We start from the raw sequence: 144,179 nt of genomic DNA, 5'->3' as shown, positions 1-144,179 counted from the left end.
AAAACATCCTATCTTTTGGCTATGTTGTTTCTTTTTTCTTTTTAATTTGTTTTTGTCTTATAATTTTCTGTCCTATACACAGTATAGGCATGAATGAATTGTACATGCACATTTTCCATTGCTTTACTTTCATTTACATTCATGTGTTTTTCATGATTTAGTATTCTTTCTTACATTCATAACCATATACTTTCTTTCTTTGTGTTTTTTTTTCTGGTTTGCAATCCCTTCTTTCCCTTATTCATATCAATACATTTGTCATTCTTTTTTTCTTTCTTTCTTTTTTTTCTTTCTTTCTTTCACAGCCATATATTTTTCTTTCTGTCCGTCTTTCTTTCTTTTTTTCCTAAAGGTAGGTAGGGAATGCCAAAGAGTGTAAAGCAGGGCGCAGGGAATGGATAGAGCAGAGGAGCAGATGCTGAAATATAGAAATAGCAGAGTAGGTACGTACCTGAATAAATCTCTCTGCTCTTCAGCCTCATCAGCCAGCGTTTCAGTCCTGCAACAGCACCAACAAGCAGGTTAGAAACACCCTGTCACATGTGATTGCACTCAGTCAACTGCACTCTCTCCAGGGCGCTGGGTTACACTGATCTGAGAACCTTCTTTATAATATTATATAATTATTTATATAACAGGTTTAATGCAGCAAATAGTTACACTTCACTAATCTAACTGTTCAAGAGGCACTTCCTCATTCAAAGCGGTTAATTACTTAGTGACAACATCAGCAGACATGACAAACCATAAGCTTTTTACAAATATTACCTCCGATTTGATATATAAAAAGGAAACAGAAGAAGAGACTCCAGTGTCATTAAAAGCACCTTTAACGGGAAAGTACACGTCAATATGACGTAGCTAGCTAGCTAGCCGACAGTCTATAAATTGAGCGCAGCTTCTCTTGTTTCTATTTTTATTAGCTGAGCAACAATAAACAAAACATTTAGCCACATTGCATCAAAAATAATCCCTCAATATTATTTTTTATACTATAATCCAGTACTGTACCAAAGTCTTAGGCACCTTATTGTCTTTGGTACAAATTTTTTGTTATATACACTACCAGTCAAATAAGTTTGGACACACCTTCTAAGTTCATGGTCTTTTCTGATTTTTATTTCTTTCTACAATGTTAAATAATGCTGAAGGTGTCGAAAATATGCAATACTCTCCTTTAACCAGCTAATGTGGAGATGTGTTTCTGCTTACAATTCTGCAAATCCTTCATAACCGCTCCAATCTGAGATGCTGTTTGTTACTTGGCGATTTCTGAGGATGGTAACTCTAAATGAACTTCTCTGCAGGTTTTGCTTTTCTAGGATGGTGTTCATGAGAGCAGTTTTTATCATGGTGCTTAATGGGTTTTGCAATTGCACTTGACAAAGCTACCAGAACCCATATTCTCCAGCATGCACAGTAAAACCTAACAGCTACAGTATTTTACGTTACTCCTTATCTAACACTACTGATTATTTATAAGAAAAGAATTTTCACAACAATACAGTTCAAAATTAAGTTATGTTCAAAATTATGTTTATTTTATTACTTTTTAGTGCTCTTTCTAGAAGTATCTTTTATATATTAATGTTTTCATAGGCATCTTTGCTTATGGCATAAAAATGTTCTGTATATTCCCATGACTTTTGTACTGTAAGTGAAACAGCTGCTAGGTTTAACTGAGCGTGCTGGAGAATATGAAGTCCTCTGTTAACTTTGTCAACACTTGCTCCTTTCTATTGGCATACACCCAAGAGCCTACATTAGTTTTTTTTTTTTTCATCTGAAAACTAGTCAGTCATGTAATATGTTGCTTTCTTTACAGACATGCAAATATTTTTTTTTGTGATATTATTCATTTATTAGATTTTAAGTTAGGTCCATAAATAGTAAATAATTTTGTACAAAATAATGCAGACATAATACATTACATATATCTGTACAAGAAAACTGGTATTTAAGCTAATATGGTCTCTAAGATTTTGCACATTACTGTATGTTGTAGAAAAAGCAATAGCACACTCACAATTTTTGTAGTTATTCTGAATATTAACAGTGTTTGGATAAATTTTTTGTGCATATAAAAAAAAAAAAGCTTTTTGTGACTTTAAAGGTACAAAATAAATATGATGCAGACAATTTTAAAAAAATGTTTGTTTTGAAATGTACATGACTGCCAACAATGTCTGAAACTGGAAAGATTGATTTTTTAAATATTAGTTTATGCAAATTATTACAAAGTGAATAAAAATAAAAACTTCCAGGCCTTTAATATATTCATCACATTTATTTTGGAGTGATCAGTCATGTTACCAACAAATTGTTTTAACCAAATACATATTTTTATAATATCTCTTTTTTAAACATTTAGTCTGTATATGAATATGCATATGATTATACAGTTGTTATGATTCTTGAAGTTAAATATAAGCTTAAGGCATCTTTAACTTGTCCTCAGGTTGATCTAAAAGACCCAAGGATGCTTAAAGTCATCAGGACTGGTGACAGAATCAGAGTAAATGTCAGCTTAAAATCATATAAAAATGATTAAACAGTTATATGACATAAGCCTAGATTAAGGAAGCGAGTGCAAGAGATATTCATCTCAATGTCCACATAAACACTTCTGCTTCCTCTTTAACAGTGTCTTTAAGTACTGTCATTTCTCTGAGTGATATCTGGAGTCTCTGTCCCCTGGCCAGCATCATTTTTATGTCAACGCTATGGGATTGTCACCTCCGCACGATCACAACGTCAGAGTGTGAATGGCATTTTGGGAGCGGTGCTTGATCAAACAGGTGTCTGTGTGTGAGTATGTGTGTGTGTGTGTGTGTGTGTGTGTGTGTGTGTGTGTGTGTGTGTGTGAGAGACATGTGTAAGAGTGACAGGCATCTGTGTTTACCTGATTTTCTATCTGGCAAGATACAGCAATGCTTCTGCAGTATGCTCGGTAGCACCTGGTGAAGAGGAAAAGATGAACAGACAGACAGAAAGGAAAGAGAAAGTGAAGTGGTAAAGTACAGAAGTCTGAATGCACTGTAAATGACTACCAATTACAGAGCAAGATTTTTTACCACAATAAATCTCTGCCAGGTATTTTTTCCAAACCGTGTGTGTGTTATGAGTTGCAACCTCCGTGTGCGAAATGCTACGTGGGCGAAGAGCTTGATAGTGAAACTGCCTTTATATGGAGGGAGACAAGCCAAAAACACAGTACAACCAGATCTGGACTTTACAACAGAGCCTCGAGCAACATTTTACCAACCATTAATCTATTACTGTCATTGTACACATGGGTCTTTCACAAAGGGGCTCCCAGAAAGTAGGCGTGGTCTCTGTACCTGTCTCTTTTAGTAAAGGTGGCATGGCCTGTACCCGTCATTATAAGAAAGAACATGCAGCTTGCCTATCCTGCCAAAAGAACCAAGGGATTTATCGCTTTTTCTCCCTGTGAAAGAGATAGAACCTATAGGTAACTAATAGAGTTGGTGTGGTTTATGAGCTGCGCCTCTTAGTCCACAAAAAAAAAAGAGGCATCTGCTTGACCCAGGATTCATTCAACAGGAGTTCTGGTTGTTTCTATTATTTCTGTTCTGGTTAGAATCTATTATTTATTTATTTATTCAGTGGGTTTCTGAGACCTATAGCAGTTTCTAAATTATACAGCAGCACAATGTAATACAGTGATAACTATGTATGTGCGCGCGTGTGCATATGTGTTTAGTGTGTATTGCATTGTTTAAACTCAGAAATAATCCCATAAGCAATCATTAGTGTTTACAAAGTGGACTTAAGAGCCGTTTCGAAACGGTGCGTCTGAGAAACAATAAGAGCGATAAGACAGAAGAGCATGAAGAAATGAAAGGCTAAGGGATAAAGTCCTTAAGTGTGTGTAGTAAGGCAGTAAGGGCTCCGGTGGAGATGCATTTATATCGCTCTGGTAAGCATGGATTCGCTTGTTCCCCAAAGAGAAAGAAAGATGTAATGTACAAAACATCTGCTGCACCATCTAAATGAGCTACAGCTGAAAATTAGAGGCAGATAAGACAGATGAGGCAGCGGGCAACATTCTTCAGATTAACAAGCTACAGCAACGGATCAAGCAAGGGCAGGTCTACTTTTGGCATCGGTGTCAACTTTTTGTAAAGAGGGAAGATTATAAAACTGAAATAAAACTGGCCTCTTATTATCTGTTTCACTACGCGGTTATAAACCCCTATGTGCACCTACTTTCACCTGCCGTCACCTCTGTAACTAGCCTCCATTCAGCCTCCTGGTGATTTGGAGAACTTCTATAAAACAAAACAGATATGAATGATGTGTCATCTTACAGATTAAAAATCAGAAATGTATGGATGCTAACAAATATTCAAGTTACTATAAACAATTCAACACCAGATTCAATATAAAATATACTTATGAAAGGTTTCGTGAAAAATTTTGAAAGCAGTTTTAAAATGTAACTTTATAATGCCATCATTCGAGCACAAAGCTGTGAAGCTGGCGACTCTGCTCACTCACTTGAAGCAAGGATTTAGAAAAGCTCTGTGACAAAGTGGTGAATGTCAATTTAGGAAAAAGCAATTACCAAGGAATTTAACTCATTAATTGCTCATTAAGCTCATGCAGAATATAAAGGTATTATAAAGTATGTGAGGAACTTATTTCCAAAATGAAAATACAATGCCATTACAATCCCATTTTCAGAAATACAATACAGATAGTCCCCTATTTACGAACGAGCCCCAATCCAGGAGCATGTTTGTAAGTTGGATTTGTTCGTAAGTCCGGGACAAAGTGATTCTTATGCACCTTTGACACAAATATACAATATAAATCATACCAAGCCACGAGACTCAATCTTTCCTCTTTCCCAACATTGCCATCAAATTGCCAAAAAATGCAACCGCGGCTAAGACAATTAATCTTACATTGAAATGTTGTCCCTGCACCTTAAGGAGGCAAATCCCAGACACTCGAGTGAATTTCCCCGTAAGAAATAATGGAAACTCCAATAATTCGTCCACAACCCAAAAATATTCATAGAAAAATTATTAATAGAACATTTAGTAAAAAGTAAGTAAAAATTAAAACTAATTACACAGAACTTTACCTTTGAAAAAAATCAGGCTGTGTGTATGAAGCAGAGACAGGAGAGGAGGGGGCAGGGTTATTGGGTAGGACGACTTTCACACACACACACACACGTGCGCACGGATGTTAACTTTACTTGGACTGCAAGCCTGAACCTGCAATTTACCTTTGAAAATAATCACTGGAGACAGAAATGACAAAAATGAGAACGATTAACACACACATACATTTTCACACATACACATACATGCATGGATGTTAATTACTTAGACTGCAAACTAAGTTTGCGAAGGAACTCCCGGATGTCATTCTTTTAAAGTTTTCTACTTTTTTGGCCTGTGAACTCTGTTTCATTGAGGATTTTTTACATTAAATTAAATTAGCTATACAGGACAGCCATTTTCTATCAATGTACTGCTGGACTGTTTCAGTGAAACCTGTGAGGCCCACTCATTTCTCCCGCACCCCCACAGACTTACACATACAATATATTGATCGTTAGACATTTTATAAATTCACTTACACACTAAAAATATTGTATATAATTGTAAATACTGCAGTGTCTCATTTTGTACAATAAACGTAAGCTACTTCTGTAATTTGTTTGCATCTATGAACATTAGATGCAAACCGCGGTCTGTTTGTATTTGTGAAAATTTGTAATTCGAATGTTCGTAAGTCGGGGACTACCTGTATATATATGTATACATACACTCATCAAATTCTCATAAGATAACCCAGAGGATCATGTGTAGCCTCTCATTTTACATTTTGGACTACAACACTCTACATGAACAACTTATTTTTCTTCAAATATGGCAAATGTGCTGTACTGAGATTTTTCACACCAGCCTGCACACTACAATTAATTCCCCCAGAAAAATTAAGCTGATCCTAACTTTCTGCAATTTTCTTACAAGCTGGTTTGTCATTAGACGATGTTGCATAAAATGAAGCATGAAAACCTTGGATTTGAGTTTCAGATGTTTAATTTCTGCAGTCATGTAAAAAATAGAATAGGTGCCAGAGGCGTGACGTGCTCCCTCTGTATGTGACCAGCAAGCCAAAATGATTGTGGGATTTGTTAGGCATGAGTTATAATTTTAACATGACATGCTTTGTGACTTCATTCAGTGCCAAAAGCTTTAGCTATAAAAAATGTATTGGTGTTGTCTATAACACTGGGACTGACAGGTCCACAGGCAACACCTCCTTTACCAGGATCTGAGAGGTACAGTACATGCTTCAGTAGCCTCTGACCGGTACAGAGGACACATCATCTTTACCAGGTTCTGACAGAAACAGAAGACACACCTCCTTCAAGAGAATCTGACAGCTACAGAGGCCATACCTCCTTTACCAGGATCTGACAGGTACAGAGGACACGCTTCCTTCAGTGGGATCTGACAGGTACAGAGGACACACTTCCTTCAGTGGGATCTGACAGGTACAGAGGACACACTTCCTTCAGTGGGATCTGACAGGTACAGAGGACACACCTCCTTTACTAGGATCTGACAGGTAAAGACAAGCCACAACTTGTTTACTAGGTTCTTACTAATACAGAGGACACATCTCCTTTGCCAGGTTTTACCATAAACAGAAGACACACCTTCCTTAGCAGGATCTGACAGACAAAGAGGCCACACCTCCTTCAGGAGGATCTGACCGGTACAAAGGACACATCCCCTTTACCAGGATCTGACAGGTACAGAGGACATGCCAACTTCGGTCAAATCTGACAGGTACTGAGGACAAACCTCCTTCAAGGGGGATCTGAAAATCCCTTAAACCTTTTTTTGTTTAAACACAGGTAACACATAGTTGAGCTGAATAAATGTCATGTTGGAAGACTCGATCTCTGAGCTGCATTAGTGAGCCCTGGGCCTCCTAAGAAACAAGAAAACTCTTAAACTGCCTCCTCCACCAAAACTTAAGGACAGCCTTCGAATGCTAATCTGACTGCGGAAGCCTAAAAAAACCCGCAGTCCGAGCCCCAGTGGACAGGGAGCAAGAAAAAAAGAGAATGAGTTAGTGAGGAATAGAGACAGACCATAGAGTAATTTCACGCAAGATCGCTTTCAAACTCCACCTGTCCAAATGGCACTGTGGAAAAACACAAACAATTTGTGCAAAGGCAAGAGATGCATCTAGAACCCAAAGCCTTCATCTCCGTGGGTCATGGCGAATCAGTAACCCACTCCAAACACCTGAAATATTTACACAAGGTAACAATATAAGCAATTGACCCCCACTTAAAGTGTATCCACAGGGACATTGCTTGTTTTTAAGGAGACATGAAAAACAAAATTCAAATCAAACAAAGATGAAGAGTAAGGATTGAATGTTTTGTATCAAGTCAATACAAACTTCTCAGCATTACAAGTCTGATATCAAGTCATGTGCTTTTAAACACACCTTACATATACAGTAATAAAAGGTCAATCATATGCGCAAAAAGGATTTTTTTATGCTGATATATTTTAGAATTTATATTAAGCAGAACCACAATATCACCATTTAAATTGTGAAATATGCCAGTGCCTTTATGCATAAAAAGCCTCCATAGATATGATAACCTGGCCATTTGGAACATTCAGGTGGTCAGCTGAAAACAAACCTAGACCATAGTACCGCCTCCAGAGGCTTGTAGAGAGGCCACTATGCATGATGGGTACATTGTTTATGCCCTTCCTCTCTTACCCTGATGCACTCTGAAATAGGGTCAGTATGGACTCATCAAACTCATAAATTTTCCAATTGCTTATTTCTGATTAGTCTCACTAACAAGTGTTTTTTTTTTTTTTTTGTGGCCACACGGCTGTTTAGTCCTAATCATTTGTGTTTTCGCCACACAGTGTATGTGGAAATGCCCTTACTTTCTCTATAAAAATAGCGCTGATTTCTACTTGTTTTTTTTACCCTGCATCTTTACAAAGCGTTCAAGTGATCTCCATTCATGATTTCTCTTCTGGTCACGTTTCTCCCACAAAGTTGAAGGTTCAGCACACTCCTTAAAGGTTTCAATAATACCTCATTTAAATAAAACTATTAATATTGCAACACTTCAGTAACTCTCAAATAAAATTCCTTGCTCATTGGGCGGGACATGAAATAATGCAAACATTCCCAAACTAGAGCTTACGATCCTACCTGAGGGGTCACAAGAAAATGGTTTATGGTTTTATGCATTTATTTAGCAAAAAAAATTTTTTTTAAGTAGGCCTAAGTAAGAGTTGCAGTAAATAAAGCTATGTTTAAATTAGACATGTACATGCTATTTACTTTACTATTCTGTGTAATTTGATGTGATTTTTTTTTTTTTATCGTTCCCAATGTAGATAATGCTTCTAAAGAAGCCACTGTTGAGTACCTTCTGACTTAAGAAACCATTGTCAGGACTGTGAACAATTCCACTAGACTGGTAAATCAATGCATGAATCAGTCCATTGGTTTAAAGTCACTTGTTTTCACTTATGCAACATTCACATTTTAGTCCTTTTTACCAGCTTAAAATCTCTTTCTAGTGTTTTTTGTACAAAAAAGCATGAGAATAAAAAACATTCCCTTCTTTTTGTCCTGTTTTCCATTTTTTGCTGGCCATGGATTGAACAGATCAGTTAGGTTTTCCCTCTAATGTGACCTCATATATAAACAGCCCTTCCTGCAGCTACTGTAGTTACTCAGCACTGCTGTTCTCTGACAGGGTGTGGCTTACATAGAGACTGAAATGGAACATTTAGAAGAAGAGGGACATGAAGGGAAATTTAGGTGTGAACTAAATGCATTATCTGAAGGTCATTTCAGCTGGGGCATTAATACCCACATTTTGGTGGGGTCTGGGATGTGATGGGTCGGCACACAATCTTTCTCACTCTCTTTAGTGACAGGCTGCATTGACATCCTGCAGTCTGCTCTTATCCCTGGCAGTTGAGGCAGCGGACCAGATGGTGATGGAGTAGGTAAGGATGGACTCAATGATGGCAGTGTAGTAAAGGAACCATAATTCACTGTGGCGGATTTAACTTCTTAAGTTGTCACAGGAAGCTCATTCTCGGCTGTGCCATCATTGTTAGCAAGCTCATATTAATTTGCACTTATGGTTTTGTGTGATGATGGTGCCCAGGAAGCAAAAGGATTTCACAATGCTTATCTTATTTTGAAGAAAATATTAGATAGCTTAACAAAGGGGTTAGCTATCTAATATTTTCTTCAAAACTAAAACATATTAATCTTTTTAAGTGCCTTAAAATCTATTTAAATGGACAGACATGTACTGACAGTAAATCACTACAGTATATGAGCACAACTCAGACAGCAAAGCTTGTTTAGTGATTACAGCAAAGTAAAACCCCTCTTGACCCCTCAGATGTTTTGTGCAACATTGATAATAAAGCTTAAGAAAAGATTGCTTGCCTAAAATCTTTTTCTTTTATTGTAGGGTTTAGAGAGACAAAAAATAATAATAATAAAATTGAGAAACTCTAAAAATTTGTTAATCTCCTGAAATTTAATAAGAAAAGCTTACTTATATATATATTAATTAAATTAATAAAAAAGAATCATCTTGTCACACAGGCCTGGGTATAAACATTCCAAAAATGATCCATCTGTAAAGGATGCATTATATTTACAAATATTTGTAGCTTATACTTTCCTTTTAGTAATAAAATGAGAAACAGGCAACACTGAAATCAATACTTTCTCTAAAATATGTATATTAGATATATACATATACATATGTTTGAGTTTCCTGCTCAAACATTTACAGTACTGTACGTCCTACTATTTGCAGCTATTTTACAAAAACAAATAGAAGAAAAATATAATGTCTGTTGTTTTATCTTATAAGGAATTAGACATAGAGAGATGCAGTGCAAATCCTATTTAATGGAGAAACACACACAAAAACAATAATGACAAATGCAAGATAAACACCCACTTAGAGGGCAAGTAGAGATTGTTTATATATCTAGTGAATATACATAGGGAATATTGTTAGCTTGCTTGGCTAATCTATTAACAAAGTGCATACAAAGCCAAGCACGGTGGCTATGGAGCCACCTGCCTTATAGCCACACTTTGAGCTGTTTCTATAGAAACACTACCCTGTTAGAATGAGCATATTAATAAAGTATAAACCCTTTTGCACGCCAGGAAATTATTTAAAGCTTTTAATCAGTTAATCAGAATCCATAATTAAACAGAACTTTGTTATTAAGTACTTTAGGGTAGCTACCTGCAAAGTAACAAAGTATTAAGCACATAAATAAAGTCAATTTAGTACTGTGGAAGAACACTGAACCCATGATTATTTACAAGATAATGGTGATGAATGCTTGCTGCCTAGAGCCCCAAAAGACTGTAGAATCAGCTCTGATCAAATGGGGAGGGTTGGTGCAAAGGATTTGGGCATTAAATCTACTGATTTTGCAATAAATTACAATATGCTGATAGGCCAAGAAATGTTCTACGGCGAAAACTAGGTTTTGCTGCTTAGAATTGTCTCACCTAGGTAAAAAAAAAAAGGGCATTTTTAAATAGAATCATATAACACTACTTTTCCTAATACTTGCTTTCCTAATAATGGTTCTTATCTCCTAAGCCATGTTTTTTTTGTTGTTGTTGTTGTTGTTGTTGTAAAAATGCATCCACATTTATATTTTTATCAGATAGAAAAACACTGCGAAACCTGCGAAATACAGTTTCATGCCCTTTCATGTAAAGTCTGTAACTTTTTTTATTGAGATTTCACATGAAAATAAAGCTAAAAAAGTGTATTATTCTAAAATGCAAAATTGTTAAGATATTGCATCATAGATTTGACATGGTAATGGATGCTACAGATTTTTTGGTGGAAAAATCCTTAATTTTGCACAGAATGCCTTAATTTGAGCAGAAAATTTTACAGGTCATATGCTTCTAGAAGCTTACACCAATTTTACTATTAATATTCATAAAGTTATAGGAACAATTTGCATTTTAAATTATTATTCATCTCTCCAAAACAGCTTAACTTGAAATTTTTAGGGCAGCAAAATTGGTCTTTCCATGTTTAAACATTAAAGGTAGCTTCTTTGGCACACACATTTGTATTATATGTCTATATTTTACATCCACCATATTTAAACTACTATTAGTGCTATTTTGTTTTTAGATTAACACCTTTCAAATTGATCCTGAAGTACAGTAGTTTTTCCCCTTCGTTATAGAAGCGATCAGTTTCAGATAGGAGGAAAGCTTGCTTAGGTGAAACATAAAGTTTCACATAAGCAAGGTCGTTTAAGCTTTGTTTCACTTTTAGCCTCAAAAATTTCCAATGGTCATTTGGCTTAGCACAGAACATAAGGGTTAATGAAGCTGAAGAGCTCCTCTTCTCTCATGCCACACACCCTCGCTCCGAGAGGCCACTAAATTAATGTGCTACTGCTAGCGAGAGACTTTCCGAACAGATTAAATGAGCCGGAACAATGCTGGGGAACAAAATCTTCCAGGAATCAGACTGAGTGAATACCATTGCTCCTGTTATGGCTATAAAGGAGCAGCTCACCCAAAATAAAATGTACACAATTTACCCTCAATATTTAACAATATTATGTACATTTATACATTTATATTCTGCTTGTTCAGAAAGTATAGATTAATTTTTATTTACATAAAATCATATTTATATTAATGCAATCATGTAAAAACAAACTGATATTAGCAATTAAATATATAGTAACCGATAATGCTTGTTTTGCATCACACCTCTCTGTAGCTTAAATATCTATTAACTTACACACCACAAGAGGGCACACTGGCAGTTGCAGTTATCATAGGTTTGAACATTGTATTTTTAGTGGCCTTGTTTTGGCATGAGGATAGAGACAAAAGCGGGGTTTTCAACATCTTTATTGTTTTTTATTCTATTTATTTACACATTTTTGCTATAATAATATAATTATATGATAATTAGAGAAGTTGTTGTTTCTCAGTATGCTTGTCCGTATTATTCCTTTAAAGAAATAATCTACACAAATTATTGAGCTAGCTTGAAAGCTGTCGATTGTCAGGATATCTGGTTTTGCTCTGAAACATTTTATCTGAAAGTCACAGTTCCTGTGACATTTTTTACACATGATATTTATTGTTAAATATTTATTTGAGGGCATTTTTACAGAAAACTAAATATTTTGTCGCTATGTTGAATTAAGCCTGTGGCATTTAGTGCATCTGCACCCAGTTTGGTTTACACACATGCAGATGTAAAAACAAAATATCAAATTAGTAGTTAAAATATGTGGGGTCTTTATTGCATTACATAAAATCTTGTATGTGCATGTAAATATGTTCGATATCTACATCTTATGTGCCATTTGTGACTCCCAATCACTATATCATCCAGCCAAGGTAAAGGTCATCATGGGCTTCCTTCAAGACAATCTTCTCCCCATTCAACCTTAAAGGGCAGTGGAACACACTAGGAGGAAAGCACAATCTGCCCATGATTGGCTCATGCTGCTGTGATGATACAAGCAGGTGGGCAAATCTGCTACCTTGGACTGGATTAGCATAACTATGTTACATTTCCAGATAAAAGTAAATGCTTCACTGTTGCTCATGTTGTTGAATGAATGGATGGCTGAACAATGGATGAACGGCTAAACAAAGTTAAGTGCGTAGTTGATTTATTGGTTTCACAGATGGATGGCCAGATGGATGTAATCGTGAAATGTACAGATGCCTGGATAGACAGATGGATGGGTAGTTGGACGAGCAAATGGATAGATGAATTGACAGGTGGATGGAAAGAAGATGAACTGGTGGATGTATAGATACTGTATATGGATGGATGAACTGATGGATGGATGGATGGATGGATGAATGAGTAACTAAATGGATGGATGGATGGATGGATGGATGAGTAACTTAAGTACATGGGCAAAAGCGGCAGCGGCATCCAGAGGAGTAAATGTGTGTAACGTATGTGTAACAGATGGACAGAGAGGCAGCTTTTGTTACATTGTGCAGTACCAGCAGCTATAATGGGGCAGTGCAGCAAATACATTCCATGTCCCAGAACAGCTGGCCTGAGATCACTAACCACAGGAACATGCAGACCTGCTGCACAGAGATGTTTCCTTTCTGATGCACCATTTATATTCAGGTAAGTCTAGCAAAAAAACACACACACAAAGCAACAGCCTAAAGGAAATTACCTTGTTACACCAATCATGAAAACAGAGAGTAAAATAAATAAGGAAGAATCAATCCAGTCAGGAAAATTCAATTATACATCGTCCTGAACAAGTTGTTTGGGTCTCGAATGTCTGTTTTTGACTTTTAGGCTAATTTTCTTCTGCCCATCTCTCCCTTCTCTCTAATTACACAGTACGTTTTTCATTTGCTCACTGTATCTCTCCTACTTACCAGTTTACACTCACAGTCCCTTTATCTCTCCCTCACACAAACACACATACACATTTTCCACAGTTTTTCCTGCCTTAACAGAGTACTCAATTTAACACACTGTCACAGCCTTGATTAGTCTTGAATGGCACGTCAAAAAAAAAGGCTTTAGTTGCATTATAGTGTGTGTTATGTATGTTATGTATTGTGTGTCTGTGTGGTGTTAGTCCAATTTTTGTATGAGACACAGGTAGTTTGTTAAAGTGAGAAACTTTCTTAGAGCTCTTTGCTAAGTGCATCCTCATTTAGCGCATACTCATTAATACGCGCGTCCCAAATCATTATCCCATTTAGCCATTTAGAGGAGTAACGTGACTTGCCTTCGATTAAAAAGCAGAGGATTTTCTGAAGAATTCAGGCGGAGTGGGGGCAGACGTGTGGGTTTTGAAATCAATTTTTCAATTTATTTAATTTAAGAAAAAGAAAAAAAAAACAAGAAACAAACAAACCTTGCAACACTTTTAACAACATCAAGTTGTTTATCTTCCAGAATAATCTATTAGCGTTCAGTGACGTGCACTCACAATAACGTAAAAAGCAGAGGTCAGATTTTTTTCTTTAGTGCAGAACGAAAAAGAAAGTCCCTGCTTGATATAATTTTAAAGAGAACAAAGCACTAACACTTGTTATTAAGCCCAATGTCATTTGTGTTGTTCTGTTTCTGCTTTTTTCAGTGACTGTTTAATTACAGATACATTTTACCTTTTATTCATTTTGTTTTTCTCAAAAATCATTCGTGTTTTTTTCCACACATAGTCACATGTCAGTTATTAGTCACACATAGAGGAATTACAAGTTAAAATTTTGAGAGGCTCAAATGAACGGAACAAAAAAAAAACTAAATAAAACTAAAACCCCATAAATAAACAAACTAGATGTGCTGAAGAGGACTGTACTGTACCAGGATTCATTTCCCTTTCAGGTCAGTTCAAATTTGTCTGAATGCTGCTTTGTGTAAAAACTATTGCTTAAGTTTTTTTATTTACTGTTTTTTTATGTAACACATCTACAACCAGTGTTCGAGTCAAACCAGGGCTTTGTTGGGAAAGAATAATAGAAAACCGTTATACTGTAAGAGTAAAACCCTTTATTTTATTTTTATAATCCCCTGCTACACTAATGCCCTTATGCCAGAGTTTCACTAGTGCTTGCACTAGTGTACCATCAAGGTAAAAAGTTTTTGTTCGGACTTCCTGCTTCGTGTCTGAAACGCTGGCCTCCCAGGAACGCCTCACACATGTGGAAATGGCTTAGAGTGAGGTCAGGACTGTACAGGGGATGAGCAATAACTCTTAGCCGAGTTCTTGTAATGTGCAAGTGCTGCTGGCGAATGATTGTGTACAGATGTGTCTCTTTTGCCAATTGGTCCACCTCCACCAGACATTTACTTAGCATCTTAGCAGAGTTATCATAATATTACAATCGCAATGCAGGAGTTTTTGTAGTTAATAAGCTGTTCTTGATGCAAGACCTTTTTTTAGCCAACAGTTTAGGAAACAGAAGGGCCGAAACTTTCTTAGAGCTCTTTGCTAAGTGCATCCTTATTTAGCGGGTACTGATTATTGTATTACCCGCGTTTAATTTTTATTAAAGCCAAGGATCACCTGAATGATAACAACCTATCCTTTTTTTTCTTTGTTTTATACAATTTGTGTGTTATTTGGGGGGCGTTTTTTGGTCCTTTTTTTCTAGAGTCCTGTGAGGTGAATTTTGCATTCTTTGGTAGTTAAGTAGATAATGTTTTAGGTGTCCTTGGAATAATTTTTTTTTGTCCATACATGAGCAAAATAAAAAGTATGTGATGTAAATAAATCAACACTTCCTTAAATTTTACTATGCCAACATAGACTACAAATTGTAAATTTCTTTTTTTTTAATTCTATATACAGGATAAAGTGGTATAGAAGATAAGTAAGTGGGTGATGATTATTTGCATCTACAAACACAGGACACCATGCTGCCTGCAAATTAGTGAACTATTTAGAACACCTGTAATATTATAGAGAAACTGCAACGTTTTACATGGACAAATAAAAAAATAATTTAAATAAATTAATATGAGACACTGTGGTGATGCATAAATCGCCATGTAATATGTAACTTAATAAATATTTCCCCCACCTCTACAAACAATCTCTGTGAATGCAATTTCTAACTATAGTCGATACTATAATTTTAGTTCTAGCTTTTTAAAATGGTCAGTGGTCTTAGGTCTGACTTTAAGCACATATTCTTGGTTTGGTCTTTTATTAAATAAGGTTTTTAATAATAAAGGACAATTAAAAAGTAGAATATACACAACAAACAATCTTCAGAAAGAGGTCATGTTAATAACAATGATTAAAGTCTTCACTGTAATTTTCATCATTACAGTTTAAAACATGTTACCACAGTATGTAGATGGATCTCTCTCTCTCTCTTTCTCTTTCTCTTTCACACACAAAACTTTCTCAAACATTCTTAACTTCCTTGCCATTCTACTTGAATTGGCTTTGGTTAGATGCCTGAACACCCCCCCCACACACACACACATTTTTATACCTTCATTCATCCATTCTCTGGACTTGAAGAGCACCTCAGTAGAGCACCTTCACACACCTGCATTATAAATAAGGAGGACATTTTACTGCGCCTCTCTCTCTCTTTATCTATTTCAATTTCTTGCTCACTCACTTGCTCTCTTTTATATACACGCATTCGATGAGAATCTATTATTGACCCAGTAATTACTGTATCCAATAAACACTATGCTGATGTGTGTAACCTTGTCCTTATCTTCAAAATGATAAACATCTTGTCTCATTTAGTATTAGGGCATTTTACACTGTCCTCTCATGCTATCATGATGAGGACATTTTGGTGGTTTCTGGTCTAACAAATTGTTATATGTGCACAAACACTATCATCGTACACCTTGCGTTTGTTTATTCAGTGGACTTCTGAGCGTGCGTTTACACACCTGCATTTTAAATAAGATGAACGCTCTACCCCCTCCCTTACCTCTCTCCTGCATCAGAGTAACATTCCAGAACAGGACCAGCACACTTCTTTCATGCAGAGCGTTTTACCTCAACCAGGATATGTGAAGAGTATGTGATTTGCATTTTTGCACTGATATGTGTGTATAAATATGCGTAACGTGTGTACTTAACATCCCGTATTATAAATAATACAACGTATGTTCAAGTCAAACCAGGACAAGTATTGAAATTTCTGGTGAATGAAAGCGTAAAAGCAAATGACATTTGCAGAAGACTTTAAGCACGGTACGGTGATGAGCATCTTACCCCCAATAAAATATCTGAAAAGTGCAAATGTTTTAAAGAAGGTCGTAAGTCCGAGAATGTCGATCCTGGCTGAGGAGACAACTGCAGTCGTTTCCGTGGGGATTTAGCGAGTGCAACACCTCGTCCTTGAAAGTCGACAGTTAACTTCTCACCAACTTGCGGAAGAAACACTTCTGTCTGTGAGAACTGTACACACAATCAATACTGAGAAAACTTTCTACCTTGATGGTATCCAAGCCCTAGTGAAACACTGGGATAAGTGCAGTAGTGTAACTGAGGATTATATAGAGAAATAAAAGGATTTTTTACTTTCATAACTGTGTTTTGGTTATTCTGCATAATCAAAAGTTCCGGTTTGACACCTTTTGTCTTTCCATGTACTGCATTGCACTTTTGCACATTTGTCACGCTTAAATGATTAGGATCATTAAACAAATTTCAGTAATACACAAAAATAACCCGCATAAATACAAAATGCAGTTTTTAAATGATGATTTTAATTATTAAGGAGAAAAAGCTGTTCAAACCTACCTGGCCTTGTGTGAAACAGTATTTGCCCGATTGCTAAATTATGAATGAACTGTGATTTTTACAGTAGCTACAATTCCAATATCTTGTTGTTACAATTACACCTAAAAGTGATTCAGATATACTGTATTAAGCACCAAGTGGACATTTTGTCCTTGACGTTGATGTGTTAGAAGCTGAAAAAATGGGCAAGCTTTAGGACTTTGACAAGGGCCTACTTGGTCAGAGCAACTCCAAAACTGCAGCTTTTGTTGGATGTTCCTGGTCTGCAGTGGACAAGACCTACAAAAAAAACCTCTAGGAAAAGAAAACCAGTGAACCGTCAACAGGGTCACGGGCAACCAAGGCTCACTGATGTGCATGGGGAGTGAAGGCTGGCCTGCACAGTTTGATTCAATAGAAGAGCTACTGTAGCTTAAGCTGCTAAAAAGGTTAATACTGGTTGCCGTAGAAAGGATTCCCTGGCAAAAGGGGAACCTACTCAATGTTAGGCGGGTGGTCATTATGTTATGGCTAATCAGAATATATTCATTATATTCAGTTTAAATATGTAAGTATTCCTGCAGACTAAAAAACGATGTTTCCTCAACTATACAGAAAGTATACAAATTATGTTTAGCAGCTGCATAATAGCTGATGCTGCGCTTTTCCACTTGCACACGTCCACTACATCCCCCTGATCATCCTTCTTTCACTGTGAATGTTGTGTTAGAATGGTCAATACACTGCCAGTATGCTTTCTATACAGGATTATGTAAGCTATTTAGACTTTCTTCCTCACATTGTTTGCAGAAAGCAGTTCAAGCTAGGTCATGTTGTGATTCTCCCTCTCTTCCTTCCATGTGCATGCACTATACAGAATCTCACACACCTCTAACAGACTACTGCATCTATTTGTTTCTCACTCCCTCTCTCTTTCTCGCTCTGTCTCTCTCTGGGGTTCAATACAAATCTGTCCATCATCGTCATCCAGGCACTCAAGCGGTTCAGCGCAAGCAAGTCCAACCAGCGCCGCTCTGAACCCCTGCAGAGGAAATCGGTCTTGGTTTTATTTAAAATACCATACTTATCCACTTTTCAATTTTCAACACTGGATCGGGAATTAACTGGATTTTACACTACAGAGGGATTTTATACCATGAATGCACAATAATCTTGCACAGGACACAATCTGTATTAACGCACACTATCGTCGCAGCATTCAGATTTTGCAACCAAGTCTTGCAAATGTATCAGTATCACATTAGTATCAGAAATCGAATAATATGTCAAGCTCATCAACTGATTCATAATTCAGTGCACAATTAATTGAAACAATTCCTGAACCAAACCTACATGCACAATACAGGATATGTCTCCGTGAATTACTCTGGTAAAACCTAATGATGCTGAAATGAGAGTTAATTAAACTTTGGCACAAACTTCTGGAAAATCACAAAGTCCCTAATTTTACTATTTAAAAAAATGTCATCTATACCATGTTTAGTGAGCTAAAAAAAACTTGTCTACACTAAAACCACAAGTTTCCTGTTCTATTAACAATTCAAAAAGCAGCACATTGTTTTACATATATATACTGCTTTTTTCCTAAATGTCATCCTCATGCATCCAAACTAATGCATAAACACATGCATAAACTGCTGCAGCGTGCCCTCGCGTGCGTGCGTGTTTGTCTGATAAATGCAAGCTGCACACCAACCTTTTTCAACGCTGACATTATAGGCGATCCAGGATACTTCCCCGTGTCTTCCCCCCTTTTTAATCACATGCTGAAGAGGTGGGGAAGTTTGCACAGCGTGCGTGCACGCGCGCGCGTCCCCGTGCACGGCCTCGTTTGATCCTGAGGTGCGCGCGCACTGGTCCTGATGCTGAGCGACCTCCGCTGTCAAGACTCCCCCTCCCTCCGTTTCTGCAACCCCGCCTTCCTATTTAGGATTCGCACAAGCTGGAAACTGTAATGAGATTCTATAAAATAACATTTATTACTGTACGTATATGCATATGAGTAAATGTAAAATAAAATAAAAAAAAACACCTTAAAAATCTTTATATTTACTCCTAAAGTTTTTATATAGTAACTGACTGACACTCAATTGTCCAATCAGAACTTTCTTACCGGAGCGTGGTATCCAATCACATTTCAGGAAGCAGGATTTTTTTTTTATCTAGTAGGCGGAACAAAAAATGGTAGTGACGTCAGCATATGACACAAATCGGCGCCATCTTGGTAAGGTCGCCGAAACTTAGCACTGCGTGTCCAATAATAGTAATACTGGTACGGATTGTTTTTGTTTTCATTTAAACAAAATGATTTGTATTCTTCTTTCATTAATGATATCGGAACGCCGATATTTAATGCAAATCACGAGTGTTAAACCTCCGGCTAGCTAAGTCTTCCTAAGGTTAGGCAGATAACTTAGCTAGCAACACTGTTTGTTTGCATGTTATGCAGCTTTAGTCAAGAAATTAAATGTCAGCCTGTTTACACAGAAAAGAAGAAGCAACCCATCTACATGTCGCTCAGGAAAGAAGGTAAGAAGCGCTAGCTAGCATTGCTTATTCGTTAACTGGGAAGAATTTTGACGGTGGGTGCAAGTGTAGCACGAGCAGTGCCAGCTCGTGCACAGGCATAACTTGGTATGTATGCGTGCATCACTTTGTAATGTTTAGTTAGCATTAGCACATATTTCCCCTACATGGTTTTAATACAATTTCTCACTTAATAAATAGATCCCATTACCACTAATGCAGCAGCTATTTCACAGCAGTGTCTGATAACAGATAAATTATGGAAACATGTTGTAAACTTTCATTATGTTTGTCAGAATTATTGCTTTATAAAACTTTGTCATTTTAATAAGTCACGCCTCCTGTGTATAACCTAAGGTAAACACACCAGCTGTTTTCAAAACATTTTAGCAAATTTTTTTAGTAAAATGAATTTTCATGAATCTCCTCAATAAGAACTTATTTCATTATACAATTTTCAGTTAAGACCCATCTAACAATTTTACCTGAAACTAGTAATAATCTTTGGAAAGATGTCTCCAAACATACTGGATGAGCCTCAAGCTATCAAGGTGGATGCTCCCAAAATGTTGGAGTATAGAGTGTTTTAATGTTTGGATGAAACCAATTCTCGAATCAAAACACAGCTATGCATGATCACATGTTGAGAAATTTTATGAATTTTCATGATCTGCTTTGTCTGAAAAATTACAAATGGTCGAAACACATAAAAATGTTTTTTCTATCTAAAACGTTATCTCCTCTCTGTCAGTATTTCAGGCGAAAGTCCTGCAGAGACTCTACCCCACTACTGTAAAGGTAGAAAAAGCTCTTGGCACTCCTGTCCATTCTCCCCAAGGAGCGAAACTTTTTACAGATGTTCAGCTGAAGCCAAGTAAAGTGACTGGTAAGGCTATGGATTATACTCTTATCTTTTAAATTAATTCATATATAAATAGTTAATGGACTATTTCACAATAATTCTATAGTATGTATGAAAGTTTTTTTTTGTTTTTGTTTAATTGAGTATAAATATTTTGTAAACATTTGCTCTCTCTGTCTTTCTTTCTCCACAGGCCATGCAGAAGTGCCTGCAGTATCCAGCAAGAAGGTGTACACAGTTCTCCCTCCTCCTGAAGACTATGTTTCTGCCAGTGGAGATAGATGGGGGTCATCCACCATTGCACAACCTGTTAATAATGCAGATGAGATGCCTGGTAAGAAACCGTTTAGTGTGTGAGTGTAATGCAAGCCACCTACATACATCTGAACCTGCGTTCCATTAATTCCCTGCAAGCGGTATAGCAGAGGAGCCTTCTCCCAGATTACACTCTTAACTTTAAATGCATTACACATTGAGGCGATTGTTCATTGGGACTGACAGTAACTGAGGCCATGCCTCTTTGATTAGGACTGCTAGGCACAGAGGCCACACCTACCTTTTTGTTAACAACAACAGAGCTCAGACCTCCATTTTCTTTAAGACTGACAGATATAGGTGTAGTTCTTTCTCTACTAAGACTGACAAGAATAAAGACCAGTTTAAGACTGTTTACTGCAACATCTCTTTGTTCCAACAAAAGGCACACCTCCTTCAGTAACACTGTTTGAGATAAAGGACACACATCCTTTATTAAGATTGATGGACACAAATGCCATGCCACCTTTATTAAGACAGATTGACACAAAAGTCATTCCTCTTTCGTTAAGATTGATTGACACAAATACCACAGTTCCTTCATTAAGGCTGACTGACCCATGCCACAACTCTGAGGCAGAGTTGACAAAGGCCACACTGCTTCCTTGAAGCTGACAAAGGCCACTTCCCTTAATTAAGACTAAGGCCACACACTAGGGCTGGGCAATAAAACGATAACGATATGTATCGCGATAGACACGTGATCGATATCAATAAAAAAATGTGTTCGATAAAACGTTCGATAATTTTTATTCTTTGTCGGAAGAAAACAGAGGTCGTGAATCTAGTTTGGTTGCTGTTATGCGCACTCCCTCCGCGACATTAGGACCCTGAAGTAGTACGGTCGCGATTCAGGAAGTATAAAAGGAGACAAGATGGCGCCTCACATCGCTCAGTCATTCAGTCTGCCCATGCTGTTTCCGAAGCTTCGCCGGATCTTATGTGATTTTGGGTCCAATTCCTGATTGTGTGTGTTGCTAGAACGTGGTGTTAGCCTCTCCGCTTTATTTTGTCGTTTTTCGCGGCAGCGCAATAGCCCGTTAATTCATGCACATGCATTGATGGGAAAGACAAACGAGTCGATGCATGTCCATTCTTTTATTTTCTGCGTTGTCAGGTGATATTACAAACTTCGGGGTGGATTCCATACTTAAATCAAACCAAAAACTACTAAAAGAAAACAGGTTCAGGCTCTATATTCCAGCACATGTTACATTTCCGCGTTCACGCACATTGGACTGCATTACCCACAAAGCATTGCCTGCACTGGACTACACTCCCGTAAACAGCTGCCGTAAAATCAATCTCTCTCTTGCAACAGCGGGTATAATTGTGTAAACTCTTGCTTTCGGCGTGAGGGAGTTCTTACAATGACTCACGTGGTTATCCTGCCTGTTCGCATTATTTCCGCGTTTGGATTTACCGTCCACGCTACAAGGGCTAACTGCTAGTCTTTTGGTCTGCTTCCGGTTGCCCGTGACAGTTGCATTAACAAAGGCACTCACTCTCTGGTAACCTAGCAATGTAGGGAGTGATACACTAACGTCAATCATGTAACAGTATCACGTTGGGTTGCGCCATGTCGTTGTCTCATGCTGGTCTGCTGGATTCCTCTTCAAAAGCAGAAAATGCACTTATTTTATTACACTTTATTAAGCATTTCTTACATTTTCTTTCATTTTGCACCTTAAATGTTAAGAGATAATTGTTAAGTGTTCATTGTGACTTTAGAATTATGTTTACATTTTAACTATTTGAGTTTTCCATGGTTATTGATATTTCTGTCTTAATAACTGAGGGGACTATGATCAGAGGAAGGTTAAGTTGAAAATAAAAATGTTTAAATGTAATATATCTTTAATAATCTGTAAAATATCTCCTGGTCCTTATTTTAATGGGTCATAAAAATATCAATAATTATCGATATCGACCGATATGAAACACTGATATCGTGATACAGTTTTCAGCCATATCGCCCAGCCCTACCACACACCCTTCATTAAGGATGAATAGCAAAGACCACACCTCCTTCATTTAGACTGGTTGACAAAGGCCACACCTTCTTTATTAAGACTGATTGACAAAGGCCACACAAACTACACTGCCTTTTTCAGACTGCCGGCCCACATCCAATTTGTTGAATAATCTGATTGTAATAAGAATGCTTTCATGTAGTTGGATTACTCAAGATGTGTTTTAGCCTAGACTCTCTACCCACTCAAATTAGACTTCAAACTGTACATTATGTCACTCGCAACCCAACATGGAAATTTAAAGCCACATGATAACATCATATGGGACATAAATATATGGTAAAACTTTTGAAAAACTGTGTTGAAGGAAATAAAAATAATTATTTTGTAGAAATAAGAAAAAGGAGGTTACAGAGTTTCAGAAGGCCACACCTCCCTCATCAACAAACAGAGCCGAAATCTCCTTTACTTAAACTGAGGTGCAGAGGTCTCACCACTTCATTAAGACTGACAGGCACCAAGACCATACACCCTTTATTTTGACAGACAGAATTAAATCAGTAAATATCCATTCCCCCAATGAATATTATTAATAAAATTGACTAATGTTTAAGCGTCACTTGAAAGTTGAAAATACTGACACATAATGAGGCACTCAGACTTTTTTAAAACTGTAAATAATTTGCTGAGATGTGTGTCTAATTGCATCTTATTCTTTCCATGGCAGTTAATAAACAAATATTCTAGTTCATTGGAGCAGGTGATTGGCCAATACGCCAGTAAACAAACACTTGTTATGAGCATCAAACAAATTGGTAGTGTTAATGTGAATACTGATGTCAGCCACAGTGCTGTTCATCAGTACTGTGCATGTCCAGTTTAATACTGTAAAATCCTATCCTTAAATGTTTAAAGTAAACCTAAATGTTAAGATGATGCACACTATCGTTGAGATCAGGCTGCATTTAGCTGCTATAAATTCTCCAAAGGAGGAGGCTTGACTGTTTTTATGGACCCTTCTGCTTGTGTATACAATACTGTAAAAGTTTTTTATAACTTTGATTTATTTTATGTTTATGTAAGGGGAAAGAGAGCTATGGGTGGTGTGAAATTAACCAAACCCAAGAGCAAACTGTAAAAGTTTCCCTGAATTAGTCTCAACAAACTGTGTAATGTGTGTTAAATCACCTTGAAAGGATTAAGATCTTTTTGATTAGCTCAGATACCACTCTGCTGCAACAGCCTCTAGGTTAGCAATCCAATTAATTACTAAATCCATTTGCTTACTGATATCTGTGCACTTCTGAGCAGAAGAGGGACACTGTTTTCATCTCAATTTTCCCAGGAATTAATCACCTAATCCATAGTGTCATATTCGACACATTTAATCGCATGATCCTATAATTAAAATGCTAGTCAAATCCAGAACCTGCGAAACACTGATCTTCCCACCATCCACTTCTAAAATGATCTATCGCTGTCCTGTGGTACCCACACCTTATGGGCATTACCAGAAATTATGTCAGCTGTAGCAACCTGAAATAGATCCGTGTTAATGCATTAATCGCAGAAATGAAAGCGACCAAGCAAGACATCCAGCATGACAGATGTGAGAGTAGATGACTGGAAATGTTAAAAAAAAAAGAGAGCAGATTAAACCATGCTGTATGGGCTTTAGTGTCAATTTTAATGATGCTAGGTTTTCTCTTGACTGGAACTAAGTGTGTCTCTCTGCATATACTACTGTACTTGTATAACAATCATACTGATATACAAATAGCATTATGCAGTAGCTTTTGATTCTGTTGCCTAACATCTATGTATTGTCTGGGTTCCCCTTGTGCTACTAGGGCAGCTCTGGCCCCCTTAGAGGCATTACTCCACAGGACCTCTGTTATGTCTGGCACCAGGATGTTAGCTTGTGGGTTCTTTGGTGGTGTGTGGTGGGGCCTCTGTGGATCAGACTTGTTTGTCTGTTGCATCCCATGGATGCCCAATCAGATTGGCTATCCCCCACAGGCATAGATGCGTCTTTAATACCCATTATTCTGTCACCAGTTTTCTGGTCAGTGTTAATGTTATGGCTGATCTGTCAAATTGATAGTTCCAAAGAGGCGCTATAGCTTATTAGCAAGTCTGACTATAAAGCGTAATGTAATGCAGGCTAAGACAACTTTGTTTCCACAATGCATAAATCAAACCGGCCACAAAATGAACCAGAGGTAGTTTGAGAATGGTTGCCTTTTTGGTCAATTTAAAGTTGTCTGAGTTCATTTATTGTGTTCACATATACAAAAAAAAAAAAAAAGGAGTCTTTGATCTGAGACTCGAAAGAACCATGCATGAAAACCAAAATAAGCTATTTACGGCCTGTTTCACAAGCATGTAAGGGAGTAATGCAAAGGGTTGGGATGCACCTCATTTTGGATATATTAATATTTAAATGTCCATATGGATAAATAAATTGGTATTTGTATTGTGTGTAGTATAATGACATAATCATAGTTAGCTTTAGGTTTACAGCTAAAATACAGGTCTTTTTTTAAATACACTGGATGAACTAATAACTTGGGAGATACACCAAGGTATTTTTATTTTTATTTATTTATTTTCATTTCAATTAATTTAACCTTGAGGGCAGGAAATTCATTGTGTTACTTGCCTACACCAAGGGAAATAACTCATATGCAGGGAAGGTTAATAGTGCCAGTGTGTTAAAAATGTTTAGTTGCTGATTCCAGAACCAAGGAAGGTCACTGAGACATTTTCCTTTCTCCAAAGAGCTATTTCCATGACACTTATCAGGATGTAAGGGCTGTTTTGCTAAAGTGTCCTTTTCTAAAAAATTGCTAACCGCAGCTTTAATGTGACATTCCTGATCCCTACTGCACCATAGAATAAGAAATTAAATGCCGAGTTGCTCATATCGCTTTGAGATGCGAATTGCATTTGATGAGGATGGATTAGACTGAACCTGGAGCACAGTAGCATCACACACACACACACACACAAGCACCCCCATTATCCGTATCATTAAGTACTCCTTTCTCATCTGCAGCATCGGAGCCCTCCCGCTCATTACAATGAGGTTTACGTTGAAAGGCTGTGTGATCAGTGGCTCAGATCTCGACTTGAAGGACATTTCAATCACACAGGCTACAGGGAGTGTTTCAGCTATACATCACCCCGAGACACAGAACCCCACGAAAGGGAAAGCACTTTAAATTGTGTGTGTGTGATGGATAAATACCTATATTTACTTAATTGATTGAGTAAAGGAGATTGGATTGGTCTAGCAGCCAGCCACAGCACAGTGCAGGAGTAAAGAACAGCAGACAAGAAAAAATGAAAGGATGTGATGAGCTAAAATGAGGGACATGAAAGAGGTAATATTGTTCTGTTACACTGTAATACTGTTCCAGAATAGTAAATGTAACTATAAAAGAAAGAAATTGATAAAGGGTGTCTTATACACTTATAACTTAACTTATACCTAAGGTATTAAATAAAGCTGTAATTAAATTGTTGTCATGTAAGAAGGAAAAAACTAGCTGTTTTAGAAAAAATAATTAACTTCCACAGGAACTCTGCTTTATCACACCACCCTGGTGTTGATTGTTACCCTTTAACAGCATGTTTCTGAAGGGATTTATTCATTATAATTATTCATATTAGAACAAAGCTTGCTAATTGACCCTACGCACTTTCCCTTGATGTGACAAGATGTTAATTTTTTACTAAACTGCTACTTTAATGAACCCAACATCAACCACTAAACTAGACTATATTATGTTTTCTGTAAAAAGCTTTTACTATACTCAAGAGGAAAAAAACAGTCCATTTAATGAAAGCTTAACACCGTGCATTAAAAGCCTTCTATTTTAACACTTCTTGTGAGCATCCGGAGTGTTTGAAAGCATAGAGCTGTTTACACCTGCATTAACGTGTGATCTGTATCAGGACGTCAATATCAGGATAGCTAACAACATAGTCCTATCCTCTCCTTCATTCCCAGAGGGCTTGTTTGGAAAGATATGCATTTAAGAACGCTAAATGTGGATCCAAACAACCATGTAATAAAAGAAAACTAAACAAAAAATTCTAAATCCTTGCTCCCTGTGGCCTGATTATTAATCACAAATCATCTTTAAATCATGCACACTTGAAAGAGCACCATGTGAGTGTATCAGATCCTAATTGCAATCATTTCTTGATATCCAAATTAGCTTGATTTATGTGGTACAAGACAGCTGCCGTGCTTAGCCTGTGGTTGTTTTGAGTGCAATACCAAGGTAAGTCGTTGACGCAGTGCAGCACAATGTGAAAATGTTCAAGCAAACAAGCGCTGTGTCTTAAATAACACACTTGTATACTATTCTAGATGGTTTAAATTGAAGTTAGATATTCTAGACCACTAAACATTTTTTCTATCAGGGTTGGAATTCTTAAAATCTTATCATGTAGCTCAAAGGCACAAGCTTCTGATCAGTAACCAGTAAGCCTTAATCATTAAGCCATTGCTGCACCAGTCCGCTATTTTTTTTTTTTTTTTTTAAATAAGAGCTAGAATTTTTGATTGGGGACACAGCTCAGGACAACCATCTGACACCAAGGGAAAGTTGAGAGTGTCTTGCACTAAACCACACTGTAAGCCAACCTTATGAGAGTACAACAAGCTCTGAAGATTCACTTTGTCTAAAAAATAAAAAAAAAAGGGCTTGCCTGTGTTAAGAAGATAATAATAAACTATCTTTGCAGAAATTGCAATAGGAATGACAATAAGATTGATAGATGTTATTCCTTTTTATTCCACAAGGTTTTTTGCATGGTTCCTTTTTTATTTCTCCCTTTATTTTGATGATGTAGTATGCCAGCGATATTCATTTGTACTCAACTATCACGCGTTGCTTTGTTCAGCTGACCTTTTAGGATCCGAAGACAGCAACACCACTGAGGATGACCATGCAAGCAAAAGGAGGAAGCGAAGAAGGAAGAGAAAGGCAGCTACGTTCTCTAAAGGGAATCCACCTACTGCCGATGCTGCTGACAATGATGATGAAGATGATTACAAAGGCCAAGATGCTGAGGAGAGGAATAAAGGGAACGCAGAGGCCTCAGAGTGCCTCAGCAAAAATAAGAGGAGGAAGATGAAGAAGAAGAGGCACAAAGAGAAGCTGCTTGCACTTGGCATCATGCCTAGATCAATGGCCCTCGAGTTCACTTACAAACAAGGAGAGAAAGAAGAAGAGGAGGAGGAGGGAGATGAAAACAAGGTAGAAGAGGTTCTGGACTTCCTTCGATCGACACGAGATCTCTACGTGTCAGATCGTAAGTTTATTATGAGTATAAAAGTATGTTGGAACCAAGCTAATAGTGATTATTACATACACACACACACAAACAAACACGAACCACACAGTGTTTTTAATACCCTAAAGAACAAGCCAAAGGTAACAGACATTAGGAAAAACTTCTGGAGATTAAATGCGAGGAACAAATATTGGACTTTGTTTATTAATTAATTTTAGTAAAAAATGAAAAAAAAAAGTGTACAGTGATCACCTGTAAAGTGCAAAAAAAGCTTGGGAGCATGAAATGAACAATTAGGGTCTAAAAGGCAAAAGTGGAAGTTATTTTCACCTACTTCTAAATAATTAAAAATAGAACTGTTTTAGAAGAGTCAGAATACTGGTCTACATCAAGCCAAAAAAAAAAAAAAAACAGTAAAATTGTTTTATGAACCATCTAATAATGTACATCATTAAAAACTGGAAGGATAGTGCTGAACCATTAACTTCAAGAAAAAAATAGTAATCATAAACATCAAAGATCATTTAAACGTGGTGTAAATTGCACTGTAAAAACTGACAATAGAAATCAGAGCCATGTTTAAAAGTGAAAGTAAGAGCTTTCCCATACACACACAATGTGATTAGAACTCGAGGTTTGTGATTAAAAGGCTGTGCACCCATCATAGATGGTAAACATTGTACAAGCGTCTTGAGGCAGTGTTATGATCTTGGGTTGCTTCAGTCGGTCAAGTCTAGGCTTAGCAATGTTATGTGCCAATAAACTGAAGTCAGCTGACAACCTTAATGTATTTAATACAGGTTTGAAGATGACTGTTTTTCTTTATTTCCTTCCTTCCTCCCAGGCTCCTGCAGTACAAGTGATCCCTCTATCTTTCTCAGTGCGACAGACTCACTGTTTTCTTATCTGTCAGACGGTACCTCACCCCGTCCTGTTTTGTCCATCCTGCGTCGGCTCAGAGCGCTCCTGCGCCAGAGGGAGGTGGAGAAGTTGCACACCGTGCTGCAGGAGTTCAAATACACTTCCACATTGCCTAAGGGTGAGTGAAAAGAGGAAGTCTAGGGACAACGTTTTGACGTCAAAAAGAGTCTTTGACATCAAAAAGATTTTTTCCAGCATCGAGTTGTGCTCTGTATGTAAATGAATTTATGTGATGGACAAAAACAAAGATATACCGTACACTACTGGTGTTTGTGATTCTAAAACTATGTTTTAAAATGAACTCCAAGAGTACCTGAAGCCTCCATTAAGAAATGAGCAAGTACACAAGTCGAGTTACGCGAGTGCGCATATTGAGTGATGTGTTGAGGGATTTGCTCACTGCAGAATCGCAGAGCGAGACATCATGCTGTCAGAAATGTTGTCACGGGCCATCATTCTGTCAGAAATAAAACTCTGTCCTTACACCAGCCTCAGAACACAAGCACTGAGCTTTAGCTATACAGATTAATCGTCTCATTTTTTCACCCTTTCCATCAAAACGTGAGATGGATAGAAACATCACGCTGAGGCAATATCATGCAAACACATTTTGTTATTCTTTCACAAAGTTCTCCAGATATCTCCTGTGTTGTGAAACATTTAGGTTATACTTAGCTGCTTTTAATGCTTTTTAAAGTGTTGTCATTCATGTTAGTCCATGGATGGTCCCCAAAATTCTATCTTACTTTGTTGTAACAAACTAACACAGGTCTCAGGACTTTCTCAAAGTGTGTGTTAATGCTTCAACTAAAATACTCTTCAGTATTACAGTATCAATAGAAATACTCTTCAAATGCACTTTAAAACTTAAAACTTTTTTCAGTGATTATGTAAATGAGCTACTGTTGAGCCACGTCCCTTCAGAGAACAGCAGAGCTGAGCAACAGGCTTGAGGAAGGGTCTCTTCTTACAGTATATGACATCACATTAGGGGAAAATCTCATTGGCTTGTTTAAGCCCTGGCCAATACACACACACTGTTGGTCCATGAATGTCTAAAATGACTACAAGAAGATTTCGCACAATAGGTCTTCTTTAAATATAGCTAGAAATGGGTAGAAAAAGTACACATCAACCTCTATTAAAATTACAATTGCATTCATTGACACATTGCTGCTGTATGAGAACAAAAACACCTTGTAACTGCACTTTCACACCATATTTTGATTCATCCCATTCTGCCATGTGATAAAGTCCAATGGCTGCGTGACACCATGTGACCTTCATCTAGGCAATAACTGAGCCTCATTTTAAAATCCTTAAAAAAATTTAAACATCACAAACCTCTGTAATTTGTCCTTCAGTTGTTGTTGTTTTTTTAATCATTTAAACCCAGCATCATTTACTTTCCTAATTAAACTCTATTTATTTACATCTTATCATATTTCTAAAACTTTTTAAACAAGTTAAATTCTGTGTCATTATGACTTTTGAAGACTCCTTCAAAGAAAGATTGGATCCACATTGTGAGGGAGAAACTGAATACAAGTTACGACCTTTTGTGAAAATCGCATGAATGAAGATCGGTGCGTGTTCCGTGCAATTGAACGTGTCATTTGGTGCATTATCCCATACATTATCATGTCATTACTGTCAGGAAATGCACACCGCACCATTTGCGAGTCCATCATCCATGATTAAAGAGGATCATTCAGAATAATCGCCTCAATTTTTTTTGTTTTTTGTTGTTTTTTTCCTGAGCGTGGCTGATGGAGGATCTTGATGTCATGGTGAAGCAGACGGGAGTTTAAGGGGCTCTCAGCCGAAACAGATGTCACTCCTCCCGGAGTATATTAGGGCATTTTGTCAGTCTCCCCTCACTCTGCACTGATAAAGATGCTCATTTCCATTGACATTGCTGAGAGTCATTTGCATAAATGCGCAATACATAAATTTGAAGTAACCTAAAGGTTTTTCGGGCATATTTCAAATGTTCAGGTGGAGGAGGTGAGGAAGTTTGCACAGTGCTAAACTGGTAATGTAATTCAGCACACAAAACAGAATCCTAATCTAATCCATTCTTAAATTGACTGTTAGTTACTTTTTTCTAGCCACATGAAAGGAATATAATGGGCAAAAATGAAAAGTACGTAATTTCCTCCTTATTGTTGTTTTATGTTTTTTTCAAAGACTTTTTTGAGATCCAGGTGTAGGTGGTTTATTATGGACCACAGAAATTGCAGAGAAGTTGAGAAACACATCTTTAAACTCTACAAATGTAAAACTAAAATGTTTTGTTTTGTTTTTTTCCAGTAAAAAACTGATTGGTTAATAGCTGTAATCAGTCTGTAGATTCAATTAGATTTTTTAGCATTGTGATTTTTGATTCAGTGGCACTAATTAAGTTTTTAAGGAAATATTAAAAATGACGTAAAGTGTCTTCCACTGTGTAGACACTAGTGTTGGGTGTAACGCGTTACAAAGTATTTGGATTACTTTTTTGATGTAACGAGTAATCTAACGCGTTAGGTCCGCCATTTAAATACTCAGTTATTTGGTTATATGTTTAAAAGTGTAATCCGTTATTCAGACAATTTATGTAGCCTAATCCTTGAGCCACACAGCAGTGATTCCGTTAGTGTGTGTGTGTTGTCCTACAAACCCTGATAGCCTGCCCCCCTCTGTTATTCCTGCTGTTAGTAGTTAACAGATTATGGGCCAAACTTCGCTGAATGATGATGGTAGAATAATTATAAAAGCCTTGACTAAAACAACATGCATGAGGAATCACAAAGCAGTTTTCATTTTCCGCAATGAAAAAGTACTCTAACTAGTTACTTTTACTGATTACTTTTTAATGACAGTAATTTTGTAATGTAATTAGTTACTTTAAAAAGTAACGTCCCCCAACACTGGTAGACACCTTATGTCATGTCGTGGCCCATCAAAAGCAATAATCTTTCCTACTGCCAATCTTCTGCTCCATCCTCCAGTCCAGTAGGTGGCACTATTGTAGTCATTACTCAAACTTAAAATAAAAAAATAAAAAAAATTATTAATTGCAAAACAAGAGTATATGAAGTACGTTCATTCATGTTACCAACCTGAAGTGACTCGAATCTGTTTATTTTACCTTATTTATAACGCAGATCTGATCTGTCTGAACACACAAATCTGATGTTTTTCAGATTGGATCTGAGTCATTTTCATAGCATAGGGGATTTCATAGCAGTTCTATCAATAGCTTTATAAACAGCTAAAGTAAGGCATCTGGGTTTCTTCCTTTTTCTGGACCTCTACAAATACTGCTGACTAACTGGTCGCCGTCCTCCAGAGCATGTTTTTGCTAAAATAGCAGCCATTATTTGAAATGAGTGACTGCTTACACAAATATGACGAGTTTTACCCCAGATGGTGTGAGCAAAGACAGTTAAACACACTCTTCTTTAACATTCCCCACAAGTAACCATCAGGTGGTGTAAGATTGGGGGAATGGGAGGGGTATGGGGAGGATTTGTTCTCCCACCTTTTTTAAACTCGGTCCCCATTCATGAGCACTTCTGTATGAACAGAAATAATACTCAACTGTTAATTTTTTTTTTTTCTCCATCGACCCATTTCCAAGTACAACACATCCTTTTCACTACTGGGAACACGTGTGTCTGGAGCTTTGCCCCGTTGGCCTATGCACATGCATGTTCGGAATGCGTGAATTTCAGTACTGTATATTTTAAATCTTATTATACAGTAGGCTGATTCCCAATGACTCAGTATTGGGGGAGAAAAAAGTAGTAGAAATCATTAGTTCTCATTCCAAATGAGTGACTTCACTCGTCACATGTGGAGGGTGGGTAGAATTACAGTGGGAGGAGAACATATGAGTTTAGCTGAGGAAACTCGTCTTGTACAGAATGAAGATCTCTGATTTAGTGCTAAAAGTCTATCATTATGCTTTACAAGGCACAACGGGTTTCAGCACTCGTACTCGTTTGATGATTATGGCTAGCATCCTGCTTGTTCTGTGCAGTGATTGCATGGCAATTCAGGTCCTTCAGATGTTCTTTATAGCTCACTAATGCTTCTCAGCTCTGTAAGAATCAATGGACTACAGCATCTGTGCCCGAAGCTTATTTTTGGCCCTTGGAGGGAAGACCAGTCAGGAGCGAATGCAGCCGTTAAGTGCTTGCTTTATTATGGCTGTAGGTTTCAGGATCCTTCCATTTGTTTGAAAGTTGCTATAAATGACCTGAGGTGCAACTAATGGCTGCAAGTAATAGTAAATTTGCAAAGCATTCTAACCTAAATGTAGTTAATCAGGCGACACATGTTTGGCGTCCAGAACTTGATTTTAATGTTGGCTAATAGTGTAAGGAAACATTGTGTAAATGGCTAGCAGTTATGCCTCAGGCCTGCTTTTGTGAATTCTGGCACTGGATGAAAAAACACACACAACACTGTTGAGTTTTAAAAAATGTCTTGAAAAAGTTTTGAAGCCAAATTTCTTGTTTTCAGCATTTTGTAACCTGGAAAATGGCGACTTTACCATTCTCTAGGACTTGCATTACCCTTTTCTTTCCTTCACATAAAGAGGTGACTAAAGTAATTGTGCTTATTTCTGTTTGTCCTTTCAGAGGAGACTGAAGTTATCTGCACTCTCTTTCACTACTGGATATCTGAAGTTCTGCCCATGCAAACTGAAAAGAAGACGTGACCATGACATACTCACATACTTGCATGCTCTGCAGTTCATTTGCTACTCCTAAACCAGCTGTTATTTTTAATATTAAGTGGAATGGAAGGAGGAAGCCATTTTATGTGAGGCAGATTTATGCATGAATGTGGTAATGCAATTACTGCCATTACAATTTAGATATTTTGTGGTTTTAAAATGCATTTAGGGGTGTTTTGTACATGCTAGTGTAGTGGTTCTGAATGTCAGACTAGTAAAGTATTTACATTTTTTTTTTCAATTTATTGAAAACTTCGAAAATAGAGGATAACTTGAGGTTCTGGGTTAAAAGCCTAAGAGTGGCAGCTTGGTGTTGCTAGGATAGTAGGTATTTGCTACTACTTCCTGAAGCTTGACCAGAGGGATGGTGTTTTTTGTTTGTTTGTATTTTTATTTAAAGTACAAGCTAATATATTTATTATTTAACATATTCGACTTATCACATTCAAAACCTTAATAACTCAAAAGCAATCAGGCCGAGATATACTTTCAATGTATTCTAGCTGCTATTTTCAGGAGTTTAAGAAAAAGTACTACAACTGCAGTAAATATTAAAAATAATAAAAGGTTATGTTAGGAGATGATTTCCTAAAAGATAAATATGAAACAGGTTGTTTCCTGCTAGCTAAGTTTACCACAGGAGGTTATTCTCTTTTCTAGAAGTTTATTTCTTGCTAGTTAAACCTGCCGCAGAATTTTACTTCCTGCTACAATGTAATTTTTTTTGCTAGCTAAAGTTGCCACAGGAAGTTACTTCTTGCTACTGTAGGTAAAGTTGCACAGGGTGTTGGAGCATGCTAGCTAAACTTGCCCCAGGATTATCAACTAAAGGCAAAACAAGTTTCTGTTACAGGTATTGCTCATAACAAATGAGGAAATGTTAAATATATCCAATGCTTACATTTATTTTCTTTTTTCCCAAATCAGAAATGATTTTAAATACATTAAATAAATACACAAACAATATAATATTCCTGTAAACATTTACATAATAATTTCAGGCTCAGGTTCTAGTTTAAACTGTTAGAACAATATCCTTTTAGGACTTAATTGGTGAACAGGATCTTGTCCACTATGCTCTTGGGCTTTCATGTAATGTAATCAAATTAGTGCAGGACATTTACTTGACTAGGTTTTTATTTTTCGACGCTTTGATATAATATTTGGATAGATTGTACCGCTACTTGTACTAACCCCGGTCTCCTGCCCAGTGAGATAAGAACCTTTGGAGGGATGTAAGGGCCAAGACAGCTGAAATAACTTAAGCCTCGGATAAAGTACTGTATTAATCCCAAAGAGTAATTATCTGTGTGAAAAAGTCAGTTCTATGAGGTTCAACTTGAACTGTCAAGAAGTTCCTTAATGAGCAACAGCAGGTGACTGCACATGTAATAGCTGCCTTATAAACAGAAATGCTATAAGTGTCTTCATTTTAAATTGTGTTAGTTATGGACCAAGTTAATGAAACTTAAAAAAGAGTGTAATTAACAGACTTGTGAATTTTGGGAGCACATTTCAAAAGGATTCAAGACTGTCAATGATGCAACACGAGTTTTTTGACTTTATTGTTAGCAGCTTTCAGATTCACATGCCATGACCTTTCCTGATTCTGCCTTAGCTAGCAAGCTAATTCTTCTCCACAGAATGTTCCTGCCACCTATGAACAATTCTCTAATTCTCTTTTTATTCTGCAAAGCTGCTTTGCAACAGTGACCATTGTTTAAAGTCCTATGTAAATAAAATTTACTTGACATTAAAGTGAATTGAGATACATTTGACACAAGGTTATTTCTTTCTGGCCTAAGTTGTCACAAAGAGATATTTATTGCTATAACATTAAATAAAGGTTATCTTCCTGCCACAGCGGCTTGTAACTTGCTAGTCGAAGTTACTTCAGGATTAGGTTATCAAATCAAGCTTCTGTAACAGGTATTGCTTGTACAAAAATTGGAAAATATTAGATATCTATTAAGCCCTCCTTCCCCAACATCAGAATTTGGTTTTGTCAAAATGAAATTATTAACTACAGTTACATCTTCTGTCATTGCTATGTGATCACAATCAATATCAAGTATATAAATCCATTTCGCCATGTTGTTTTTATTTTGAATATAATTTCTCAGTATTCCAGCTGAGCTTGGACAGCAGTAGACCTTTGATTTATAGTCAAAGTTTAGGAGTTCACTGAATATTGGTGTTTAAATACTCAATTAATGCAGCAAGCCTTATTTTCCACATCACCAAAAATAAGCTGATGTTTATCATAACCTTAGTCATCAGAAGACCTTTTAAAATTTGCACAACCTGTCATTTCACTGTTTGTACTGATTATAATCTTTACAATAATAAGCTCATAAACATAATTATCAATCAAAACTTCTGGCCCATTCATAATGAGTAGCCTCGGGCTTAGCCTCTTGGTGGCTAATTATCTTAGCAGCAAATGTCAACAGGCCTTCGCTACTCAATGTCCTCACTGCTTAGATGGTGACATTTAGTCTCTGGCGCAGGTCCGAGCACTCATTATCTCCATTCTGCTCACACAGTCCAACCAAAAATGAAGGTCATTGTAAGGACAACTCATGCAGACAAATTACAATAAATTATTCTTGATTCGGCAAAGGTTTGATGTAATGATATAAAACTCTCTATCCTGAACTACACACAGAGTTGGGAAGTTGGCTAAACCGTTATGCAAAAATCAGATTGGGGCCAACCGGTATTTTTCTGTATAAAAATTTGAAAAGGCTGTTGTGTCCACGATGGGGGTGCCATGTTTTTTATTTCTTGAATTAAAAGTAAAAGCTTTTTATGGCTGAAGGCTTGAACCATCACCAACTAAAAACAAACCATGGTATCCTTTCTTTAGCTGTAGTGCTGTAATGATGAAGTGGAATCGTTTTTCTTTTTTTTTAATTAAGTAACATTTAACTTTATACTTATTCGTTAAAAGTTAACTATATTTAACTCTAACTTATTAATTAAATATAGTGTTCACTATTAAACACTATATTACTGTATGTAACAGTTTACAACTTTTAGACTTTTTTCCTCTGTTAAGATGATGTGTTTGAGAGAAAGCTGCTTTTTTTATCTGGTTGAACTTGTGCCAATCTTGCCAACTAACCCCTTCCATTCACTCATTCAAAAGTTTTGAATAATTCTGTCTACTCCCAAAAAAGGTTCTTACAAATCCCACTAGATTTTGCATGGAACCCTTAACCGATCCCACCTCATCTGCATAAAGCATAACCAATCCTTTAAACTCCTTCATAAAGCTTAACCAATTCTACCACTCCTGCAAGAAGATTAATCAATCCCACCTACTTCCAAAAACAATTAACCTATCCCTCCAATCCTGCATGAAGCCTCACCAATTTCAACACTCCCAGATAAAGTTTAATCAATTCCAATGACTCCTGCAAAAAGATTAACTCAATCCCACCCACTCCCACACGCACTAGCAGGAAGCTTAACCAGTCCCACCCAGTCCTGCAGTAATTTTATTCAATCCCACCCACTAACAAATTTTACCCACATTTGCATAAAGGATTAATTAATCCTATCCATTCCTTTAGACAGATTAACCAGTCCCTCCCACCCCTGAAGAAAGACTAACCCATACCTTCTACTCTTGTAGCAAGTATAAAACCTGTGAATGAATGAATGTGGTTCAAAAATTTTGTAGCACCACACAAGCAATATGCTGCATGGCTACCAGGGTATGTGGCTCAGGGACAGAACAAACAAGAGTGACTCTCTCTCTCTCTCTCTCTCTCTCTCTCTCTCTCTCTCAGTAATAGGGACTTAAAGCAGCAAGTGACAATGTTCTGGAAATTTTTGTACTCTCATTAAAGCCAAGTCACACCATGTCTCTGCTTCATTAAAACCAACCCACCTTCAGTTACATGAGCATGGTGGAAAGGCAGCACCAGGTGCACAGTGTGTGGTGTGTGACTACAGTCCTATTACCAAGTTCTGTGTGGTGAGAGACGAGCACCGTTTTTATTTATTCGTGGAAAAAAGTGATGAAAGATTCTTTGAGTATACTCACATTGATAGATGAGAGGTACAGTATTTAAAATATAAACAAAAAGAGAAATATGTGTATAGCTGAATCCATACACCAAAATAAGTGACTTCAACAATGTTCAGATACTTCATGTACACTCCGTACTAAAGAAGCAGATTGGAAACCATCATCAGTGGAGCTTGATGTGCAAAGGAGCAGACTGTTCCTGGATTTCTAGGATTTGATGACAATTAACTGCCAGATGCCGTATGTATCATAAGTGTGTTATTATTCATCTCCAGGAATGTGTGAGTTTTCATTTCATATCTGCTTTACTCAGACGTACAGCTTCCAAAAATGTTTAAATGCTTAAATATTTGTGCAGTTTTAAATTACAGCCCTGGGAGAATGTAAATGAATATCATATTCTTAGTCATGACAAAATCCTCCAATTATCCAACAATCCTTAAACAAGCTTCAACCAGGCCTCCACATGCTCCAAAAATCTAAGTCCTAAATATATATATTCAATCATGCAAAATTCCAGCAGCTGTCTCTAAATCCTCAACCATCATATCAGCCAACACTCCCAAAAGACTGACCAACCCCACTATTCCTGTGGAAAGACTGACCAACTCACTACTCCTGTAGAAAGATTCACCAATCTCACTAGTTCTTTGGAAAGTTTGACCAAGCCCATTACTCCTGCTGAAAAGATTGACCAACCCTACCACTCCTTCGGAAAGACTGACCAAACAACTTTAATTACCTTCCTGCAATTCTCAGCCTGACAGATTCCTTAATATATCCAAAAATCTCCAAACAAGCCATAACTAATCCCCAATGATGCAAAATCCCCCAGCGATTCCAAAATCTGGTCACCCTTAAACATTCCTCAAAAATCATTAAAAAGCAACATTCTTCTAAACGTTTGGTCACATCTCTCTCACTGTTTCCACAGTTATGGAACTTTTTAAAAACAAAAGCCAATTAGTGCATCTACTTTGTGTTGAATGTACTGTAGGTTTAATCCTGATTGTACAAAAGCATAAAACCACTAAGATTATCATCACAGCCTCTGTAATCACCCGACCTGGCTGTGATATCAACCGTCCCAGGAGTTGCTGAGTAACGATTTTTAGCAGCTGAAGAACTTTATAAATCCGGACTAATAAGAAGGGCCTTAATGATAACCAAAGATTCTTTACGAAATTAATTCAGACGAGTGAATATTTAAACATGTTCATTAGCAGCCCTGTTCTGCAAATTTTTTCAAAAAGGATCTAACACACTTTTGCCAGTCTGGTCTACACTACAGAGTCCAACCAACGATTGACCGAGGATGATACAGCTACACTGTGTATTATTTTCTCTTTTAACTAATTGACCTTGTGGTATATTGTCATCATTTTAGTGAGCCTTAAAGGAGATTGACAGACAACAAAATGTTGTCACATAAGTCTTCTTTAGCTATTTTCACTAACCCCCTGTAATATTAAAGAAAATGGTGTAGTTTACATTTCGGGCATTTCAAGGTCATTAGAGTTGACCTGCAGCAACCTTGTTACCTAATAAGCTGGTCCGTCAGGTGTCATTAGCTCACATCAGAAAGCCTGTCTGGAGATTTCTGCATGGTCACAACAGGGTGACGTGATGCTAGGGTTGATTGTTTCCCGTCTTTCCACATCTTTGTTTTTGGTCAAATTAATAGTTGACTACTTGTGAAGATGGAAGATCTTGTCATACATTTGAAAAAATGAATCTGTAATATTTATGCGCCCTATTGTTCCCCTGTGGAGTGTGCTTTTTGGGAAGAAAAGAAATGTGTAATTTTAGATTAAATTGAAGTGCTGTGCCATTATTTTCAGTTCAATTCCTTTTTTGTGTGTAACCCTTTTATCAATGGACGTTAGCACAATGCAGCTTTTCAGAAATCCAGATTGACGATTTTTTTTTTTTTTTTTTTTTATGTAGCGATGTAGTTAGTCAAGCTTTCTGAGCCACATTTAGCTCTCCACATCTTTCGATAAGAATGTTTTAAAATTCCCTTTGCTACTGTCCCTTATCAGTCTCCTATAACCCTTACACAAGAATATTAAAACCCAGCAGCAGTACTTCAGAGCTGGGTGTATTAATATCAAGAGGTCCAGCGGCAGAGCCATGTTGAGTTTGAGCATGCAGAGACCAACCTTGAAGATGAAGAATTAATAAATCAAGAACAGAGACCTACGGCCCTGGTATATTAAAACCCTATGGAGGGGCTTCGTTATGCGGATTTTAAACCAATAAGAGATCAATGAGTGAGTGAGCAACATTAAATTTATTTAAGCTTAAATAAAAGTGTCTCAGGGTATAATTTTCTCCACGCTGTTCATTACACCAGAGTACTGTATTTGTGAATTCTCCGTTCTGATTTTCAGAAAGTTTGTTTATTTATTTTGTTTAATATGTGCTTAGACAATTATTCTGGCTGTAATTTTAATCACAGTATTGTTTAGATGTCGACTTTCTACTGTTAAACATTCTATAGTAAAAAATTGGACAGAGACTCCCACTGTTGATGTTGCTTTATAAAAATGGAGAGAAACGCTTAATCCTTCGTGTTTAAAAGGAGTCTCAAGTGTCAAAGTTAAAACTTAAATTTTCTGACATCCACCCAACAAAGAAGTTTACATTTACGATTTCTTTGACATAAAAAGCTTTTTTTTCTTACATAAAAATGAGCAGCTGGTGAAGCAAGCAGGAACTAACTTGTTCAGCCAACAATCAATAATATTAAATGTCACTGTGGAAGGATTATAAATTCAAATTTCAAATTCAAATTTTATTTGTCACATACACAGTCATACACAGTACGATATGCAGTGAAATGCTTATAAACTACATCAGGTTGCTCATAAAAAATTATAATAATTCTAATTATTCTAACAAATTTTCTGTGGTATAAAAAAAGATTAAAATAATTCAGGGAAATGCAGTTATAGGAAACTGATCAACTCAAGGGTGAAAATAGTATCTCTGCTTCCTGTCAGGCTACATTAGACCGACAACCAGTCACTTGGTTATTTATCGATAAAAGCATCCATAACAGCAGTGTTTTATTCCACACATATTTAAAACTTCTAAAATAAAGTCTCATTCATGCAGCTTATGAACAGTGGACTCATGATCTACTTTATTTCAGTAGTATCATAAATTTTAATTTAGACAAGGGGATCATCAAAAGACAGCCGAGGAAAGAGAAACAGTTGGGAACTACAGAAAAACTAAAGTGACTACTGTGCCATGAAAAAGTATTTAAGTAGTAATTATTCAGATCATCAAACAAATTTCAGTATTACACAAAAGTAATCCGGGTAAATATAAAATGCAGTTTTTAAATGATGAATTCATTTATTTAGGGTAAAAAGCTTGTCCCAGTTGTCTTGACATAACAATTTGGCGCATGTTAAGGTCATTTGGATCCTTACTCTTGCCCATTGTCCTGCTTTCGACAATTTTAAGAACTGACTGTTTACTTGCTGCTTAATACAGTATATCCAAATCACCTAAGAGGTGCTGATTGGTGTCGGGTTATGACGGTTGATTTAACAAACTGTCTTTGCGTTAACATTTTGTGTGTATGTGTAATAGATGGATGGATGGATGGATGGATGGATAGAGGTACACCACATCTCTATATGTATAATGTATAAGCAGTCAATCACATAACAGCAACTTGATGCATGTAGGCATGTAGACATTGTCAAGACAATCTACTGAGCATCAGAACGGAAAGGAAAGGTGTTTTAAGTGACTTTGAACATGGCATGGTTGTTGGTGCCAGAATGGTTGATCTGAGTATCTGTCAAACTGATCTACTGGGATTTTCACACACAACCCTCTCTAGGGTTTACAGTATAGACAACGATAGGAAAAAGAGAAAATATCCAGTGGGGATAGTTCTCTGGGTGAAAATGCCTTGCTAATGCCAGAGGTCAAAGGAGAATGGCTAGGTTGGTTCGAGTTGATAGAAAGACAACAGTAACTCAAATAACATTTTGTTATAACTGAGGTATGAGCATCTGCCAAAAAGCATCTCACAACACACAATACGTCGAACCTTGAAGCAGATGGGCTACAGCAGGAGAAGACCACACTGGGTGCTGCTCCTGTCAGCTATAAACAGGAAACTGTGGCTACAGTTTGAATAGCTCAACAAAATTGAAGAACAGAAGATTGGAAAAACGTTGCCTGTTCTGAGGAGCCAGGATTTTTGCTGCGACATTCGGATGGTAGGGCCAGAATTTGATATAAACAATATGAAATTGTGGATCCTTCCTACATTGTTTTGATGGTTCAGGCTGCTGCTGGCGGTGTAATGGTGGGGGGAGAACTTTAGGGTTTTTAGTATCAATTGAGCATAGTTTAAATGCCACAGTCTACTATGAGGCAAAAGTGGCTCCAACCCAGTAAATGCAAGGTGTCCTTAAAGAAGTGAGTGTGTCCTATCTTACATAACAATTTAAACGTATTACAATGCATATTCTTTCTCTGTCAGCAAAAACAGGACGTCTACTTTACACGAATTGTTAAAGATGTGCACAAGTGTTTACATGTTCAGTATTAAATAACGTTCCATGAAAGCCGGCCCACATCTCTTCACGTGACGTGCACACATGGGCCCTGTACTGTAGCTTCCTGCCAAGGTAAACAGGTAATCTTCATTTATGTGACTTTAATTAGACCAATACACAGCAGGTAATAATATATATCTAATATATAGTCAAATTAATGTTTTGTCAATAGAGCAAGACATTTAAGTCTATGCATATACACTTATTTTAAGTTGGTAGAATTTGAAAACCATGAAATTTAACACCTCACTCCAACCCTCTTCCCATTGTCGCACCATTGTCATGAATTGGAAGTCTAGCGATGGAGACTAAAACCTTTTTTTTTTTTTTTTACCCCTACCAGTCTGTGAACATGTTTATTTCTATTGTAAAAGTGAGCATTTTAACATTGAGCTCTACAGGGATTACTCTAAATTACTTTTGGAGTCTAGTGGTCATTCCAGGAACTGCACCTTTCGACACTTCCACATTGGACTCATTTCAGATCCGGAGGGTGCCCCTTGATGCGACCCCATGTTGATGAGTTGTTTTTTGAAGTTTTTACTATCCGGTGGGAAATTACAAGCTGGAGCATCACTTTACATACAGAATTCAATGACTGTTTCTTATTCCCTAGCTCCTTAGCCTAATCATTAGTGAGTAGATCTTCTCTTGCTTTTTCACATATCGGAGTTGTGTTCTGAGCTGGAGCATGCCGTGGGCCCCAGGATAACCTTGCTCTTACCCTGGCAACTGTCGCCATGGCTGCCAGGTTTTCTATTTTAGGTATTTGGCTTCATCATGAACAACAGCTGAACAATTATTTGGTTTAAATGTGTCATACACTTGAGTGCAGACATGACATACATTCTTTCCATCAAAAACAAATTGCAGGCAATTTATTCCCGATGCTCCCTTGTGTGTTAAACCACGACTCAAATCAAATGCCTTTTCCTTGCCACTAAATTTGATAGTCCTAGATGTTGCTTTTCATGGCTCCTAATGAAGCACAATGTGTATATGAATACAACGGTTCATACAAATTCCTGAAAAACTCTTCTGAATTCATGAACTGGATTATATCCCAAGTGCTACTGTGACATGGACAGGCTTGTATAAATATCACTTCTTCTAATCACACACACACTTCCTCCTACACAGTGGAAATCAACACACCTCTGCATGCAGCTAAGTACAGTACATCATTGTCTTCTCAGGAACAAGGAGATCTGAAGAAGGATTAACTGGCTTTGTGACAAACAGAGCTTCAATTTAAAGTGCTGTAAATGACTCGCTTCGATTTCCACTTTTCATTTAACACCAACCTGTGTTGTATATACAGAGATATTAAGTACTGTACTATATTCTATATTGTACATTATGCAATAAACCGGTGTGACTGAGACGTTACTAGTGTTTATTACACAAATACTTTAGCATTAAAACTATCTAGTCTATACACTTAGCTTATGATTATTGAGATAATTAACTTTATATATTAAGTGCAAAAGCTAAATGATGTCAGTTGAAAGGACCATTACACGTGTTAAACACAGCTGGCTCATTTTCACCAGAGACTTTGAAACAATAGTCGTGTTACAGATGAATAAAATTCGCAGTAGTCTTAAAAGGACAGAACCATAATCAGATTGCCTGCTCTACTTCTGGAATGCTGGCCTCCCAGGAATTCCTTTAATGCCCCCTAATTTACGTATGTACTGCCTTTTTTAAAACATTGGCACAGTTCAGGCCGTAAGAGCCTCATCACCGTACTGTGCTTGAAGATAAAACTTATTGAAATATGTTAGGAATAGATAACTCTATTAAGCACTACACTGTGCTGCATGCATTTCTTAGACTTGATTGTTAATGATTTGTGTTATATTATTGTAAAAAAGTGCATACATGAATTAAGTAAAGGTATATTCCATCACCACTGCTTCCACTACTACATCTGTTGAGTTCTTCTTTCCTCTTATTCTTTATTTTGAATCTTGTACTTACTTAAGCACTCAATTTTACTACAGTGCGGTCAGAAGGTGTGCATTTTTTTTAATCACACAGCTTAGACTAATTAAACCAGAAGTTATCGCTTCTTGTTCAAAAAGATTTGTGCAGATTTGGTTTCCTGGAACTTTATGTTTATATATGTGCATGGAGTTTGCATGTTCTCCCTGTGCTTGTTTGGTTTCCTCCTGGTGAGCTGATTTCCTTCCACAGTTCAAGGACATGCAGATTAAGCTATTTGACGTGTGTGAATAAGCGTGTGTGTGATTGTATGTGATGGACTGGCGCCCCGTCCAGGGTGTACCCCGCCTTGTGCCCCAAGTCTCCTGGGATAGGCTTTAGGCCCCCCGCAACCCTGTAAGCGGTATAGATGATGAGTGAGTGAGAGTGGGTGTAATTGTGTGCATGCAGGTAGACGAGTTCAGTCTGATACAATTCTGCCCCCTATTGGCAATAAAAAATATGAAGTGTGTATAGGCTATATATATATTTTTTAATATATATTTCTTTCTGATAACCTGAATATTCATTGTAAACCAGAGCTTCCGGCATGTAATCACATATGCACGGAGGTTTTCTTTCAGGGCTCATGGGTTGGGCAGATACAAAGGATATTTAATTTTATTGCTGTTTAAATATAATACATGATTATAACCTAGGCTAGAGAGGAAGCTAATCAAACCCATATATCCCCAAAATCCTCCAAGTATGGGTCTCAAAGATTTTGATATTTGTATTTATTATTGTTGTTGTTGTTTTTGTTAAAATAATAATAATAATAATAATAATAATAATAATAATAATAATAGCCCTTCGTATGGTGCTTAGACATGGTCAATACCCCAGCACAATTATCCATCTCCTGTCTGCATCCTAGTCCAATTCTGTAAACACATACAAGTTTTAATTAAAAAGGGAAAATGAAAGCAGGGGGTACCGGACCTGGGTCTTATCTAAACTCTTTTTTCTATCCCTAATCCCCTCTGCCTTATTATCATCTACTGGCCAGAGCCTAAAGCTTTTCCTCCATTATGCATGATTCTTGTTCAGGATGACTTTATTCTTTGTGTCCTGGTGAGGTCGCCAAATGACTGATTTGCTCTGTAGAAGGCCAAAAAGCTCAAAACAACAACCAGAAGAAGTTTCTACAGTGAAATACAGCTTGCAGCACAACCCATCTGTACTGCATATTCATGGCTCATCAATACAAGTCATATTGAAGCAGCATATTACAGGAATTACAATGTAATGATGGTGGTTGTGATTATTATTTTTAGTAGTAGTAGTAGTAATAGTAATATTAGTAGTGTTGGCATGGTAGCTCAGTGATTAACACTGTCGCCTCGCACCTCCAGGGTCCAGATTCAATTTCTGCCTCGTTGCATGGAGTTTGCATGGCTAATTGGCGTTAACAAAATGACGATAGTGTGTGAATCCCTGTGTGAAGGTTGACCAGAGGTCCTAACATGGTCGTAAAATGGGAATATATACAAGTTGGACTACAGAGGTTCCTAGATGGATGGATTGTCACATTTAGAAACACAAAATAGAACATAATGTCTTTGTATGCTATATCATGACAGTTTCTTCTCTCTCTCACTGGAACTAAGAGGCCTGAATCTGTTCCTGCATGATATTGCTACTGTGCAGAAAGTGAGCTCCAAAGAGTTGGTGTGTTAAACAGAACCTATTAAACAAAATTCATTTTCCATTTTCCCCCAGCGTGTGTATACACAGACAAAAAAAAAAGACAAAATATAAAAGAGGGAAAAAAACATCTCTTTTTCTTTTCCATTTTTGTTTATAAATGTGCCTGAACACCTTGTTGCATAGGTCCTTCTCTTGCTAATTCCATGGTTTTCAGTCTCATTTTCTGTGTTCTGTTTGGCTTAAAAAATAAACCTCTATAACTGGACATAGGGGCACTAGCTCATATTCATTCAGACTCTAAAACAGCTTGTTTGGAAAAGGAGTGAAATAGAAGGATGTTCATGACTGCATGATCTGAGTGGGATATCAGCGGAACCTTTACAAGATATATATTTATTTTCTGATATTTTAAGCTTTCTCAACATACCAAGATCAATGATGCTCTTATAGCTGAATGAACAAAAATTCCCACAGGTACGCCAAAATCTAGTGGAAAGCCTTCCAGAAGAACAAAGGACACCCACTCCATATTAAGGCTTCTGGTGTGGGAAGGAATATTCAATTTTTTTATATGGGTGTGATGGCCAGATGTCCACACATTTTTCACCAGATAGTATAAGCTAGTCACTTTGCACTGAAAAGACCTGACAAGAACAAATAACAAATTGAGTTAAAAAGTACTCAATTTATTTAAAATATAAAGGCACCTTTAAAGACTTAGGGCACGAGGTGGGGTACACCCTGGACAGGTTGGTACACACATAAACACACTCACATTCACACTACTGGCAATTAGCCTAATATGCATGTCTTTGGACTTTGCGAGAAAACCCACCAAGCACGGGGAGAACATGTAAACCCTATGCACACCGACCCGGGACAGGAATCAAACCTGGACCCTGGAGGTGCAAAAGACAAGTACCACCAAAGATGCCATGCTTTAAATATAAAATAAGTAGAGCTAAATTTAGATAAATGAGGACCGGAGAATTAACAGAAAATTACAAAGAAAAAAAAAATCTAATAAAAATTAATATTATTTTTTTTATGTTAGTCCTTCAAATACAATTAATTTGCTTAGAATACACTGCAATAGAATAACTGATTTTTTTTTCACAGGTCACAGTTTTTATTTAATGGAATCTAAAGTGGATTGCTTTTTTTTTTTTTTTATCATTTATTTATCATAAAATCAACACTTTATCTTCATCCTGGTCTAGGTCGCAATAAATCTTTGGGGTAATTAGGTGGATCCACCCCGGACAGGATATTAGTCACCACATACACACGTTCACAATTAAAGTAACCAGGAAACCTGAAAACCACGAGGAAGCCATTACGAACACAAGGAAAACATGCCGAACACAGACAGTTAGTGAAAAAAATCAGGACTGACCCGGGAACCCTAGAGTTGTGACCTGGCTTATTTTAAGTTAGTCTTTGGTTTAAATAAAGCTGGGTGCTTTTCTTCAAGGCTGCGTAGTTAAGGCTCTCTTTTTTTAAAAGCTGGTTGTTTGTATTTAAATGTTTTATTTATATCTTTGTAAAGTAATTTTGTTTAATAAATTTGTTTAGAAAGCAAGTGCATTTGACTTAATTATGTAATGAATGTTTGTTATGGTTGTGTGACTGTGTGAAGTATTGGAGTTTTGCACCCATTGGCCTTCCACATCCGCTTTATTTTTCTCTCCCCTGCATTCTGAAGCTCCAGTGCAGCTGAGAGTTTCAGAGGAAGGCAGGATGAGATGAGGGGCAGAGTCACTTTAAGATTATGGAGAACTTCTAGAGCTTTTATAAAGCCAGAGACCACTGGAAGCCTCTTAAGGAAAAGGTTTGTACATCAGTTCTTTCACAACAGTTATGTATTTTGTGTGTGTGTGTGTGTGTGTGTGTGTGTGTGTATTAGATAGAGCATAATCTTTGTGCTTTCTGTGTTAGACTTACACTAAGCAGTCATTTCAGTCAGTTTTACGCTGTGTGTTCATTGTGTGTGTGTGTGATTACTTACAATTTTGTGCTTTTTAATCTTTTTCAACACATTCATGTAGGCTGCCTTTAACTTCAGGGTTCTTCATATGCCTCATTCCTATGGTTATTATTATGCATTGTAATTGTCAGCCTCTAAAAAGTCAGGCATGCATGTACACATAATTCGTATGCTTCTTCATGTGAATAAATACTCTACGAGACTCGTTTGGCAGGTACTCTGAAGCTCTGAGACACTTGTACGTACTGACAAATGTTGAATTAGAACATCACCACACCCAAAGTGACAGATGTCACTCTCTAAGCCGTCATTTCTCAGCGTCAATTCCTATTATCTGAGCAGGCTAAAAAAAAATTAAAAAACCATTAAGTGATTAAGGATGTTAATGACGTGTTAGTTTCGGTCTCATTCAGGCTGTGATGTCAAAAACGCAGGTCAAACATGATGGGAATTTCGGGTTAGTGATTCATTGAAAAAAAATTATAACGCAATTTAACAGATTAACAGAGAGAATCTGAGCTATTGGGTTGTGTTATTCATAGTTGGAGCTGGATAAATAGGGTAAATAGTTGGCAGAAAAGAAGAAAAAAAAAATCTTCACCCATCAGATGTATTTGCCGTAATGGAAACACAGGTGTAAATGTAACACATTGGCAGGTATTTGCCTTTAACCTCATAATTTCTCTTCACACCATAGCTTCACCAGTGACCAGTGAGTCCAACACAAGGAGAGCAATAAACTCAACCTGAGCACTAAGAACATTATAGATGTGCCTTGTAGTTTAATCCAAAATTCGTACTGTATGTTCCTGGACAAAACGTTGATGTTTTCAGAAGTGCGTCAAACAACAACAACAACAAAACTATATACGTCTACATGGACAATATTTATTCAACCTGATTAAAATCAATTCGATTAAAGATTACAAGTTAACTGTTTACATGGAGGCTGATCTGATAAGATTAGTGTTTACATGCTCAAAGCATTAAATCAGAATGCAACTTTTTTAACTTTTTTGACATCTGCCTGCTGTGAAGCGTTTAATTTTCCAGTAATACAACAGAAGAAGTATTTTTCTTTAGCTTTTAGGTTAGGATAGATAAGGCTAGGCTTCCAATCTTTTTTTGATGAATCCGACTCTTTGTGTTATGATTGGTTATAGAATTCAGTCACATCTATGATTGGTTAGATGCTTCTGTGCGCCAATCAGTGCAATTAGCCAGAGTTCCTGATCAGAAGTGGAAGCAAATTTCCCTTCTGGATTCTTGACATATCATCTAATGACTACCAGAGCACACACAGGTGAGCTTAAAAATCCTTCAGAAAACCTATGGGTGACATTACGAATGGTTTGTTCAGATCTTTTTATACAATTTATGGACCAGCATTGTCTTTTTGATGTGCTAAATTCTTTCCCATTCAGTAAACTTGAATTTCTGGGTGGTACATTTTAGAGGTTTTGCTGCATCTCTGTTATCATGGTTGAAGATTATAAAAGCCAAAACCAAACAGCTATTGTTAGCGCATCTTACAGTATAAACCTATTTGGCATAATTGACGGAAATTTTGCCAAAAGGCATATTGAAAACAGAATTGACGTGCGGTAGAATTTGGTTATGCGAATAATCTATAATATTACACTAAAACATCCTTTCCTACTTGTTGTTAAAGGGGTTCTCTTGAAACATGCTGACAGCCTTTTGCATTTTTATGCAAATTCAGTAATCTGGATTATTTAAATCCTGCTTAGTTTAGCCAGAAACATATTTCCTGTCAGTACATTACACAGAAACAGCTTCATTACGTTTTACAACACATGCAGAGAACAGAATTCTGTAATGTCTCTAATATTTGATCTTGGAGTACTTTATTCTATAAATCAAAAGTATTGCATGACCTAATTCCCCTAGAGGTTTCATTGCAGCAATGCAATGCAAAGGCGGCTAGTTATCACTGATGGTTTTAATATGTTTTTTATTAAAACACAAGATCCACTTATGAAGCAGCTGCTTCATTTCTAACAGACAGGAAATAGACAGACACAGTATCTCATCTTCCCTTAGCTTGTCCTCTCAGTTATACAATAGCCAGTGATTTAAGAACCTAGCTAATTTAAGGTTCCATATTAGGTATGCTAATGTTAGCTAGTTTTTTTTTTAATGTTAGCTAGTTTGTCAGCAAGCTTGACTATTAGCTTACATAATATAAGAGACCAGTGTTAGCTAGCTTGCTAGCAAAACTGACTAAATGTTTAACTTAAATAATAGTTACACTAAGCTTAGCTAACATTAACACTATGTTATCATTAACACTAATGTTAGTCAATGTAGTATGTATTTAATTCCAAGTGCTAGCTGACTAAAAACCTATTTAAATTACACAGTTGTTGTTCTAGGGTTAGCTAGCTAGCGTGCTAGTGCTGCGTTTAAATTACATATCACCAAGTTTACTACAAGCTAAGCAGCACTAAATGCCCTGTTAGCTAGGTTTATCTTAAAATAGGATTGACTTTACTCTCTGTTATCATGTTTTTTGTTGGTACATTTGTGTGCACTGATAGATAATGGTCATTAGCTAAACATTTTTTAAAACCCCACAGATTTCATAACCAATTTCATGAAAGTGCTTTTGTATTTTGTGCCATCCCCTACACAAAGGCCAATTCCACCATTAAAAAAAATAAATTCCGCTATTCTGCATTTAATACTGTATATTTCACTTTTACGGTTTTTATACATTTTATTTTATTTAAATGTTCAGGACCATGTCCTAAGCTGTTTTAGAAAAATAATCATTGGTATGATAGGGAGCGCAAGGGACCAGTCAGTACGATGTTATTGCGGAACCTCAGTGCCGATTCGATTTGTATTGTGATTCTGTAAATATCACGATTTTATAAATATCCCTATTCTATATTATTAAATTAACAAGTAATTTACTTCCACCACACAGGTTGCTTTGCTGCCTGCCCATGTGTAAATAGTTTAGAGCACAGCACCTGTAAGATTATAGAGGAACCTTTAAAATTTGATCACCTCAAATTCATATAAATATAAAAAAAAATCTAATTTGTGTGGCGATACATGAAAGGCCACACAAAAGAACCACAATGCATAACTGAATTTTTGGTATGGTATAGAGTCACTGTTACCAACCTGAAATTATTTATTTTCACAGGATATGATTAAATATTATAATCCACTAGTACAACAGAAATTTACAAATGCTAACACACACAACTACTTGGCACTGGTTTTTCTGACGCAACCCTCCCATTTTATCCGTGCTTGGGACTGGCACTGCATCGAGTGGCTGGGGATTGGGCGTTATATACATATATATTGTTATATATATGTAAAAGAATGACTTGTTGCATGTTTAACTTGTCATTGTAATTTTAGATTTATATATGCCATTTGGCAGACCATTTATCAGACCACTGTCTTGGTCAATAAAGGCACCCTGATACTGGTTCACTACGAATAATAAAAAAATTTAAATAATAGTGCTATCAGTCTGTTATGGAGGTATACACAGACAACTGACATTATCAGAAAGAAGTTTTTTATAGAAATCTGTATATAGATTTACAGTGGCAAGAAAAACTTAAGTGAAACATTTGCAATTTGCAAAAAATGTGATCTGATTTTCAACAAAGTCACAAATATAAACAAAAACAATATTTCTAAGCTAATAAAATGGTAAAATGGTAGAAAAAGTAAGTAAAACAGTGTTTTAATATTTGGTTGGAATTTCTTTGGAAGCAGTAACCTTAAGCTAAAGCTTCCTGTAACTGTGGATTAGACTTGCACAACATTCAGGGCATTCTTTGGACCATTACAGAACTTAGAGAACTGCCTCAGCTTAACAATATTCTTAGAATGTGTGTGAACGGCTCTCTTGGGGTCAGCTTACAGCATCTCTATCAGGTTGAGGTGTGGTTTCTGATTGGGCTGCTTCATAAAGAGAAATTTTCTTCTGTGTTTAGGGTCATTGTTTTACTGCATGACCCAGAGTTCTTCCAAAGTTCAGATTGCAATCAGCCACCATGACCTTGTCTTGTAGGATGCCTTGATAAACTTGGTAGCAATTTATTTTCCCCTCCACAATGGCAAGGACTCCAGGTCCAGAAGCAGCAAAGCAGCCCCAAATCACGATGATGATCTCTACTATACCTCTGTGTTGGGATGATGTTTTAATGTTGGTATGCAATTCTATTTTTATGCCATACATGGAGCTGTGTGTTCTTCCTAAACAATTCTATCATTTCAATTCATCTGTCTACAAGACATTTTTTAGTAGTGTTGTGAAATGCCGAGGTGGTTTTTGGGAATGGCTTCATTCATGGTGACCTGGCATGGATACTGTGCGTGTTCAATGCTTTATGTATGGTTGTCTCATGAACTATCATGTTCACCAGCTCCAATGAAGACTTTACCTGTAACCCTAAGGTTACTTCATTCAGCATTCTGTGTTGTGCCTTTGGAGTGATCTTGGCTGGGCTGCCACATCAATGGAGAGTAGCCACATCGTTAAAATTTATAGACAGCTTGTCTAACTGTGGACTGATTGATATCTAAACTTTTTTAAGGTGACTTTGTAACATTTTCCAGCTACATGCAAATCAAGGACTCGATCATAGGTCTCCTGCGAACTCTTTTTTTGTAAGGCATCATCTAATGCTACATACGAATAGCACAAATAACTTGTTTTATAAGTTAAGTTAGCTCTAAACCACACTTCTATTCTCATTTCATTAAGTAAAATGGTTTGCTAAATACCCGACTCCAGTTGGATTTTGTTGAAATCAGAAGCATAGTGTTTCACTTAATTTTTGCAGCATCACTTTGCATGTTAGATAAAAATCAAAAAGACTTATGATATCATGACTGTTTTATCAGCTAGGAAACATTGTTTTGGTTCATATTTGTGACTTTGTCAAAAATTAAGTCAAATTTCATATGCCATTTGTCAGACCATTTATCCAGACCAACGTACAAAACTGCCTTTCAGTCTTGGTCAATAAATGCACCCTGATACTGGTTCTCTATGATTAATAAAGATAGTATGCAGAATAGCCAGTTAATGCAGAAAACAAATGCCATGGTTTACTTGCCACTATACTGTATAATTATGTAAAGCATTCTCCGTGTTAGTTGTTACTATAGAACCACACCTTATGCTGTCTTTTATCCATATTTATTATGTATATACTGTAAAATATAGACAGGCATACATGTACATCTCTTCACAATGCTGTCTCCTTCACAATCATATACAAAACTATACAAATGTCTTGAGTCCCCCTTATTCCTTCATATTTTGCTTCCAGACGTTGCATTTTTAATGTAGTCTTGAGGAATAGTTCTCCAGGCTTCCAGGATCTTTTTTTTTTTTTGCCTCTCAGGAAACTAAATAATTCCTCAAAAACTCAGGTACATTGACTGGACTGAATATGAGAGATATATTCAGTCCAGTCAAGGTACCTTAGTTTTAGAGAATTTTTTTTCTTAAGCCTTACAGTGACCTATGAATCATTCAAGCATCCTAAACATCCAACCTAAAGCATAACCCAGTAAGAAATAAGTGCAGATGATGACGGATGATCAGATGATGCTGAGTGCTTGGAACAAACAAGAAGGGAAAAGAGGTTGCTGCAAAAACAACCAATTTTTAAATTGTATCTTTAGGCACTTTGCAGCCTGTCGCAGTAAAGCATTTGTTACCATTTCGTTAATTCAATTTTATTTAATGTAAAATGAAAAAAATAAGGGCAAGACTTTGGCCCAGAAATGTGTATCTGCCCCATATATATCCTTTATATTAAGCCTGTGCATAAGTTCCCCCATAGTCTTTATCTGCATACTGTATGTTATTTATTGTAAATGAGCCACTTGGCTATGTGCATGTACTTTGCACAATGACAATAAGGTTTAATCTTGAACCAGATGCATTTCTATACCTTTGCTATACACTACTGTTAGAGCTGCTGTTATAGGAAACGAATCAACACATTCTTACCAATCAGAATCCAGAATTAAACAGTGCTATGTTAAAAAAAAGAAGAAGAAAAAATCACAATCACATTCAGTCTGTTAAACAGACAGCTATTGTGCTTTATTTTTCAGTTGCTTTTTACATACCGTAATCATTATACATGGATTGAAGGCATGTCATAACATGAGTTTCAGTTTTTTCTGTTAGCATAATGCAACTTTATCAAGAGTTTTACTTGGTGACTAAGAGAAAGGAAAAGTGTAAAAGTGAGTTTAGCGTAGGTGTATGAGGTGAACTTGTTAAAGCTACAGTAAATACATGTGTAAGCCAAACAGGTAAATACCGTAAGAATAAACACTAATGTAGGATTTCAGGAGTATAACCTCACCACAGTGCAGCCTAATGTACTTTTATTGTTTAAACATATAATGTCGTGAAGTAGTTCAGCAGCAGAGGTTGATGATTTGTGCAGTGTGTTGTTGAGAAGAAACCATCATGTACTGTACACTGTGCGTCAAAACCATGATTTTAAATCTTTATGACGCTAATTCTTTCTTAATTGAGACAGTATAAAAGGTAAAAATACTCCCAAATACTGTTAAAAATTACTCATAATTGAGATGTGCCATGCAGTAATGCTGGCTTAATAACCCTTTTTTTTTTTTTTAAGAATTCCTTAACTATTAATCCATAAATATGATGTGATCAAGTTGGGTACAAAAACAGATCAGATCCAAAACCAATGGGTGTTAAAGACGGAGCTGGAAATATACACACAGGAAGCTGGTATGCAGCGTTATCTTCAACTTTTACGTCATACTCTGAGCGAGTCACACTTGTTACACTTGTTTCCCCGAATCGGACTGTTAAGCGTCTACAGCGACAGCGTGATCGACAGGCTGAAGTAGGGGCTACTGACACATTACCGCAACTTGCCCGCACACCAGCGTGTTACAGGTGGACCTAATGTACTGTAACAGTAGTCAGAGTCATCAACTTTTATGTCTTCCTGTTACGTAACAATACGCCTTGTCGTCATCAACTTTACCGTCATACTCATCCCACACTGAATGCACCCGTGGCGCACATCAGGCCGAGCTCATAGTTAAAGCATTTTGTAGGTTGGTGTACCCAAAACATGAGAAAGGAGGAACGAATAGAACCGAAGCGAAAACGAGTATATCAGACCAAGCTCCTAGCTACTGAAACCCCGGATCAGATGCAGAGCGTCTACAGCGAGAGCGCATATGACAGGCGGAAGTAAGGGTTGGCAGAACATCAGGACATCCCTAGCCTTATGTGAATAAATGAAAGCTCTATTGATGTGTGTTTTATTTTAAAATACTTGATAAACCTGGCTATGTTTGGTGAAGTGTTAATTGTTGGTGTGGTTAAGGCTTGCACAAATGTTAGCTGAAAACACAACGTTGGGTTTTGCTTCAGAAACAGTTCTGCTGAACAGCCCCTTTACTTACACGTTCATTTGTTCCATATGCACCTCAACCATTCCTTCATTTTTAAAAGAGTATTACTAAATTACACCTGACTGTTAAAAACAAGTGAGCGTGAATTTAATGCACAATATATTTTAGATAAACGTGCAGTTAAATCCTTGCTTCTGGTGGTAATTCATCTCTTATAACAGCAGCTCTGATATTCTGAAATCACTGCTTTATATTAATGCACAGATTCATTTATAGTGAGGCAAAATGTATTTAGTCAGCCACCAATTGTGCAAGTTCTCCCACTTAAAAAGATGAGAGAGAGACCTTAAATTTTTATCATAGGTATGCCTCAACTATAAGAGACAAAATGAGAAGAGGCTCTTTAAGAGGCTCCTCTGTCCTCCACTCGTTACCTGTATTAATGGCATCTGTTATCAGTATAAAAGACACCCTCAAACAGTCACACTCCAAACTCCACTATGGCCAAAACCAAAGAGCTGTCAAAGGACACAAAGACCTGCACCAGGCTGGAACGACTGAATCTGCAAAAGGGAAGCAGCTTGGTGTAAAGAAATAAACATTCAAGTCCACTGATAATCTCCCTCGATCTGGGGCTCCATGCAAGATCTCATGCTGTGAGGTCAAAAAGATCACAAGAACTGTGAACAAAAATCCCAGAACCACACGGGGGGGCCTAGTGAATGACCTGCAGAGAGCTGGGACCAAAGTAACAAAGGCTACCATCAGTAACACACTGCGCCGCCAGGGACTCAAATCCTGCAGTACCAGACGTGTCCCCCTGCTTAAGCCAATACATGTCCAGGTCCATCTGAAGTTTGCTAGAGAGCATTTGGATGATCCAGTAGAGGATTGGGAGAACGTCATATGATCAGATGAAACCAAAATAGAACTTCGTGTTTGGAGGAGAAAGAATGCTGAATTGCATCCAAAGAACACAATACCTACTGTGAAGCATGGGGGTGGAAACATCATGCTTTGGGGCTGTTTTTCTGCAAAGGGACCAGGACGACTGATCCGTGTAAAGGAAAGAATGAATGGGGCCATGTATCGTGAGATTTTGAGTGAAAACCTCCTTCCATCAGCAAGGATATTAAAGATAAAACATGGCTGCAACAGTGTGTGAAAACATTGTGAAGACTTAGAGAAAACATTTGACCTCAAAGGGTATATAACAAAGTATTGAGATGAAATTTTGTTATCAACCAAATACTTATTTTACACCATAATTTGCAAATAATTATGATTATTTGTACAATGTGATTTTTTTTTCTTATTTTGTCTCTCATATTTGAGTATGATGATGAAAATGACAGGCTTCTCTTATCTTTTTAAGAAGGAGAACTTGCACAATTGGTGGCTGACTGAATACTTTTTTGCCCCACTGTATTTTTACGTTATCGTATCTATAGTAACAGCTTTTTGACAGAGATGTGTACAGTGGATGCTGTGAGATGCATTTAGGGAACATGTAAAGAAGGAGTCTCTAGACTCCTTGAAACTTTAGCGATTAAGCTGTGACTTTAGGGTTCAGGACAGAGGAAGTTGAAAAAAAATGTGATTTTTTTTTTTTCTCTTTAAGAGAGAGAATAAAATAAAGTCTGCAAATGAATGTAGCTATGATAAATGAACATGGGTTGTTTTACATGTACATGTAAATGTAACCGTAAACAGATAAAAAGTATGACGTTCTATACAGCAATTACTCAAAAATGTTTCCTTGGTTATATAATTTTTGAGACGTTTTTTAAAATGGAACGCAGACGTTAATAGACATGGTTTATTTTTATGTTTTTTCAGGGAGACAAGCTGAAACTTTGCAGCATGGGGAATAACCCTGGGAAAGAGCGGCAAGGATCCATCGGTAACACACACACACACACACACACACACTCACACACGCCTCTGGCTCTTTCCTGGTTTAACCCCGATGATATCCAATAGGAATTCAGCACCCGATCATTCTGAGACCAGTCTGAGAAATGTGGCTGGCAGTTGCTGTAACAAATCTAATATTCCAGCGACTCTTTCCCTCTCTCTCTCTCTCTCACACACACACACACACACACACACACACACACACTCTGTTGTTCTGCATTCACTTAGAGATTAGGCTGTGAAGCCATCAGGATTACTTTTTCACACCCACGCTTCACTCCGTCTCTCCTTTCCTCCTGCTCATATTCTCACTCTTTTTCTCGGACATTCTCTCAAATATACCAGAATTTGTCTCCTCTCTCAATAGAGGGAGAAAAGGAGAGACTAATGTTAAAGACACTAAAAGAGCTCCACACATCAGCACGTCTCCATCAGCAGACCCACAATGCTGTTCTGGACAAAACCACACGGAGCTGAACGCTAGCGAGATCTATGCAGTCAAGGAGAAGACAGTCATTTAGTGTTCTTTATTCTCCTCATGCCCTGCTGACTCAGCACAATACACTCCCACACACACACACACACACACAAAGAAAGACAACACAAACTGCACAAAATACTGTGATTTTTAATTCCGTAAAGTGGAACAGATAAAAAAATGAATAAAATAAAGACACTGGCACAAATGCAGCCCTAGTCTTCTTAACTGGGATTGACAGGCGCTGGCCACGCCTCCTCCACTGAGGCTGACCGGTCACGTCTCCTATGCTGGGACTGACGGAGGCCACGCCTCCTACATACCAGTAATGACAGAGCCCATGACTCGCTTCCTTCACTATGACTATCACAGTAGCCACGCCTCCTACACCAGGGCTGACAGAGGCCACGCCTCCTACATGGCGACTGACACAGAACCCTCCCTCCTACATGGCAACCGACACAGGACCCTCGCCTGTTTTGCACAGTGCAGACCCACAGTGGGCCTGACAGAGGCCACGCTTTTAAGCTTGGCACAGAGAATAACGAGGCCAGACCTCCTACACTGGGACTGACTCAGAGGCCATCCATCCTACACTGGGACTGACTGCACCACGCCTTCTACACTGGGACTGACAGGTGCCACGCCACTACGTGCTCACTCTGTCACTTTTCTCCCACAGGTACAGCTGATGCGTTTCAAACTCCTCCCACATCTCCGACCTCTTCCCTCCCTCCTGTTTTACCTGGAAACGCCCAACTTCTCCCAAGCCCCACCCACACAGACCCCACACCCTCTCCTGAGGCAACACACTCCCCCACTGCAACTGGCCCAGACGGCTGTCTATCATCAGACGGAGTTCGATATGAAAACAGAAAAGCATCTGTATCTCTTCAAAAGCCCAGTGATGGTTCAATAATCCCCTGCGAGCCAAAGCCGAATTCAACGTCCACATCACCTGTGCAGGTGGAGACGCCCTCTGCTGTTGAGGGAGAAGTGGAGCAAGGGCTTCTACATGAGTGTGTGGTTTCGTTAGGGCTCTGTGTGACAGATGAGAAGACACACACACTTTCGGGTAAGTTAGCGTAGTTTGCAATCTTTTCATTTCTTCTAGGCTCCACCTTCCAGATGAGGGTCAGGAAGTGATGCAAATGACAACGCAGTTCCAGATGTATGAAAGATTGTATATTTGTGTGTGTGTGTGTGTGTTAGATCTGCTGCGGTGCTTTCTGACTGAGAGGGAGCAAATGAAGGACGAGTTGAGGAGTCTGAAGGAAAAAATGCAGGTGAGTCAAACCTACTCTTTGTTCTCCTGCCACTTTCTTCTCTCTCTTCATCCTTCTTTCTTTTATGTCTTAACTTTGATGTCTTTGAAATTCCAAAAGAATTTAACCTTCAACATCTTGGACACTAAAACCACCTAGCACTGTACTGAACCTGATTACACATATAGCAGCTTTCTGTGTGTGTGTGTGTGTGTGTGTGTGTGTGTGCGAGAGAGAGAGAGAGAGAGAGAGAGAGACACTAATTAAGATAGAGAGCCTGAATGTGCTGTAAACATCCCATAATACTTAGAGACAGAACAGAAGGATTGTCAAGACAAGAGAGTGAGGAGAAAAAGGGAAAGTATTCTCTTCACGTCATGCTGAGTCAGCACAGCACCACACACACACACACACACACACACACACGTTTGTACTGTACATTCTGTACCATATTAGATGTATTACTGCATACTACTAATGGTATAAAATAGTACAGGCAGTATTATATTAGAACCTGCTGAACGTTTGGTAGCCGCTGTGGTACCTAATATTCGCTAGATTATTGTTTATTAACCTTTGGAAAGCACTATAACAGAAGAAAAAGGACACTGCAGAGGGTACAATAGCAGGAACCTTGTAAGTACTTTGGCACTTGGAATAATCCCACAGTGGCACCAAGCTTGGGAAGTTATACAAACATGATACCAGTTTTACCATACTATATACATGTTATATGGTACGTACAGTACTCCAGTAGAAGATATTTCAGTCGGTATCCTGGTATGTATTTTAAAGCTATTGCTTCTTAGCTAGTGGTAAACAGTGTAACCCGTGTCGGCATAATAATCCATCCATCTATCTATCTATCTATCTAGGTTCTTCTGTAGTCTAACTAGGCACCCTGGAGGCCAGTGGTGACCATTGTATTTAATCCCATTTGTACAACCTCCGGTCAACATTCACACATTACAGGCTAGTTGGAAATACCAATTAGTCTGATCTGCATGTCTTTGGACTGTCAGAGGAATTCATAGAACCCAGAGAAGACCCCTTTCCCCAAGCATATGCAAACTCCATGCACACAGACCGGACGCGGGAATCGAACCCAGAACCTGGAGGTCCAAGTCGACAGACAGTGCTAACCACTAAGTTACCGTGCCGCCAGGCATAATAATGATTAATGATTGTTCTGGACTCTCTTTTTTTTGTTTTGTTTTTGGATTTATCCCCGATTTTCTCCCTAATTTAGTCATGTCCAATTCCTCCCCGTCACTAGGGGGCTCCCACATTAAGGCTACTTCCCCTCCCTCCGCCTGCGTGAGCTCACAGACGCCCCTGATTGGCTGTAGAGCCGTAATTAATGTGGGAGCACTAACTACCTCTTATCCCAACCCTCTGAAAGAGCTCGGCCAATCAGCTCTCTCTAGGCCTTCGGCTGCGAGAGGTTACAGCATCACCCGGGAATCGAACTCGCAATCTCCGGATGAGTATTAAAAATAACCTTCATACGGGAACTCTCTCTCACACACACACACACACACACACAGGTGGCCATAAAAATAGACAGAGAAAGAAGAAGAGAAAAGTCTGATGATGGAGGGATGATGATTAAGTACGTCTAGCACTTTAACTATCTATTTACTTTAACTATCGCTTGAAATATGAGAAGGAAACTGCAGGAAGTGATGTCATTCCCGGAAGTGCAGGACAGAAAGACAGGAGATAAGGGGTTGTTATCTATGGCAAAGTCCTATGGGACATGTGCACCACAAATAAGGGGGTACTTCCTGTTATGAGTTCTGTGTGTGTGTGTTTGTGTGTGTGTGTGTGTGTGTGTGTGTGTGCTGCTGATCAAAAAGCTCAGTGTTTTGAGGACGAATAGAAAAACAGATAGAAAGAGGATAAAACAGAGAGAGAAAGAGAGAGAGATGCACAGTGAAAGACAGATTAAAAAGAGAGCGAGACAGAGAGACAGAGTGTGAGAGAAGAAGAGAGGTTAAAGAACTGAAGTACTGATTTGATTGACAGAGTAGAAAGGAAATGTGGTAGAGGACCTAGAGGACAACGGAAGAAGGGAATGCTAGGGGAAATGGGACTTTAAAAAGGGAGAGACAAAAAGAGTGAACATAAGAGAAAGACAGACTATATGAAGAAAAAAAAGGGTGTTTATGGTTATGATGGTCAAAGAGAGAAAGAGAGAGAGAGAGAGAGATCAGGAACACCCAGAGGGACAGAAAGAGACAAAAGTGAAAAAGATGAGAAAAGAGAGCGGAAGATAGACAGAGAGACTGTGAGAGAGAGTGGGGGAGGACAGGGAGAGAGAGAGGGAGAGAGGGAGAGCTTATTAGGTTCCTCATGTTCTCTGAGTGGAAGCGACATTTCTTCACCTCTCTCTGTCTTTTGTTCTACACTAATTTCCTCTCCACCCCCTCAACTCCAGCCCTGACCCACCCGTTTGTGTGTGTGTGTGTGTGTGTGTGTGTGTGTGTGTGTGTGTGTCTGTGTGTGTCTGTGTGTGTGTGTGTGTCTGTGTGTTCAGGCCCCTCTGACTCTTTTCTTCGACACCGTTGGCTGATTTGTGCCGGACTTTGGACAAATGGAATGTAATATCACCTCTCTCTCTCTCTCTCTCTCTCTCTCTCTCTCTTACATGGTCTCCTTTAGGTCCTGTACCATCATTTCAATAACAAAAAGAATGAAGAAGGGTAGTGTGTGAGTGTGTGTGTGTGTGTGTGTGTGTGTGTGTGTGGGAAGAAGGGAATTCTTTTCAGCTGTTGCGAGAACAAAACTTTTTTGTTTGGTGAGTGTGAGGGGGCAGCGGACGACCGTCTAAGGAGCTACATAGTGTGTGTGTGTGTGTGTGTGTGTGTGATTCCCCTTTCCAGAGCCTCACACAATGTTCAAGAGCACAATCAGTCATACTGTGGACCCCAGCTAGAGACTGTGTGTGTGTGTGTGTGTGTGTGTGTGTGTGTGTGTGTGTGTGTGTGTGTGTGTTATAGTAGCTATAAACACTCCTTCCTCCAGTTTTAATTATGGTCTGAAAAACATTGAAGCTGTTTTAATTAGACAGTGAATAAAGCCAGTCAGTTACACACACACACACACACACACACAAACACACACACACACACACGCTTAACTCCTCCTCTTATATCAATACAGTTATAGCAGTACAGTATGTTCTCTCATCCCAGCAGCATTTGGGGTGTGCACGGTGTGTTGTGGGTGGTCATGCATATCCATAGAGCTACATATACACACACGCGCACACACACACATACACACATACACACATGCACACACACACACATGCACACACACACGCAAAGGATCAGTTCCAGATGGACACTGGTGGTTTCCAGGAAGAGCTTTCTGTTCTCGACCAAGTTTACATAGAAAATGAGTCTTTAAGATCAGATCAGTGTGTGTGAGTGTGTAAGTGTGTGTGTGTAAGTGTGTGAGTGTATGTGTGCGTAGACCAACTGTCCCTATAGTGACTAGTCTCAATGAAGATTTATATTAGCAATAACTTAAGTATTGGATGTTTAAGGCTAAAGTGTGTGTGTGTGTGTGTGTGTGTGTGTGTGTGTGTGTGTGTGTGTGTGTGTGTGTGTGTGCGCGTGTTTATTAATCAAAGGCAAGAGGCCAGGGTGTGGAAAGAAATTACCCCATAGATGAAGATCTCTCACACACACACTCATCTTAGTCTATGCTTAAATTTCCTCTGTTTGTCACGTGTGTGTGTGTGTGTGTGTGTGTGTGGGTGTGTGTGTGCGCGTGTTATCTGTGTTGGAGTGGGTGCGGTTTTCCTGAGTTTTCCCAGTGTGTCGGTAAACTTTCTTAAAATGATCGTCCAAACACACACACATACACACACACACACACACACACAAACACACACATAATTTTCTTGTCTGTGTGTGCGTGTGTGTGTGTGTGTGTGTGTGTTTTATGCCACATTTGTCTCCCTGTCATCTACATGTTTATACAAGGATGAGATAAAAGCTGTAGATTACAATGTCTTTTAGGTATGCTTGTACAAGTGTGTGTGTGTGTGTGTAAGGCGATGTGTCCCCTAATCAGCTCCAGCTGTGAGCTCTATAAAGACATTAGTTATGATGAGGAGTTTCGCTTTGACATTTCCTTTTCCTTATCCTCTTTCTCTCTCTCTCCGTTATTTCTTTTCCTCATTAACACTCACATGAAATATAAAAGAAAGTGAATCATCAATTAAGGTTTTGATAGTTTTAAACTAAGGACCTAAAGTTAAAAGCTGCTGAGAAATTGTAAATTTAGGGTTTTTTTTCTTTGTAAATAAACTTTATCAGGATTAATATAAGCCCAAGATTATAGACTTTAGACTGTAAACAATTAGATGCTGCTTGCATCTTCCCAAGTGTAAACTCAAAAGTAGAAGCTAATAAATATATAACCGGATAATCAGTAGAACTGTGAATCAAAGGTAGACTGTTGACTCAATTCAAAAGCAGTAATCGTTACCTGATTTGTAAATCAAGCAGCTAGATTTCTTACAGGTTTTAAAATATTTACCACAACTAAAACTATTTAACAGTTATTGAAATGGTATGTCTTTTTTTTCTGCCAATCTTCTGGCCATACTCCAGTCCAGTAGGTGGCGGTAATGCACCATCTCCTTCTAAACTGAAAAAGCAGCGATACTTTTTCAAAATGCGAAAAGCTGTTTGTACAATGAACGTTCAACTCCAACTGGGCTGAAATTTGCACAATCAACAATGTACTGTATGTTTCAATTGTTTTTCAAATTAGTCTTTTAAATTTAAGATCATTTAAAGCCTAAGTAATGTAAAAATAAAAAATATAACTGCGCAGCTTAGACATTTCTGTAATATAATAATAAATAAGATTGGACAATTAATCGAACCCTGGGGAACACCATGTAACACATTCTGTCTATCAGATGCCAAATCATCATCTTTGAAACCAGCAGACAGCCGGATAAAAAAGGCATATATATATATTTTTTAGGCTTTCTTGCTGTTCATTATCAAGTGAGTCAGTGACATCGTTTAGTGCCTTTATGACTGCTGATGTTTTGCTGTTTTCTTTCATATAACAGATTAAAAACCTGCTATCACTCACTCACTCATTCTCTATAGCGCTTATTCTATACAAGTTTTGGGAGGCCTGGAGCCTGTCCCATAGAACTCGGGATCACTCTGGATAGGATGAAAATCCATCGCAGGACACACATGCACACACATTCACACACTCTCACACTATGGGAAATTTGAAAACACCAGTCTTTAAGCTGTGGGAGGAAACTGGAGTACCCGGAGGAAACTCCCCAAGAACAGGGAGAACGTGTAAACTCCACGCACACAGTATGCCTGTGTGGATCTCAGCTGAAGTGGCTTGTAGGCCACTGCAGTCGTTCCTGTGAATATTTAGCAAGTGGAACACCTGATCCAGAAAAATCGATGGATAACTTGTCGACTTGCATAAGAGACACATCTGTCTGTGGGAACTGTACACACAATCGTTCACCAATACCACTTGCACATTCCAGAACCTCAGCTGGAAGTTATAGTCGCATCCCTCATACAGTCCTAACCTTGCTCCAAGTCATTCCCACATGTTTTGGGCATTAAAGGAGTTCTTGGGAGGCCAACATGTCCGATGTGAAGTGGGCAATCTGACCACAGCTCCAGTGTACTGAGAAAACTTTCTACCCTAATGGTATCCAAGCACTAGTGAAACTCTGGAATAAGTGCATAGCAGGGGATCATTTAGAGAAATAATGAAAGTTTGACTCGACTTCCCCTTGTAAATAACAGAAACACGTGCCTCTTTCATGTCCCACATCCGTCTTGTTGTAGCCCTTTTTATTTGTGCCACATACCATTTATTCCTTAAATTTTTATTTACTTTATTCGTAGTTTTTTAGTTAGCATCTCAGGTCAGTGTGCATTTTACTTTCAACACGAATGAGTGTGTCATCTGAGTGCTGTGTTATCATTTGTGAGTCAAATCCTGCCTACAATATTTGCATTTGAACGCTGCATAAATATGTTTTATGTGTGTGTGTGTCTGACTACAATATGGCACATTTTTCCATAGCAGTATTTCATACAGTTACAGTAAGAATGGCAGTCAGGTTTAGTCTAAGCAAAATGGCAAGGCTTCTTCCTAGGAAGCTGATCGAGTGTCAGTTTACAGGTGATGTTGAAACTCAAACACAGCTGTTAAAATTGGAATACAGCAAAGCCAACTGCAGAGCTGAAAGGGGTGTGGATATGATATATAAACACAGCACAAGAATAATAAACCAGTGTGGACTTAAAACATTTCACTCATTAGTGTTTCATTAGTATTTCCCGCTCTCTAGTACACCAGACTGAGCGTGTGCAGTGTAGCTGTAGCGGTGCGTAACACTCGCATGCATTACAATGCAGAAAGTCATAACTAGATTCAGATGGTCTGAGTGAAGCAGCTGATCTCAGGTCAGTTTCTGTTTGAGTAATATTCATGTTACATCCCCAAGAGGGAAATAACTGTAAAACAACACATTTATTCTGAGTGATTCAGACTTGATTCATGCTTCTTATTATGTCCTATAACTATTAACTAAATCCGACGTATTAATATTTATATTAAAGGCCTGAAGTTGAATTTTCCATTTCGTCTCTGCATCATCCTGTCCTACACCCTTTTATTTTTCCATTCGTCTCCTTTTGTCTTTCTGTTGACTGTATGTCTTTATGACTGTCTGCCCGTCTACCTCTACTATATGCGTCTTTCTGTCCATTTGCCTGTCCCTTTGTCTTTCTGTAGATATTTCTATCTGTTTCCATTCTCATTTCCTGTCTGTTTATATGTCTTTTAATCTGTGGTATGTTTTGCATGCATCTCTATTTTTGTATTTCTACCCACTGTACGTCTGTCTATCTCTCTAGCTGCTGTATTTGTGTGTCTGGCTGTCTATGGACTTATGTGTCTCTGTCAACTCTCTGTATGTGCCTGTCTGTCCGTCTATCCCTTGCACCCCTCTATGTGTATACCCGTATGCCAGCCTTTTGTTTGTCTGTCTAATGTCTGTCCATCTGTCTGACTGTCTGTCTACTTTATTTACCTGTCTGCTTGCACGTCCTTCTACACACTACCTGTTTGACTCTTTGTCTGCTCATGTTCTATTATGTCTGCCTTATATTTGTCTGTGGTATCTACCTGTCCTTGTCTTTGTTGGTCCGCTATCTTGTCTGTCTATCTTCTGTCTGCCTGTCTGTTTGTCTGCATACTCTGTATATTTACCTTAATATATTTATCTTTCTGTCTACTGGTTTGACAATCTTTTCATTGATCCACTTGTCTATCTACCTGTCTTTCATATCGAACAACATCTGGCATTTCAAGAATTGAGTATTAATCATGCAGTATTTCTCCTTCAACGAACAACGGCTAAAAATATTCTCACCCAAGGGTTCTTGGTGCAGTTAGGCATTGTATATTTTCTAACACACTAAAAACAAACACTTCGTGTCTGCTTGTATGTGTGTGTCCAGACAGACCACAGCGAGTGGCTCCAATTCCAGTCTGACCTGCAGGTGGCGTTAGTGGTGGCAGACCGGATGAGAGCCGAAGCTGAAGAAGAACTGAGCGTGCTCCGAGCGGCACGGGAGAACTGGGAGAGGCAGCTGACCAACTCCCAACAGGGTCAGCGAGAAGTTGAAGGACAAGTGGAGCGCCTAAAAGCAGAGCTCGAACAAAGAAAACAAAGAACTGGCCAAAGGTTGGAGCCTCCCAGTCAGCAGGGGGCGACAGAAGGGTGTGCAAGGATCACTGTGGGAAAACAGGGGGATGAGCAAAGAACAGGGGAGGAAAAGAGGAAAGAGAAAGTGATGGAAACTACAGAGAAACTAAAGTTAGTATATGAAGATCTGTAATATATACAGTTTCCATCCACTTTAAACTGCATTTAAAGAGAAAATGATGTAGTGTGTGAGTGTGTGTTATGTTGTGTCCATGACTTTGGCTGTGTTCAAGGACTGTATTTAACTAACTCTTCATGGTGTCTGTTCAAAAGTTCCCCTTAGGAAAATCCCATTTCATTACTTTTATTACATTGGAACTACTGAAGGTCAGTCTTCTTCAAGGGTTTAGGGAGCAAGTCGGCACAGTTAGATCTCAGCACAAAAACTACCCTAGAAAGTTTGGCAATCTGAAGCATTTACCTGTTTGGGCAAGCTGGAGAAACTTTTCAGTAAGGTAAACAACATGGGAACATGAAGGTTTATGAATATTACATTTGAGGGATCATTTGACCAATGGAAGGTGGAGCCCTTGGAATATAGGGTTTTGAGAACATAGAGGTTTTAAAATATAAAATTTGAGGAATCATATACCCATGATAATATGGAACCCTGGGAATGTAGGGATTTTGGAATATTGAAGCATGGGAATATTTGGGATTCGGAATATACAGTAGGGTTTTAGGAACTTTGGGCCAAAAGAACATGGAGAATTAAGAATATAAGTTTTGAGGAATCATTTCACCATGGGAAGATGTATCCTTTGGAATAGAGGGCTTTGGGAACCTTTGGGAGGACTGGAAATATGAGTTTGGGAATGTTTGGGTTTGGAAATATTTTAGGAACTTTGTGCCATGACAACATGGAGATTTAGGAATTTAAGATTTGAGGGATCTTTTGACCATGGGAAGATATATTTCTTGAAAGCATGGACATATGTTTTGAACATATTGAGCCCTGGGATGGAATGGAAATGTATTCTTTTGGAAACATTTGGGTTTGGGATGATAGGGTTTTGGGAACATATAACATTTAAAATATAAGGCGTAAGGGATTATTTAGTCATGGGAATATGTAACTCTGGGAATATAGGATTTTGGGAACATGGAGGCATGGAAATATGAGTTTTGGAAATATTTGGGTTTGAGATTATACATCTATGAGAACTTCGGGCCATGAGAACATGGGGATTTGGGAATATAAGGTTTGGGAAGATAGAACCTTTGGAAATTCAGGGTATGGGGAATATGAAGGCATGGAAATGTATGGTTTCAGGGCATGGGAATATAGGATAACTGGGCATGGGAATATAGGATCTGGGATCACTGGCCATGAAATAATTGAGCCGTTGAAATATAGAGCACTTAGAACATGGAATCATGAAGATATACGACCACAGGCACAATTTTTTTCAAAGAAATAAAACCTTCTGGTGAAGTTCAGTTAGTTCTAAATAACTGAATCTACATTGCTGTATTTATCTCAGGATCCTCAACTGGTTCTACTCTTATGGTACATCCCATTGTTTTTACAGAAAACAGTCAGCGTCTCCCTCCAGCCTATTAAATGGTACATCCCAGACTCCTTTAGCACTGAACACAAATCCTCTGAACAAAGTAAGAACAGATCTGTGTTTTTATGTGTCGTCTATGTAACAGAACATGTTGTACACTTAAAACCATGTGAAACTTTGCATTTTGTAAAACGTCCTGTGCTTATTTCAGAACAACAATCTAACAACAACAACAACAAGAGAAAGACCAAATATGGACCAGCAGGACAACTTGATTAATTTATATAAAGGTATGCTTTTTACACAAACCACTGCTAATGTATTGAATTGAAAAGATGTTAAAGTTTACTCTGTGTGTGTGTGTGTGTGTGTGTGTGTGTGTGTGTGTAGTAGATAAAAAGGAGGACAATCCAACTTTACACCTGTCTCCTGTTATAGACCTTTCTCCAAACAAAACTAGCAAGATAAAGTGAGTGTAAAGTAAACATCCTTTGTTTGTCTCTTCCTGTCCTGCTCCTCACTCCCACTTTCCCATCTTGCACTTCACTCACAAGAACACCGAGACTGTGAATCTTCACTTGTACACATTCTGTAATTTATCATGACTCATATTCAAGGTCATGGAGCCGTTCTTTTCTTCAGAACATTCTGACGTCTTGGGACGACCCCGGGGTCAACATGGAGGATGTTTAAAGCGCATGAGACAGCTAGAATGTAGCGTGTAGTTGTGAACTTCTATAAATATCATGTTTGTGGTCAGTAGGTGGAAGCCCGTGTGTGTGTGTTAAAGGAAGGATACAATAGGAGGCTTTTTTTTTTAAAGTCTTCTAATGACCTTCTAGTGCAACACTACTGTACACACAGCTAATATTTTTAAAAGGCTTCGGTGTTGTTGTACAGATTTAGTAAGCTGCAGGTTGAAAAAAAGTGAATGAGCTCAGTGCATGAGCCCTGTACTGTATGTATCTGCTCCTTCTGGATTGCAGCTGAATTTTAGGATTCACCTCTCGTCTTTTAACAGGCCTCAGGAGGACTTCAGTAAGCTGCTCAGACGTCACGGAGGATCCAAACGCAACTCGCTACTGCGCTGGAGTCAGAACAGAACCAGCGGATATAAGGTTCACTACTTCGGATGAATCAGTACTTTAATATTTGAATATTTGAAATCAATATGGCTTTTACAGAAAGTTACCAATCAATAATTGATTATTAAAAGGCGGCTCAGTGGTGTAGTGGTGAGCACTGACGCCTTGCACACCTCCAGGATCGGGGTTCGATTCCCACCTCTGTGTGCATGCTTGGTTGGTTTCCTCCGGGGTCTCCAGTTTCCTTCCACAGTCCAAAGACATGCAGATTACACTAATTGGTGATGAGTGAATAAGTGATTATTAAAAGATGCAACACACTTTTTAATGGTTCATAGTTACATTTCATGTTGAACACACACAATACAATAGATTCCTATAATCATTTACATTATGGCAGCTATAAACAGTTCTTCCCTTATTACCCTCTCTAGTTTCCTCTCCTGAAATGAATCAGACAAAAACATATTTAAGAAACCTTTTTGTGTAAACTAGTCTAACATAAATGTGGTGAGGCCCGGGTCCAGACTTACACTGAAAAAAACAATAAATCAGTGGTGCTGCGAATTTGCAAACTATCTGATCTCTAATCAGGAGATAAAGTCACAATGTGACACGTGTGACATGACACGTCTTTGCATCCCGTGACAGTGTAAAGACACCAAAATAACTGACATAACCTGCATGTTTAAAGGTCTCTATGGTTCTCCGGTTGCTCTCTTTGTCTTATTGTTCTTCTTACTCTCTTTCAGAACATCGAGATCACAAACTTCAGCAGCAGTTGGATGGACGGCTTGGCTTTCTGTGCCGTGTACCATAGTTATCTCCCGTCACACATCCCCTACAACACACTCAGGCCGGAGAACAAGGTAACACACCCACTCATGTCGAGTGTTTGCAGTTGACATCACCACTTAGCCATGACCCAGTTCCAGCTGTCTGTTTTCTAGACATTTAATCTCATTTCTAACTTTGTGTCTATAAAACCACAAATGCCAGACAAGTGTTGCACAAAGAATAAAAAAAACATTGAGAAGTAAGGAATCCCTGCTGAGTCTGACCCAGACCACAGACCCAGGTGGAAGTGATTATACTGGTCTGTTCAATATCTCTAACCTGAGGGACCGCAGGGGACGTCACTATTTCTGCTATATGCTCTTCCTGGACTCCTCGCTTAGATTGTAATCTTATGAACATTCAATGTGGTAGAGAGGTGCCCCGACCTGTTCATATACTCTACAATGGCTGTACTAAAAGTAATACAAAAGTTGGCTTCACGTTCTGACGAAGGTTATTTTTAATTGGTTGACCCAATTCTCAAATTCTGTTCGGAAATCGTCCCTGTTGCAGTTGATAGTTTCCCACTGCGCCATTTGTCTTTAGTGCTGCTTTCCCCTTCATTAAACGCCTTCACCCATCTGTGCACATCTTCATAAACGTTCTCCAGCACAGTGGGAGAACATCAATATTTAAGAATAAGTTATGCACACTTTTGCATTGCTTTTGGTGCAGCGCTCGAACTTTGTTATACTAAATGTACCCACAACTTCATTCATGTGGAATTTAATTGCACACTCATAAATGCGTTTTAGAAAATGTACGGCGCCATCTGTAGAATTTTAAGATGAACTAATGTTTTTTTTGAATGATAAGGGCGTTTTCTATTTAAATTTCAAATGAGCATATTTTTTCTTCCCGTGGGCTAATTGCAATGACACAAAGTATATATGTTACCTTAAGCTCGGCCAAATACACCTGGGAAACCCCTATTTAAATTTGTTCAGTAGTTTTTATGTGATGTGTGCACAAACAAACAGACAAACTCATCTCCCTCCATGTACAGACATGCCAAGTTTACAGTTTTATTATGCGTAGTATAGAAGAAGATAAATGAAACTTTTAACACTTGGAATGTCTAGTGGATGGAATTCATTGGTCAGCCTGCTGTTGGTCTTCTCAATTCATTTGAAGTTAAGTTCACAATTAACACAGTTACTTATTTAACAATGTTGGTGATTGGTCAAAAGATGCTGATTGATTGAACGACATTTTTACAAAGCAAAGGTTAATATTAATGTTCTCGATCTGATAGTTTTTGTAGGAAGAGCTTACTCACAGCGACCTGTATAGCAATAAAACTAATTTAAAAAGTGTAATTGTTGACGAGCCGAGGAAAGAATGATAAAGATGATGATGATGATGATGATGGTTTTACCCCCAGAGAGAAAACCTCTTGCTGGCTTTTCGGACAGGAGAGAGTGTGGGAATTGCTGCGTCACTTGTAAGTCATTATACACCATGAAAGGATTTCTATGATGCCTGTGAACTTTAACCTAATTGCTTTATTATGCCCAAGAATTTTATCAACTATGATCTCCCTCATAAATCTGCATGTGCTCCTATAAATTCCTTAAATATCTTTCGATAATAAAGATAATTAGTATGTTTTAATCTTTTTCATAATACTACAAGGGGCGTTCATGTCAAAGCGGGACTTTTGATTGCGCAGAATAACAGAACACAGTTATGAGATTAAAATCTCTCTTTATTTCTCTTTATATAATCCCCGGCAAAACTAATACAATTATCCCAGTGTTTCATTAGTGCTTGGACACAATCAAGGTAGAAAGTTTTCTCAGTATGTCAGAGCCATGATCAGACTGCTGCCTGCTTTATTTCTAAAATGCTGGCCCCCGAGGAACTCGCTTGGAGTGAGGTCAGGACTGTACGGGAGATGTGGCAATAACTCCCAGCTGAGTTTCTGTAATGTGCAAGTGGCGTGAGTGAATAATTGTGTGTACGGTTACCACAGAAAGCTGCGCCTCTTACACACGTTGGCGAGTTATCTGTTGATTTTCAAGTTCCACTCGCTGAATGTTCACAGGAACGACGACAGTGGGCTCTGAGCCACCTCGGCCGAGATCGCCGTACTGTGCTTGAAGTCTCCCGTAAATGTCAAGCGCTTTTATGCCTTTATAAAAGTTCTCTTCATAAGGCATATCACAAGTCTCAGTTTGACTTGAACACTCCTTATAAATGGTCCATGTCCTTATTAATGCAATGCTTAGGTACATTAAAGTACACTTACTTAGGATACTTTATTTTAGTTTTAGTTTCACCACAAATGCTTTCTCACGAACGATAAATGTACACACTGCTCTCTAAATGCCGAGTTCGTAACCAGACTGTTTTTTTTTTAATCTCTTTTGTTTAAGACTGCAGATGAGATGCTGAGGACTGAAGGCCCCGACTGGCAAAGGGTTCTGGGATACGTAGAGAGCATATACCGCCATTTTGAGATGTGACCCCTGGAACATTAATTACCCCACATTGTTTCCTTTGGATTCATTTTGTTTCAAACTACTTCTCAGACTTCGGCGAGACGTTCTACAAGCCGGCTTTACATTAGAGCTCCACCGTGTGGAGAAATTATTATAATGTGGAAAAAAATATATATATATCAACAAGCAAAGTAATCTGGACTGAGTTAGAGCACAGAATAACACAATTTTCATATTTCACATTAGCATTCCTGGTATAAAAAAAAAAAAAAAACCTATAATATTAGGATGAGAATTAATCAGTAAGATATTTTTACCTTATTTTCATTGAGGTAAAAACAACACGTTCATGTTTGTAAAGCATGCAGTGGAGGAACTGTGAGTGTTAAGTGTGTGATAAAGCCACTTCAGAGTGTGTTAGAAAATAATAATCAGCAAAACATGTGTGTCACAAGGCTGGGTTAATATTACACTATCAAAGTGCATTATTTTCATATAACAGCAAATCCCAGGTTGCCAGATCTTAATGAGTAATCCCCCATGGGCCGTGCTAAAAAACCTGCCCACTGGGACTAAAAACTAGCCTAAATTATATCAGTACTATAACATGTACTGTAACATAGGTTTAAATTTAAAACATGCATTTTCATATTTAGTTTCATTAAAATTTACCTCATTTTTATTACCTGCTCATGACATTTTTCTAGTGCAAGGTGATAATAAGTAGCCAAACTGGGTTGGTGTTTTATTTCTCTTCAGCCACAGTAGTTTCCCATGATTATTATAATTTTTTTATTAAACAAAATAAAACATCAAATACGTGACATACAAAAACAAGTTAGTTTCTGTTTTCACTTACAGTGCAGCAGTTACAAACAGTTATTTAAAATGATAAAATTAGGATTATTGACCATTTAAATCCCTGCACCTGACCGGTTCCTGTAGCCAGGAAATCTATTAAGATAATTGTCACCTATTTAATAAACTAAACAATTCAGGCAGAACTTGGTAAAGATTATTTTAAAGCGGATTTCCAAAAATATAAGTAATATCGTACTAAAGAGTCGATATAGCACTGAGAAACTAACCCAGGAAGTGAGCTAGCAATCTGACGATGGTGACCTCTGGTGGTATGATATGGCCTTTACCGCGGGGGTTCGTTTTTAAGAACACTGTTTTGGCTATGGATTACTTTTGGAAAAGCAAATTTCCAAAGAATGTTAGGGCAATTTGTGAAAGACTACACTATAGATGACTACTGTACTGTATCCAACAGTAAAGTATCCACGGTATTGCCTGCTAAAAATACTGTGATGCTCTGTTGTAGCCCAGTGTCCATGCATCATTATATCACTCGCGCCAAGCATGAAAGTGAGCGCCAGACATAACTGCGTTCAACCCTACAAATGCATTGGAAAACACGCTCCTGTGACATCACGTCAGTACGTTTAGTGATGCTAAATAGTTAGCAGGCATTTGCAAACATTTGCGCATGGCTGTCTTTAGATATCATTTTACCTTATCTGATCATTAACTTCATTTAACTGATCAAATCTAACTTAAACCCCACCCTTGCAGACCCTGAGGCGCTGGTGATTTGGCTGTCGTTTCAGGCCTGGAGTTTGTATAAAAGCTTGCATTTGGTAGGAGTCAGGTAACTGTGAGTCACTTACTGGTGTATTTTCAAAGGTATGAGCACTGATAAGATTCTTCATGTAAAGACAAGTCCAGGTGTTGTTATTTACGCACTCATTTTCATTTCACGCCACTGTTGGACTGACTTCACTGAAACAGCCTGTTTTATGCAGTTACAAGCATTCCCACACTTCTACGATAGTTCATGTATGGCTTTTGTAGTGTGATTTATCAGAGAGGATGAGTGTGTTGTGACTTTCCACTGGAGGAGGACGGGATGCATCATGTTTGGATTCACGGCATTGTACAGAAAGGACCTCCTGGAAAACATGGACTTTAGAATAAACTCCTTTATTGCATTTCTTGTTTGTCTTTGTGTATTAACAATTAAAGTGCCTTTAATGTGATGTTAAAACTTCAGTCTTGTGCCAAAGTCAGTAACATTATTAATAAAGAAATATTTTCTTTATCATGTCTTTATACTGTTTGTGATAGACTGTTTGAACACAACCTGTGAGCTAATTTAATTTTTATTAATTTTTTTCGTTTTTCAAACGAGTCGCTTCCTTGAGTCGGCTCTTTTAGAGGAACAATGTGAGTCGACTTGCATTATGAGTCATTCTACAGAAAAGTTGAAATTTGTGTGATAAAAATATGCCGGAATGTATTTCTTCTCTTCCACTATAACTCCTTTAATAGCAATAACTTAAAAGTAAAGCTTAACACGTTTTAATTATTGTACATTTAATAACTGGTGTTACGTCTCTTCCTGGTAACACCAATGACGGTAGCATCAATGATAATTTAGAGAAAAATCCCAACTATTTACAAAATACTTCCTTGTGTAAGACCACATGGTTTCCAATTATGTCCAAATCGAATCAGTTTTATAACCTGTTTTTGATTGTTATAATTATAAAACGAGTAACACCAATGACTGACCTAATATCTTCACAAAACATTGCGAAACAAATTGTGACATTTCTAAAGAAATGAAGGGAGACATCTGACATAGCTTTGGCATTTATCCAGTACTCTTCATGAACAATTAAAAATTTTCCCGGTGTATTTTAAAATAAAACTATTTTCGTGTAACACTAATGCCATTGATATAGTTTGGGGTGTATTATTCACTTTAGTCAATTATTGTTTCATGATTTTATGGTTTTTACTTCTTTTATAATTTTTTTATGTTATTGTGTGCGGCACAGAGGCTTAATTGTTAACACTGTCACCTTGCACCTCCAGGCCCCGGGTTTCCAGGCCTCCCTCCCTGCCTCAGTTCTGTGTGCATGGAGTTTGCATGTTCTCCCTGTGCTTGGTGGGTTTCCTCTGGGTACTACGGTTTCCTTCCACAATCCAAAGACATGCTGATTAAGCTAATTGGCGTTCCCAAATTGCCTGTAGTGTGTGAATGGCACACATTTTGATTTTACTTTAATTTAAATGATTTTGGCATCAGCAAAACTAAGTGACAGCATGTCCACCATTTTTGTAGAATGACCCATATATAAGATGTTTATTTTCAAACATAGACTGTATTTTTAACCAAATTATTTAATGAAGACCCTAAACAATGGTGGTGTTCGTTATTGTGAATCGAATCGAGTATTTGACTCTTTTTATGGATGAATCATACCGAGGTGGATTTGTCTGCATATGTTATTTATTATTTTCTTTATTTTTTTTCTTTTTGTAAGCGATAGTGAAGTTTAATAAAACTGAAAATTTCAGTCATAAGAACAACCGCCACTTTTGTCCTCAGGATTTGTAAGCCAGAAGAGTCGATTCTTTTTGGTGAGCCGAGTCCAATTATATGATTCACTGAAAAGAGACCAACTTCTTTTCGCTGCTATTTTTTATCTGTTTGTAGAAACGACAAGAAAGTAGTTACTATAAAGCGTTAGGTGAATAAATATACTTCAGGGTAGAAATTCAATATTAGTCTTATTTAAGAATAAATGCAGAACTTTGAAAAAGAAAGGTTCCTTTCGTGCAGGGTTGGTCATGCGCTACTTCCGGGTTTCTCCAGCATGAGACTAATCACGTGGCAAAAGAGTGAAGCTCCTGTTTACATGTCAATTTTTTTTTTTTTTTTACATTAAACGAATGAGCTGTACTTCATAATAAAAGCTGTAATTGGGTTATAACACCCATAATACTAGACTGAATGTGTAACTCCATAAATTAATATTTATACATATATTTCATACATGTTCTTATCATGTTTGTCATAGAGAATTTATATTTATGAATCAATTGTACATCACTTATATAATTGCCTTTTTGTTGTCAAACAGGTACATTTGATCATTAGCACTTACCTTACTTAAAACAAAATTTTCCTTATTGATAAATATTCAAATAGATCTTGATTGCATTAGTTTTTTCTTTACATATTTATTAGACATAAATAATATTAGACATAAATATAATCAAATATGACATGATGGTGGCTTAGTGGTTAGCACTGTTGCCACGCACCTCCAGGGTTAGGTTAAATTCACACCTTGGGTTCTGTGTGCATAGAGTTTGCCTGTTCTCCCCATGCTTGTAGTGTCCTCTGAGTACTTTGGTTTTTTCCCACAGTCCAAAGCCATGCCGTTTAAGCTTATAGGCATTCCCAAATTGAACGTACATTGTTAGCGTGCATGTGAAGGTTGACCGGAGGTCCTACCATGGTCCTAAGCTGGGAATAAATACAATGGTCACCATTGGCCTCCATGGTCCCTAGTTGGGCCACATAGGTTCCTAGATGGATAAAAAAAAAAATAATAATAATAATAATAATAATAGTAATAATAATAATAATAATTATTATTATTATTATTATTATACATAATAATTATTATTATTATACATAATAATAGTGGTAGTAGTAATAATAATAATAATAATTATTATTATTATTGGCCTGTTAGTGATACCTTTATTTTAAAATCCTCGTGCAGCAGTAACCCGGACATGCGTGACGTTTCGTAGTTGCTTCACATCTCTCCACGTCGCCATGAAATCCCGGAAGCGCGAATGAATAAACCGCTTGTGTTCCTTTAATTAACCACCCGTTTTCCCACAAACCCAGCCCTGCCGCGCTTTGATTGGCTGGTTCAGACGTGGACACAGGCCTCTAAACACTCATAGTGGGGGAAAAAAATCTAAATCTAGACAAACATCGAGCTAAAGAAATGAAATAATATTAACGTAAAATATTAAGCTTTATAATAATACCGGAGTTAAGACGTCGAGTTGTTAGGGCAACGCTGCGTGTGCAGTCAGTGGCCAATCAGAACAAAGGGGCGTGGTTTGTCACAATACGGATGCGGAAGAAATAAGGCTGAATAAAGTTAAGAGCTGTTTGGGGATGGTTATTACTCTGTTCTGAAGAAGTTCGAGCTCTATACGTTATTTGGAGTTTAAAACGGTTGAGACTTTAACGTTTCGTAAGTGTTTTTTTTTAACGGTATTGTTTTTATTAATGTTTTCTAGTATTTGAGATGTTTTCTGTATATGTAGGATTTAATGCTACCTGCCCTGTGTGTTACCTGGAGGACTCTTAATTAATTAATTGTAAATGCCAACGTGGTACCTGACATCTGGGCAGATGTTCTTAATACACAGGCTGTAAGGAGATATTTGACTAGATTTTATACTTTTAATTTTAATTAGGTTTGAATTGATGTCACAGAAGGACATAAATGAAGGATCTGACCTGTCCTAGATTGCATTTATTTATCTTTTTTTAATCTCTACCCCCTGACAGGTTTATTCAATTAAATTTAATATTATTATACACCACTTTTAGCAATGTTCACTGTTACAAATCAGCGTTACAGAATTAAAAGGTTATGAAAACAAATTAGAGCATGTATGAGCTTTTTGTATATTATTATTATTATTATTATTATTATTATGAACCAAGCACTATGATGGCATAGTGACTATAAGTGAGATAGTGTTGATGTCTCATAGTGTGTGAGGGCCCTATTGATTTTTTAAAAGATTATTTAAAAGATTATTTTTTCAATCATCCAGACCTTTTGCGAGGTCTTAGGTGTTACACCAGAAAGACACGTCCAGCCATGCAGATGCCTTAAACTTATGCTTAAAAGTGTGCCTTCACAGGAGTTTTAGCTGCATACAGTAGCTCATACACACTTGCACGTACACATGTCAAACTAGGTACACTTCTAGATCTCACCGAGCTGAACGATTTTCATTATATATATATATATATATATATATATATATATATATAATTATTATTATTATTATTTTTTTTTTTTTTTTTAAGGCTCAACTTAACAGGAAGTCAGTTATTTTGGGTTGTTTGCATAATGCATGCAATGGATTTTCATATACTCCTCCTACAAAATTTATATGATTGCCACCAAGCCTGGCCCATATGATCTCAAAACATTAAAGATGCAAATTTGTGAAGCGATTTTTGATATCTCAAACACTTCAGCCATGGCGAGGCCTTAAACTGGTACAGAGAACTGGCTAAAAACGTCCTGGGTGAAATCGTATTAATTGACAGCAGCATCGGGGGTTTTCTAAGGTCTAAACATGCAAGCACACAGGTTGTGTGGTGCGCCCTGGTGGCAATGGCACAGATGCTTGGACCGGTCATTGTTGCTTGCAACTATTATTATTATTATTATTAAAAATAGATCTTATACTTCTGATCTGCTTTTAACCATGCATGTAAAGTGCAAAATATTAACTTAAAAAACATAACTATATTTAGTATCAAATCTAATAATAATAATGCAATTAGGCTAATTTTGGAAGTAAGTCATTACTTTAGTCTGAAAGGAAGAAGCTGGTAGTCGACCTGCTGCACACAATAAGCTCTTTAATAAGAGGGTGGTGTGGAGTTATAAAGTATGAGTAATGAAACGCTGTCTCGCCCACAATCCCGTCTGCAAATATCTGCCTCAAACCCCGGGCCAGTTCCTGAAGGAGTCCTGTGTGTGTGTGTGTGTGTGTGTGTGTGTGTGTGTGTGTGTGTGTGTGTGGGCCTGGGCACACGTGTGCATAGTTGCTTGTGTGTCAATATTTGTTCAATTCAGTTTAATTTAATTCAGTTTTATTTGTATAGCGCTTTTAACAATGGTCCTTGTATCAAAGCAACTTTACAGAATCATTCTTTAATCCCTATGTACCACAGCAATCTGCTAATTTTATTAAACGACTTTTGAATGACTCTTTTTATTAGTTCGTACAGTTTTACCATTTGGAACTGCAGCAAAATCACTGTTCGAGGGGTGTTCGAGTCAAACCGAGACTTTTGATTACATGGAATAAAAGATTACAGTTATAAGAGTAAAAACTCTTCTTCATTTCTTTATATAATCCCCTGCTACACAAATTCACTAATCCACAAGGAGTTCCTGGGAGGCCAGCGTTTTAACCTGAAGCAGGAGTCTAATCCTGCTCCAGTATACTGAGAAAACTTTCTGTTTGTATGGCGTTCAAGCTCTAGTGAAACTAGTGAAAGGCACTGAGACCTAACATTTATAAGACAAATCTGTAGCTAATAGAAGATTGTATAGTTCTATGGTCCGCTAAAGCGCTCTATAAAGTACAACGTGTTCACTTTTTATGAGCAAATTGAAAAATACAATGTGAATTCTCTCTAAAATAATTCAGAGTCATAAAGGCTTCCATATTGGACGACCAGATTTCACCTCCACCTCCACCCCACCCCATTCTCTCTGCCCACTTGGGGCCACGCCTCACGAACTCTGAATGTGAAGCTGTAGTGATGTGGTGAAACATGGGTCTAGTTTAAACACTCTGACCTAATCTGATCTAATTTATTCTAATCTAATTTAGCAAATATAACACACCAGCTGTAGGATCTACCATGTGTTACCATGCATTTCCTATTGCTAAGTTACAAACACTTCAACACAAACATTTCCTGCTTTTCTTTTTGGTTTGTTTGTTTGTTTGTTTGTTTGGTGGTGTTTTTTTGTCAGAAACTGGTTCAGTCGGTCAGCATTCATGTGCAGTGTGTGTAAGGAACGAGATTTTTTTTTTAACGTTATAGGAGACTTCCTCTTTATTGACAAGCCATACTTTTCAACTCGTTGAGGTGTGGACAAGTTGTACACACACACACACACACAAAGCGTTTATTTTTTGCTCTGACCTAAGTCAGCGGTTACTGTATGTCAACAGACTTTTTTTTTAATGACAACACAAATATGTGTGTGTGTGCTGTGTGTGTGTGTTTTCAGGCTGCCAGCATGGCGCAGAAGGTGCTTGTGACAGGCGGAGCAGGTTATATAGGTAGTCACTGTGTGGTGGAGCTGATCGAGGCGGGATATCAGCCGGTCGTCATCGACAATTTCAGCAATGCTGTCCGAGGTAACCTGACAGGTTAATGGTGTACGTGTGTGTGTGTGTGTGTGTTGGTGTGTGTATGGCGGGGGGATTGTGTATGGAAAATGTATGTGGGTGTGTGGTGCAACCTTATTTCACCTCTACCTGTTTAACTGGTGTCTTCTGGTAGAGCGACACCTCCTTACTTTTTGAAACCCTTTAAATCCATTTGTTTTTTAGTTTTTATTTACAAGCTGAATATGTGGCCATGAGGTTCATTTTAATACCCTATTGTTTCTATATGTTTAGAGAAAAATGTAATTTTGGGAAATTGTAGGTCTGATTCCTTAGTAAACGACCCTAAGGGCACCACCACTAAGGGAGGGAAAAGAAAAAAAAAGATCAGAGTTAAGACACGTCTTATGTCATGGGACATAATTGTGTTGTTTAAGACGAAACAACACAATAATGTCACATGACTGGAAGGCTACAAGCCACAGGGAAGCGTCACACACACACTGGTGTAAATGAGATCTAGAAAGCAGAAGTCCCTTTGGAAGATGATTCGGTGTAATATCTGCACTGTGTCCTTGATGAACGTATTCGTCTGTAACCGCACACAGATGAAGTGAAGGCCATGTACACAGCTGGAGAACATCAGGATGTGTCAAACTCACATCCTGTACCGTTTGTTAGTTCAGATATGTCTTTCTGTTCATCTGTGTATGTATCCATCTCCATCTCTACATGTCTGTCTGTGTGTGTCCATTTCTCTTCTTTTTATCTATGTATCTGTCTGTCTCTCTATGTTCTTTAGCTTTTGGTCTATTTATTCACCTGTTGCTGTCTGTCTGTCTCTTCATCGATATCCTGCTAGTAATCTGTTTCTCATAATTGTTCTATCTACCTTTCACCTCTCTCTCTCTCTCTCTCTCTCTCTCTCTCTGTCTGTATCTTTGTTTGTCTAGCGTCCTGACTTTCTGTCTGGCTCAGTCAGTATGTGTCTGTTCGCCTGTCTGTCGATAATAATCTATATTATTATCGGACGGACAGACGGGTGAACAGACGCATACATACAAAGTTTATATCTTAAGAGCTGTCTGTCTCTCTATTTGTTTTGTCTACCTGCATGTCCATTTTTCTGTTTGTCTAACTGTCTCATCTGTCTCGTTGCCCTCTGCCCAACAGTCTGTCTATCTCGTTAGCAATACCTGCCTTTTCCGACTGTCTGCCTGTCTGTCAGTCTGAAATGTGTGTCTGTCTGCCACTTTGCCTGTCTGTCTGGCCGTCATAGGACATTCTGTTTCATTCTGATCTTTTTGTTCTTTGTGCGTGGGTCAGTGTCTTGATCGTTAGGGTGTTCAACTTGTGGAGTTTAATTGGCATTTTGCTTTTTGTTTGTTTGTTTTTGTTTTTTCGCATTGAGGAGAAAATGGCGAGCCTGAGAGCCTGTGCAGAATAGAGAAGTTTCTCAACACCAAGATTGAGTTCCAGGAGCTGGACTTGCTGGACAAACCAGGCCTGGAGAAAATCTTCAAGCAGGTACAAACACACACATGCTCACACTCACACTCATGAAGCTGAAAGGAGATGCTTTGAACACATCACTGATTCTAGTTAAAACCTCAATAATCAACTCCAGCATGTTCACACAGCACCTTGGAAAGTGTTCTCTCTCTCACACACACACCACTTTTCAGCAGGTAAGGTCGTCGTCATGATTAATTAACATTCACTTGTGTTCACATGTGTATCATAACTATTAGCCATGCTAATAACACACACCAGCTGCGCTATACATCTTAGTGTGTGTGTACACTGCTGCTGTTTAATTTAACATATGGACCTGTTGGTGCTGAATGGCTTTATTCATTTATTATATCATCATCATCATCATGTTCTCAGGTTGTTCTTGAGCGTGAATGTGAACGATTCTGTCACTCATTCTCCTTTTCTGTTTTACTATTCAGATCGCACATGTACATGCGGCGCTTCCGCTGTTCAGATCCGGCTTAAATGGAATAAAAGTTTAAATATGGAAACAAAAACAATCCAGATTTCTACTTTTAGACCTTCTGTTTCCGTCTGTTTGTAGATTTTCCTTTCTGTATATCTGTTTTCAATCCCTGTTTGTTTGTCAGACTATCTGTCCACTTGCTTCCCTGTCTGTATATTTTCTGTCTGTCTGTCTGTCTATTTTCCTGTTATCTAACTGTCAGTCTGTGCATTTTCCTACCTCCCTCTACCTCCCTCTTTCTGCGTGTATGTTCATCTGTCTATCTGTGGATTTTTTGTCGATGCCTGTCCATTTTGTCTGCTGTCTCTCTGCCTGTCTATCTGTACATGTTCCTCTCTGCCCAGGTGTCTGTCCCGGCTTTCCAGTGCTTGTCTGACTCTGTTTATACATTTTCTGCTCTGCCTGGTTGCATGTCTGCCTGTACAAAACCTCTCTGCCTATTTATACATTTTCCTACCTGTCTTTCTGTCTGTTTGCTTGCCTGTCTGTCAGTATGTTTTCTTTTGTTTCTGCTTTTCTGTCATGTCCTCTGTCTGTATGTCTGTTTTCCCGTCTGTCTCTACAGTTTTCTCTCTTCCTAATTGTCTCTGCTCCCGGCTTTCCCCTGCTTGGCTGTCTGTCCGCTCCTGGTCTTCCACTGCTTTCCCCAAATTTTCCCCTACTTGTCTCTCTGTCTGTTCGTCTGTCTGTCTGCACCTTTTCCCACTACCACAAAAACTGTTGTATTTTCTCCTTGTACATGACTGAATAGATTGTAAAGTCAGGTGATGTTCACTTTGCAGTTAAATATTAAATCTTTTATCTAAGTACACTTTTGGAAGAAATTTATCACTCGGGATGCTCTTTCACAGCGTGCACCTTGTCTGGAGCTCTTGGTCTTTTTTAGATTAGTCAGCAAAGTGCGGAGAAAAAGCAGGGGAAATGACACAGCAGAATGACTCAAGATGATAAATTATACCACCAAATGTGAGGGGAAGAGGATACAAACAAATACCACAAATACACAACATCATCTGGTTTATAATCTTTAAATAAATAAATAAATAAATAAAGCAGCTGAGATATTTTAGGAGGCTGATGACCTTATAATATTTTTACCCAGACACCCAGCTGTTGAAAATAATTTAAGAAATTGCACTCAGAATCTGAGGCATGAAATCAGACAGAAATCATGTTCGGTTAGAGTTTAAAGACTAAATTTGAAATAAATAAATAAATAAATGAAGTACAGTATGCCAAAGACTTCCTGTTTTTTTATTTCATTACTCCCATATCTGGAGTTACACATAGCCATATTCCTATTTATGGAGGTTGGTCTATAATCTGCACATAAATTTATATGAAGAATTGGTGGTTTGTTTTCTTTCTTCTTTTAGACATTATTTTTCAATGTCAATAAAAACTGTGTGATTAAATCGATTGTATGATTTAAACTAATAATTTGTGGGTTGATTCGATTGATTGATTGATTGATTGATTGATTGATTTTTATTTATTTATTTTTATTCATATTCAATTCCGTCACATTTATTCAGATAAACTTATCTTGTGGTTTCAAATGGATGAAATCCTTGCAAAGTACATGGGGTGTTCAAGTCAAACCCGGACTTTTGATTGACATTTAATGAAGACTTCAAGCACAATACAGTGATGAGACTCCATTAAACAAACCAACAGTGACATCATTTCAGTGCATCTTAAATACATTTAGTAGGAATTAGTACTTTAAAACCTGTTACTAATGTAGCGGCTTGAAACCAATTACAACAAACATTAATGCAATTAAATGAAGTTGAACGATGTCCAAAACTCTAGTGTACCTGTGATTCATGGCTCTTCACTTTGACAGATTTAACGTTTATCGGATCCAGCACCCTTCAGGTTTAAAACATTTGTTTTGCTCCTAAAGATCTGCAATTTGAAGACACATTAAAACATTATGCATAACTCAGTTCTGAATACAGATGCATCAGGTTTTTTGCTCAAACTCTGATCTAATGCATCCAATCCAGTTATGTTTGGGGATCTGGACGTTTTTCGATTGATTATTTTGAACATAATGCTCAATCTCACTTATGGAGTGCACATCAAGCCAGAATGTTAAGACTGAATAAGTTAAACCCTGAATACAATATTAAAGTTTCACTCTCAGATGTTGATACTGCCCGACTGTTTTTGTCTGTGTCTGATCTCCAGCACTCTTTCTATGCTGTGATGCACTTTGCCGGGCTGAAAGCTGTAGGGGAATCGGTGGAAAAGCCGCTGCGCTACTACAGGGTCAATCTTACGGGTACCATCAACCTGCTGGAGGTGAGCCTCATCATCATGACTTCATCACCACAATGGGGCAGCCAGTCAGTCAAACATGCATCAGTTTGCATACAGTTTAAATGCAGATTAATAGTGTCCCTCTGTGTGGATGTGTGTTTTTAGGTGATGCAAGCCCATGGGGTGCACAACATAGTTTTCAGTAGTTCTGCGACCGTATATGGCGATCCTCAGAAACTCCCCATCGATGAGCAGCACCCGGCTGGAGGCTGCACCAACCCTTACGGCAAAACCAAGTTCTTCATCGAGGAAATGATCCGGGATCAGTGCAATGCAGAGAAGGTATATAAAAGGAGAAATGTACTACTAGTTCAAAACAACTCTAAAAAGCAGTAGCAAGTGATCCATCAAGATTTAACTAATCAACTAAGAGCTGCTGCTGCAAACATGAAGACTGTCCTGTTGCTTATCCAATCCCACACAGTATGATGCAGATTAATCCCTGCTGTCCGTTATCACCCAGATGAGGATGGGTTCCCTGTTGAGTCTGGTTCCTCTCAAGGTTTCTTCCTATTACCATCTCAGGGAGTTTTTCCTTGTCACCGTCGTCCTCGGCTCACTCATCAGGGACAGTCTTATCATCATGTTCACATCTGATACAAACCTAAATAATTATTTAGATTGTCGCAAAGCAGCTTTACACAATGCCAGTTGTTAAAAGCGCTATACAAATAAAATTGAATTGAATTTTCATTAAAGATTTGAACTTGCATCTGATAATAATCTGACGAAATAACTAACTGAGTTCCTTTGTCAGGACTGGAATGCCGTGTTGCTCAGGTACTTCAACCCCATTGGTGCTCACATCTCAGGAGAGATTGGTGAAGATCCACAAGGAATCCCAAACAACCTCCTACCATATGTTGCCCAGGTAATCTTTCTGACCAATCAGACATTAATAGGAGTTAATACCGTTAAAAGTCATTGTCATTTCATTATTTAGGTCATGATCAACTTTCTGCTATTTTTGACATATTAATGTTTACAGCTAAGAGTGGCAATTAGAATAAATAAAATTCTATTACAATTGATATTTAAGTCAAATAAAACCATATACAACCAAATATATGCTCAAATAAGTCACCTCGGTATCGCTCAAACTTTATGCTCAAAGTTAACCCTGATTCTTAACATAGCCAACAAAATGATGAAACACTTCAAGGGATGCAAGATATAGGAGGGTTAAACATGGAGGAACTGTAATCAATACCATATTTATTGAATTAGGAATTATTCTTAGCATGGAAAGTAATCAGCTGTGCCAACCCAAATAACATATGGAATGGTTATAAAATATTTCTCCTGCGTTGAAATCCACTACAAGAAAAAGGTCCAGTTGACATGACTTAACTTCCAAATAACCTCACCTGGATGGATGAGAATCTTCAGACATTTTAAGGCTATTTGGAATATTTATTTAGAATTTCAGGAACGACTGATTTGTTTCTTTGGTGTCCCAGGTGGCCATCGGCAGACGAAAGCATCTCAGTGTGTTTGGAAATGACTACAAGACAATTGATGGAACAGGTAAAAAAAAAAGAAGAAGGTTCTGGTGGTAGGCATGTAAAGTTGATCACATGTGTGTGTGCTTTACATGTCATGTGTTTCTTTACAGGAGTCAGAGACTACATTCATGTGGTGGACTTGGCAAAGGGACACATTGCAGCTCTGAAGAAGCTGAAGGACAACTGTGGCTGCAAGGTGGAATTTCTTTTTTTTTTTTTTTATCTATCTATAATTAATGTTTAAAATGGACTATACAGCCAAAAGTATCTGGACACCTGACAAACACTTCCGTATTTGCTTGTTGAAAATCCAGTTTCAGATTTGTTCCAGTTTGTCGCTCTGTTTTTCTGCGAAGGCTTTCCACTAGATTTTGGCGCATGGTTGTAGGAATATGTGATCATTCAGCTACATAAGCATTAGTGAGGTCGGAGACTGATTTTGGGATGTCGAGAAGGCTCTAGGTCCAGTTCATCCAAAATGTTAAAAGTTGAAGTCGGGGCTCTGTGCTGGAATTCAAGTTCTTCCACTTAACACACCATGTCTTTATGGAGCTGGAGGAGTTTGGGCTTCTTAGTTCCAGTAAAGTCGAACTTATGCTACAATATGCAGATGTTTTATATACAGGAAATGTGTCCTTTCAAACAGTTTATGTAAAGGAACCACATAAAGGTGTGATGATCATGTGTCCACATATGTTTGGCTATATAGTGTAAATGAATTCTCAGCTGTGGCCTACAGCGATAAATGTGTTAGAATGAGAGACATGAGAAAATAAATTGTACCTAATAATTATTTCATGCCGTTTTATCCATTATTATTTTTCAACAAAGTTCTAGTTACTGTATGCTGAACTGTAAGTGTAGCCCACAATTACATTTAAGCATACAGTAACCAGAAGTTTATTGGAAAGTAATAATGGATAAAACTCCATAAAATAGTTCTAGTTAGTGTATGCATAACTTTAAGTACAGGCTACACATGTTGAAGCCTATCCACTCCAACAGCTCACCAGTGCAAGGTATTAGATATACTGTACATCACATTTGGAGGCAGTGCTGACCTTGACCTAGTCAACACACATCCGTCATAACCCATCGTTCTTGAGAACAATACCAATAAGGCTATTGTAAGGGTTCGACTGTATGACGGCTAAGTACAGTAGGCCATTCATAGCTCTAATTTTCTTTGCTAGTTACTAGCATACTACTGGGTACACATAAAGGAAGGGGTTTATTTGAAGAGGTGCAAGGTATGTAAGTACTGTTTAGATTTTATTTACGTTGTTACCGTAATTAAGTACAGTGTTCACATGTCTGAACTTTACTTGAGTAGTTTTATTAGTAAATACTCTTTTTTACTACATCCCACGAAAAATAAGTGTACTTTCTTCTTCACTACGTTTCTGCATGGCACTGTGTTACATAAACAGAGTGGTGAGGACTATTTCAAGCAGTACCTGCCACCTGCTGACTCTTATGACAAAATGTTCACAGCATGTTCACAGTCAGGTAGCGCGCACACAAACACAAAGAGAGAGAGGGAGAGAGAGAAAGAAAGAGAGAGACTCTAGGACTTAAAGACTACAGTGAGCTAGAACAAGTTCAGTATATTTGTTACTTGAGTAAATTTGAAGGTGAGTACTTGTGCTTGGGTAGAATTATAAGTGGAGGACTTCTACTTTTTCTTGAGTAATATTTTAACTAGGGTATCTGTATTTTTACTCAAGTACACCAAAAAAAGGTTGTTTACAAAAATGTGTTTCAGGTAAAGATTTCTGCAGCAATCTTTAGATTTGATTGGGGCTCATTTTCCTCTGTCAGGGCTGTTTCACATCAGTGGTATTCCTTTAATCTGTCTATATCTATCTTTTTCTGTACAGGTGTATAACCTGGGTACAGGTACTGGCTACTCTGTGTTACAGATGGTAAAAGCTATGGAGAAAGCCTCAGGAAAACAAGTAAGAATTTAAGTCATTAATTACCAAATGATAATTCCTTATATTTGGGAAAAAATATGTGTAGATTTATCATAATCTCTGGTGTCTAGCTATTTTTTTTAAATTAACTAGAATGTAACTCTTTTAAGCCCTGAATTTTAATGTAGAAAGACATAGAAAATAAAGATTTCGAAAATAGAAAATGTAATTGTAACGTTTGTGAAAAGCCATGTAACAGTATTTTGCTAGTTGAAAGGGTTCCATATAGAACATTTGAAGAACCATATTAATATGTGTAGCTTCTAATTATTAATCATCATTTTATTCTTAATACTAAAGTATCTGCCACATACTTCAAGCAAATACATTTCACAATAGAGTTCTTAGTCGTACACAACTACTCTGTTGTAAGACAGATATCAACCAAAGAGCTTTTGTAAGCTTTCTAAATGTTCTAAGAGTGTAGTGATACTAACTGATGGTGTGCATATGTAGTCATGGTGATGTTGTGTTTTACCTAAAATCTATCAGGCATTTAAACTTCTTGGAGAAAATGGTCCTTAAATGTTTTATTAGTGTTTTATTGGATAATTAAAGGTTTAAAATGACATTTGGAGCTGCTGCAGTGCATTTGTTAAATCGTTAGCTGTCTGTTATGCATCACTTTAGCTAACCAGCTAATATTTTGAACATTGTAGTTTAACTTACCACAGGAAATGTAGGAGTTGATGCAGGATGACATGTAGGGTATGAATGAGTTCAATCAAACGCAAAGCAAGGTTAGCATATTAATTAATCCTATCCAGCTGAGCATTTTAGCTAAGCTAAAGCTAGCTCGTGATAACTGAGTTAAGTAGGCGTGTTCCAACCAACAGCCAGACTCTGTCCGTTCCACCTATTTGCCCACTTATGGAATAAACAAGGTTTAGGCTGAGTCAGCTCTTGCCTGAACAGCGATGTCCAGCACTCCCACAGTTTACATTCAAAACTGCTCTTCAGAAAACATATGGGTGACGTTACAGAGGGATTATCCAACTCTTCGTATACAGCCCATGATATGGGTTAACTCTAAGCCATTCAGTTAGCATCTAATGCATGCAATGCATTTTTTTTAGCACAATATTTTATTAGTAATACATCTAAGGAAAATGTTCTGTTCCAGATGGTTCACAGTCTCACTTGGCTGTTTGTGTAAATGATTTTGTAACTACATGACATGCTAAATATATTATTAGCATCAACTTGTGTTGGAACACTGTACATTTCCTAGTTCTTTAAAGAAACAATCTACATTTATGAGTATTATACTTCTCATTATAAAAAGAACATTAAAAAAACTCTGCTTATGAACTGTGCGTCCATATTGTTATTTTATTATTTTTTTCACCTTCAAGATTGCATATGAAATCGCTCCCCGGAGGAACGGAGACATTGCCTCATGCTATGCAGATCCTCGCCTGGCAGAGCAGGAGCTCAGCTGGAAAGCTGACTTTGGTCTAGAGAGGATGTGTAAGTATGAATGCTGCTCTTTCACTCATTCAGTATGACCAAATACTAAAAAAATCTTTTTTTTTTTATTTCCAATCCAATGCAAATATGCAGGTTGCTCCAGAATTGGCACCTTCAACAAAAAAAATTATGAAAAGTTTAAGCTTAACTTAGTGTCATTTTATAGTATAAAAATAAACCCTTAAGAGTCAAATAGAATTTAAAAAAAAAAAGAAGTAAAAACTTGTTTCCATTTTATCATTTATTTGAAGTTTATCTTGTTTGCTTTTAAATACATGTTTAAAGTTTGAGCAAAAACTCCCTTTATTTCTCTGTATAATCCCTTGCTACACTAATGCACTTATCCCAGAATTTCACTTGAGCTTTAATATCATTGAGGTAGAAAGATTTGAAATGCCTGAAGGCGACTTACTTATTAAAGCTCCAGATAAACTACAGAACTACAGAATTTTGGTTTTGTTAAATAAAAATATTGTAAAATGATCTTCATATGGGTATTTACTTGCTTTAAACTTCTCTTTAAATATTTTAAAACATGATGGGACATGGGGAACAGCTGTACTTTCCCTTTAACTCACTATATTCTCCACTTTTTATTTACAGTATAAAATAAATATATTGTGTTTGGATATTAATGTAAAAAAACATGGACTGGAAGTCTTGTTGCTATGTTTTTAAACACCAATCTGAGAATGTATTTTTTTGCACTTTTTTTTGTCCCCTAGGTGAAGACCTGTGGCGCTGGCAATCCAAGAATCCCACAGGCTTCACTAACGGCATGATGGAATGAATTGGTAACGTGGATATGATGACCAGCTGAAACTAATCTCGACTGAAGCAGAGCCATGGACCTCCTCTTTTTTTTTTTTTTTAACACACTTCTGATTCAACTTGAAGAAACCTTATGACACAATGAATGCATTTCTCAATGATTCTGTGCTTTTTCTATGCTTTTAAATTATTAGCAAACCATCATCTTGTTAATGAGTCGTTGTTTTTCTTATCATTCCTCAAGGTTATTTCTAATCTAAATCTTATACTGGGCCAAATGTTACTTTTTCTTTATACCTGTAAGGGAATTAAATTAATTCTTTTTAAAAAGAGCTTTTTCGTTGTTGCTCGTATTATTTTGCTATCATCATGATGCTGTTTTTTTTTTCAAGTTTAGACCACACCCTTAACTGACTGTCAAATTAAAGAGAAATGAAGGGAGAGAGATCTGCTTTCTAGAAGCTCTGAGGCATCTAGACGGTTGCAGTATTATGCTAAGCAGCCAAACCCTCTTCTAAAAAACACTTGTTAAAATCTAGGTAGGAAGTACAATAGGTGTGAAAAGAAGACATGGAAACAGCTGTGTGGTGTTGGAACCATAGGATTTGACTATCTTTGAATATGATGCTAAAGCAGAGACTATATGCTTAAATTACTTGTTACATTAGTTTAATAGCTTCAACGAAAAAAGGGAAAAGTCCAATTCTGGCTTATGAATGTGTGTTTGGTTATTGCTTTGTTTGAGTCTGGGGGGGAGGGGGAATTCCTTCTGGTTCAATCTTTCTCAAAGTAAGGTCCTGGTCCCAGTGGTCTGTGATATACACCAATAAACCATAACATTATGACCAACCATTTAGGAGCCAACCAGTGTTGAGGAGACACCATCCCCCCCCCCCCCCTCCCCCCAAACACACATACACTTCTAAAACCAAAACATTGTTGTACTGGGTCCTGATGCGTTTCTTTTGGATCCAGCATTAATCCTTTCAGCTATTTGAGCTACAGTAGTTCTTCTATTGGATTGGACTACAAAGGGCAGCCTTCGTTCCCCACGTGCATCAATGAGCCTTGGCTGCCCATCACACTGTCATGGGTTCACCGGTTTCGCCCTTCTTACAGTAGCAACAGTTTCAATATTTTGTTACAATTGTGTCTCAAATTAAGTGGGATATATTATGCAGCAAGTGAACATTTTGTCCCTAAATGTATTGTGTTAAAAAAATGGGCAAGAGTAAGGATTTGATCAACTTTGACAAGGGCCGAAATTGTGATGACTAAATGACTGGGTCAGAGCAACTTCAAAACTGCAGCACTTGTGGCATGTTCCTGGCCAAGGTCAACTGATGCACATGGCGAGCGAAGGCTGGACTGTATAGGCTGATCCAATAGAAGAGCTACTGTATTTCAAATTGCTGAAAAGGTTAATGCTGCTTGTGATAGACATGCACTGTGTGTGACCTCTTTCTGTTTTGGTGGCAAAGAGGACCTGATAAATCTTAGGCAGGTGGTCATATTGTTATGGCTAATCGGTATATACATTTTTATGAATGCTGATTTAAATCACAAGCCTCAGTTCAAAACTATTTATCGTTAAGTACGTACACCCAGATAGCACACTGCTTAAGGGTCCAATGTTGGCTCATTGGTGGGGCCAAAGATAGGTTGGCACAACATTGGTTCAGTAAATGATTACAAGTTTGGCCCAATGTTGGAACACATGCAAGGCATGGTAAAAAGCACTACATGCCATTAGGGCTGATGATGACGACATAGGGCTGATGTCATAGTGCTTGGGCCCCAATAATCCTTGGGAAAACAACAGGGCCCTTCACACACTATGACGACATAGGGCTGATGTCATAATGCTCGGGTTCTAATAAGAAGAACAAGAGGGCCCTTCATACACAATGACATCAGCACTTTCAGACATCAGCTTGTCCGCCTGTCTTTCTGTACTGAAGGACTCTCTGCCTTATTTATTAATACAAAGGAATAAACTGCTTTAAGGTTGAGAATCTTACGCCTTGTTTATGCTAAGTTCTACTTTTTTCGTCGTCAGCTAAATACACTCCCTTTTCGGTAATCGGAGTGTGATTTACAGATGAGAAATCTAAAAAGTAGATCAGATACATATTAACTTTTGTCTTAAAACAACTCCAGCATGATAAAATTCACTTATACCATATTAACTAATCCCAGGAAAAATATTCAGTTTATACTGTATTGTTGTTCACAGTTTATATACAGTTCTATTGATGCCGAGGTGTTCGTTTACATTAAGCAAGTAGCTTATAAGTAGCCTATTTTAAAGTAGATTATTCAATGCATTACATAACATCGCTTTTACACAACATTTCATTTATGGTCAGGTTAAACATCAAGCAGATATCTTATTACTGCAAATGTTTCAATAAATTCTGTCCAGTCAGTTTTGTTTGATACTGTGACATAATCTGACACATAACTGCTCAAAACTTCACTTCTTCTCAACATTTTGGTTTTAGCTCACAACACTGCGTTCTCAGTTCGGATATATTACATGCCATTACCTTGGACTGCTGAGAATATGTTTGCAAATTCATTGATCTGTCCATTCATCTTTGAGGATTCAGTTTTCATAGTCTACTTGCCTCTTTGGAGTAAGCCATGCTGTGTTGCACATTCATCAGGGTTTGCTGAGGATTGTGGCACCTTGTAGGCCCTGCATTATGGTTGTTTCTGTTGCGTTGATTGGCTTTGTTGAGTAACGCATACTTGAGGCAAAAATGCTACATTCATCCAAAAAAAGCGCTAGATGTTGTGACAATCTGGCACATAACTGCTCTTAACTTCACTTTTACTAAAGATTTTAATTTCATCTATGGTGCAGGCTTAACTTGAAGTAAATATCAAACTGATACCAAAGTTTCATTAAATTCTGTCCAGCCAGTTTTGCATGATGCTATCGGCCAAAACATGGTGTTAGTGCTATAAAGTGACTCACCTAAAGGAAAAAGTGAATTTTCAGATAGAATTATATAAGACCATTTTTCATAATACTTAATGCTTCTTATCTCTCGATCCATGCTTTGTTTTTTGTAAATAGGTATACACATTTATATTTTTATTAGACAAAAAGAAACATATGTGCTAAATAAATTATTTTATGTAGTGTCCTTAACTTTTTGGAATTTAAATCTTGGAATGATCTTAATTGTCCTGTTACCAAAAATGTATTTAAGCAACTATTGTTACAGGTCATATGCAGAAGCTTAAGCAAATTTTCATATCAACATTCATAAAGAAATATAAATTATTTGCATTTAAAATGATTATTGTTTGGAGCGAGACAGTATAATTCTGAAAAAGTCCATTTTTGGGGCGCATATTAAATCAACTCTCCAAAACGGCTGAAGTTAGCAAATTAAAGCTTTAAGGGAAGCAAGATTGGTCACTTACAGACATAAACTTCAGAAGTAGCTTCTATGGCACACATTTATTTTTTATGTATAATACAATATAAAAAATAGCAATACTGTGTTTTGGCCATGTGACAAAATCTGGCTGGACAGACAGACACACAGAGAGACAGACAGAAAATTTTCTGAGACTGGTTTTGGGTCCTCCAAAGTATGTAGTGTAAAGATATCATTGAAAAAGTGAGTTGTGACCAGTGTACAGACAAAACCTTTCTAAAAATTTATATGCAGGTGTGTGTATATATCCGGTTGTGTAGTGATTAAAACTGTCGCCCTTGTACCTCCAGGGTCCGGGGTCAATTTCTTCATGTTCTCCCAGTGCTTGGTGGGTTTCCTCCAGGTACTCTGGTTTCCTCCCACAGTCCAAAAAATAGGCTAACTGGCGTACCGAAATTGCTGTACTGTATGGATAAATGTTTGTGTGTGTGCGCTGCAATGGAATGGCACCCCATCCAGGGTGTACCCCGCCTCATGCCCTAAGTGTTCTCGGAACGGCTACAGCACCAGAACCATATGGCGTGAGACCTACACTTATAAAAACAGACACCTATAGTTTTATGATTAAACTTACGCATAAGAACATGCTACATTTAAAGCTAGTAAGATTTAGCTATTAATACATATTAAAACATATATTAATAATTTGATGATGACTTTAAAAGTAACTGCTTGCCTAAGCATAGAATGAGAGGGTTGCTCTCAAGAGAACCTCATATCAATAGCACAAAGATGTCTTTCAGAAGATCCGGGTCAGCCAGGTCCTGACTCTGCTGATTCTTTTACCCTTTTTCTTTAAACTGTGCTATAATTCTGTTAATGATAGAAAGGGGGATTTCAGGATTCCAAGCTATTTGTCTCTGGGACTGTGCAGTCTAAAATTGACCAATGATCTTGCTTTGTTAAAAATCAGAAATTTCTTTGGGATATAAATTTTTTGGTGTACTTGAAGGCTAATCAATTCCACTCTTAAAAGTAAGAAACCAAAACAAATGGATGATAATAATAATAATAATACATAACATTATGAGGGTCTAGTTGGGCATATCATATGTACATACATTCCATACAACCTAACTAGGGGTGGGTGGGAGCGGGAACGTCAATCTATCCCGTTTACTGCAAGTTCTTGCCTTTGCATAAGTAATGGCACCTTTTATCCAAATGCAGATTAAATCATTACAGCCGGGTTGCATGTCTGTAACTTTAAGCGAGTCTTACTGCCCCAAGCGGGCTCTCTGAACGCCCACGTCAGCACACTCGGGTTTTTTTTTTATCCCTCCCTCCTCCCGCACAACCGGGTTTCGGTCTTTCGGGCTGAGCAGGAAGCGATCGGTGGGGGGAGAGGAAAAAAAAAATACTACTCCTACTAGTACTACCACCAGCACCAACAGCGAGGAAAATGGAGATGGTGTGTGAGAACGGTACGCGGCGACCGTACAGGACCCAGAGCGAAGCGGATCGGCAGTGAGTAGCGGAGTTAGTTGTTGTATTTGTCTCGGGGATGTGAGGCGGAAGCGGGTGGGCGGCGGGACGGGCTCTGAGTGCTGAGGTCGCCGCGCTATTGCGCATTCCGTGCGCAAACATGGAGCGCCTACACGGCTCCCTGCACAGCCTCCGGTCCACGGGGGGGGATTTCTGGAGAATGAATCGGGTGCTTCGGTTTATAATCAGCGATTTAGGCACCTAGGCGTGCACGTGTTAATAATGTATACACCAAACCACGACTGAAATGGTGCATTTTATTCTTCCTAAAGGGCGAGGTCGGAGGGGCTGAACCGCACACGGGGTTCACTTGCCCGCTTTTGCGGCGTTTCTCCACCTGAATGCTCGCTGGTAGTCGTGCATTATGTGCGTGTTTTATGTGCGGGTGTACTCAAATCCTGTCGATGGATGGATGGATGGATGCACGGGCTCGTTTACTTCTCAACACCGACCGATTTTAAATCCCCCTCGACAGTATTGTAAAAAAAAAAAAAAGATTTAACAATAAAAATATATATATCACCCCTCCTTTCTTTAAAGTTCCTCGTTCCTATATGAACAAACCAATTCTTATTATTTATGGTAAACTTCAGCTCGCCTTTCTCCGCTTTTTGAGACGCGACCCGACTCGGGTGTAGCCCCCGCCCCCTGCTCGGTGCCAGCGTTCGACTGACATGCGCTTCAGCCAATCAGCGTGCGCGCTTCGTTCTACGCTCCTCCTTTCTTTCTCCCTTAAACAAAGGATGGCCTGGGAGTGTTATTCGGAGAGGATAACCCAGAAATTGAGTGCTCCTTTAATATTCACGGATCCGGAACATATTTACGCGGATTTGTTTTCTAACATGTCCGTGCGTATAGTTTTCGACTGAAAGCTAAACATCTGATCAAGCTTATGCCAACTGCATACTGGAAAATCTCACCTCAGCTTGGGATCTTAAATAGATTTTGTGGCATGTGACATGACAATGCTATAATGTGGGCCATTAGCTTCCATCCTGTAAACCATTTCCTTCAACCCAAGTTAAATAATAAAAAAAATAACACCAAGCACTTCAAAATGGGGAATAAATGAGGAATAAATCCATAAAGTGCAGATTTTTGCATGCATTTGTACACATCACCCATTCACTCTTCCTGTAAATGGAGCATTTTGTTGATATGCAAGTCTAAAACTGCAAAACCTGACACTTTTACTAACCTAACCAACTAATAAAACATTTTGATGGCCAATGAGCTTTTCTAGATCTGTGTGTCTGGAAATGGGGTCAGTGGACCCCTAGGGGACTGTGACGTGTAGTGAGGTGGTCTGCTGTGAATTTATTACTATTATTATTTCAATAACGGAGACGTTGGTGGACATGACAAAGAATTAGTATCGATGTTGTTATATTAGTTGAAGTTAAGCCTATCTTATTATTATCCTAACTGACTGGTCACTTGAATTAAATAATTATATTTCCTAATCTCATTCTTAATATATTTAAAAAATGCTTTAATATAAATCTTACTTGACTCTTGGGTAGCACATACACTGCCTAGGCAAAAACAAACAAAAAAAAAAACATGTCGCCATTTCAGAAGGGTTAAATTATTGGGCTGCATCAAGCAAAGAAACAACGAAGGAGATTTGAAATTACTTAAATTGGGTTGAGAACCCTTTAGATATATTTGTGGAAGAAATGTGGTCGGACAAAAAAAAATCATGAATGGAGATGACTTCTCATCAAAAATCTGAGCCATGTTTATTAGTGAAAGTAAGCGTATTTCCATGTGATGGGAACTCACAGGATTGCGAACTAACCAGCTGTGTCTTCATAAGAAAACCACTTGTTGGTGAGATTAATCAGAAGAAAATGCTTCATTTTGTAAGAAAACAAAAAGTTTGGACCTTGGAGCAATTGAAAAAGGTCATGTGTTAGTTTGGCTCAGTGGTTCCCTTCTGCCAAGTGGAAGCCCTGGGTTCAGTTCCCACCCAATGCCCAAACCCCAACGACTGGATGCGATTCCGGTTCCCAGCATGGATAAAATGAGAGTGTTGTATCAGGAAGGGTATCCAGCGTAAAACCTGTGTTGTGTGCGGATTGGATGCAGATCGAATAATCGGCAGTGTCGACCCCTCGACAGGGGCAGCCAACATGTTGTCTGATGCGCCCATCTGGAATAAGGTCAGTCTGGACCTATCAGGGTAAGAAGGGAAGCAATACACCAATCATGCGTAGTGCCCACTGTACAAGCCTCTGGAGACAGTGTTCTGGGGTTATCTCAGTTGTTCAGGTTTAGCAATGTTATGTGGAAATAAAAAAAGTCAGCTGATGACCTGAATGTACTGAATGACCAGGATATCACATCTATGGAGTTTTTCTTTTTTGCTTTTGGAGAGAATGAGGAACTGGCCACATGAACACATGAACTGGCCACCACATTGTGTGCTGTAATCAAAATTAATCAAAAGGTGACCGAATGAAAGTGTGTGACTTTTTTGGCCAGGCAGTGTATTTAAAAAAAAAAAAAAAAAAGCTACATCCATCAAATAAATATAAATAATGCAAAAAAAAATAAAAAAAAATAAAAAAACACACATATATATATATATATATATATATATATATATATATATATATATTATCAGTATGTACAATCTAAAAATATTTTACATTCATAACTGAAAAAGAACTGAGAAAAAAACTGTTTAAAAAAAGACTGTTTGAAAACATTTGCTCTATATGTAAAAAAAAATAATTACATAAAAAATATATTTAAAATATATTTACTTACTTTCCACTTTCTGCATGTTCTGCCCTGGACACCATCTAGCATTTGTGTTCTTAAGCATTCAAAAATAAGGACGGTTGAACGGGTAGAAGAACATGGATGATAGGTGTCTAGTTTTCAGACATCCTACTATACTGTAGCTCCCACTTCTGAAACCACCTGCCTTTTAATTTCCAACCATTTCCATACACCTTATCTGCCCTATCCTAATAACTCAGGGTCACTATTTCAAAAATTCAGACAGCTTCAAACCTACCACTTCTTATACCTGCCCCAAAGGGTTTATGTTATTCATTATTCCCTTTATGGTGACACAGTGACGTAGTGTTTAGCACTGTGGCCTTGCACCTCTAGAGTCGAGGGTTCGAGTCTATGTGTGTGCAGTTAGGTTAGGTGCATGTTAGGTGGATTTCTTCCTAGTTTTCTGTTTCCTTAGACAGTTGATAAATTTGGCTTGTTAGTGTTTTCGAATTATCCGTAGCGTGTGTGGGTGTATGTATGCTTGTGTACCCTACGGTGGACTGGCACTCTTTCCTGGGGTTATGCCCTTTGTCCCACTGGAATAGGCTCCAGGCTTCCCACTACACTGTAAGCGGTGTAAATATTCAATTCAATTCAATTCAATTTTATTTATATAGCGCTTTTAACAATGGTCATTGTCCCAAAGCAGCTTCACAAAAAAAAAAAAATTAAAGTTTTTTTTTTTTTTTTTTTAGAAAAGAAAAGAAAAGAAAATATTTGGAAGTGTGTATGTGTGAGAAAAATGTGTCTAGATAATAATGAAATGAATGAATGATGAATGAAATGTCTCTGATGAGCAAGTTAAGGGTGACGGCGACAGTGGCAAGGAAAAACTCCCTGAGATGGCAATAGGAAGAAACCTTGAGAGGAACCAGACTCAACAGGGAACCCATCCTCATCTGGGTGATAACAGATAGAAATAACATCAAGTGTGAAGTTGTGTAGATTCAGTTCAGCAGTAGGTGCAGAGGGCAGATGGGGTCAGGATCACTGGAAACACAGGAGCAGGATGTGTAGCTCCAGCCATCATAAAGCAGAATCTAGCTGGAGCAGGTCCTTCTCAAGATGCCTTAGAAACCTCGCAGGGTTGGCCTTTGTCTACTGAAGCTGGCACAATCTCCAGATGTCTCAGGATGGGTAGAAAAATACAGAAAAGATGGAGAGAATTAGCGTAGTTGCCATTCAGGATAGGTGTACTGGAGTATGAGGTTATGGGATGAGTTACGCGTATGCCAGATTAAAGAGATGCGTCTTGAGCCTACTTTTGAATAGTGTGTTCCCTTCATAAAATCATACAATGCCTCAGATAATTGGTACAAATGTTTCAGAATATTTTTGTCCTTAGTATTCAAATAAATGTTTTATATTACGAATGACAAAGATACAGTATCTGTGCTATTTGAAATGAAATCTTTTGAGAATTTGTCCTAGACGGAGAAAATAAACATTGTTTCTGTTGTAAAAAGAGAAATGATTTGCTTCCATATAAACTTACACATAGTGTTTAAAGGTCCAGACTGAAAGGAAAACCTTTATGGACCCGAATGTACTCCACACCATCAGAGAACTGTTTTCCATCTGTGTATCATTTTTGGATGTTATTTCAGGCCGGTGCACAGATGGACGAGCGCCGACATGTCTGCCAACCACCACAGTTGCCTCCTGAAGCAGTTGGACCAGCAGCGGCGCCAGGAGCTGTTCTGCGACTGCAACGTGCTGGTAGGTGGACGCCTTTTCCGCGCACATCGCAACGTCCTTTTCGGGAGCAGTGGCTACTTCCGCATGCTGTTGTCTCAGGGTGCGCGAGAAAGCCTGGAACCCGCAAGGGCCTCGTTCGACGCCTTCGCCCCTGACACCTTTGCCACCATTCTAGACTTCGTATACTCAGGTCATCTGGCTTTGGGCAGCGGCAACGTGATCGAGGTGATGTCTGCCGCCAGCTACCTGCAGATGGACAATGTCATCGCCTACTGCAAAGCCTTCATCGAGTCCTCCCTGGAGATAAGCGCCAAGGATGCGACGGAGGACACCCTGCCTCCGCAAAGCATCTTGTGGGAGCACCAGGACGACACCAAGGAGGAAGACGCGTACGAAGCAGAGGTGACAAATGACCATAGCCCGCAGTGCCAGCAGGTTCTGGAGGCAGGCTTAAAGGACGACCAGGTGGAACAGTTTGACGCGGTTTCTGAGCCCAGGAGAAGAGGAACCAGGAAAAGATCAGCCACTCATCGGTACACCCCAGACGATAGTTCACCGATCGACCTCCAGAGGGCAACGGCGGGCACACAGAAAGCGGACGAACTCTATGCCACCCTGCCTACCATCGTAGGTGTTGTGGGAGTTTTTAACAAAGGTTAGCATCAATAATATGATGATATGATATATTTGGGTCTCATTTTGTCATTATCTCATCATTAAAGCATCAGTTAATCAGTGACTACATTCCATCTGAAATTAGATCAAAATCTCCTATCATTCTTATAAATAAAACCAAGCATTGTCTGGCAGATGATGTTTTCTCGCATTGTTTCTGATGCTTGTATGCACGTTTGGAAATTGTCAAGTTATTTTACTTGAGCATAAAGTAACATAATTTGACTTTGATAGCTATGCTATCCGTAATGTAATCCGATGTGATGGAGTAAAATCCAAGAGTTAAATGTTTACTTTTGCATGCTAAAAAAATGCCCAAGACAAAGAGATAGACAACTGAAAAAGAAAGTCATGCATGTCATGTTTTGTTTTTGCCTCACCTAGAGCTATCCTGATATGTCTTATACTGTAATGCCGTCTTCCTTCATCTTGTAAATCCCAGTCTCTCTCTCTCTCTCTCTCTCTCTTTCTCACCCTTAGACTCCACTCCCACTGTGCGCTTTAAGTGCCCGTTCTGCACACACACTGTGAAGAGGAAGGCGGATCTGAAGAGACACTTGAGGTGCCACACGGGTGAGAGGCCGTACCCTTGCCAGGCCTGCAGTAAGCGCTTCACTCGTCTCGAGCACCTGCGCAGCCACTTTGAGACCGTGAGGAACTTTTGGAACTTTCTATTTAATATTTCCATCAAATTATCTACTTAATGAGGCTAATTTATATGCTTATTGATTTCTTAATTTCTATTCATATGCCCTTTCTACTCCCTATTCCTACTCATACAAACTTACTTATTTCCTTCCCACCACCTTCCCTCTGCAACTTCTCTATTTCCTACATATCCTAGGTTCCTTTTTTCTTAATTTTCTAGATTTGCACTTTCAACACCTCTCAACACGTACTAGCTTCCGTTCTCATGCACCTCGTAGTTTCCATATAAAACAATACAGTAATAAAACAATGAACATCAAAGTGTCTTAATCATTAACTGACTCCACTGATTTATCTTTTTAGATCCACCAGGCACGTAAGCTTGTGTGCCGGAAGTGTAAGCGACATGTGACGGAGCAGAACAGCCGTGTGGTGTGTGAGGGCTCACGGCGATACAGACTCTGTGAAGCGTGCCTTCAGGAGAGTGGCCTGGTGGCGCGTGATGGCACCGACGCCAGCACAGAGGAGCCAGGGCTTTTGCTTGGCGTGGAGGAGGAACTGGAGGGAAGCCGCAATGCCTCGTGGGGGGTGGAGGATGAGGATGACCTTGCTGAGGATTCAGGAACTGACCTCATCATTCAGGAAGTAGAGGACAGTGACGAGGAACCCAGTGCGAAGTGACCTTGTGTGCGTTTGTGTGTCTGCGTGTCTGTGTGAGAGGGAGAGAGTGTGTGTGTGTGTTTGTGTGAACAAGTAAGTGATGTGCACCGAATTCAGCTTCACTTTTTCCAAAAATGGGCATCTTTGAATCAAAGAAAATGTTCTATACATGTATAATTGTATTATAAAAATTTAAAAAATGTAAATAATTTATTTCACTATTAAACTTGGTTAAATTATTCCCTCTTGCTTCTTATATCCTGAAATCTCGCAACGTAATATTTTGGCATAAAAAATCGATTTTCTTGCATTTTCCTATGCCATGCTTGAAATTTTTTGATTCACATTAATGTTTGCATTGGCAAATATTTTAGGCTGTTGTAAAGATTCTTATACGTTTGTCCATGTGACTTTCATTACATCTTCGTTGGAACAATCAAGCATCATATATTTTTCTCCTAATGTTTCATGTATAATTTTATGGAAATGAATACTCTTTGCACTTCTTTATCAATCATTCTTCTATTATTATTATTATTATTATTATTATTATTATTATTGTTTTTCTTGGTGACACATTGACCACATCTTGTTTTTACTTTTTTAATGAATAAAGATATGCATTTATTATTGCATTTGCTAAAAACAGAATAAAATTGTTACTAAAGTATGCCAAAAGTGATGATTTCTTTTTCTCTTTTTTTTTATACAAACACAATAGGAAGTGGTATCAAAAGATTTTGAGACTACTGTAGTTTTGTAATGAGGCAACAGGTGGCAGCACAACTCTGCACACACAGTCAGGGAGCACCGACCTTCATAAGTCAATTTGCGCAAAGATCTTGTTCTGTGTACATCGGAAGCTGTCCAACTGGTGTTATTCATCATGGACAGCAATTTAGGACTAGAAACGAATGTGAAATTCTGCATGAAACTGGGCAAATCTGCCACAGAAATGCTTGACATAATTCTGCAAGTTTACAGTGATGCTGCAATGAGTCGTCCAAGGTTTTTTGAGAGGCGCTCATGCTTTAAGAGCGGAAGAACATTACTTTAAGACGATGAAAGTTCAGAAAGACCTTCAACACGCTCAACCCTAAAATATCGGTGTGTCATACGGAACAGTCCAGGCAATCCTCGTGCTATCTGAACAAGCACCATGTTGCTGCCAAGTTTGTCTCCAGGCTGCTGACCCAGGAGCAGAAGAACCATCACGTCAAAGTCTGCCAAGAACTCGGTCAGCATGCCGTGGATGACCTGCCCTTCTTGGGTGTATAAGTATGACCCTGAGATAAAGCAACAGGCTTCAGAGTGGAAGAGCCCATCATCTCCATGAGCAAAAAAGGCGAGGCAGGTTCGCAGCTCAACCAAGTGCATGCTGATTGTCTTTTTCGACATTTGCTTCATTGAGCACAGGGGCCATACCATCAATAGCGAATTATACTGCCAGGATTTTAACCCGAAGACATACGGCGGAAAGACAGAGCTTGTAGACAGAGCTAATCTCTGAACTTTTTGATCCCACCTCGTTCAATGCACCGGTTTATTACTTAACTATGATATAAGTCCAGTCATAAGGCCTATAGTAGTATAGACATATCAAACATGCAACATTTTTTATGGATACTTTTTCTGTTGAATGTTGTAGCTTGTCTACCAACCAGATTGATCACACTATCACATTATAGAAGCTATGAACAGTCTTTTCCATACCACCCCTCTTTTTCTCCTTTACTTAATAATTTAAATGAGAGAAAACAGTTAAATACATAGCTTGTAATATTTCTGAGAATCTTGAAAGCTTACACACTGTCCTAAATACACTTTTTATTCAAAAGTATGTGAACACATGACCATCACAGCCATGTGCTTATTACTGTAAACATGTTATGCACAGTTTTTGTTCTGGGAAGGCTTTACAATAGATTTTGGAATGTGGGTGTGGGGATTTGCATTCATTCACTGTTAGCTATATGAGCAGATGTTGGGATATCAAATACACTCCAGTTCCTCCAGCATCAAGTTGTTCCAGTCCAAATGTAATGCTGAAACAGGTTTGGGAAATTGTAATTTAATACTAGAGCATACATGGTGTGCTTCCATCTTTGCAAGACGGAGCAGGACTCAGGTATCATTACATGGATTTTAGATGTCCATGTACTTCAGGCGTACCTACTGAAATGTTTTGTTACAGAAAACTGCACAGAATCATTGATTACAGGTTAAATTATGTCAAAGGTCAAGTAGCATCCTAGTGCTTGAGAATGATCTGTTACTATGGAAACGTTGACATATAGAACTACTCGCAGAGCTGCTGTTCCATCGTATAAGACTTGATCATGGGCAGGTTATAACGCTGTTATATCATATGCTGTGGGATTTATATGCGCTATAGTGATCCTGAGCAGAAGATGGCAGTGTGGGTGTTGTAACAGAGTGTAGAGACACTGTGGGGTTGTTGTGGTGGAACATGGCGGCGGTCAGGATGAGGATTGTACACACTGCGTTCCGGCCCGGCTTCTGTTTCTCAGCGGCTGGGGCCAAAACTGTGAGTTACACAGCGCACTTTATCTCACTTCTGGAGCTCTAACACGATTTTCATGGTCGACTACTTGGATCAGGAGGTAAAGAACTACTTAACTGTTTCCAGTTTCAGCTTTTAACAGCAACAGCAACAAAAAAGGACAAATAATTTGTACGTCACTTGGATCCCGGAAGTGAATTAATTGTCAGTTATATGTATATTTTTTTACAGCTCGTTTGCAAAGTTATTATAATGATTTAAGTCTTACCGACTACTTCATTAGGGTTATCAATATGGTTTGGTTATGTTAATTAAATATTTTTAAGGTATAATCGCGAATGAATACTGCATGTCCCCCCCAAAAATACTACCGCCTCTCTACTGTATATCCTATTATTATTATTATTATTATTATTTTGCTAAATACACAATAAATCCGTTCATACCAATTAACAATAGTTTCCTTTAGTGATACTACACACCTTCAATTACACGATTGAAATTAATTATAATTAATCATAAGCCGAAGTATAGACTAACACGTAACCTTTTTACACATATATTTGGACTATTTATTATTATATCAATAAAAATAAAAGTCAAATGAATTTGTTTGAATAGCCAGTGATTCGTCCCAGCACTTTAAATCGATTCCTGAAAGAGTCGACAATATGCGTGGGTGAGTCGGTTCTTTAATTTTAAAGCGGTTGCCAGGGTAACCAAACAATTATGCACAATGAAGCAACACACCCACACTGTACATTATTCATCTTTACAAAGATTCAATTAGATGTTGACTTTGAATCGGGCCCCGGTGGTTGAGTTTGTTCCTTAGTTTTAAAGCGGATGTCAGGGTTAATAAACAAATCTCCATAATGTACTTCACACACGCACTTTAGAGTAAACACTTTTTACAAGGATTTCATTAGATCTTCTAAAGGTGTAAATGATTTGTTTAACTAGCCAGTGATTCGTCCCAGCACATTGAGTTGACTCCTTGAAGAATGACTCGCGTAGGTGTGTCGGTTCTTTCGAAGCGGTTGTCAGGGTAACTAACCAAATCTCCATAATGAAGCGCGCGCGCTCACACAACAGCCAATGCAAAGATGCGTACTCTGTTTGCTATTGCAATGCAAAGTGGTGTTTTGATAATTAGAAAGAAGAATAATTTTCGTGACAAGAGTCGACTCTTGTTGCTAAGCCTAGTCAAAGTTTTTGACTCCCCGAAAAAAAAAATCGAAACTCCCATCAGGACGGCTTACTTACAGCAAAAAGCCCGGATGAGACCGTGCGATCTGATTGGTTTTATCGAATTTTCTCTTGGTATGTACGTTCAAAAGAACGCTAAAAGGAACATTACTGCCCCCTACTGGAGTCCAGGTTAAATTGTTCATGATATCTTCTTGCTGCTATAAACTTCTATCTTCACACACACACACTTTCAGTGTTCATGATTTAACTATTTCAAATGATGCCTGAACAAGGCACACGAACATGGTTTACTGTAAAGTCTGTAATTTTTTTAAATCTGTTTTTATCTTTTTTAGATTAGTTTGTGTGCTACCAAGCCTCTTCCTGAAAGGGTGAAGATTGTGGAAGTTGGACCGAGGGACGGACTGCAGAATGAGAAGGTGAAGGTTTATGGTTACCAGTAAATAAATCCTCTTTCCTTTTTTTTTTTTTTTTTTTACATAGCAGCCCCACATTTATTTCCACATCTTAAGTCAAACACATGTTATGAATTGTGCTAGTTATTGAGGAAAGGAAAAAAATTACTTTCTCTGTCCATTCGGCTAGACCATTGTTCCAGCTGAAGTGAAGATCCGTCTGATTGACATGCTCTCTGAGGCGGGACTTCCTGTTATTGAGGCCACGAGTTTTGTCTCTCCAAAATGGGTTCCACAGGTACGCACCTCCATAATAATTACTACATAATGATTATGCATCGGGTTTAATGTTGAGTGAGCATGCAAGTGAGAAATACACATTTCATGTACAAAGACAAAATCAAAGGTATACATATAAATCTTAATAACTATTAGTCACTGAACCATAAACATATAATTCAAGGCTACATTTACAGTATGTTTATGCATTCAACAGAAATGCATTAATCATTAAATAAGGAACTAAAATGCCAATCATATATTTAACCAGCTTTAACAGTATGAAACTTCCATGAAACAAGTGAATGTTTTTACTTACACTATAGCAGCTGTAAACAGTTTTTCCCTCACAAGCCTCTTTTTTCCCTATTGAAGTTTCTCTCTCAAAAGCAGCTTGTCATGTTATTTAGAAACCATAAAACAGCATACCTTATCCGTCACATGTTATGTATGGAAGCTTTATTGCGTTTATTTGAGCTCCATTTTAATAAGTATACTCAATTGTTTTTCAGTAGTTTTGCTTTTTTCAGGTTAAAACCTTTCATTCCGATTAAGTAATTGGACCCAATGAACGACTCATGAATCATGATTAAATAAGACGCACCCTATTAGATATAATGTTTACAAAAGCTCAGATATCTGAACAAAATGTGCAGAAATTTGGGAATACTTTTATTTACTTGATTATTTATTTGACTTTTCATAGGTGATTATGAAATGCTAAATAAAAGTTAAAGTATTTAAATGTGTAATGAAAGTGTTAGATAGGCAGGTATTCATCAAACACTTTGGAGTAAACAGTTTGCCACACAGTGGCAGCGTTTGTCAGGCACCGAAGCTCTATCCAACCAATGTGAACCAACGACTCAGTGAATCACTATTCTAACATCTTTTCATATATTCTTGTAAATCATTTTGATTAACATAGAACCGGGTGGTTAAATTTGTAAAAACTATTATAAGCTGAAATATAGACTTACCTTTTTACACATATATTTGAACTATTGTTATTATTATTATCAGCGATAACATTCCACCTCTTTGTACATGTCATGTGACACAGGAGTAGTTAATTTGCGTGCCAGGATGGGCCAACTGCAGCATGACTGCAAACCCGGCTATTGTGTGGGACAGTATGTGTGTGTGTGTTTGTGTGTGTGTGTGCAACGTCACTTTCCTGGTTGAAGGGAGTTGTCTGTAATTATTTAAAATCGTAGTAACTAATTTGTAACCTTAGTTATGTTTGGGTTTGCTCTATTATTATAATTAGTTCATTAAACGGAATTAGTTACTCAGCTGATTAGTTTTCTGCCCATAGAGATGAGAGCCAACCAGCTGTAAATGGATTTTAAATGGAATTTATCATTTGGGTGTGCCAAATGCAGGTTAACTGCAAACCTGGGTTACACAGGCCCAGCCTGGCACGTAATTAACTACTCCCGTGGCACATGACACGTACAAAGATGTGGAATGTCATCGCTTTAAATGCTGCTCTAAGTGGCATAGCTAAGAATGAATTACAGTAAGTACAGTAAGGGATAATGTAATATGCTAAATAAAATCATTATTTAGGTAAAGTTTCAGAATATATGAGCCAGTCAGCTGTCGACGATCATCCTGTTGTGTTAATAATGTTGTTAGGCACAGAAAATAAAATACATTGACTGTAGCTCTACTAAGAGTAATAAATTTCCTATATTGACAAAGATAATAGCTTCTAAAAACCAAATCTAGACTTTTTTTTCATCCTCCTGCAGAAACCCCCATATAATACCAAAATATCAGCTGTATCCTCAATAAGTTGGCTGGTTGTTTAATTATAAAAATGGAAGGCTGCCTGGTCCCAAAGAGCTCTTCATGTTTCTCAGTGTGAGATCTGCTAGCCAATAAAATGTGAGACAGTAATCCTCAAAATAACTTCATATAGCTATGGCTCTGTTTGTGCTGCTACTACAGTATATGTAAAATGAACAGGTGTTGGTGTAGGTATTACAACATCCCTGTCCCTGTGTCCTTGTTCCAATTGCAGATGGCTGATCAGGAGGAAGTGATGCAAGGCATCAACAGGAAACCTGGAGTGAATTATCCAGTGCTGACTCCTAATCTGAAGGGTTACAGAGCTGCTGTAAGTACTGGCAAAATCCCCAAAAACACAATCCTGTTGATGGATGCTTTATTGATTCCAAAGGAAATTCCAGATTAGACCGTTACTAACGGGTTTTAATAAACCTGTTTTTATGTTAATCCTCTACCTGCCTGGTACATAGCTAGCACTATTATCGCATCACACTGTGAGTGATAGATAAAAAGAAACAAACACAGGTAGTCCCCAACTTAGGAACATTCAAGTTACGAATTTACAATTATATACAATATTTTCATTGAGTAAGTGAATGTATAAAATGTCCAGTGTATTGTATGTGTGCGCAAATCCTTAACAAAACAGAAATTACAGTCCAAAAAAGTGAAAAACTTTGACAGAATGGCGTCCGGGATTCCCCTCTCAAACTTAGTTTCCTCCTCCTTTCCTGTCAGGGCTGATTCTTTTTAAAGGTAAAGTGCAGGTTAATTCGTTTTTTTTTACTATATATATTTTCTATTAATAATTTTTACATGAATATTTTGGGATTGTGGGACGAATCATTGGAGTTTCCATTATTTCTTATGGGGAAACTCACTCTGGGACAAAATGGTGTTCAGGATTCCCCTAGTGATTTAAAGGTGCAGAGATAACACTTTCCTGTGAGATTCATTTCCTTAGGCACGATTACAGTGTTTGGCCATATGACAGCAGTTTTGGGAAGGGAGACTGATTTAATGAAGTGGATTGGTGTTTTTTGTATCGTATATTTGTGTCAGAGTCGTATAAGACTCCCATTGTTCAACTTATGAACAAAATCCGACTAACGAACATGCTCTGAAACAGAACTCATTCATTAGTAGGGGACAACCTGTATACTGTTTTTATTTATAAATGAATGATGATTGTATGTACAGGCGGGAACAAAACTGTCATGAGGTGAACCAGCAAGTTGAAATGGTAATAAAAGAGAGAATGAAAGGACAAGACCAGAGTGCAATGAAGACAGAATCTATATGAGGCTATTTATAGTAATTTCAGAGAAGGAGCTCCCTCTTTTAACACAGAGCAGAGTTATTGTAAAGTCTTATTGCAGTTGGCCCAAAAGACTTCCTGTAGCGTTCTTTATCACAGCGGAGCTGAAGCATTCTCTTGCTCTGATGTTTAGCCAGTAGGTTGTGGAGGGGATGTGCATGCTGGTTAACAGTTTGTGTAGCATTCTTTTCTGCACTACCAGCTTTAAACACTGCAGGGAAGTCCCCAATATTTCCCCTTAATAGTCACTACTTCTGATGCTGCTTTTCCAGCATTTTGCTACAGACATTAAAGGACCAGAGTTTGTAGACTTTGCTACATGTATACTGGACAGACAAGTGTCTGCTCTAATGTTACAACTTTTTATGCTTTTTTAAAATCTCTCTCTCTCTCTGTCTCTCTTTTTTCTAATGCATCTCTTTTCCGCTCTTAGGTGAAGGCAGGTGCAAAGGAGGTGGCAATATTCGGCGCTGCTTCAGAACTCTTTAGTAAGAAGAACATAAACTGCTCTGTGGAGGAGAGTCTACAGCGCTTTGAGGAAGTGATGGCAGCTGGCAAACAAGAAGGGATCCCTGTACGAGGGTGAGACTGATGCTCCGTCAAAGAACTACCATTAATTTTTTTTTTTTATCATGTGTCAAAACGGCAGGTTTGTTTCTGGAAATAGTGATTAGTGATTACCACTGGACAAACTGCTAACCCTGGATTTTTCTGGTTTGTATGGTCGCAGCTATGTGTCTTGTGTCCTGGGATGTCCTTACGAAGGAAAAGTCTCGCCGCTGAAGGTAGCCGAGGTGGCGAAGCGTATGTACGCGATGGGCTGTTACGAAATCTCACTGGGTGACACAATCGGTGTGGGTACGCCAGGCAGCATGTCTCAGATGCTGGAGGCGGTGATGAAGGAGGTGCCGGTCGACGCCCTGGCTGTTCACTGCCATGACACATACGGCCAGGCGCTCGCTAACATCCTGGTCGCTCTGCAGGTCAGGCCTAAACTGAGATACCAGAGCAAAAATGGCCGTTCAGGCCATGATGTTGATTTGTGACAAAGTCCAGTCACCAAAGTCCTGTACAAATGGAAATTCCATGAATTCCAAACGCTTATGTATTTTTCTGCAACCTTGTTCTGTATTGATGCATTATGTTTTTTTTTCCCTCTGACTGTACAGAAGGGCATCAGCGTCGTTGACTCGTCTGTATCAGGTTTGGGTGGCTGCCCGTACGCTCAGGGGGCTTCTGGAAACGTTGCAACTGAAGACGTTGTGTACATGCTGCAAGGACTCGGGATCCATACGGTAAGTATATATATCATCAGCCATAACATTCACACCACATAACATTAACACATTAACACTAATTGATTATGGCTGATGTACTGTATCTACAGTTCACGTAATATATCATATCTTCAGTACAAACATTACATGTTTATCACGTCTGTATGACTTTGTACAAAATATATTTCCAAACATAACTTAAAAAAATAAATAAATAACATTACATAAGAACATTTGCATGCCTGCAGAGAAAGTAACATATTATATGGCTTATAGGATTGTAGAGGAGCTGCTATATTTTGCCACTGCAAATTCAAAAATATGTAAATAAAAAAATGCTTAACTAAATCAGTCCTCTTCATCTCTAGTGTATTCCTCCACTGATTGGCATTCCTTTTTTGTGTTCGTGTAATCATAACACTTAAATATGGAGATTATGGGGTTCTTTCCAGGACCAGGATCAAGAACCTGTGGAGTTAAAAATTATAACGCATAGTTCTAAAAAATATGCATAGTTCTGCACGTTCACATCAGATAAAGTTCTTTATTTAGACTACAGTTTTTGTTTAAACGAGGAAATAAATCATTATCTTGAAGTTGCTTTTGCTTTTCCAGTGAAATGACACCCTATTGAGATTTTGAGTCTTGCACAAACATGTTTCGTTTCCATTACAGGGAATCGACCTGCAGAAGCTGATGGATGCTGGAGCGTTCATCTGCCGCTCTCTTAACAGACGAACCAGTTCCAAAGTTTCTCAGGCTTTGTGCAAACTGTGACCTCAACTTAGGAGTGTGTGCATATACAGTGCCATGAAAAAGTATCTGCCTCTTTTTTTTTTTTTTTTTGCAAATTTGTCACACTTAAATTATTGAGATATTGAAACAAATTTTGAAATTACACAAACATAACATATAAAATGCAATTTACTTTTTCATATTGGTCCAGGTAGGTTTGGACGGCTTTTTTCCCTTATTAAATTTAATCATCATTTAAAAACTGCATTGTAAATTGCAATTAACTTGGATTATCTTTGTATAGTATTAAAATTAGTTTGATGTCACATAAATTATTTATGTGTGACAAATATGCGAACATAAAAATTCAGGAAGGGGGCGATTGCTTTTTTTATGGCACTGTAGATGTGTGTGTTTTGATTCTGTCTGTTTTGGAACCATGTCCCTCTGTCCTGTTCCCTCTGATCAACTGGGTAGCCTTCATCATGATCTCTTTGAGCCTGCCATTTCCTGCAAAAGAACAGGAAGCTCACATCGCCCTGCAGGGACTAATGAACGGATACATGATATTGTGTACGCGTATTGTGAATCCTGTTTCCAGCTGATACACACTTTCCATTTAGTCCCATAATTGAAGGAAGCTGCCTAAATCAGGGGCTTGTTTTCAGAAGACACTTGCACTAGAAGATTTCCCATGACTAGGTCTGTCATTTTATATATACACACAGATGCACACACATTTCATGTCTGTTTATTAGGGAAGCGACTGCTTCTCGTCTGGGTGCCTCGGATTTGACGGTGTGAGTGTGTGTGGCTGGCAGTGAGCTCCAGTCTGGTATAAACATACAGAAGCAAGTGTGTAAAACTGTTTAGTGTCTTACAATTTAAGAAAGCAGTTCAACTTCTTCTTGATGGCGATATTGATTATTTTCAACACTAAACCTAAAATCAAGTAAAGGTGTTATTTCGTCATAAGGTGTTAACCTGAATAGCGCTCGCTTGCTGTTATAGTTTCCGCAAGGCAAGTGTTCATTGTTAGGTCATCGTAACTGCTGATCCATGCTTCAGTCCTATTTCAAGTCCTAATATGGTCCTGCGAATGCTGCATCCTTTCCAGAAGCCCTTACGGTACTCGGTTTAACAAGTTCCGTGAAAACGAAACGTCACGTTAATATTACTCGGTATTGCCAGGATACAATTTAAACCATAATAGAAACCTGACCTTAAAAATTATTAGTGTATAATACGCTGCAGTTTGAAAAAAACAATGACGTAATGTGCCTCAATCCAAACAGTGTTTAAGACAATTAAACAACCACAATGAATATTTGACACCAAAGCACTTTTGATGGTAGTTTAGATTAGTTTGCTCTAATAGTAGTATTATTGCTGCATATTGACACAAAGTTACACTATAATGCCAAAAGTATTCGCTCACCTGTTGTCACATGCATTCTTAATTCATAGGGTTTAATCCTTACAGCTATAACAGCTTCAACTCTTTTGGGAAGGCTTTCCACAAGGTTTAGGAGTGTGTTCATGGGACGGTAGTTTAGATTAGTTTTCTCTAACAGCAGTTTTCCATTTATATTTATCATAGATTCATATTGACACAAAGTTACACTATATTGCCATCACATGCATATAAACTTGAGTAACATTTCCTAATCCGTGGGCTTTAGCCCACCCTATACCAGCTTCAACTCATCTGGGAAGGCTTTCCACAAGGTTTAGGAGTGTGTTTATGGGAATTTTTGACCATTCTTCCAACTCCTAAATAACAACCCCACACCAGTTCCAACATGACTGCGCACAAGTGAGGTCCATAAAGACATGGATGAGCGAGTGTGATGTGGAAGAACTTGACTGGCCTCAACCGGATAGAACAGCTTTGGGATGCCAGGCCTTTTCATCCAGCATCAGTGTCTGACCTCACGAATGTGCTTCTGGAAGAATTTTTGAATGCCCATAAACACTCCTGCGAGCAAATACTTTTGACAATATAGTTTATGTGCAGCGAATGTGTCTACTGTAACAGTTCATTCACAGGAACTAGTACTCAAGCAAAAATGAACAAACAGATTTTTTAATGCAGATTTAACATTTTTGGACTGAGCCACTCCCAAGCGGAGATCACAAGCTTTATTCACGGTTAGTGTAGTGTAGTGTAGTTTGGCCGTGCTGTCTCAGGGGACAAGCTAGGGATGGTTTTATCACACTCTCAGATCAAACATAGTGACACTAGCCAACCTGTGAGCACATGTAAGCGGTAGGGGTGGATAGCCCTCTGAGTGTGTCACACAATTCCCAACTTTTATGAGCAACAGTTTGAAAAACAAGCGGTTACATGTCTTAGAGGCAGCGTGAGAGAGTCTTCACCCTCCCTGGTCCTGGTTGGTAGTTGTCACCTTGATGCAGGATTGCCATAACGGAGAGACTGCTGGAAATCGGCTATGAATAATTTAAGGAGAAAATCACGGTGAAATCTCCCCCCAAAATAATACAATTTAAAAAAATGTTGTTTTTTTCAGGCTGAGGAGGTAGTGACTCCACAGAGCTGATCTAGCGGGAACATGTGCTAACCCGTGTCATGGGTGTTTTTCAATGTCAAATGTGACTATAAGTGGATAGAAGGGACACTTTCAATTATCTTAATAACTAAAAAATTGTTAGCAAACTGCCGTGGGGGAATAAAGCACTTTAGGAAGTGCTCTTCTTAGAAAATAATCAACTTCAAATTTTCCTATTTTCTCACCTTATGGCTCAATCTGAACAGCTTCTTCTGTGTAATATGCTCTGTAATTCAGAGAGTGCAGTTTTTTTTTTGTTTTTTTTTACTCTTGAGGATGTGTTGCTATTTTCAGTCAAATGATGCTGCAACTGTTTAAGCAGGAATGCAGTTAGGAATTTTAAGCTGCAGTGGTATGAGAAAGACCCATGCAAGGTTTTCTCTAAAAAAGAAGTTTCTTGAGCCAGCAGTCGACTAAAGACACGCACCAGGATGGACGTTGCTGTGCCGTATAATTTATTTCTGCTCGTTTGTGGTTCTCACGGCCTGATGGAAAGCAGGCGCTTCATGCTGCTGATGTAACGTTAGGAGATAGTTTATTAAAGTCTACGCACACTAATCATATTTCCTTTCCGTTTATGGATCCTCAGTATATACAGTACAGACGTTGATTAAATCATTGACTATAATGACTTGAATTATTTTTGGAATAACTTCACACTTTACTTATGTACATTCTACATGCGTTATTTACTGGCTTATTAAATGCTTTATTTAAATAAATTGTGCTTGTGTAATAAATACAGATCGGATTGACTTTGTTCGGTGTGCCTGGTCATAATGTGTACAAGCTTTTTATAAAAAGCAGGTGATTAAAGAAGCAGGGGGGAAAAATCAGTTTGTTTACATAACATCTACATTAAACAAAATTTTATCTACTTCCTGCACAGATTCTTCTCAGATATTGAGAAGAAAGGGGACTATTTTAGGGAAGGAAAGCTAAAAGTAACAATTTCTGTAAACCGTAAACATGTATATCATTACGCACTTTTACAAGACATTTTATATAACTCCAAACGTCCTACCCGAGTCTGAAGCCACAGATGTTTAGATCCTTTACACTTTTCTAGATACTTGAAGTTTCAGGGTCTTAAAAGCTGCGATGTGATTTCTCTTCGCATTTTCTAGCTGGAAGAAAGTAATCCACTGATGTTTTTTAAAGTATATCATTAATTGTTTTGGCGAAAAAAAAAACATTTTTATCTTTAAAAGAATGTTTGCATGAAAGTAGCATCTGTGGGAACATGGAGGCCTGTGAGACTAATGCTGGCATGAAATGACAACAGATTATGTGCTGATAAAGTTAATTATTCAGTTTCTAGAAGTTGCCATGACTTTTAAAAACATGCCATGTTTTAAGCTCAAACATTCCATCAACATTTGTCCATCAACAAAAGACAAGTTTTGTTTGCAGTATTAGCTGTAAGCTTTCTGTACTTGTTAGCTACATTAGTCATGTAATTTTTGTAATATTGTAACAAAGCATCTTGACTGGTTTTCTCCAGTTACAATACACACTGCCTGGCCAAAAATAAAGTTACCCACTAATATTTCTTTGAATGCCTTTTACTTTAATGTATGTAAATAAAAATCTATTGATAGAAAAAAACAGGTCATTTAATACACCCAGGTCATCAGCTGACTTCATTTTATTGCCACATAACGTTGCTGAACCTACTGTAGACCTAAGCAACCCTAGATCATGACATTTCCTCCAGAAGCTTGTACAGTAGGCACTGGGACAGGGTAAGTCAGGACTTATCAGACCACATGACCTTTTTCCAATGTTACACAGTTTATTCATGATCCTTAACAAATCTTTTTTGAAGCCTTTTTCATTAGACATGATGACGATTTAGGTTGCTTTGATCATTGAGCCTGATTTTGAGTAACTCTGCTGTCACTTACAAAAATGATTGACCAGATTGATCAGATATATAATTACTTTATCTGGTTGGGGGTATAATGGAGCCGGAGCATATTTTGGGAACACCAGCTGTGATTTATCTTAATCAGACACTTCTATAAAGGATGAAAGTTAAGATAAAATAAAACATTTATAATATAAGTTTCTATTCATAACATTAAGGTAATATGCAGCTTCTTTAAACACTAAGTTATAATGGTCTCTAATGATAGATAGATAGATAGATAGATAGATAGATAGATAGATAGATAGATAGATAGAGTGCCAGGAAAAAGTTTTTTTTGTTGCATATTTGTCACTCTTAAATGATTGAGATCAATCATATTTCAATATTACACAAAAATAAATCTAGTAAATTAAAAACAATGTTTTTAAATGATGATTTCATTTATTAAGGGTAAAAAGGTGTCCTAATCTACCTGGGCCTGTGTAAAAAAGTTGTAAAAAATTGCCCCTAAACAAACAAATAAAAAAGCAATAAAGGGGAAAAGAAATCATGCACGTTAGCATCATAATGCGCGGAGGTGGAAAAAACCCTAAAAAACCCATATGGACACTGGAAGAACATGTGAACGTGCAGTGAGACAGTAACCCGAGTGCAGAATCAAACCAAAGATCCTGGAGCTGTAAGGGTTTGCATTTATGAAGCAGTTTTTACTCAAACTATCAAATGAGCAGCATCATAGTTATACGTTAACAATCTCTGCTCTTTTGCACATATTGTGTATGGACAGATAGAGCTTGTCATTCTTGTCTAACTGTATATTTCCAGAAAAGTTTCATTTTTACACACCCTCACACATTAGGTTTTACACAGATACACTCCCAAAGAGCAGGTACATCTGATTTCGACAGGTTTCTCAGGTTCAAAAAATTTTACACTGATAAATCCTCACAACCATCTGAAAGTGTATCAAAGTTATACACAGGGGTACAAGTTCCCCAAGATGGTCACTATCCCATCTCCTTGTACAGTGGCCAAAGCAGGAAACCCACAGGACTTTCTTCTAGTTTTCAGACTACCTGCTTCACATTTTGTGCTGTGTCAGAATATCCTGTTTTTCTTCATCCTTTGTTCTTTACTCTGTGTTGTCTCCTGTAGTACTATTCGAGACATGTACCTACTAAGGTTAGGTATGCACTCTGGCATAACTCACCTCCACCCAAAACTACCTGCACAAGCACGTCACACATAAGCGTCATCATGTAGCATGTATCAGGAATTATATCAAGTCAATGAGAAAACAGGACAGACAGCAAAACGGAACAGTAATGAGGAAATTTATATCATATTTCGAGAGACTTCCCCAATGTCAAAGATTCACAAGGAAGCATTAAGTTCCTGTTAAAAGAACAATCAAGAGTTCAGAAATCAGAAAATTATCTTATTGTTGTGAAGCTAGGCCAAACTTGCTTTTAATCATTATGTGTTGCATATAATTCTACAATCTAGGATATTCAAATTGACTTTTTAAAAAATACACTTTAAAAATACACTGCCTGGAAAAAAACAGAAGTCATTCAATCACCTTTAGCTTTGACTACAGCACACAATGTGGTGCCAGTTCATGTGTGAAAATTATTTTTCATGCTTCCAGAGGCACTCTTTCACAATCTTCTGAGTTCTGTAATACACCTGTGCCATCAGATAACCGACATTTAATACTTTTAGGTCTTTATTTTATTGCCACATAGCGCTGCTGAGTCTAGACCTAAAAACAACTCCAGAATGAAGCAACCACAGATCATATCACAGTGGGCACTATGCATAATGGGTGCAATGTTTCGTGCGCTTCACTTCTTACCCTGAAGCACCCATCACTCTGGAGTAGAGTCAATGAGGAGACTCATCAGACCACATGACATTTTTTTCATTGCACCAAAGTCTAATCTTTACATTCCCTAGCATATTGAAGCGACTTTCTTATGGATGCTCAGCTGCTTTGTCTCAATCTTGTGAGGTCCATTTTTTACTGTTGATTTTTTTACCATGCAACTTCACCAAGTGTTTAAGTGATCTCCATGATTAATTCCGGTCTCGTTCCTTCACTTTACGAGGAGGTGGTAATGTATGATAGGTATATTGAGAACAAAAACTGCCCGCTGTTGTCAAACTCATTGAAATGTATTTATTGGTTTAAAATATGATTGTTTAAAATATATAAATCACAATCACTTAGCACCCAAGAAGTAGTAACTAGATTTTAGCAGTACTAATTGTGTATTATCATCAAGCAACAAACTAGAGGAGATTAAACATTACACAATTTATTTATTTATTTATAAATAACCTTACCATAAATAGGAATAATAATGTATTGCAAAATAATGTATTTTTAAAATCTTGGGAAAGTTTTAAATTATTAAAAAATATTCAATAAAGCTGGATAAGGTCATGTTACTAGTGCACATAACTCCAAAAATGTAAAATCATACAGACCAATAAATGTAAAGATTCAGTAGTAATTAAAATTTAGTAGTGAACTAAACACTGGGTCAGTTTTTTTCTCTTAAAGATGAAGAAACAACACATTTAAGTCTGTGTTGAACCATCTCAGACAACACTGTCAATTCTTAGCTAAAACATTATGGCACTTTGCTCTAAAATAAGTAATTTGAACATTTATAGATTGATGAAATACACGAAATGCGGTAAACTTCATCAAAGCTAATAGCCAAAGGACATCTTTTAATGACTGACTTTTTTTTAATAAAATGATAGGTTAAAATGTACAAGTTGGACTTGGTCAGTATCCCAATTTGACAAAAAATAAGCATGTGTTAGAGAACTTGGGATCTTCAAGAAGTTTGGGTGATCAACCTCCTGTTAAACATGTGACTATGAACAATTTAAAAACTCTCCAATCAATCAACAATACATGTCTGTGGACTGTGGGGGGAAACCAAGGTACTCAGAGGTACGATTTGAACCCCAACCCAGGAAGCCATTGGGCCACTTTAATGAATGGTACAGGGGTAACATATTTTCTAACATTTATGAATAACTTATAAAAAAAGAATGTTTATTTATATTATGTACATATTTAGATGGTAAATAGATTCACACATTATTGCAAAATATTATAATGACTATAATGAAAAGAAAGTTGAGTAATTGTGGGTTGTCATGAGCAAAATGCTGTTTTTCAAGTGCTGGAGGTATTTTAAGTGGTTTATTTGAAACATGCACGTAGGTTGTTGTGCCATAAACTCTTCCAGCGTTTAAAATGCCTTTTACTTCACACGCAGATTTGAGTTGTAGGAACAAACAGAAAACCTGTCATTTTTGCCTTTTAGGAATAACCAGAGAAAATGTAAGGGTTCTATTGTAAGTTTAACTCATTTTAAAGTTGAGATAGATGTTAACTGTGAAACAAAAGTGTTCAACAGAATTCAAGAGTTTCAACTGAATTTGTCTTAATCTAATCTCAGATCACAGATAATCGTGGCCTATATTATACAGTATAACCTTAGCCCTGAGTAGCTCAAATCTTATTGGATTGGATCAGTGCCACTGCATAACTCGAGATCTGATTAGATTTCTCTACACAAGGATTTATAAGATACAGTATAAACAAGATCGAACACCAGCACATACAGTAACAGGACACAAATCATTCTCACTTTTTGCACAAGCCTTCTGGCTGGTCATATTATGGTCAATTTTTATTTGATTTATTTTTTGTGTCGTGTCGTGTGTAAGATGTTTTAAACTAACTGTGTGCATTCCACTGCAAGGGCTCTCCACGTCATTTTGTTGTGCAATATTCTGAATGGTAATAAATGTGACCTTGACTTCATTTTATTGCAGTTTATTCTGCACTAAAGTCAGCGTTATAGTTCCTAGAAATAAAAAAAAAAAACAATTCTGTTGCCTCCTAATGTTGCCTTCACTTGTGATCATTTCCCAACTTTACTTTCATATTAGTCTATAAAACATCTTTCCAAATGTATGTTTCATGTTCCAGCGTTAACACTGGTTTGTGTTGTATTTCCTTTTCGTGGCTGTGTTTTTCTTTCCCTTAAGGGCAATGCAAACCTTTTTTTAAAGTTCCCTTTGACTTTCTTTATTTGAATAAACATGCATTTATCATGCAATTATCCTTTTGGTGTTATAATGGTTATGGATTATGTTTCCCTTTTGGAGCAATACAAGTTGGGGATTTGTTCCACATGCAAATCTGATCCAGATTTAAAACACTTGCTGGCATGCTGTTATAGGAAAATAATAATTGACTGTGTTTTTTTCCCTATAACATGTCTCGAAGACATTTGTTCCTCCTACACCACAGTCATTTGGCAACAATTCATGTACAGTTGCGGAATGTCTAGAAACAATTTCTGAAGGGTGTTCAAATCAAACTAAGACTTTTGATTGTGTAGAATAACAGAACACAGTTATAAGCGGAAAAACTAGCGTTATTTCGCTATATAATCCAATGCTATACTATAGCACTTATCCCAGCATTTCAGATCTAAAGCAGGCAGTCCAATCTTGGATCTTTTTAATTGATGGTATTCAAGCACTAGTAAAGCACTGGGATAAGTGCATTAGAATATCCTCAAAATATCTTTTGTCCAAAATTACTCACACTGAATACTCCTACCTCAAACATTCAGTAACAGCAAAGTATTTGCCAAGATTGATTTATTTTTCCATTTAAAGTATATATTTTTTGCTGTGAATCCTGTTCCCACTTATGCTACAGAAACTATATACACTATAAGTAGTCTTTCATAGTCTTACTTTAATGGGACTTATTTCATTACTTTTTTTCAAAAACACACAATTCTGCATGTCCATTTTTCTGGTCAAGAACAAGACACAAACCTAAAGTTTCTTTATATAACATCCTTTATTTATATGTATAAAAATAGACATAAATGTTTAAAACAGGTCTGTTGTTTGATGTGGCCACTGATAGAAACATAAAGCAGCATATTGTTCCATAATTACAGGTCTGAGGCAGAAGCAGTTTTTCAGTTTGCGGTGATTTGCTTGCATGTAAACTCTCACATTCCACGTCGCTCAGCTTGACTCAACATGCCACTGACTCACAGAAGTCTTAGTCAAGTCTCAATGAAAAGCAAACAGTTCACTTGAATAAACTGGGTACTGGAAAAAAGAATGAATCTGTTTGTTCTTTTGAATGTTTAAGCACCAAGTGCACATTCACATAACTTCTGCAATGGACCTCTTTTTTTTCTTGTTATAAGATATGAATAATGATATAAAGCTGTATTTACTTTATAAGACTCTTGTTCTAAAAGAGAGCAAGAGACACACCCTTACGCCAGTTACTGTACCACTTTTAGTAAACAGCTCTGATTTTTTATTGTTCTTCCTGTGTTATGTTTTTTCATATAACGTATTTGGAGCTAAATTTCTGTATAGTAAGTGCTCTAAGAATTATTAATAATACTACTATTATTATAATGTCAGCGTCGCTTACTATTTATCTCTGGAACGTTCTGTGCTATTTTCAGTCTCCCCAACAACAAATGTTTCTTAATTCTGTTAGACTGCTTTGCAATTGAGACCACTGTTATAAGCACAATACAAATTTTAATTGAATTAAATTAATTTAAGAATAGTAAGAGAATATTCCATATAATACCTTGTAAAACAATAATATCATATTCAACAGAATTTAACAGTATAAAATAGTACAAAGCAAGTGTTTTGTTTTAAGAAGAAGAAGAAATTCACTTTTTACTGAGCTATAGAAAAAACCTTTTCTCAGAATTACACGCTACTTTTACACTTGTGTGTAAAGATGTTTACTATGGAATAAAGCAGATCCACCTCTCTGCAATGGCTTGGAAATTTTGACTAATAAGCTTGTCTCATATTGTATACTAAGTAGCAAAGTTTTTTTTAGAATAGATCATATCAAAATCCAAAAAACGTAAAAACAGAAAAATACAGAAAGTTGGAACAAATATTTGACGTGTATGTCAATATCCAATAAAAAGAGAGGATAATGTAAAAAGGACAACAACAAAGACAGCTTACAGGTGTTCATATTTGCACTGGAGATTCTTACAAGCACAAAGAAGTGCTTGTATTACAGTAATTCAAAAAACAGACAAAAGAAACAAAAACACTGTAATTGGAGAAGCTTTGGCCCAATTTACTGATCCCTCAATGTTTGCTTTGCTATTGCTAAACTTTTTTTAATCTGGCTAATAAGTGATCCCTTAGTTGTTGATGTTCAACATCCCTTTTTATCAGAATTTTAAAACTAAATCCAAACACGTATAAACAGTTAAACTACTAAGACTTGTCCTGAGTTGTAGTGCCGCTTCTAATGTACTTCCAGAGATTATTTTATCAACCAGGTTCTGCTTATACACAGTAAATGATTGAACGCAAGGAAATGAAGTTTGAGACTTAAAAATGGTTCTCAGTCAAGTCCTGGATTTCCCTCTATTGGATATTAATACCAAGTGAATTTCCATCCTAGAGCATGAGAGGGTTTGAGGAAATCAAATGTTTTTGGACCACAAACGATAGCTCAGAACAGTGTTATCCTCTTCTTGTACTCAAAGTGCATCAAAAATATTGCTTGAGAGATCTCTCTGTAGATCTCCCAGTTAGGCTAAGCTTAAGTTCGGAGCTGAAGCCCTCAGAAAAACACTCGTCTTGTAATCCATAGGGGCATCCAGCTTGGTCTTCTGCTTGTACAGTGGTTTCTGGTCCAGGTCCTGCATGGGCAGTGTGCAGTTGCTATCCTGGTCCCGACATGGAGCCCTGTAAAGAGGCACAGCTTGCTTCGGACGACGCCTTATCCGCTTGCAACAGCTTGAGATGCGCTTGGCCAGAAGGTAAAAGATCTCACAGATGTTGAGAACAATGCAGAGTGCTGAGGCGCCCACCATGAAGTAGGTGAATGTCTTCTTTTCAGTGGGCCGGCCAATATAACAGTCCACTACATTGGGACACGGGGATATTGCGCACTTGACGACTCGTGGCAGATGAAAGCTGTGATAGATGTGATGAAGGATGTAGAGGAAAGCCACTTCAATACCTGTTTTGACCAAGAGGCTGATTAGGTAGGTCCACCATAGCCCACCGTGCTTCTTGCCTGTATCATCATAGAGCTTGGCATCAGGGCCATGTTTGGCACGGTACTTGCGTTCCCGTTCATCCCGATACTTGACATGCATGACCACGAGGAGTGAAGGGCAAGTGACGAAAATGAGCTGCAGTGCCCACAGGCGAATGTGCGAGATGGGAAAGAAGTGGTCGTAACATACATTGGGGCAGCCTGGCTGCTTGATGTTACAATCAAAGTCCTTCTGCTCGTCGCCCCATACTCGCTCTGCTGCCACCACGTACACCAGGACACGAAAAAGGAAAACCACCGAAAGCCAAATGCGGCCGAATGCCGTTGAGTACTTGTTCACCCCACTGAGCAGGGCCTGGAGTGTCTTCCAGTCCATAGCTCTGTCTTTTGAGTCTCCTGATTCTTCTTAGTTTCTCCTCGATCCTCTTTTCCTTTTCTTCACAGCAACTGATCTCACTCTGTCTCACTCCCCCTGTGGTACTCTGCCTTTTTTGATGGTGGGTCTCAATGCAACCTGGGGAAAAAACAAAAATAACAAGAGAGTAGGTATGAAAATTAGCACAAATTTCCCCTATCCAAAATAAAAAGACACACAGCATAATTTTTTCTTTATTGTTAATATTTCTAATAGACATCAATGCTTAAAAAACTTTTTTGTATTAGATTTTAAACCTAAACTAATACCTGAACTGATTTCTGAAATATACTCTATTGTATCTCAATTTTCCACGCCAAAAGTCAGGGCTAATTAAAGAAATTGCCTATAACTGCAAAAATAAACACTTAATTAAAACCCTGCTTTTTAATCACAAATTGTCAAATCACAGTGATCGGGAAACTTGTCAATTTGAAAATTGTAAACTTCCACTACATGCATAAACCTTCCTTTTACAAACACATACAGCTCTTTTAGACTGTTTGGCTATGAATTTTGTGGTCAAACCAGTTTAACAGAGCCTTTACCTCCGACACAAACTGCACAATCACTGAGCATATCTTAAGATTTCAACACACTGGCATTGTGAAAAAAATGAGAGAAAGAAGTCTTACAAAAAAGGAAAAGGCTTTAGGGCACAGGTTGACGTATTAAGAAAATCCATGTCTCTGTTATACTTTAGCTCATGTAAGTATGACACAACAATGTCAGAGTGCAATCAAGTTATCAAGTTATCAAGTTTTATAATCTAAAAACATTGTAGAGTGTGTATAGCTAACAAGCTTAAACTGCTATTTTTTATAAAGTGTAAATAGCTAGCAAACTCAAACTACAAATTTTATAAAGTGTGTATAGCTAGCAAACCCAAACGACAAACTTTACTACTGTAAGTGTGTATAGTTAGCAAGTCCAATCTACAACTTCTGTAAAGTGTGCATAGCTAGCAAACCCATTCCCCCATATTTATAAAGTGTGTTGAGCTAGCAAACTCAATACACAACTTTTATAAAGTATGTATAGCTGTCAAACCCAAACTACAAACTTTTATAAAGTGTGTATAAATAGCAAACCCATTCCCCTATCTTTATAAAATGTGCATAGCTAGCAACCTCAAATCATTAACTTTTATAAAGTGTGCATAGATGGCAAACCCAAACTACTAACTTTTGGAAAGTGTGTGTACTGTAGTTAGCAAACCGAAACTACAACTTTTATAAAATGTGTACAACTAGCAAACCCAAACTACAAACTTTTGGAAAGTGTGTATAGCTAGCAAACACAAACTACAACTTTTGGAAAGTGTGTGTACTGTAGCTAGCAAACCGAAACTACAATCTTTATAAAATGTGTACAACTAGCAAACCCAAACTACAAACTTTTGGAAAGTGCGTATAGCTAGCAAACACAAACTCCACCTTTTGAAAGTGCTTATCCTGTAGCTAGCAAACTGAAACTACAACCTTTATAAAATGTGTACAACTGGCAAACCCAAACTACAAACTTTTGGAAAGTGTGTATAGCTAGCAAACACAAACTCCACCTTTTGAAAGTGTTTATACTGTAGCTAGCAAACTGAAACTACAACCTTTAAAAAATGGGTACAACTAGCAAACCCAAACTACAAACTTTTGGAAAGTGTGTATAGCTAGCAAACACAAACTACAACTTTTGGAAAGTGTTTATACTGTAGCTAGCAAACTGAAACTACAACCTATATAAAATGTGTACAACTAGCAAACTCAAACTACAAACTTTTATAAAGTGTGTATAGCTAGCAAACCCATTCCCCTATCTTTATAAAATGTGCATAGCTAGCAACCTCAATTAGCAAAGTTTTAAGTGTGTATAGCTAGCAAACACAAACTACAAACTTTTGGAAAGTGTGTATAGCTAGCAAACACAAACTCCACCTTTTGAAAGTGTTTATACTGTAGCTAGCAAACTGAAACTACAACCTTTATAAAATGTGTACAGTTAGCAAACCCAAACTACAAACTTTTATAAAGTGTTTATAGCAATTAAACCCAAACTACAAACTTTTATCAAAATAGTGTTTAGCTAGCAAACACAATCTACAACCTTTATAAAATGTGTACAACTAGCAAACCCAAACTACTAACTTTTGGAAAGTGTGTATAGCCTCAGTAGCAAACACTGTCCTACTACAAACTACAAACAAAGTGCATATAGCTAGCAAATTCAAACTTCAACTTTGATAAACTGTATATAGCTATCAACCCAAACTGCAAGTTTTATAAGCTAGCAAACCCACACTACAAACTCTTATAAAGCAGTACAGCTAGCAAACTAAATCTACAAACTTTTATAAACTTTGTAAAGCTATCAAATTAAAATAAAGTAAAATAAAGTGTGTATAGCTATCAAACCCAAACTACAAACGTTTATGGAGTGTGTATAGGTACCAAACCCACAACCCACTTTTATAAAATGTGTTTTGTAAATACAGACTTTGTAAAGTGTGTATAGAAAGCAAAAATAACATTTTATATTTATTTTATACACAAAAACTGCTATTAAACAAACAACAAACTTAAACAATCAACTTTATATAGTGTGTAGAATGATTGCTATACACCCTTTATGAAGTTGGTTAAGTTTGTCAGCTATACGCACTTTATAAAAACTAAAAAAAAAAAAACTTTATAAAGTGTATATACTTTTCACACTTTATATACATTATATATAAAATACTTTTTTTTACAGTACCAGCAAAACACTAGTGTTGATATAACTCTTACTAAAAAATTTTTCGTGTGTCTCATAAATATAAAATGTAACATTTAATCAGTCATACAGTAGTTGTAAGTCCTGGCAGACAGACAGATAGATAAAAAGATAGATAGTGTAGATACATAGATAGATAGTTACTGTTAGTGTAGATAGATAGATAATGTAGACAGATAGATAGATAGGTTTGGTGTGGATTTCTGCGTGATTTTTAAGTGATCAAATAGTGTTATATAACATCTTTAAAGTTTAAAAAACTTTTTTTCTTCATGTTTATTGTCACAATGTTTAAATAATTATTTAAATACAGAACATCTAATATAGTGTTAACGGCATGGCGTATTTCATGTCTACACTAATCATGCGCTCCTTTGTATATTAACGTTACTCTTCCTGGTTTCTTGTACATAAAGTTGGTTTACAGATAAAATAAAACAGTTTCTGAAACTCTACTTACGTTATTTTAATCCCAGACCAGAACTGACAGATAATGATTCCACTCCCAGATCGGTTTTTATTGCCTTATCACTGTAAACACTTCGGACGACCTAAAGCTTGGGAAAATGATCAACAGCATCTTGTGAGGGTGGAGAGAAAGAAATCCTCATAAGATCTGCGCTTAGGAAGGTTGCCAGATTTCCGTTTTATCCACATAAAAATGTTTAATAAACATTCATTATGGATTAAAATTGGTTTATGTTGTGTTATAATAATATTTTTTTTAACGCTACATGATTTACTAATTTAATAAAAAGACTGGTATACCGATAATTGAATAGTTCAATTGGGTTTGTCACAGGTTGCCACATTGGAGAATATCGCTTGAAGCCAAATGTTCCAATAATGTTCTGGATTCATAATCAGATTATTAAATAAACCTAATACCCAATCCTGCACACCTCTGACCCGAAATAACATGTCAGTACTTTATTATTTACATATAATATGTACCTATACTGTATTATTAATTCATTTGACCATATGACATATGAACAAGCAAGCAAACAAACAAAAGATCTACAGTAAAAGTTTTGGCACCCTGCATCATCTTTTTTTTTAACATCCCCTTTTGTAGCCTAAGTTTATGGACTTTTCATCCATTATTCCTTGCAAATGCCTTCTAGTTCTGTGAGCTACATGGGCTGTCTTGCATGCATTACACTTTATAGAGGTATACACTGATTTTTGAATATGAGGGCCATAACAACACCCTAACCTTGCACATCTTGTGTTTAGGATCATTATTCTGTTGTAGAAGCGAAATATTTCCATCATCATTGTTTTACAGATGATATAATGTTTGGTATCTAACTAAATCTATTTTTCTTCTATCAGTAAATGGTTCCCTGTGCTTCTGGCTGCAACTCAAAGCATGATGGGTCTATCCCCATGTTTAACAGGCATAGAGGTGTTCTTTTCATGGCTTTCATGCTCTTTTACCTTAAATATACCTTCGCTCAATTCAGCCAAAAATTCTTTAATAATCAGTCCACAGGACTTGTTTTCAAAATTCATTCGGGTTGTTCAGATGTTCATTTGCTAATTTCTGATACTGTAATTTGTGGTGAGGATGAAGGAAATTCTTCTGATGACTCTTTCATGCAGGTCATATTTGTGCAGGTGTCACTGCACCACCACTCCACCATCTGCTAAATCATCTTCAGTTAAACAGGGGTTTTGATTTGTCTTTCTAGTAGTTTAATATGTAGTTCTCTTAGAATGGTTTTTTTTTATCTTCCAGAGCACAGTTCGACATTCCGCGTTCCTGTTAGCTGACATTACAAACTGAGAAAATACCTACATGAAAATAGCTTGCAATCTACTTATAGTCTTCTCCTGCTGTGTTGGAATTAATCCTTTTAATTTTCAGAGTGCAGAAGAGAGGCCCATAACTACAGACTGTTAGGACAAGGAAAAGGAAATGCTCTAAGTATATTTATAAAATTTTCATCACCTAGCATTTCCCAATGATAATGATAATTAGAGCCTTAACTGTCTAAAAAGATTTTGAGCCCGGATGAAATGGGAGGGTTGCATCAGGAAGAGCATCCGGCGTAAAACTTGTGCAAAGTTGTTGTGTGGTTCAAATGGTCCGCTGTGGCAACCCCTCACCAGGAGCATTCGAAAGACTAACAACAAATTGTGCAAAACTAAAATATTGCTAAGAACGATAAAAAGAATATCACTTCTATGGCTTTCCTTGATAAACACACTGGGCAAGTTATCAATTAGATGACTATTTTATGCGTGTCATTTGATAAATCAATTAATCCATTGTCTAGATGGAATGACGAATCTAAGGTTGCACAAGCATGACTGTTAATTTTACAATAGGTCAAATCAGCCGTTATTGCACTTAATATATTAATTTGGCATGACCACATATGACAGACTTTAGATGAATAAATATTAATGTAAAAATGCTGCATTAAATAAAGACTAAAACACAACAGGGTGTGTGGGTATAGGAATACAATGAGATGGTAATCAGTAATCAAGGCGGTTACCTTTACCACATGGAAGTGGATTACCTTCCTAGTACAGCACAAAACCCACAAAATTTATTTCATCCTCAGAAACAGTTTAACTGTAAACATGGTCTTATTTGAGACTTGTCCTAAAAAGTAGATACAGTAAACATTAACAATGGGACTAGATCAGATGTTTTACATCAGACTTGAATCTAGGTTGTTTTCATTACCCTACCATAACAATTTCCCGTTCTACATGTTCAACTGAAAGACGCAAGCTTGAAAATAAGCATTGTCTAAACTTGCCCAGAACTTGCACGCAATGATGATGTTCAGAAATATGCCAGCTGTATGATAATGTGACCTTAGAGACATTGTACTGTAAAACGGTCAAGCTTCTGGGACAATCAGAGACTAAAAGAATGGATTTTTTGTCTTTTGTGATATGAATGAACGAGCAAGTTAGTTCAACTTGCTCTACATAAAAACTTTATTGATGTATAAACTTTCTATATTGTCCTGTGATGTTCAAAAGTCATACAAAGTTATTAAAAACACCTCATGTTTCATGGACACACATGGCAAAATATATCACTATGGGTTTTTATTTTATTTTATTTTATTTTATTTTGACACACAGCAAAAACATTGTTTTGAATCAGACTTTCTGTTTTATATGAACATTGTGATTTTGATACATCATGATTAGGATTTGTATTTATTTAAATACCGCAGGTAGGAAATTAAGAAAAAATGGTAAGGAATACAGACTTTTGGGCCACCCTGTGCAAATGTAAGTTTAAGTTAATACCAAAGGCATTAATTCTATACATTTATGCAACAAACATTTCTGACTTTTGATTTTGTTGTTACAGTAAAAGCTATAAGGAAGTAATGAATAATGGGTCAAAGGAATACAAAAATCTTGGGTGGTTGTGTTTTTAATTTATGGAAATAAAAAAGAAGAAAGATGCAGATATGATGATCTGAGAGATTTAACTTATTAGATGTTTCCTTATATCATTTCTTGCCTTTTTTTTAGATTTTTAGATTTTCAAAAGCATATCAGCATTTTTATATTTCTCTGTATTTGTATTGTATAAGTTATATTTAAGATATAATAAATGTGCATTTAAATGTTACAATTTGTTTAATTTAAATGCTTTTTATTTATTTATTTATTTATTATACAATTATTATCCTTTCATGTTTCATATATCATACTTACGTAAATATTTTCTTTTTGTACAAAATGCACCATTTTTTTTTTACCTTTAACATTCCTTTTCTTATGCTATAATTTTCATATTTAGCCATTTTATTTTTTGCATATGTATATTAGTAAATGTTCAGACATGGTTTCAGTAAAGCACTGACTTGTGAAATGTGCATTTCTAGGTGCACGCTCTGTTAACTTTTTCAAGGATTTCCCTCCCATGAAAGGCCTCCCCTCCCTTCCTCAGGAAAAAGGAGAATTTGTCGTCTCCATGAAAACATACCCGTAACCATCTCCAAGCGCCAGACTGACTCACCACAAAAACCTGCTGCATCCAAACCCACACAAAAAGGAGGGTACGGCAGAAATGACTCCCTGCTGGAGTACTACTGCCGTTTAATGATGTGCCATCTTCGAACCTAAGACTTTTTTCTTGCCTCTGAGATATCCATATTGCCAAGAAAATCTTTAGATATCATCTTGTGATTTAATTATGCATTAGCAAAGACCTGAACTTGTTTAATCAAGTGCAGGAAAATATTTCCTGTCTTTAGGGAGTGAGAGTATTTGTGGAGTGTATGTTTGTGCACCTTGGATGCCATGGAGATGTTGAAATCAAGGTTATTGCAAGGAAAGAAAGACAAGACTGGTACTGAAATAACATGAAGACCTCTCTAAGATGAAATAAAAAAAATACAGGTTTAATCTAGCACTATTAAGGGATCTTCTTTACGGGAACAGTTTGAAAGTTCTACATGAAAACTTATAACAGAGTTTCTTAATCAGAGAGCTTTCACAAACTGTCAAACTTTTAGTGTTTTAGTGTTACCTCCATTGAGTTGAACTGTTTAAATGTTACAAATAAAATTCCCCAATCAGAAAATGTTCCGAGGAGCACCACTACAAAAACTAGTGAAGAACCTTGTTGTGTAGGCCTACTGTAAATGGCAAATGTGTTTCCCACATTTCTCAGTTAAAGTGGGTTCCAAGCAATTGCTCTCCTTAGTAATTGCTTCTATGGCATTCCGAATTGCCTCTGATCCATGTGTATTGTGTCGTTCGCGGCTAACTAGCTTCTAACACAAGACTGAATGGTGAATTCCTATCTAATCCCTAATCAAGCGCACTATTTGGTATGTAGAACAAGGGAGTGTACAGTACACCCTACAGTACATAGTGCACTAGCTTTCCATTTACTGCTTTCTGGGATTCAACCCCAGAACCTGGAAGTTAATGTTAGCTGATGTTCTGAAGTAAATAAGTGAAAATATAAAGTAAATCTGGTAAGTTTCTCAGGACTGTCCGCCACCTCAGTGGTTTATTCTTTTCACCTTGTGGCTACATACTGTAGTAGCGGTAAAGATTTAAAACATACTTTTTACCTCTGTTAATTACAGTAAATGTTTGTTGCTAACTGTCAGTCGCAAACATCGCCAGTTGCTGGTAGTTTGTTCTGCCAGTCATGGAAAGATATGTGTTCATGGAGCCAAATAACTGGCTAAATAAACAAATAAATCATTATCTTTTGATAATAAATGGTATTTGTGAAACTGTTGTATAAAAGCAGTATTGGTCTTGAGGTCTTGCAGTTGTGAAGTTGTGCTTCGGTACTCGGGCTGTTGCCTATGACTGCATCACAGCCGTGCTGATATTCAGCACAACAGCACGACACTGAGTGTGATATTGCTTAATTAATTGTTTGTTTAAACTGAGTTTAAGGTTCCTAATAAAAGTCTGCAAAAAGTGTTTAACAACTAAAGAGATGTTTGATAGTAGGTAAGTTTTGGCTCACTAAGCAGATTTTACTTGGATCCCTTTCTGATCATGTGAATAATCTTAAAAAAAAAAAAAGCCCTGTGGTAGAAATGTCTCTTTTTTTTTTTTATCAGATGTGCAAAAAAAAAAGATTTTTAAAGGTATGCGTCCAGATGAACTGTCCATACCGATGTCCCAAAAGATGCTATGGGTGTACCACCATATTATAAAAGTGTTTGCAACCTGAAACAAAAGCCTTCATATCATTTTTATTTTTCTTCTGAGGGTGTGGATCTTGTAAGTGTTAATGCGTCTGTTTAGGTCTAATGAGACAGTGGGACAAGAAAGGACAAAAGAAGCCAGAGAAGGAAGAATAGAGACGGGTTAAAAACTTGCCAGACTGGCAGTTACTGTACATGGGGTGTGTCTATTTTCTTTTTTTTGCGTGTCTATACCTGCCTGTGCAAGAGAACACTCATCCTTTTAACCCGAGTGAAAAAGATAGTGGGAAGTGGCTGAAAGGAGTGGCTTAGGTTTTTTTTCCCCTGGGTGGAAGTAAAGTAGTACTGATGACTAGTAGGTTGTGAATTTAATAACACAGCCTGTTTTAAAAGCTTTCTGTGAAATTCACAGGTAAAATGAATAATTTAGACATAGAACCTTTACCACGGTATCAGCAAAGTGATAGTGTTCCGGGTGGGTGTGTCATGAGTGGAATGTTTCATAACTGTCACACAGCCTGTAGTCCAGCGAAAGCAGGGTGTTCCACAAAACAGGAAATTCTGATCTTCAGATTAAAGACCTTGAACCTCATTACTCTTGAGCTACTGGTTGTATAATTTGCATATTTGTACACCTTAAGGATTATAGCTAAGCAGCTAAGGAATTTGTTAAAGGGTTTAAAGTGACTGTGATTCAAACCCACAAGCTCCTGGTGACTAGAACCAATTTAGGTTCTGAGCTCTGAAATTAACTAGATTTGTTTGAATGAGTGAAGTTCTGGTTGTGAAAGCTCCAGTTGAACGATATTGTCTTCACGAGGATATTGATGAATTACAATTAGTCTTTACATGTTAAATATTTAAAAAGTTTCCATTATCTTGAAAAATATATAAATTTAGACTAAGATACATTGTAATAAAGTTATAGTTATGGTAACAGAATTTCATAATTTAGCATAAGGGTATAAAATAATTAGAGGCTGGACATCCTGGTTAGTGCTATTGGATCAATAGTGAAGAAGTGGAAGGTGCATGAAATGATACAAACACTACCTAAACAAACCCCTCCCTCAAAACAGAGACTGGTAATCTTCTAAAGAAGATGCCTACATTTGTCACATATACAGTACAATTATTTTATTATCAAAAGAAATATAAAATGTTCTACAATGGTCAAGTCAATGTCCTGATCTAAATCCCACTGAGAATCCACCGCATGTTAGAGTCAACCAAAAGCATCTAACCAACTTGAAGAACCTGAAGAACCTGGAGTATATCTGTCAGTTGGAATGGGTGAAGGTCAATGCTAAAAGCAGTTTGTAGCTATGGTATGCATTTACTTAAACACCCTTGCTGTTACTCCCCTATCTGAAGGGGTTGAATAGTTATGCAAGCCAGCATTTAAAAAAAAAAAATTCTGTTGACCATTCATTAATTCTCACTCACTCATTCACTCACTCATTGTCTATACCGCTTTATCCTGTATACAGTTTCGCGGGGGGCCTGAAGTCTATCCTTGGAGGGCACAAGGCAGGTAACCCCTTGGACACGGTGCCAATCCATTGTAGAGCACAGACATATATTCACATGCTCATTCACACACTATGGGTAATTTTGAGAATGCTAATCTGCATGTCTTTGGACTGTGGGAAGAAACCAGATAACCTGGAGGAAACAGACCAAGCACGGGGAGAGCACGCAAACTCCATGCAGACAGACCCCAAGGTGAGAATCGAATATGGACCTTGAAGGTGCAAGGCAACAGTGATAATCACGACGCCACACTCATTAAAGAATTCCTACTTTGGAAATGTACTACAGTATTAAGGTATGTTGGTTACCAATAAGAAGCTAGCAGGAACAGATATTTTTGATATTTTTAATTCAGTAGCAAATACAATGACCATTAAGGGTCAGTAATCATTTTGTTCTATAATGCTGCAAGATCCTTGATTCTGATTGGTCAGAAGAAGGTGTTGGTTTGTTTAGTGGAACAGCAGCTCGGACAGTAGCGCAACAACAATGCACATGGGCTGAAGACTCTAAACATACTCTGAAGATAACAAATTTCAGGATTACGGAAGAAGATTATGAAGATGTTTATTGAACATTTAAGGAAGGAGTCTCCAATGACCGTGCTTCAGGGCAGATGCTGTTGTGCTTCTCAGGAATATGACGATGTCTGTGTCTTCTTGTTAAATTCTAACAAAAGTTAGGAAATAACTGTCACAAATTCCTGTGCTGTAAAAGGATTTAATCATGTCGAGACATGCTGTAACAGGGAAATAATCAACCTTTTTATTGAAAACAGTGACTCTGCTTCGTCATCTTCATTACATCACTGTCAATGGTCACTTTCCTGTAACAGCATATTCAAAATGTTGAATACAACACGCCTGGAACAGAAAGGGTGCAGTGGCAACTTGGTGGAACTGGGGCTTGAACTGGTGACTTTCTGATCAGCTACCCATATCCTAAACCACCTAAGATAGACACCAGCAGTCACACTGAAGAAGTTCGACAATAGATTTAATGAGAGATGTGTAGTGGAGTGAAGGTGCACCAGACCAACGTTTCAATAGTTATGCGTAATTGAGGACTGGGAAGCATGCCAGGAAAACACAAGACTGACCCAGTTAAGAATCAGACATGATTAAAAGCTCTATGTGTGATGCAAACCCACATACAGGCCACAGACACCATCCCTAGGGGGCCTGCAGCCTATCCTAGGGCACAAGGTACACCTTGGACATGGTGCCAATTCATAGCTGGGCACACACACATACAGTATACACACTCAAGCTCATTCACACACTATGGGTAATTTGGAAACACCAATTAGCCTAATCTGCATGTCTTTGGACTGTGGGAGGAAACCAGAACACCTGGAGCGAACCCAACAATCACGGGGAGAACACACAAACTCCATGCACACAGACCTCAAGGCGGGAATCGAACCTGGACGTTGAAGGTGCAAGGCAATAACAATAATTAGCTAGCAGGAACATTTAAAAAAATATTTTTCAATTCAGTGGCAAATGCAATGACCATTAAGGGTCAGACATTATTTTTTTCTATAATGCTGCAAGAAGGTGTTGATTTCTTTTGTGTATAACAGCAGCTCTGACAGTAGCGCAACAACAAATCTCAGATTTGTACAGTACTAATCCACATGGGCTAAAGACTCTAAACATACTCTTAAGATAATAATAAATTAAAGAATTATGGAAGATGATGGTAAAGATGATTATAAAGTCTTCAGTAACAGTGTTTTAGGGCAGATGGCATTGTGTTGTGGGTTCTCAGGAATATGACAATGTCTGTGTATTCTTGCTAAATTCTACTCAAAAGTTAGAAAATTACTGTCGACAAATTCCTGTCCTGTCTTGTCACTCATTGTCTATACTTTTTATCCTGTATACAGGGTCGTGGGGGGCCTGGTACACATAGTAGGACACAGACATACACTTATAAAAACATGCTTATTTACACACTATTGGGAATCTTGTGGAAAGCCAATTAGCTTTATCTGCATGAACTTAGAACCCAAGGGGGGAATCAATCCTGGACCTTGGACCTTGGATGTGCATGGCTACAGTACTAACCAAAAGGCTCCTTCTCATGAATTCCTTCTTTGGAAATATACTGTTAAGGCATGTTGGCTTACAATAATAAGCTATCAGGAAAACTTTTTTGGTTATCCAGTAGCAAATGTTATGACAATTAAGAGTCGGGTTATTATTTTTGTTCCATAACGCTGCTGAATCCTTGATTTTGATTGGTCAGAAGAAGGTGCTCTGACAGTGGCAAAATAACAAATCTCAGTTTTACAGTGAAAACTCTAAATATACTCTTAAGCTAATAATGAATTACAGGATTATGGGAAATAATGGAAGGAGATGTTTATTGAGCCTTTAAGGAAGGAGTCTCCAGTGACAATGCTTCAGTGCAGATAATATTGCATTGTGGGTTCTCAGGAATATGACAATATCTGTGTATTCTTGTTCACTAAAAAGTTAGTGAATGACTGTCGGAATTAATCACATTGAGACATGCTGCAACAGAGCAATAATCAATTTTACGGTAGAAACAGTGACTTCATCTTCATTATCACTTGTAAAAGGATATTCAAGATGTTTTGTTTGTTACATATTGGTGACTACACATAACGCACAACTGGCACCTGGCAAAACGACATCTGTTTATCGCGGTCCCACCCATTTCTGGAAGGCAGAAGGGACGTGCCAAAAGTCACATTCAAAACCAGTCACAACAGTTTCAGCAACATCTGATAACATTACATCATCTGTTTGTTAATTGGTGATTTCTGAGGCTGGTAACTCTAAATGAGCTTCTCCTCTGCCGCAGAGGTACGTTTTGGTGTTGCCGTCTTGGGGAGGTCTTCATGAGAGCCAGTTTCATGATAGTGCTTGCTGGGTTTTGCAAATGTAGTTTCTTGCAAAGAACTGTTTCAGAACGGCTGACCTCCTAGTCTTAAAATAAAATATAGATAAAGATCTTAATATACAGTACAGTTGACCGCAAACTTTACACTGGACTTCAAGCAACTTGGATTCTGTGCCTGTCCTCTCTTCCTCTAGACATAGGGACCTTGATTTTCAAATAAAATGGAAAATTTACTTTTATCCGAAAAAAAGGACTTTGGCCTACTGTCCAATCCTTTTTGTCCTTAACCCAGGTAAGGCACCTCTGACGTTGTTTCTGGTTTATGGCCCATGTACTGGAAATGTCTCTGTGTGGTGGCTCCTGAAGCACTGACTCCAGCTGTTGTCCACTCCTGTTGAATCTCCCCCAAATTCTTGAATGGGCTTAGTTTCACAATCCATTTAAGGCTACAGTTATCCCTGTTGCTTGTGCACCTTTTTCTAACACATTTTTTCGTTCCATTTAACTTTCCATTATTGTGCTTAGATACAGCACTCTGTAAACAGCCAGCTTCTTTAGGAATGACCTTTTGTGTCCCACTGAACCAGACTGAGAGACCATTTAAAGGCTCAGGAAACCTTTGAGTGTTTGGAGTTAATTAGTTGATTAGAGTGTGACAGCATGAGTCTCCAATATTGATCTTTTTCACAATATTCTAATTTCCTGAGATACTGAATTTTGGGTTTTCGTCAGCTGTAAGCCATAACCATCAAAATGAAAAGAAATAAACACTTGAAATATATCATTCTGTGTGTAGTGAATCTATATATGTGTTTCACTTTTTGAATTTAATTATGGAAATAAATCAACTTTTTTAAATTTATTTATTGAGATGCACCTGCACATACATTTTAAAATACACAACTCCATAATTCCATAATTCCATGTGTGTTATGTCATAGTTTTAAAATCCCCAATATTGTTGTAGAATGTAGGAAATAAAATCACTAAACAAAAACAAAGAAATTTGCAAATAACCCCAAACTTTTTAAGCAGTAGTCTGCCCTTAAAAAATTTTAATAACTTAAAATTATCAGATGATTTCTTGCTGAAAATGCTTCCATGACTGGTTTTGAAAGAGCCTTTTGTCAGACAGCTGCTCTTTCCTCAGTACTGACTTTCTTTCACCTATGCTGTGATCGAGTTAATGTAATAAATGGTTATACCATAACGCTGCTGAATCCTTGATTCTGATTGGTCAAAAGAAGGTGCTTTGACACTGGCGCAATAACAAATCTCAGATTTGTATTAATGCACATGGGCATACAGTGAAAACTCCAAACATATTCTTAAGCTAATAATAAATTACAGGATTACGGGAGATGATTAAAAGAGATGTTTATTTAACCTTTATGGAAGGAGTCTCCAGTGACAATGCTTCAGTGCAGATAATATTGCATTGTGGGTTCTCAGGAATATGACAATGTCTGTGTATTCTTGTTAAAAAATGTTAGTGAATGACTGTCGGAATTAATCACGTCGAGACATGCTGTAACAGAGCAATAATCAATTTTACATTGGAAACAGTGACTCTGCTTCATCATCTTCATTACATCACTTGTAAAAGGATATTCAAAATGTTTTGTTTGTTACATATTGGTGACTACACATAACGCACAACTGGCACCTGGCACAATAAGGTCTGTTTGTCATGGTTTCACCCGTTTCTGGAAGGCAGAAGGGACGTGCCAAAAGTCACATTTAAAACCAGTCACCCCAGTTTCAGCAACTATCCTCTGCATCCTCTTCTCTCACACCAACTAACTTCATGTTCTCTCTCACTGCATCCATAAATCTCCTCTTTGGTCTTCCTCTAGACCTCCTGCCTGGCAGTACCAATATATTCACAATCTCTCCTCTGAACATGTCCAAACCACCTCAATCTGGCCTCTCTGACTTTATCTCCAAAACATCTAACGTGGGTTGTCCCTCTGATAAACTCATTCTTGATCCTATCCATCCTTGTCACTCCCAAGGAGAACCTTAACAACTTCAGCTCTGCTACCTCCAACTCTGCCTCCTGTCTATTCTTCAGTGCCACTGTCTCCAAGCCGTAGAGCATTGCTGGTCTCACCACTGTCCTGTACACCTTTCAAATTCAAATTCAAATTCAAATTTTATTTGTCACATACACAAACATACACAGTACGAAATGTAGTGAAATGCATTATACGACTGCCATTGACCCTAGAAGAGAATTAAAGTTTACAAATAAGAAATAAATATGAATAAAAGAAATACGATAGAAAAAAAAAAAAAAATTAAATTAAACTAGGAAAAATAGAACTAAAAATAAAAATAGAAATGTGCTAGGAAAAAATAGAACTAAAAATAAAAATAGAAATATGATGTGCAAAAATAGAAATCTACTGTACAAATTGAAATATACTGTGCTGTGTGTGCAAATATGCATAGAACAAAGTGACTTTGTGCAGAGGTTATTAAAGTGTCTTTGTGCACTGGTCCAGGGTGTAAACGTAAAACTGTAAAATGTAGTGTAGTTGTGAAGGTAGGTGTGCAAAGTTATTAAAGTGTCTTTGTGCAATGGTCCAGGATGTAAACGTACGACATGTAGTGTATATATGAAGGAAGGTGAGCATGTAATTGTCCATAGTGTTCATGGATGTAAGAAGATTGATAGATTTGATCAATTATGAAAAAGATGAAAAGATTGTTAGTTCTGCATAGTGGTGTGGTTGTGGTTGAGAGACCCTATCGCCTGCGGGAAGAAGCTCCTCCTCAGTCTCTCTGTGTTGGCCTTCAAGGAGCGGAATCGCTTCCCAGACCGCAACAGAGTAAACAGTCCGTTATTGGGGTGGCTGAGGTCCTTCACGATCTTCCTGGCCTTGGTCAAGCACCGCTTGCTGTAGATTGAGTGCAGGTCAGGGAGCTCGATGCGGATGATGCGCTCAGCTGATCGCACCACCCTCTGTAGAGCTCGTCTGTCCTGCATGGTGCTGTTCCCGAACCAGGTCGTGATATTTCCCGTCAGGATGCTCTCTATGGTGCAGGAGTAGAAATTCCTGAGCACCTTGGAGGGCAGTCTAAAGTCTCTCAAGCGTCTGAGGTGATACAGACGCTGCCGGGCCTTTTTTACCACGGTGTTGATGTGACAGGACCATGCCAGGTCCTGCGTGATGTGAACACCGAGGTATCTGAAGCTGTTCACTCTCTCCACTGGGCTCCTGTTGATGACGGGGGTCTGGTAGTTCCTCACCTGCTTTGTACTAAAGTCCACTATCAGCTCCTTTGTCTTACTGATGTTCAGGAGGAGATTGTTTCTCTGGCACCAGTTCTCCAGATTTCCAACCTCCTCCAGGTAGGCCGTCTCATTGTTGTTCGTGATCAGGGCCACCACAACAGTGTCGTCAGCGAACTTGATGATGGTGGTGGAGCTGGTAGTGGCCACGCAGTCGTGGGTGTACAGAGAGCACAGCAGGGGGCTCAGAACACAACCCTGGGGGGCTCCAGTGCTGAGAGTGAGGGAGGCTGAGACATGTCCGTCAGAAAATTGTCAGAAAATTGTCCGTCAGAAAATTGGAGATCCACTGACACATTGATGAGCTGAGTCCCAGGTGCTCCAGCTTGTTGGTAAGTGTGGAGGGAATTATGGTATTGTATTATGGTAAATGCAGAACTGTAGTCGATGAAGAGCATTTTCACATAATTCCCCCTCCGAGTGTCCAGGTGAGTGAGAGATGTATGGAGGAGATGAGAGATTGCATCGTCCGTGGAACGGTTTGTACGATAAGCGAACTGTAGTGGGTCTAGTGTGTCTGGTAGTGAAGAGATGATGAAGTCTCTGACCAGGCGTTCAAAGCACTTCATCACTACTGAGGTGAGGGCTACAGGGCGATAATCATTGAGGGAAGCAGGATGAGGTTTCTTTGGGACAGGAACAATAATGGACTCTTTGAAGCATGTGGGGATCACCGACTGAGATAAAGAGATGTTGAATATCTCAGTGAACACAGGTGCTAGCTGGTCTGCGCAGGCTCTGAGGATACGGCCTGAGATGCCGTCTGCTCCTGCTGCTTTCCTGGTGTTCACTCTCTTGAAGGCTCTCCTCACGTCATGCTCTGAGATGATGAACGCGCTTCCGGTGCTGGCAGTGACTTCCTGTCTGCAGCCGTTAGCGCCGCTAGCATTAGCATCGCTAGCGTCTTTAGCTGCAGCCTCGAAGCGAGCATAGAAAGTGTTCAGCTCGTCTGCCAGAGACACGTCTGCGTTTATCATACCGGATGTTGGTGCTTTATAATCCGTTATTGTTCTTAATCCCTGCCACAGGCTCCTAGAGTCACTCTGTTGGAGTTGTGACTCTAGTTTCCTCCCGTAGCGCTGCTTCGCCTCTTTCACCGCCTTCCGGACGCTGTATGACGCAGCCTTGTACGGTTCCATGTCCCCCGACGCGAGTCCCGTGTTGTAGGCAGCGGTGCGAGATTTCAGAGCGTCGCGGATGGTTTTATCCACCCACGGCTTCTGGTTGGGAAACGTTTTAATAGTCTTTTTTTCTACGGTATCGTCCGCTAGTTTCCCGATGAATCCCACAACCGCTTCCGTAAACACGCTGACGTCACCATCGGAGCTGTTTCTGAACATGTCCCAGTCTGCGTCATCGAGTGCGTCCTGTAACGCGGCCACCGATTGGTCCGTCCAGCACGCGACCTCCCTCTGAACCGGAACTTCCTGTTTCAGCCTTTGTTTGTATTTTGGCATGAGGAAGATGACGGCGTGGTCGGATTTACCAAACGGTGGACAAGATTGTGCCTTGTAGCCGTCCTTGACCGTTGTATAGCAGTGGTCCAGTGTCCTTTCGCCCCTGGTGGGGCAGGTGATGTGCTGATAAAAGTTTGGCGCTACGCGTTTGAGGTTGGCACTGTTAAAATTCCCCGCCACAATAAGCGCAGCGTCCCGGTGTTGTGTTTGTTGTTGTGTGAGTGCCTCATGCAGCTCGCATAAGGCAGTGTCCGTGTCCGCTTGTGGTGGAATATAAACGGCGCTGATTATGACCGATGTAAACTCCCGAGGAAGGTAAAAAGGACGACACATGATGGACAGTAGTTCCAGGTTGGGTGTGCAGGAGCGTGTGAGAGGAACAACGCTCGCGCTGTTGCACCAGCTGCTGTTCACCATTAAACACACGCCGCCTCCCCTTGACTTCCCCGAGTCCTGCGTCCTGTCCATGCGGTGAACCGAGAAGAACTCGGCCGGCTGGATGGCGTGGTCCGGCACCGCTGGGTTCAGCCATGTCTCGGTGAAGCAGAGGAGATTGCAGTCCCGAATGTCTCTCTGGAACTTTATCCTGGCCCTGAGGTCATCGAGCTTGTTTTCCAGTGACTCGACGTTGGCGAGCAGGATGCTAGGCAGAGGTGTGCGGTGTGCACGGGCTCTCAGCCTGTTCCTGACGCCGGCTCGTTTCCCTCGAAGCCGCCGCTTCGCGTCGCGTCCTTTGTTGTCCCTCAGGATCTCACTCGGCCAGCTCGGATCCGGAGTTAAAAACGTCGAATTGTGAGTACATTGTATACCAATAGAAACAAGAGTGTCTCTATCATAACTAATGTACCCCATGGTGGTAATTTTGCCGGTTTTAAAACGCTGTAAACTAACTTGAAGAACAAAAACAAAGAAAAGGTGGTCGGAGCAGTCGTGACGGCAGCTGACCTCACCGGCGCCATCTTGCCATCTTGCAGAGAGTAAAAGTGTCTTTCCTTTCATTCTCGCTGATACTCTTTTATTGCACAACACACCTGACACTTTTCTCCACCCATTCCAACCTGCCTGTACCCGCCTCTTCACCTCCTTTGAACACTCTCCGTTGCTCTGGACCGTTGACCCTAAGTACTTCAAATCCTGCACCTTTTTTACCTCTGCTCCCTGTAGCCTCACCGATCCACCGATCCTCCTGGGTCCCTCTCATTTACACACATGTATGCTGTCTTGCTGTGGCTAACCTTCATTCCTCTGCTTTCCAGAGCATACCTCCACCTCTCCAAATTTTCCTTCACCTGTTCCCTGCTCTCGCTACAGAGCACAATGTCATCTGCAAACATCATAGTCCATGGGGACTCCTGTCTTACCTCATCTGTCATCCTGTCCATCACCAGAGCAAACAAAAAGGGGCTTAGAGCCGATCCTTGATGCAGACCCACCTCCACCTTAAACTCTTCTGTCACACCTACAGCACATCTTACCACTGTCCTACAGCTCTCATACATGTCCTGCACTACTCTAACATACTTTTCTGCCACTCCAGACCTTCTCATACAATACCACAGCTCCTCTCTTGGCACCCTGTCATATGCTTTCTCTAAATCTAAAAAGACACAATGCAACTCCCTGTTACCTTCTCTGTACTTCTCCGCCTGTATCCTCAAAGCAAACACTGCATCTGATGTACTCTTTCTAGGCATAAAACCATATTGCTGCTCACAAATGCTCACCTCTGCCCTTAACCTAGCTTCCACTACTCTTTCCCACTGCTTCATTGTCTTGCTCATTAGCTTTATACCTCTATAATTGCCACAGCTTTGCACATCTCCCTTGTTCTTAAAAATTGGCACCAATACACTTCTCCTCCATTCCTCTGGAATCCTCTCACTCTCCAAGATCTTGTTAAACAAACTTGTCAGAAACTCTACTGCCACCTCTCCTAAGCACTTCCATTCCTCCACAGGTATGTCATCAGGACCAACAGCCTTTCCACTCTTCATCCTCTTCAACGCCCTTCTCACCTCACTTTTACTAATATTTGCTACTTCCTGTTCCACAACAGTCACCTCTTCTACTCTTTGTTCTCTTTCGTTTTCCTCATTCATCAACTCCTTAAAGTACTCCTTCCATCTTCCCATCACCCTCCTGGCATCTGTCAGTACATTTCCATCTCTATCTTTAATCACTCTAACCTGCTGCACATCCTTCCCATCTCTATCTCTCTGCCTTGCCAACCTGTACAGATCCACCTCTCCCTCCTTACTGTCTAGCCTAGCATACAAGTCCTCATATGCTCTTTGTTTGGCCTTTGCCACCTCTACCTTCACCTTACTCTGCATCTCCCTATACTCCTGTCTACTCTCTTCAGTCCTCTTAGTGTCCCACTTCTTCTTAGCTAGCCTCTTTCCCTGTATACACTCCTGGACTTCCTTATTCCACCACCAAGTCTCCTTGTCCACTTTCCCCTTACCTGATGATACACCAAGTACCCTCCTACCTGTCTCCCTGATCACATTGGCTGTAGTTGTCCAGTCAACTGAAAGCCCCTCCTGACCACCCAGAGCCTGTCTCAACTCCTCCCTAAAGACTTCACAACATTCTTCCTTTTTCAGCTTCCACCACTTTG

At 38.1% G+C, this 144,179-nt stretch overlaps 6 protein-coding genes across 10 annotated transcripts; 5 read left to right on the top strand and 1 right to left on the bottom strand.

The window, feature by feature from the left end:
- Positions 1–19,591: 19,591 nt before the first annotated feature.
- On the top strand, positions 19,592–35,757 carry LOC128535373 (glutamate-rich protein 1). 2 transcript variants are annotated; one of them, XM_053509249.1, is made up of 7 exons: positions 19,617–19,635; positions 19,851–19,892; positions 20,641–20,775; positions 20,945–21,085; positions 27,957–28,367; positions 29,194–29,388; positions 33,902–35,757. In XM_053509249.1, the coding sequence occupies exons 2-7, from the start codon at positions 19,874–19,876 to the stop codon at positions 33,979–33,981; spliced, it is 981 nt and encodes a 326-aa protein (XP_053365224.1). In that variant the 5' UTR covers positions 19,617–19,635; positions 19,851–19,873; the 3' UTR covers positions 33,982–35,757. The 2 variants fall into 2 exon arrangements, with proteins under 2 accessions (XP_053365223.1, XP_053365224.1); XM_053509248.1 differs by having other exon boundaries at positions 19,592–19,892.
- A 12,211-nt stretch (positions 35,758–47,968) lies between these two features.
- si:ch211-195o20.7 (cytospin-A) lies at positions 47,969–75,105 on the top strand. 2 transcript variants are annotated; one of them, XM_053510089.1, is made up of 12 exons: positions 47,969–48,094; positions 57,512–57,575; positions 58,750–59,142; positions 59,280–59,353; positions 66,877–67,235; positions 68,657–68,738; positions 68,847–68,925; positions 69,029–69,104; positions 69,657–69,753; positions 70,473–70,589; positions 71,942–72,001; positions 72,936–75,105. In XM_053510089.1, exons 2-12 carry the CDS (start codon positions 57,536–57,538, stop codon positions 73,023–73,025), a joined length of 1,467 nt encoding a protein of 488 aa, XP_053366064.1. In that variant the 5' UTR covers positions 47,969–48,094; positions 57,512–57,535; the 3' UTR covers positions 73,026–75,105. The 2 variants fall into 2 exon arrangements, with proteins under 2 accessions (XP_053366064.1, XP_053366063.1); XM_053510088.1 differs by having other exon boundaries at positions 69,026–69,104.
- A 2,834-nt stretch (positions 75,106–77,939) lies between these two features.
- On the top strand, positions 77,940–91,365 carry gale (UDP-galactose-4-epimerase). Of its 2 annotated transcripts, none has more exons than XM_053509346.1 (11): positions 77,940–78,076; positions 80,882–81,011; positions 82,396–82,508; positions 85,180–85,293; positions 85,417–85,593; positions 86,069–86,182; positions 86,772–86,838; positions 86,927–87,012; positions 88,697–88,774; positions 90,148–90,262; positions 90,988–91,365. In XM_053509346.1, the coding sequence occupies exons 2-11, from the start codon at positions 80,891–80,893 to the stop codon at positions 91,050–91,052; spliced, it is 1,050 nt and encodes a 349-aa protein (XP_053365321.1). In that variant the 5' UTR covers positions 77,940–78,076; positions 80,882–80,890; the 3' UTR covers positions 91,053–91,365. The 2 variants fall into 2 exon arrangements, with proteins under 2 accessions (XP_053365321.1, XP_053365320.1); XM_053509345.1 differs by having other exon boundaries at positions 82,393–82,508.
- Positions 91,366–95,811: 4,446 nt separating this feature from the next.
- zbtb8a (zinc finger and BTB domain containing 8A) lies at positions 95,812–103,025 on the top strand. Its single transcript, XM_053509382.1, has 4 exons — positions 95,812–95,955; positions 100,374–101,119; positions 101,620–101,789; positions 102,151–103,025. Exons 1-4 carry the CDS (start codon positions 95,891–95,893, stop codon positions 102,466–102,468), a joined length of 1,299 nt encoding a protein of 432 aa, XP_053365357.1. The 5' UTR covers positions 95,812–95,890; the 3' UTR covers positions 102,469–103,025.
- A 1,842-nt stretch (positions 103,026–104,867) lies between these two features.
- On the top strand, positions 104,868–112,967 carry hmgcl (3-hydroxy-3-methylglutaryl-CoA lyase). 2 transcript variants are annotated; one of them, XM_053510472.1, is made up of 8 exons: positions 104,868–104,995; positions 106,519–106,602; positions 106,769–106,876; positions 108,887–108,982; positions 110,406–110,554; positions 110,703–110,955; positions 111,142–111,267; positions 111,925–112,967. In XM_053510472.1, the coding sequence occupies exons 1-8, from the start codon at positions 104,918–104,920 to the stop codon at positions 112,024–112,026; spliced, it is 996 nt and encodes a 331-aa protein (XP_053366447.1). In that variant the 5' UTR covers positions 104,868–104,917; the 3' UTR covers positions 112,027–112,967. The 2 variants fall into 2 exon arrangements, with proteins under 2 accessions (XP_053366447.1, XP_053366448.1); XM_053510473.1 differs by having other exon boundaries at positions 104,928–105,071.
- An 8,350-nt stretch (positions 112,968–121,317) lies between these two features.
- gjb3 (gap junction protein beta 3) lies at positions 121,318–127,309 on the bottom strand. The gene is made up of 2 exons (XM_053510397.1): positions 127,192–127,309; positions 121,318–124,064 (listed from the first exon to the last, which is right to left on the bottom strand). Exon 2 carries the CDS (start codon positions 123,924–123,926, stop codon positions 123,078–123,080), a length of 849 nt encoding a protein of 282 aa, XP_053366372.1. The 5' UTR covers positions 123,927–124,064; positions 127,192–127,309; the 3' UTR covers positions 121,318–123,077.
- Between the last annotated feature and the right edge of the window lie 16,870 nt (positions 127,310–144,179).

Source organism: Clarias gariepinus, chromosome 13 (genome assembly GCF_024256425.1).
Source record: "Clarias gariepinus isolate MV-2021 ecotype Netherlands chromosome 13, CGAR_prim_01v2, whole genome shotgun sequence".
Taxonomy (NCBI): domain Eukaryota; kingdom Metazoa; phylum Chordata; class Actinopteri; order Siluriformes; family Clariidae; genus Clarias; species Clarias gariepinus.
Note: the sequence above shows the minus strand (reverse complement) of the source record. Positions and strands in the feature narration are given on the sequence as shown.

Bases quoted from the DNA above. Each gene is read 5' to 3' on its own strand.
- LOC128535373 (XM_053509248.1), top strand. From the start codon at position 19,802: ATGTTATGCAGCTTTAGTCAAGAAATTAAATGTCAGCCTGTTTACACA. The intron at 28,368-29,193 runs GTAAGTTTATTA...CCTTCCTCCCAG, and splicing joins AGATCTCTACGTGTCAGATC to GCTCCTGCAGTACAAGTGAT. The intron at 29,389-33,901 runs GTGAGTGAAAAG...TTGTCCTTTCAG, and splicing joins CACTTCCACATTGCCTAAGG to AGGAGACTGAAGTTATCTGC.
- si:ch211-195o20.7 (XM_053510088.1), top strand. From the start codon at position 57,536: ATGGGGAATAACCCTGGGAAAGAGCGGCAAGGATCCATCG. The intron at 68,926-69,025 runs GTATGCTTTTTA...GTGTGTGTGTAG, and splicing joins CTTGATTAATTTATATAAAG to TAGATAAAAAGGAGGACAAT. The intron at 69,105-69,656 runs GTGAGTGTAAAG...GTCTTTTAACAG, and splicing joins AACAAAACTAGCAAGATAAA to GCCTCAGGAGGACTTCAGTA.
- gale (XM_053509345.1), top strand. From the start codon at position 80,891: ATGGCGCAGAAGGTGCTTGTGACAGGCGGAGCAGGTTATATAGGTAGT. The intron at 82,509-85,179 runs GTACAAACACAC...TCTGATCTCCAG, and splicing joins TGGAGAAAATCTTCAAGCAG to CACTCTTTCTATGCTGTGAT. The intron at 85,294-85,416 runs GTGAGCCTCATC...GTGTGTTTTTAG, and splicing joins GTACCATCAACCTGCTGGAG to GTGATGCAAGCCCATGGGGT.
- zbtb8a (XM_053509382.1), top strand. From the start codon at position 95,891: ATGGAGATGGTGTGTGAGAACGGTACGCGGCGACCGTACAGGACCCAG. The intron at 95,956-100,373 runs GTGAGTAGCGGA...ATGTTATTTCAG, and splicing joins CAGAGCGAAGCGGATCGGCA to GCCGGTGCACAGATGGACGA. The intron at 101,790-102,150 runs GTGAGGAACTTT...TTATCTTTTTAG, and splicing joins TGCGCAGCCACTTTGAGACC to ATCCACCAGGCACGTAAGCT.
- hmgcl (XM_053510472.1), top strand. From the start codon at position 104,918: ATGGCGGCGGTCAGGATGAGGATTGTACACACTGCGTTCCGGCCCGGC. The intron at 108,983-110,405 runs GTAAGTACTGGC...TTCCGCTCTTAG, and splicing joins TGAAGGGTTACAGAGCTGCT to GTGAAGGCAGGTGCAAAGGA. The intron at 111,268-111,924 runs GTAAGTATATAT...TTTCCATTACAG, and splicing joins AAGGACTCGGGATCCATACG to GGAATCGACCTGCAGAAGCT.
- gjb3 (XM_053510397.1), bottom strand. From the start codon at position 123,926: ATGGACTGGAAGACACTCCAGGCCCTGCTCAGTGGGGTGAACAAGTAC.